Source organism: Leptosomus discolor, chromosome 12 (genome assembly GCF_034619465.1).
Source record: "Leptosomus discolor isolate bLepDis1 chromosome 12, bLepDis1.hap2, whole genome shotgun sequence".
NCBI lineage: Eukaryota > Metazoa > Chordata > Aves > Leptosomiformes > Leptosomidae > Leptosomus > Leptosomus discolor.
This window is the reverse complement of record NC_141402.1, coordinates 20105790-20246396: the sequence shown is the minus strand read 5'-3', so window position 1 is coordinate 20246396 and position 140607 is coordinate 20105790. Positions and strand designations below refer to the sequence as shown.

General features: G+C 41.2%; 1 protein-coding gene across 2 annotated transcripts; it reads right to left on the bottom strand.

Annotated features, from left to right (window-relative positions):
• Positions 1 to 61859: 61859 nt before the first annotated feature.
• On the bottom strand, positions 61860 to 121427 carry HIPK3 (homeodomain interacting protein kinase 3). Of its 2 annotated transcripts, none has more exons than XM_086472108.1 (15): positions 120334 to 121427; positions 82552 to 82675; positions 78525 to 78644; positions 76595 to 76681; positions 75537 to 75721; positions 74590 to 74749; positions 74111 to 74234; positions 71148 to 71269; positions 70861 to 70985; positions 70592 to 70753; positions 69339 to 69635; positions 68488 to 68628; positions 64385 to 64620; positions 63984 to 64159; positions 61860 to 62339 (listed from the first exon to the last, which is right to left on the bottom strand). In XM_086472108.1, the coding sequence occupies exons 1-15, from the start codon at positions 121425 to 121427 to the stop codon at positions 61863 to 61865; spliced, it is 3630 nt and encodes a 1209-aa protein (XP_086328234.1). In that variant the 3' UTR covers positions 61860 to 61862. The 2 variants fall into 2 exon arrangements, with proteins under 2 accessions (XP_086328234.1, XP_086328235.1); XM_086472109.1 differs by having other exon boundaries at positions 63984 to 64108.
• Positions 121428 to 140607: the final 19180 nt, after the last annotated feature.

Genomic DNA, 140607 nt, shown 5'->3' with positions numbered 1-140607 from the left:
ACCAAATTCTGAATGAGCATGAGAAGGGTTTTGGGGCCAAACTCTATCTGCTTAGAATCTTTGTGAGTTAGGCAGCAAAGTACAGGAAATGTGGACTCAGCTTAGTTTTTCCACTAGTAGTTACAAGTCAGCAATAGAACAGCTTTCTTATTATACGTAATAAAAATTTATTTTCTTAACTACAAGTTACTCCCTTAATAAAGCTTTTGGAGTTTAACCTTCCTTGCAAAATCAAATACAAGCAGAGACTGAAGAGAATCCCTGCTAAAAGCCACACAGATTATTCTACAAAGCAAAAAAAAAAAAAAAAAAAGTTATTGTTTCCAGAACTTTTTCAAAGAAATGATGTGCTTTCAAAAGGTTGAACTGTGCACCAAATTACATAAGACGATATATTTTGACATGCTGGTTGAGTAATTGTGAATGTTCCCTTGAGCCAAAAAGCTTTCTGCTCACCAAGGCAAGCACATCTTCAAGAGAATCTTTTTTGCACATCACATTTGGGGACGCAAGCTGTGAGTGAAGACCCTCTGGACTACGCTCTGCCACTCACTTAATCCACTGCACCTTCTGCCAGCTTGCGGAACCTCCACTCCCCCGCCGGAGGGGAGACACTAACATCGGGGCTCAGCAGCAGTCTGAGCTAGGACACCAACACACTGACATGCAGGTGCATATTGCCCTGGCGCTGCAGGCGCGGGAGCCTCCAGCAGAGAGCCGGTAACAAGCAGGTTGGCGGCGCGAGCACCTTCAGCCACTGCTGCTGTTAACTGAGCGCAAGAGCGTTACTCATTTTACAGACGAGCAAGCCTAGGAGCACAGAGAGCTTGGATTACTGCACGTTACAGACCAAAGCAGTTTCAGAGAAGAAAATGAAATCCAAGAATTGCTGATTATCGCAGCATCAGCTTTACCTCATACATATATGTACTAGAGGCATCAGCTATGAAAGGGTACATTACGTGGCTGTAGCTAAGCAGTGTGCAACCCAAATGCCTGACACCGTGTCCAGACAATCCTAAAACTTCTTAATTTCAATCCATCTCAGAGTTTTGAAATTACAGTCACCAGATGCGACACACATGCAAGCACCAAGGCCAGGGTGGATGAGCTCTCTGTGCTTCCCAGTGACTATCTGAGGCCAAGACACGAAGGTCAGACAGGGGGCTGTGCCCTGGGCACCCCTCCTGCCCAGGAGGACATGGAGGCAGACCCTCTGTGGGGTCTATCCCAGCAAGGTAACCAGGAGAGAAGTTAATCCTTTCTAAGGAGAGATATGGTCTCAGAGGTGCCCCATATACAGGATCAATACAAGGACAGAGGTTTCCACAATGTCTTTTACTACTCTAAAGTTCTTTCCACTGCCTGTGGCCTCTGACTGTAATGAAGGATAAAGAGGTGAAGACCAGGAAAAAAAAATGTAGGTCAGGCACAAAAGCATTCTGATTTCTTGGTCTGCACAGTGTTCGGTACTGCCCCACGGATGATGCTTTCAAAGTGTGAAAGTCACTGCTCTTAAATAAAATAAAAAATATATTATTGATTTTTAGATTAGAAAAATTTCTGATCACACTGAAGAGTGTCTGAAAAGACCACCCAACATTTGAAGCAGAGTAAATAACAAACCTTTTTTAAAAAAATGCAACAAAACGATAATCAAGTCCAAATTCTATTCTCTCTTCAAGACTTGCACCAAATAACCAGTGTTCATCCACCCCAGTATAAATGCAATTTCTGAATCCAAAAAAGCAAAGTCTATCACTCAACCCCAGAACACATGAAGGTTAAATCAGTGAATGTATAAGATCCACTACCATGAGTGAGCTAATAGGCAAATACTGAGTTGAAACACGGCACATCCTTCTTTCAAGGGGACTCGTCGTTATGTCAACGAATGAGAGTACAAACATAAGCTCTTGCTGAGAAAGATGGTAAAATGGATGGTTTTTCCTTAGATTGGAAAAATTCTTTTCCTGAGCAGACTTGACAGCACTGAAGGTAAGGGACACCATGGAGAGCTGCATTTTAAGGCTTTCAGGTTTTCTCCTCTCCCTCCACTTAAAAAGAGGACAGGAACTAGATGATACACATCATCTTAATTTGTTCTTTCTTACGTACTGACTTTTCAGAAATTATCAATTTAAAGGTAATCTCTCTTAAAAAAAAAATCTGTTTGGGTTTTTTTTTTTTTGTCATTCAATATCGCCCTTTGACTCCTACCTTTTACAACTGGAGTAAGGGCCCTCTCTCAATTGGAGAAAACCACTTTCCTATGAAGGAAAATTTCAGCTTCCAGGGAGAGCTTCCTGAGGTCAAGTCAGGACAGCAGAGCAGCAACTAAATTCTTCTAAAGAGCAAATCAACCTGCAACTTTGCTATGACCTGCAGTAGATATTCAACATGAAGTGCGATATATATTACAATTAAAAATTACATCTTAATGAACTATGCATATCAACTAGGAAATTAATTCTTAAGCACCTTGTCTGCTCTACAGTAGATGAGGACTTGGCTCAGGATAGAAACTATCATGCAAATGTTTAAAAATTATTTCCATTTTCTATGACTTTCACTGTGTTTTGCACAGCTCATTAGCCTTTACTTTCAGGATCTCTTCTTTGCTGCATAAAAGTAGCAATATTTCAAGTTTATAGCAATATGTCGCTTCATTTCACTTTCTTGCCTCTCGGAAATCACTGCAAATACCTGTCTGACACACCACCATTACTGCCAGTCACAAAAAAAAAAAAAAAAAAAAATCAGGCACCCCTGTTGACAGAGTACAAGAGCAGAAAGGGGCAGTCCCTGGTGGTAAAAAGGTTAAATAACCGCCCAGTCAAATGTAACTCTCCAGTCATGAATTAAAATCCGGAAGAAATGTTATACGAAAGCAAATACATGACATCTGCTTCTGCACCTGAAAAATAAACAGTAACATTGGCAGACTGGGGTTCCCAAGAATGCTGGAGAAATACCCAGCTCCAGGCTCCCCTATGAGCAATGCACGCTCATACCACCAGCTGGATGCAGGTGCCTGCATCAGCTCCTCACCTATTTCCCTGCAAAAGCGATGGACCTCTCTGCACCGCTCGGGAAGCCCCGTCCCTCATACAGGGAGCTCAGTCCTATATCAGCTGTACCCCTGCACTTCTCTGACACGTTCAGATGCAAGTCAGACATTCTACAGTGGCTCAGTACTTAATTTACAGGCATCAGTATATGAGTACAGGCACCAAACATAGCAAACCCAAAGCCCATGAAGACCCAAACACAGGGATAAAGCAGATGGATGTACTTACAAGACTGTAGCTCTGCTCTTGCATTGGATGCCTAAACACAGAAATTGTCAGTACTAATCAGTGATTTGGTATTAAAAAGTTGATGCTTTTCCCTAAGATAAAGGTATTGGCATTTTCTGTCAAGTAATTAGACAACATCTTCCCTGTGAAATGACAGGAGTCCTAGAAAATATCATACCAAAAAAAAGCAGAGTCACTGCTACAGGCACCATCATTTTTTATTAATAGCTGAAGTCACTTTTAATTGTAAAAACAGTTAATAGTTAACAGTTACCAAAGTGAGCAGCTGGTTTCTCAAAAATAAGATGTGCTGCCTGGAACAAAGGGCATTATTAGAAAGAAAATATGCTGCTGTTGCTATCTCCAAACAGTGCCTGAACAGCACTGCACAAGTTGGTGAACCTCTTAAATTAAATCTCCAAAGTCCTATAGAAAGGTTTGGGGCTCATGATAGAAAATAATTAAAATATTCCCTCTGAAAAGTTTAAAACAAGGCAAATAAGATGTATTTTCTCCTCCATAGCAGTATGGTTTGCTTGGTTGTTTTCTGCTGTGCTTTAGTTCAGAGGACTCATGTGCTCTGTCACGTTCCACCTTACAGAATAGTAAAAATGGCTCTGGTAAGAAGGCAACTGAAAAGGCTTCCCCCTTGGATATCCAACTGAAATCTATCTTTCTAACTTCTAATTTAACTCAGAACTAAACCCTGAAAAAGCCTGGCTCTGTGACCCACTTTGGGTACCATCACGACACTTCTTGCCACTTGATTGCTGTTCTTTTTGCTAAAGTTTTGTAAGATTTTGTTCTCTAAAAATTTCTGGAAGCTATTTCCAAAAACAGCCTCTAACCAAACCAGACCCTAATTTCTTTTCAACCACTCAGTTAATCTTTAGAGACATGTGTGGTCACTTTTAACAAAAAAGAGAAAGATGATGCCCTACTCAGACAGGCTTTTCCTTTGTACATACACGATGCAAACATTGTGCATTTATGTAAGTATAACTGAATATCTGGATTTTAAAGCTCTCAGGCTAACCAGGATTTTAGGAGCATTACTACTAGACTATCAAACACATGTACTGTGTAGCATTTAAGAAGGTTTTCCATTAACTTGCTCTATGCTGGTATTGCTATTGAAATGAGATAATTCAAATGAGATAGGGATAGCTGGGTGAAACTACTGAATATAGAGTATTTTTTTTAAATGAAAGAAAGAGCTACAAAGAGAAAACGCATGAAGGAAGGAGGTGACAAAACTGCCAGGTCATGCAGTCACTCATTACTCTTTCTCATGTACTGTGTAGCATTTAAGAAGGTTTTCCATTAACTTGCTCTATGCTGGTATTGCTATTGAAATGAGATAATTCAAATGAGATAGGGATAGCTGGGTGAAACTACTGAATATAGAGTATTTTTTTTAAATGAAAGAAAGAGCTACAAAGAGAAAACGCATGAAGGAAGGAGGTGACAAAACTGCCAGGTCATGCAGTCACTCATTACTCTTTCTCAATTGTTGCTCGGGTGTCAATACACCAGCGTTAAGACCCAAGTGCCTGATGCTACCAAAAAGAAATTCCTGGCCACCCAAGGCTTTGCTCCAGGTAAGATCAGAAGCGTAAGGTGGAAGTTTCTTCCCATAACCTTCCTGACAGGAGACTTATTGCACAGATCAGGGCAGCGCTTAAGAAAATTCCTGAAGTCAGATTTATGCCACTTCCAGGTACTTTTTCAGCACACGGCCTTCCTCGCTGTCAAGATTTACTGGCTTGGATGCCAGGTAAATGGGAACTGTGTGCACAAACATAGCCACAGAGGTGACACGTCACACTGAGAACTAATTTTCATTCAAAGGCTGCTGCTCTTCTTTCACACTGTTACAGCAAACTGGTGACTTCATGGATGAACCACTATTAAGTAGAAGTAAAAATTGAGTACAGTAAAGAGTTAAAGTGTGGATGCTGAACATACAAAAAAAAAAAAAAAAAAAAAAATCAGAAGAGGCTTATGACACTTCCACAAGCAGAAAAAAGGCTGTAAATTATTTTTGCAAATATCCATTTGGCTCAGATACTTTCACCTTGCGATTTTTAAAATGAATGGTGCTGCTTTGCCACCTTCTCCTCCATGATCCGTCCATCCCTGCAAGTCCCAAAAGGAACAGCAGCACAAGCTGTGGGACCTAACCTGCTCCCCAACAGCTCTCACACTACATCTACTGCAGCTCTGTCTGCTTTTCTGCCCCTTTGTAATGCTCTAAGAGTCCCATGTAGGAGCTTGGGTCACCTGCAGTGCAAAGGCGAGCCAGCACAGAGAGTTAATACAGAATTAGAGCTTCATTGGCCAAAAGTTAGAAAGGAGAGGTTTTTTTTGCACAATGCCAAACAGGCTACCTTGAAAGAGCAAAGGAAAGCGGCTGGGAGGGGAAAGAAAAAAACAATATTAAAGAATCAAGGCAAATTCTGGCTTCATGATCATTTATACCAGTTCAGACCTGAGTGGCAGCAATGGATCCCCAAGGAACACCCAAAATGCTCCTTTGCACCTGTGTAACAAGAGCACGACAAGGAGAACAACACTGTCAAGGCAGTTGCTCAACCTGCTGGAGACTCCTCTGGCCTCACGAGGAGAGGGACACACAAGAGACCCCCCTACATTAGTGTCTGGGCCAAAAGGCAGGTGCTATTTTGAGCTACCTTAAACTGAAGGCAAATGCTTTATTTGGAGGAAAGGGCAGAAATGAGATTGTAAATTCTGGTCACAGTCTAAAGGTTTGTCTTGTTGACTTTCACATTAATTTTTTTCATGGTTTTACTAAAACTGATTTGAATCTTAAATAAAGACTAATAATTCATTTCATTCTTCACTGACTACTGCTTTCTCATTAACAGGTGATACTTAAAATAGTACAAGGAATGTATCCAGAATTCCAATTAAAAAACGAAATCATAACAATTTTCTGCATGAATCAAAGATTTGTTATCTCAGAAATTGTAATTTCAACGTGATAAATAGTCATCAGTCACATTCCCTTTCTGGAAACCACCAGGCACCATGTTTTTCATCCAAAAGCTCCTTTTATTGCAGCAATTACTTAAAACTCTGCCTAGACATATTAAAATGTTGACAATAACAAAAATAAATTTTGACAACAAAACGCAGTATATTACATGACTTAACAGCATCAGTCACAGAATCTCAGCTTGCAGCTATCACAATAAGGCTGCGTTGCTATGAAATAAGATGGTTTGTTGGCAGTACAAAATTTCACTTGCAGCTAAAAAAATTAATATTGCATTTATCACATTTATCCCCATGATAAAGAAACAATGCTATAGCATGGCAGTGGGTTAAAAAGGGAGCCTATACTACAGGGTGAGCCAGGATGCATTTAAGCTCTGTCTGCCTGTATGTGACTAGCTGTGTTCTATCATGAAAACACAATTTTCTTATTGTAAGTAAGGTTTTGCACAGCAGAAGAGGGGAAAAAAAAAAAAAAAAAAAAAAGAGTTGATCCAAGCTGTCATTTTAATTCATTTATGAGAACTATTTCAATTGAAATATGGCCTGCTTTCTTCTTACTCAATTTTTTTTAATTAATTACATAAATACATTCCAACCTGTTGTAAGCACAGTAAATCTAACCCTCACTGCTCTGAGCCTAATGTTACCATTTGCATTTTTGTAAAGTAAGCACAAAGCTCATTTAAACTCAGGTCACTTAATACCACCTCATCGCAGGAGGGGACTGAAAGTGCGGGCACTAAATCTTGACTCCTGTTTTAAAGCCCATCTTTTCTACACCAGCTGTATAAATCAGCCTTAATGCAAATAAGAAAACACACTCATCCTGATCCAACAGCATTTTGAACTCGCTCTGCACAGCTGCAAAAGCAGGAGGGCAGCGATGAATCGGGCCCCTGTGACTGTACACGCTTCAGCAATTCACTGCATCTCAAACCCAGTGAGCGAGTGGCAGGATGCGCTCTTGAGAATTTGTGGTATTTTTTTAAAACACCATAAAAATACCTCAGAAATCAACCATTTTATTATTTTATTATTTTTACCCGGGTTTTTGTTTGCTTTGTGGTTTTATTTCATTTTATCTTTTAATTTTTGGTCACCAGTTTTCCCAGGGATTCAAAGGTAATGAGAAATGGAAAGTCTAAATGAGAAATCTGAGAAATCACTCAGCAGTACCTTCAGTCAAGCCAGGTGTAAAAACAATAGAAAGCAGTACACGGATACCACTGCAGGCAAGTTATACATTCTGAATTCTGATAAGAAATACGTTAATTTTTATTTATTTATTTATTGTTAAGTTCCTGGCTGTAACATTTTTCCTGTAAGCTACTGTCTTAAAATCACCTTCATTCTCCAGGTATCACCATCATATGGAAAGAAATATGTTAAGAATCAGTAACAAAGGGTACTCCATATATGCAAGTAATCTAGGCACGGAAAAATACCCAATTTAAATAGGATACTCAGTAGATCAAAATACAGTATGTGGAAAAGGTATTGAGCAGGTTACAGACATCAAGTTAAAATGGGAGGCTACACCTCTGCTCAGGCCAACTCAGGAAATCTAATTTACCAGGAACAACATAATGGATGCAGTATAATTACTGTAACTGTTAACATCAAAGTCTTTGAAATCTCTTGGCACTATCATATGAAAAAAAAAAATTCAGAAACTTTATTTAATTGTAGATGCACATTAGTCACGCTGTCACACTGCGCCTGGTATCACACAATGTGCCTAGAGGTACGCATTTCAGTTATTCGAGAAATACCACAGCAAGCTAAGTGAAAACAACATTTGGGAGGCAAATATCATTCAGTGGGTCCCCTCAGAGTGGCGAAGGACTCTAAGATTAAAAATAAATTAGCATGCTCAGTCTTCCATAGGAGTTCAGGCATTACATGCTGTGCCGATTCAACCTCTGAGCCGACCTGCAGCTAAACCATGTCTGCTGGGGGAAATTAGAGGAACAGTCACCAGTGACTTGACTACACCTGTCCTCAGACTCCAGCAAAATCAGTCCTTGCTGGCCTATGGCTTCCTTACAAAAATGTGATCTCTTTAAACAAAGACAAATAAGTGCTGGGGTAAGGTTTGTACCAATGCTGAGAATAACATTGCTTCCTACTTACAAGATACAATGCCAAAAAAAAAAAAAAAGGCACGCCATTTAGACAAATATCCTGAATATAATATCATTCCTTGAGAAGAACAGGCAGAGGAGGAATCTGTGTTCAGCTATCAGTGACCTCTGGTAAATGACCCGCTGCTTAGCTACCAGCTAGCTCACAATTCAACAAGCAGGCTTGCCTGTAGACGAGCCATTTCTTTAAAAAAATTTTAAAAACCCAGCCCTGCATTTTCAGGTAGATAATCGATAATGTTTCTTTGTAGAGTTTATTATATATTTAATTATATACATATATATAATTGCTTAGGTAAACTGAAATACAACAACACTTCAACATCCAGGTGAGTCGTAAAGAATCATCAAGAAAGTCTCTATCCAAAATATTGAGTATCTACTTTAACTGAGCAGTAATTTATTTTACTAAGAAACAACTCAGTTACCCAAACTTCACTTTCCTGTGGCATGCTGATTTCCCCTCCACCTTCTCTGCTGTTTCTAGAAGGGTTTCAGACCCAGCCTTGCATGCCAGACATCCTAGGCAAACTGCTGTTGACCACAAACCTCACAGAGGCACCAGCCTGCAGCAGCGGTTTGGACCCTGTGGGCAGCCCACTCTTACCAAACCCATGTTTGCTGCAAATCGTTTCCCTACTGGGGCAAATCCCATCTCCACACTCATCCACAATTACTGGCTTGTGAACACCTTCCCTTAGAAAGGACATGATGAGTGAGCAGAGACATGTAGATCCGTGGTCATGTAGCAATTTCCATGAAGATATTTATCCTCTCTGTGGGAAGAAGGTGGTTATACAAAAGCATTAGTGAATTCTGTGCTCAATCAGCCTTTCTCCATATTTTCAATGCACGTACTGATCTTGAAAGATAAGCTGTTTCCACACAGATAGCTAACTGCAGAATTTGCTTCCCAAAAGTAAGACCCCCAAACACAGGCCTTTCAGCTATTTAGCCTAAAGTATATTTGTTGCCGAACAGAGACAAATTAATTTCTAAGAAAATAAAAATATAAACAGAGAAACCCAGAATTAAGAATATTGCATTCCTGTGAGATTTCTTCTCACCATCTCTCTACAATGAGGCCACTAAACAGTAATTTAAAGTTTTATGCATGTACATAACATTAAAGATTCATACGGGAGCTTGGTCTCCAGCTTCTAAAATACATAAATACAAAGTATTCTCAGAGATTTATCATAGTTCTAGGGGCTTTGAAAGTGGGTTTTGGGGTTTTTTCCCCTCCCACCAGCCTCACAAGGCCCAGATGAAGAGCTGGAAAACCCAGTTACTATCAAGGCAGCTGAAGCCCTTCTGGTACTTCAGAGGCACAGAGCAGCCAAGCTCCCACGGAAAATGCCACCACGCTGCCATTAAAGGCCAGGCGGGAAATATCGAAACACAGAATCTATGGAAGAGGGCTGAGATGATGACAACTGGAAGGCAACGAGGAGCAAAGCGATGGCACGGGAAAGGGAGCACCCAGCGGTGTGAGCAGCGGATGGAGCACATCAGGCAACCACGCCCATCATCCAAAGAAAAGGCAAAATGCCCGGGGGGCTTCTGGCGGCATAAAGCAAGGCATAAAACTAGAAAGCTTTGCTGATTATTTTAGACTCACTCAAGTCACTCTTGATGTCTCAAAACCTGGCTCATGGATTTTGAAAGCGCAGGAACAGCAGTTATGCACATATACCTCATATATTCTTCAAAAGAGAGCCTCAGTTTGCCAGCTACCCATCAGCTGAAGCACCTGAAAATAATTTTATAAACATCTAATAACTACTTAGCATTTACAAGCTGCCAGCCACACAGCAGTCACCATTTTCATGCAGAGTATGGGCATTTACCCTCTGTGATCTGCCCTTTCAAAAACAGTATTAAATTAAAAATAAATTTGAAAATCAAAATTTATATATTGTGCTAGTCATTTCAAGGATTAATTAATTTTTACCGTAAAGAATCTACTTTGAACAGATGAGTATTTTTGAGAAAGGTGAAATTTAGCCATTTACAGAAATAAATACACTTGATTTCTAAGCTTACACTGATCTAAATGGTGCTAGAATTAAAATAAGAGCAGAAGAAAACCAGGGTCTGATTCCAAACCAGCTGAAGACAACGGAGAAAAATTTTATTTTATTTTAAATATTTCCATTAAAAAGGCATTCATTTAATCTATTGAAGCATTTTGATATAAAAGCCTCACAAAGAAATATTTCCAAAGACAAAGTATTTCAAATTTTCATTTTTTAATAAAACACTAATTTTTTAGACGTGCTTAGAGACTACATAATAAAAACATTTAGTTAAATATTTTGTTGCACATCAATCTGAAACATGTGTGAGAGGGCTGATTAACTTCCTCAACATCTCTGTTTTGAGTCAGTCTGAAGAAAAAGACTTTTTTCTGGTTTGGCCAGAGTAAAACCAAAAGGCCTTCTAGGGCACTTTGATTAGCTTGTTTGCTCTTGTATAAATGTTGTATATTTCTCACTAAGTCAAGACAATTAAAATAATCAATCTCTGAATGCAGAACCTCCATTTGCTGTAAACAGTATTTATTGGCAAGGTCGAACATGGGACTGTTGTTGCTGTAGGCTCTCACCTGTAGCCTGAGGAACATGGAAGAGAAGTACCAGCCAGGCAGCAAAAGGCCATACGCACCAGTCACACCTTGAGCCAGTCTTTCAAAATGTCCTAGCTTAAAAACACTCAGCATTTGTAACCACAGCCTTGTTCTGCCCTTGGCTCAGACCCCAGCACCTTCCCTGTGTTCCAGGGACCTGCACAGCAACATCTCCTGGAAGACTTCTCACTTCTGTCCCCAGCTGAGAGGGCGCACGGCTGCCCTGAAAGACTGGCCCTTAAAGGACTCTGTCCTACCACACCTTACAGAGTAGTTCTGCTTTTCCAGAACGTTTGGCTCCCATAGCAAGGGAAGATAAGGGCTTGCAATTGGCATCTCAAGTCAGCCCACAGACCCAACAGAGCTAGAAGAAACCAGACCACGTCTAAGCAAGTAAATGTAAACTGCAGTGCCAGACGCTAAACATGGTAATGAATTTGAAACAGTGGCAAGAAAGAGTACTACATATTGTTAATGGGGCAAGATACGCAGTTAATGGACCATCAGGTTAACACCCTACTAAATGTGAAGGTTTCGAGCGTAATCTTTGCAAACACACCGAAATGCACCAGTCCCAGTTAAATGAAGGCATAAAGCTGCCACCACTGCTGGGGCCGTAATTAACCACAGTCACACAGAAGACGGGACGTACATAACACAACTGCCATGGGGCACAGTGCAGTAGGCACATGCTTTGGGGCCACCCACTTCAAATCCCCAAGCCTGCCAGCAGCGTTGGGTGCCTGCGGCCAAGCACGCTCCAGCAGCCGCTGCTGACCCCCAGCCTCCGGGTGAACCCAAGCGCTCTCCTACCCCTCCACCCGCGAAGGTACTCACTACGCTTGGCTGTGCCTGTTAACTGCAACACAAACAAGCCCGACCTTTGTTCCCCTCCCAGGGACAGCTTCAAGCAAACAATATGCAAATCGCCTAATTGTTATAAATGGAGTTTTAGGCAGCTTGTTGACACCTAAATAGACTCACAGAAGGGCAATTACCTATTTCTATACAGAATCTCTCTGACTTGGATGCTCATTTCAGATACAATTTACTAAAAAAACCCCACAAACTATCAAAACAGATGCTTTTGTACTCTAGAAATAAAAGCAGACCATTCTTAGAAAAGGGTTAGGCTGAGAGAAAACAAATATTTTCTTCTCACAGTAATGGAACAAAGTCACTGTATTTCCAATGAGACCAAGAACAACCTTTCTTGCACAGAAGGGCAAGATTTTACAAAGTGTTCACCCAGGACTAATGTCACAGTACTTATTCCCAGTGGCTGCTCATTAAAATATCACAGCATATAAAAGACAGAGCATAAAATACACATTTTCCTAAATTCTTCAAATGCCAGCAGATGAAGAAATGTCTCTCAGGATCTCACTCAAGAGAGACTTACAACTAGAAAACAAACAGGACAGGCTTTCTTTGCAAATTGGTGAGCCCAAACAAGCTTGCACCACCCAGGCTCTTTAGTTTGGATTTGGTGACTGCCCGAGTCCTGAGCTGGATGAAGCAGTCATGGACAAGCCTGGTGCCTGTGCAGCAGGCAAAGGGGGACAATTTCCCTGCTTGTCTATTCCAGCACATTTTTTTTTTTTCTAATTTAACAAGATAATTATTTTACCCAGAACCACAAGAAAAAAAACAGTATCTTCTTTACATGACAAGGAGAGAGTCCTGCACGTGTGCCCAGTCCTCTTGAAACGTTCCTGTGAAAGACCCAGAACAGAGCAGACATACACGCCTTTTTATGTAGCACCGCATCCCTCTGGCAATCGGCTCCGTAAATTCTGACCAGGGTTTAACAGAGTTTATGCTGGTTTTCTGCCATGTGCTCTCATCCATCTGCTCTCCAGTGCAGATTTTGATTAACTTTAAAACCAATACTGTGCCACGAATGAAGTCACGGTCAGATAATTTGCATGGCTCTGGAGAGAAATGGTTTGGTATTTTTTACCCCTGTCCCTAGCTAAGCAACCCAGCCTTCTCTCAGCATCTGCTTCACACTGCAATGACCGTTTTTCTCCTGCTAGTTCATACTGCAAAACAAATTTCTCCTCTAGGACAGATACTTTTCCAGCCTGAAACGCTACATATGTTCTCAAAGCGCCAGCAGAAGCCCTCTAGCGAGGTGTCAGATTGGCCAAAATCTATGGGTCCAACACCCCTCCAGCAGGCATAAATCAGCCTGAAATGAAAAAAAGGAAGAAAATCAGGTCACACCAATAAAAGCAATATTTAACTTTATTTCAGATCTGGTCTACACAACCTGCTGTCTTCAATCTAGCAGAAAATTCAGCCTTTACTAAAAACAGGTCATTTCTTTCAGGGGGTAGGAGTGGAGAGTGTGGCACCATGTAAATACACAGAGAGGGGTTTCTTTTCAGACCATCACTGTGACAGTCCCAGAGACCAGGCAGCCATAGGCAGTGCTGCTGTAACCTTGAAAGGAGCATTGGCAGACTACAGCACCTGCTTCTCCTGATTAATAGCCCTGCCCTCAACTACTCGGTGGCAAACATTTACAACAAGGCAGCTAATTATGGGAGTTGTGAAAGAGGAGGCAAATCATCCTCAGGGGGCAACTGACCTTCTTGCCTTGATGAAGCTTACTAGTAAGTTTAGAAGGTTACTATTAAAAAGATTTTCTATGTGAGGGATTTTCTTTATAATCCACAGTCCCAGGACACACAGAAAACACACTTTTCCAATTAGCTAATAACCAACATTTTATTTTTCAAACTGCGTAAGTAGGCACAGGACGATAAAAATATGCATTAAACGATTCATTTATGCTCACATACCTGCTTCTACAGGACATCCCACAGCAGAATCCTACAGAATGAGCACACCAAAATGACATGAAAGGGAACTTTAAGAGTCAGAAGCCCAATTTTGCTCTAATTCAAGACAAGGAAAATTTACAGCTCAAACCTCTAGGCACTTAGAAGGTCAAGTACATTTATATTTATCACCTCCCATCCCCTGTTTCCTCACTGAAAGCTAGCTGTTGCTTTTATCAGTTGAAAAGCAAAGTGATACAATACATTCTTACCATATTTTCTTCTAAATGAAAGTACATTTTTCATAACTTACTTCAAAAGAATATACAATGCACACATTTCTTGCATGTATCATTACTATGAATCCACAAATAATTGCAGATTGATAGGTCCTAAGAAAAAGTATCTCAAATTCCTCGAAAAAAAGGAAGAAGAGCAAAGCATATGGCAAATGAAAAACTCAAAAAATGTTTAAAATTTTGATCGTTCTTTTCAATTTACCAGGCATAATGCATGCCAATTCATTAGGCAGAAGTAGGCTTGTTTTCCCATTGTCATCAATACATCTGCATGATTCCTGAACAATTTAAAAGTAATTGAAAAAATTACCTGCCACTCGTATTGGCAAAACAATATAAGAAAGTAGCAAATACTTTAGAAACCGCTTTTCTAGAGAGAAGTAGTTTCATTTTAGACACACTGATTGACTGTTGTGCACATGCAGAGGCCTAAGCGCATTCCTCTGTGAAGCACCAATACATGCTGACAGTGGTTTACATTCTTGTTTTTCTTAAAATCTCCAGAAACTTCAGGACAAACAGATCCACGCAACTCTGACGTGAAGTGGTTATACAAACCTGAACTGTCAGCATCACAAGACCATCCCCTCAGCCTTTTGCTTCTTCTATCAGTTCATCAGTGCAACTCCGCAGTGGGGCACTTTTAAAAATTTTTTTACAACTCCAGGTAGAGTTTTCACTATTCTACTAATTCAAAGAAATAATGGGAAATCGATTCTCTTCTATGCTTAGACCAAAGACCAAGAGGTGCTCAAGTGTCACTAGTTCAAAGCATAGTAGTGTCACCCACATTTCAGGCAGACAACCTGAAACCCTCAGTCATGGCATTAAACGCACCTTTGTGCAGAGGTGGTACATTTAATGCTTGATTGACTAAATATCCCAAAACATGTTTTACTCTTAAATATTATTTCTTTACCTTTTTAATTAGCAGTCATATCAATATATAAAAACTTTAAAAATAACATCTCGGATGGAACGGTGATTTGACTTGCAGGACAATGATGTGTTCCTTTTTATTCCCTGACTGCAAGTCACACAGAACACGTCTCCCCTTCATCTAGAGAAGAGAGCATTGAAAGTCGTAAAATCTCTATGATGATAAAATCCGGGAGCTTGCCCCAACTCTTCTCCCTTCAAAACTGCCACAAGAGATGTATGGATCTCACCAGCTGTTTGCACACACTCCAGCCCTCTCCTCCCACCTGACCCTCAGGAGGCTGCAGGAACCAGAGCTTCATATCTCAGAGGCTGCATCTCACGTTTCACGGTCGGAGAGAGAAGAGGAAGATCACAAAGGGTTTTCTAAGGAGGACAAAGAAACTGGAGATCTGTGGAGCCAATAAGTGGTCACTGCCCTTCTCCACCAAACACAGAGACCAGGCAGGTCCCACTCCCAAGACCAGCACCTCTTCACAGCAGCTTTGCTGAATGCAAAAAAGATGACCTGTGCTACCGAGGTGCACACGAGGTTCATATTTATTTATCGTAGAATGAGAAAAGATACAGCATAAGGAGTAAATGCTAAAGATATGTACCATGCCAGAAATGGAACTCATATCCAATGCCAATCTCCTGCCAAACCTTTTAAATGCTCCCTCTTCCCTCACGTATCTGGGCCACTCCCATTAATTCTTTTCCGACAGCTACTTCTACAGGGCACAGCCCCAAATGTGAAAAATGCTGTGCTTTATCAGCCATGCTATGCTGTCACCTTAGGGACACTGCAAGGTCACAGCAAACACATTTGCCATGCTGTAGCCACAGTTTAACACCGCTCAACATGAGGCTTCAGGGCAGAGTGATTTTAAGATTATATTATTTTAAAACCAAAACAGATTTCACTTGCTCACTCTGTCCGACCCACACCCCCACCTGCACCGAGAGGAGTGGGCCCAGGCACACTGCCCCACGGCCGGGCACCAAGGAGCACAGCCGAGCCACGCTGTCGGGACCGGGCTGCCTCACAGCAATGCTGGGGAAAAGCCCCATCAATCCCCCAGCCTCTTCCCAGTACTGGGTTTGGGTGTCCTTTTTGGAGCTGACACTAGGCTAAGATTTCTGTCTTTCTGGGGGCTTCAGCCTTGTTCTTCATGTTCCTGCAACCACCTCTTGATAAAGACCTCAGTGATTCCCTGTTTGCAGTTTGTCCTTCGTGTTAGTCTGGGTGCAGGCTCCTCCTGATTGGAGTGTCCTGAGATGGGTTTCAGTCTGACACTCTTTCTGCCATCCCTTCCATTCCTTCTGCATTCAGACATCCCCACTCGCTCCCTGTGCGCACAAACCTCACCATTCCCACCAAACCTCGCTGCAAAGGAGTACCGTGAAAAAGTGTTCTGCGTTTACAGTTTTAACAGTGCCATTCATTACACAATACTCTATGATGCATTTTGCTTCAGGCCACTTAATACCTTTTCCAGCATAAATCCTAAAAAAAACAAGGAAATGCCAAGCAAGTGGAAGCTTTCTAGTAGGTGTTTCACCTCTAGCAGTGATTCCTACACTGTTATAAAGAACTTTTCAGCCCTCGTGTGACATGAAAACACACATTATGCCATACACCATCTTACTAATAGCATGACATACTTTAATAATTACCTCATCAGCAAGATTAGCACAAATGAGGACTGATAGCCTAACTCAAGTGAACAACTTGCTGGAGAAGGATGAAGTGATAACAGTCTTAGAAATGGATTGCCAATCAGGTCACAAAAAAAAAAACAACGGACTTTACAGAGTTTCCTCAATTATCACTTACTTAATGGCCTGCCAGACTTACAGGCCATACAAAGACAGGCTTACTGTGAAAAGATGCTGCCTTAGAGAATGGCCTGAGAGTATTCCTGGTCATTATAACCAGCCGTCTCAAAGAGGTTGCCATCCTGTGTCACAGCAACACAGCAACAGAAAGCTTAGCAAAAGCATTCTCCTCATTGATAGAAAAAGGATCTTTAATCTTGTCTGGCAGCTTCAAAACAATTACAAATTAAGAAAACTGACAATTTGATTAAAGTAAAGTTAATGTCAATATAATGTAAAAGTGGTAGTACATCTGATTAGATTCTCTCAAAGGTACATCTGATGTTACCTGCCAATGATTTTAGTATTTAGGAAGCCTGAAGGAGAGCAAACCAGCCATTTAGCAGCAAAACCCTCCCAGCTTTAGTGCACAGAAGATCATAAAGCAATAGATTTAGTTCATGTGCTTCAAAAACATTTTTCTCAAATAAATATGATGAAAATATACTGTGATTTAACACAGATCAAAAAATTGGATAGTGACATTTAAGGTAGGTGAAAAATTGAATGAAACTTCAATATCCTAATAGAAATGGTTCCATGATTAGTATTTAAGTGTTCTTTTATTTTTTACATGCCCTGTGATGATATTTCACAAAGAAAATCAAGAAGTGGTGAACTCAATAATTATGTTGTATGCCAAATGAAGCAGAGCTTAATCTAATAAAGTCTTCATCTATATGCAATGCAAAGCTGATTTCACAAACTGAAATTTTCAAATGTAAACTACCATTACAAAATCCTGTTATTTCATGATGCATTAAGTGCCCTATTTTACAAAATCACCTGCCTCAGGGAAGCTGAGACAGAGCTGGTATTGTAACTTCTCAAGGGTCTCACAAGTCAGAGGACACGTGCAACACCAGTCAGAAGCCTTCACTCAAAGTCCTGCATTTGAGAACACCATGTTCTCCCTTTCTATTATTTTTACTGACATAACATAAAGATTTTGCACAACAGTGCTGAATATCCCATTTAATCAAAAACTAAAACCTGATGCTATAAATGTTACTCAGATTGGAAAGTCAAGTATTCCAAAATTAGAAAATGTTCCTCCCCAACAGCCTTTGATTGCACACAGACATGCCACCCTTTCCTCCAAATCCTTGCCTTATTCAGCAGAGGGACTGGATAGCAATCAGGAATTAAGATGTCTGTTCACTTTTTTTTTTTTAATCATCCTCTTCATACCATATCTTTCCCATATTTGCTGTGTGCATCAGATTTTAGTTAGGAGTTCTTGTTTCATGTTTATCACTGAGTATGCTGTCCCTATCAGAACTCAATTGTCTCATCTATTCCCCAAATAAATAAAAAAGATGAGTTTTCACATCAGAGGTCTGAGGCACAGGAAAATTAACGCCAAGCTTTGTCAACCCCTCCCTGCTTTTGGATATAAATTTGAAATCCCAAGAACCTGATTCTTCAGAGTATATTGCATACTCAGAGTCCAAACCAGATAGAAATTACTTCATTTTCTGTACTGTCTTTTGAAGGAAGCAAGTATCTGATAGACAAAAAACATAAATAGAAAGATAACTGACATCTGTAAGTACATGGTATCAGGAGTTCAAGGATTCAAACTCTGTACTAGTCATACATTTTTCACATCCTTACAAAGCAATCTACCTCTTTCTCTTTCTTCTCTGGTAACATTCCCAAAGATATTTTAATTCATACTTTAACTATACTCTGAGCACTGGTATTCATGCATTTAGCTTTCAAAGCTGCTGCTTTTCTTTCAGATTTGGAAGATAAAGAAAGGCTTGCGCATCTAAAACATGCAATTTTGCCAACTCTGCAAGTTGTTGCTAACGGAACATCTCATCTCCTCCTACAAGCATTGTCCTCTTTACATCCCTAAACCATCCCAGCTACTGCAGTGCCATTAACAAGGTGAGCTGAAAAAGAACAAGGCTCACTACAAAGGAATAAATTAATCTCGATTTCACTTCTCTACTGAAGATCTTCTCTGCGAGATGACTTTTTCTCATCCATCCCCTTTGGAGGTTTTCTGTGTGTGGTATGCACCAAAGCGTAAGCAGAACATGTACAAACACTAAACCTTAATAAGCCAAAGAGACGGGGAGCGGTATCTGAACGAACTCACAATTTATCCAGATCTGAATAGATAGCAAAGCCAAAGACACTTCACACTGAGTCTGTGAATTACAAAACATCAAAGTCATATTGCAAATAACCCTAGGATTTGCATTCTTTAAAAAAAGTCTTAAAATTGTCAATATGGAGAGCAATATGCTCTGCAGCCATTTCCAGTGGAGTTAGTGCTAGACAGAAAGGTGTAATCATTTCTGCTGAATTAGGAAAAAATGAGCTATTGATTACAAGGGGTTAAAAATAGCTGAATCAAAATCATTAGAATTTGTATTTTCCTTTGTTCCTGTTGAATACAACAAACATCTCCTTTAGCAGAAATATTCATGGTTAAAAGAGTATTTCTCTGCAGAAGAAATTCAGATAAATGGCATATTTTTAACAAATGCTTTTAATTTACAGAATGGGTTTTGATGTGCCTCCAATTATCTGTATTTCTGGCTTGCCCCTAGTTACAGAGAGATCAGTAACTAGAGGAGGCTGACTTGGTATATATGCTTCATTTTTTTTTTTATACCATTCAGCACTAAATCAGGAGGCATGATTGTTATCCATCTCTTCAAAAGACTGTATAAATGAAAGCAATACATTCATTTAAATAATATTAAAAAGTGTTTATCAAGTAGTTTGCTTATAATGCAAGCCAATAGCATATTTGGTACCGTTAAATTAAATGTAGAGTTACCTCTGATTCACACACTGAAACCAAGAGAGTCAGGAGCAGGTTCAATGCTTCACTGAAATGTGTATAAATCACACTAAGTCAAACTGGTCAGTTTTTATCATCTATAAATCAATGTAAATCCACCGACGTAGCAGTCAAATCATGCCAGGGAAAGATCCATGCACTTCAATACTGTTTCATAATCACTTAAGGAAGTACATAGTCTTAACGGAAGCAAGCGCATAAAGTCCTCTTGCAGTTATTTAGAATTTTAATGATTTTGTTATTTGTGATCAGCTTGCTCAGAAAGTATTATTTTAAGAGAGAACTTGTGATTTCTCTGTGGAATGGATTTAAATGCTTAGAAAAAGAACAGCGATCCCCTTGGAGTAAACACTGACTGTAGTACTTGAGTCGCACCTGCGGCATGCCCAGTGTGGTTACCGTCCCTTTCGAGACTCCGAACAAAAAGAGCTTCCACAAAAAGCAGGCAGAGGCCATGCCCAGCCGAAGGAAGCCTTCGTGAGCCACAGCAGGGGGATGCGGGTAGGACGGGCAGGCCAGAAGGAGATCAGTAGTAGGGAGGTGGTGTGTGCCAGCAGGAGAAGCGTGAGAAAAGAATCAACGCGATGGGCTCATAAAAGTGAAAATTATGCATCCACACATTTTATGCAGATTGTTTCCAAGTACAAGCTGAAGTAATGCTTCGTATATGCAATGTGACATTAGAGCCCTAAACCCAATCTTACTGGGTGGACAACAATGAAATATGAAGAAAGATTTAGGCTGAAATTGGCAAGCAGAAGAAGGACTATAGTGCCCTCTGACATCGGATGATAGATTTATTAAGTGAATGGATCAAATGAATGAAACTTAAAAAAGCAGCCAACAGCGCATGTGAGAAAGAGTAGGATTTTTTTTTAAGCCTACCTAAAAGGGAAGTAGACATTTTCACAAAATGTATAGACATAATACAAAAAAAAAAGAACCGCTATTAAAATACTCATTATAGAAATATAAGCTAAATCAGAATGTGAAGAGACTCAGCATTTCCTCTAAAAATAAGGCTGTAAGATGAAGGTGTTCAGGGCAGTAGCTTGGGTTGCATTTTGACAGAGCAAACAGATACTCACCTGAATGTTACCAGCTAAAAGGCAATGCGCTGCAGTTCTATTCCACTTAGAAAGGTGTTTTTTAAATGGGTGTCTGACGCAGGTAAGTGAGTTTCTAAGTCACAGAATGCTTCAGTACTGCAACAGCCTCTGCAATGTATAACCTTGCCACGTTGTTATATCAGCTCCTACAAACCCAAGACTCACAAATCAAAATTCCGGTATGTTTTCTACAAACTACAAACAGTCGTTAATTAAGCATGTGGTAGTTAAATCAGAGATCAAAGATACTTTCATTTCTTATATCCTGTATATTCAGCACTCAAGGGAATTGTGTGAGGGATTTCTGCAACTCTGAAATGGATTCAGGACTCCAGGGCTCAGCTTTTGACAATAATTGATTGTGTGAGCCTCTGGAAGGTATTTAAACTCTCCATGCTTTTGTGCCCCACTTGCAGCACGTGTAAAAAGTGATCATTTGAGAGACAGTTGTCTCATCTGAATTAATTTAACGTTTACAGCAGTTCAGTGAATTTCTTGAATAAAGAGATGACCAGCAGAATAGGAAATACTGTCACTGTTTCCCTTCTTAAGAAAACCGCAAGGGGCGTTGGCATACACCCTTTCCAACAAGGGTTGTGATAGTACAACACACCAAATGAGAAAGCGGTAAAAAAGAAAATCCTAAACCTGTAAAATAATTAGCTTTCAATGTTACTGTAGAAATGTGTACAAATTCACAGGTACAAAACTCAGATCATGGTTTAGATGTTCTAGAGGGTTTCAATTTACCAGAGCAGCCCAGATGATCAGTTAGTATAGCAAACACTTCGATGCAGTTCCCTGGAAAGCAGCTCACAGTGATAAATAAGGCACAAAATAAATATATCTCATAGGAAACTCACTCACAACACACTCAGTTTTAGAGCTGCTATTATAAACCCAATGCAAACAGCAGAAGCTCCCATCAGCCAAAAAGAATATGCCTGAAGCACCTGGAGTCTGCAGGAGGCTATAGGAGGTCTGTTGTGATGAGATTAACAACCCAGGTCTTTTCTCTCAGATTTGTTGCTCTGAATATTTGTGTCATCAAAAAATGTAAACTGGGTCTTTGAAGCAGTCTTCCTAAAGTGAACCTCACTGGTTTTTAACCAAAGGGTATAGAAACTGCAACACACACACTTTTAAAAATTAGTGTGTATTTGGACCCTTGATGCTGTGACTGAGCCAACAGTATTCACTGCTCTAGAGAAAGTAATAATTTAGTATTGGAAGGCATGGAAAGGCTCATTCTACAGCATGCAGGATCTAAGCAAAACTGTGATGAATTATTTTATAGCCTTAAATAATGAAATATTGAGTAACTAAAGAAATTAACATTTTTTAGATTTCATTTTCAAAGCAACTTCGAAATGGTTATTCTTTAGGTTTGCTGTAATGGAATTGTTCCTGAATAAGAATTGTCAGTAGCATCAGCTACTGACAAGAGGTGGAGTCAAGATCCCTGTCAAGAAGATGCAGAACTTTGTTTCACTCCAATCCCATGGCTAAGAAAATATTTTTATTGAGTAAGCTGTTCTGGGCAAAGAGCTCTGAATTTTCTCCCCTTCCAGTGCAAGCAAGCCTTACAGATGGCAATGAAAAATACTGAATTATGGGTCTGGACCCCATCAACCATAAGCTCAGTTGTGCAGCAGGATTCACCTGTTTGGGTAGAGAAGGAACGTCAGTTTGTCTGTACTTCCAACCATTCAGTCACAATGCTCATCAGATACCGTTTCAAAGCGGTAAGAAGGGAAGTGAAGCCAGTGATTCCTTTCAAGTCTCTTGTAACTTAAAGCTTGTACCAAAGTAGTCCATGGATTAATGAAGTTTTATAATGCCACTGAACTTTTTTTGGCTGCTGTTCTGCTCACAAGGTCCCCCTATTGGTAAATATGGTCTGGAAATTATTGATTGTATGTATATCACAAAACAATACTATGTATGGTAATAAAGTTGTATTCATCTATTCTGTGGAGGAAAAAAAAATCTACAGCAATAAAAGACATTAAAGACAAAAAGTTGTGCTAACATAGACTTACTACTTCCCATGAGCACCAAGGGTAACTGGTGAGTGGGAGGCTGCCTAATAGGCAACAGCAAGTGAGTTGGTAGATGTTTCACTAGAGCTACATCAGCATCTCTACAATGAAAAGATTAGATACTGGTTACATTTTGTCAGTATTTCCCAAAGGCCTTATAGCTCTTTTCCTGTCCCCAGGCTAGTACGTAATCATCATCCAGTCAGAAAATCTGCATTATGTGGTGCACTGGCATGTATCCACAGTGGGATGGAGAAACCTGTGTTAGCCATACCACAGAAAATGCATCTGTAAGATAAAAGTAAGTTGTGAACAGACTCATGAGTTAAGAGCAATAAATAAAGTGATTGTTCTGGTACCAAACACTGATTCATTCTTCTAAACCTCTCTACATTATCAAAATTACTACTACAGGCAACAAATGCAGAAGCAGCATTAGATAATACCCTCTCAGGCACTATAATAATATACCTTTCTCATCATAAGTTGGCAGCAGAAGGAGCTCTGAGGTTTTTTTTTGTTTAGAGCAATGAATTTGTCAGGCTATCCAGACAGAAATGTATCCGCAACTCCATGTTTTTCTTTACAACCCAGCTTTCTTACACCAGTTCCTTCCGCTCCCTTTCGATTGCATTCAAATAATGTTACGTTTTCACACACGCAGACACACCACCTCTGTTCTCATGTTGTGAAGTGTTTGCAGGACTGATTTCATGGGCTGTGCCTACCACAATCAGATGTGCTTTCCAGATAACTTCTGCATTAGCCTCCAGAAGATGCACTGCTTTTCTCAGTTCATAAGGTATGAGAACAGCTGTTCTAGGAGATGGATCTTCACATGACAAGCGATTTTTTGTAATTCCAAAAACAAAAGCAGTAGACAGGACACGGTAATAGTTTTTTCTACCTAGACAAAGCTTAGGACTCAGCAAGCACTTTGAATGGACGCACTCAGTGTTTCCACTGACCCGAATACCCTTAGCATGATCACACTGGGAACAAATACAAATATGTTTAAAATAAAATACAGAATGAGGCCAAGAAATTTAACAGCTAAGCTATTCCATCGTACAACAAGTATCTAAAGAGAAGCAAAAAGCCTATGCTAAGATTATAGCAGACTACTCTTATAGTCTGGTTTAATGGGATTACTGAACACAGTTCATCTTAATCGTGAAGGTCCAAGTTGTATATATTTTTCCTGTCCCATTTCCAGCCCTGGATTTTATACGTTTCGCATAAAGCATTTGCAACACAGAATTTCTTAGGAGTTTCTTGCTGTTCTACAACTACACTATAATGTATGTGCCATTTTTCACTTAAATGCATCAGATTTTCTTGCAATTTATTTTATTTACAACAAAATCTGAAAACATTTGACATATTCAAGCATAAATATACCTATACTGACTGGAAAGGATTCTCTGTAGATCTTATGAGTGATGTCAAATGATCAAATTAGGATTTCCTGACAGTAACAGATACTGAATCGGACTATAGGGTCTATAGGACATTTCACAGAAACAAAGTGAGAATCAATTACTGCTTCTTGCACACCATGGAGAAGGAAGTTTGAGGTTCTGTGCTGATTCACTTCTGGAAGGCAGTAACTTAAATATGACTGCGGTTAAAAAAGACTTCCCACCACTGTGGAAGGACAGATAAGTACAGCCAAAGATTTCTCAAGCTCTAAGTAAGCTATAAGATATATGCCCCTCCTCTCCAACCTCACACTAAACAGCCAGCAAATATTGTGGAAAAGTAAATTACCTGGCAAAAACGTAATTTTGGGTTGAGTGAAACAGTTAACAAGTTCAATCAGTCATTTCAGAGAACATTTTGTTAAGCGTATTGAAAGTTCCAACGTTTCTCGCCACAACCACGTTAGTTGAATTTTCCTGCTGCTAGCAGTTCATCTAAGAACACACTGTTTTGGAACAAGTAAATAACAAGTGACAGGTATGACTCAGCCAGCTCTAACTAAAACTGAAGCATTACATTAGCTATTGACAGATTGAGGGGGAAAATGGGAGAAAGTAGAGTTACTGTAATGGTCTCAACTTAAGAGTCCTAGGGATAGTTACACGGTCAGCAGATTGACTGATTAGTCAGGTCTAATTCACAGTAGGCCCATGAGCAGCAAAGGAATAGGTGTGCAAGAAAGAAAGACAAGGCTATGTCAAGATTTTTTCACTGTGCCTGACCGCCGTATAATCAGTCCTGGCCAGTAACAACACCATCACCTGTCACACAAATACCTGTATTTTATTCCTAATGTGAAATTGGAACCTTTCAGATGCACACAGTGAAAAACCCTGACAAATCTTAAGTATTAAAGGAGTCCACAGTATTATGTAGTCATTTCAAAATAAGCCTAGCTCAAGAAATTCTTGGTGCAGCTTGAAAAGGACATCCTGATTAGGCTCCAGGATTGCACACGCTGGTCAGCATCATCTCATGTTTCCTCTGTTGTCTACTGGAGTTCTTCTGATACTTCATGCAATTTTGTTCCCGTAGACCAACTGATCCAATATTTCAGTTGATTTAAGAATTACAACTGACATTTTATCTTGTCAAAGAGCACTTGCCTCTTGAAGAAAGTCAAAACTGGAAAGAAGGTACCAGAGGGAGATTACTTCAGTGCCCCTGAAGCAGGGAGGCCTGCAGGCTGCAAAACCCTTGATATCACTTGACATCCTAAGGACAATCACAAAAGAGAAAGAGATATGGAAGCCAGGAAAAATGCCAACAAAAATGGAGACCCTCCATCAGGTCAAGTGTGCTGTATCAATAAAGAACAGATTTTGACCAAGAAGGCCACCGCTCTGCAGCAGAGGAGAGCTAAGCTACCAGAGCAGGCATAAGAGTTTGTGACACTGACAAACCACATAAGGTATCACTCACTACTGCCACTGGAAATAATGGCTTCAGAAAACTGCAGTACACCAAAAAATTCAAAACCAAACACACACCTTACCTCCTGAGAAGATCACTCACAACAGCAATACAATTCCATTAGCAAAACAAACCCAAAACTTTGGACACCTTGCAGAGGGGAGTCTGGAAGCAGCTGTGGGCTGAATCCTGTGAGCAGCATCACAAAACGCCCAAGCTGCGCAGAGCCAATTTACTGCAAAGCATTTTGCTGCAAGGCAGCAAGAACATCTACCTTCCTCCTCTCCCTTCTCAGTTTTGCTGATAATAGTTTTTATGTGCTACTGGATCACTATGTAATGACCCATGTTGAAATCATTAGGAGACAGTTCAGGTTTTTCTACACTGACGACTGACACAATAAACTGTGTCTTATTTAACTGCTCCATTGTCAGAGCTTACAAAGGCAGCTCTGAAAAGTTACATTTATTTTTCACTACATTTATTTCTAATGGCCTTGGCCAGATCACAAGGGAATACTTCCAGTGTGAATTAGAAACTTAATTATTCTCTGGCATAATTCTGACATGCATATGGATGGTGAAAATGGAGCTATAAGGCCAAATTTTACCTCCGTGTACCTGCATAGGACGCAAGGTGACTCAATTTAAACCACTAGGAGTGGCTGAATTTGAATGCATCTACTCATTATTTATGGAGTTGTTCTATAAAACGTTACCTTTCTTTGGGCTAATCATATCTAACAGCGGAGTCCATAATAATATAATCATATATGTCCAGTCTCAGATCTCCATTTCAGTCTAGCAGTCCTAATAACATACCTTTGACCTGCTCCACGTTCAAAGTACCAATTAAGGAACCTTGGGTTTCAAGCTTAGATCCTGTACTCTTCCCTTTGTCCCCATCCATGAGGAAGGGGGTTGGTGGCAGGCTGGGAGTCAAGCACTAATGACGACAAACAGCGCTATCCCTTCCAAAACAAAAGAGAAGAGCCACCAGCTTCCAGGGCTGCATTAGGCAGTGCATTGCCAGCAGGTCTAGGAAGGTGATCCTTCCCCTCTCTGGTACCTGCTGGGGAAGTGAAGAAGATAGAGCCAGACTCTTCTCAGTGGTGCCCAGTAACAGGATAAGATGCTACGGGCACAGACTGAAACACTGGAAATTCCATTTAAACATAAGAAAAAACTTTTTTACTGTCAGGGTGGTCAAACACTCCGTTTGCCCAGAGAGGCTTTGCAGCCTCCATCAGTAAAGCTAGCTGTCCAACCTGGTGCACTAATACTTCAAGTATTAGTTTGCCAGACCCCTGAACCCTGCACAGAGCCCACCTGAACCAGGCTTGCAGTACCTGGTTAAACACACCATGAAGTCCCCCTGCCCGTAGCTGTCCTCCATCTGTACCATCAACATGACTTGCCTCATTGCAGGGAAGGGGCACGGGCAGCTCAGCCTCAAAAGTGTAATCTCAGACTGTGAAACTGGAGAGGACCCTGACGTATACAGTTTTAGACAGCAGATCACGCTGGTGAACATGAACGTTTTCTTGCTGCTTCACGTTCCACGTAGTTCCCAGGAACAGGCAGTGAAGGAAGGACAGGTTTGGGTGACACAATGGCTGCTGGGTTAGCTAGGGGACCAGCTTCATTGCTGTGGATTGTTTGCAGCTTCCTCATTTAGGGATTCCAAACACACCAAACTGAGATTAAGCACCAGGCAAGGAAATCGTAATTTCTCTTCTCTGATGTAGGACTTGAATACTGCCTTCTGGGAATGAAGCAAACCATAAACAGACATGTTAAATATAATTTTGCTAATAATTTCACAAAGTGCTAAGGAGGGATTCTTGTCTTTGCAGCAACTCTGTGATTTTAAGTTTCATATACTGTGTCATTATATTTTGCAGGTGACCTCCAATTCCGCAAAGGCTTTTAGATGCACTGTTATAAATTTAAGTCTGAAATGAGCTGACCTGCTTAATTAGGATGTCTATAGAGTTTAATGAAACAATTTAGTGCTTTAGTTTTTTTCATGCAAAAGGACGCCGATTTCTCACATCTACAGACATCTAAACTCAAATTGCAACTTATAATGCTGTTTTAAAAAAATCATCGGTGTAATTTAGCCATATCTACAAAGCCTGTTTCCCACAGTTCCATTCATTTAGTGGAAACCTTGCTTTTCTATTTTCCTGATATATCCTGCAAATTATTCTGTCTCCCCACGCTTTGGGAGTAAGGAAATGTATTTGGCAACCTTGGGTCATCACAAAATAGTGGTCCTGGTTTCACTGCACAGCAGCACCTGCAGTGGCTGGTGCATTGACAAGAGAAGGCGTAACTTTCACTTGTGTAGCGCAGGGGCTAGCTCCTGGCAGGGAAAGAAAAAACAAGTAGGTGGTCCATATGTTTCTGAACAATCTTTAATTCAGTTCTTTCTTGCTGGTAGATGCAACCTCCTCTAAAGGACGCCATCTTGGACAAAAGCTTCTGTTATTCATGTGCTAACTATTTTTTTCCACCTCTATCTCCTGCTATCTGCTGTTTTCATAAGCCTTTTTGAAGGTGCTTCTTCACTACTGCTTCCTTCCAAGCAAGGCAGCGGCAGCCACAGCGTTGTGGCTGAGAACAGGTCCCAGTACCCCACAGGGTGTCCATGGTTGAGACCATCGCTGATTGCATGATAAAGTTTCTCCTTCCTGAAGGGGCTTAGTAAATGTAATGGGTCTGCATGGCGAGGTTTTGGTAGCAGGGGGGTTACAGGGGTGGCTTCTGTACAAAGCTGCTAGAACTTTCCCCTGTGTCAGATATAGCCAACGCCAGCCAGCTTTAAGACGGACTCGCCGCTGGCCAAGGCCGAGCCCATCAGCGACAGCGTTTTTCGCCTCTGAGATAACGTATGTAAGAGAGTGAAAAAGTTGTTGTGCAGCAGGAATTGCTGCGAGTGAGAGGAGTGAGAATACGGGAGAGAAACATCCCGCAGACACCCAGGTCAGTGCAGAAGGAGGGGCAGGAGATGCTCCAGGCGCCGGAGCAGCGATTCCCCTGCGGCCTGTGGTGAAGACCACGGTGACGCAGGCTGTGCCCCTGCAGCCCGTGGGCGGGGGAGCAGATGACTGCCTGCACCCCGGGGAGGGCCCCCACACCGGAGGAGGTGGATGCCTGAAGGAGGCTGTGACCCCGTGGGAAGCCTGCACCGGAGCAGGCTCCTGGCAGGACCTGTGGCCCATGGAGAGAGCAGCCCCCGCTGGAGCAGGTTTGCTGCTGGTGACCCCGTGAGGGGGCTCACGCTGGAGCAGTCGGTTCCTGAAGGACGGCACCCATGGAGGAGACCCACGCTGGAGCAGTTCATGAAGGACTGAACCCGTGGGAAGACTCACATTGGAGAAGTCATGGAGGACTTTCTCCCGTGAGGGGGACCCCACACTGGAGCAGGGGAAACGTGTGAGGAGACCTCCCCTGGAGGAGGAAGAAGCAGCAGAAAACAACAGTGTGATGAGCCGACCCCAACCCCCATTCCCTGTTTTCCCCCTGTGCCGCTGGGGGGAGGAGGGAGGAAAATCAGGATCAAAGTTACACCCGGGAAATGAGGGAGGGGTGGGGGGAAGGTGTTTTAAGATTTGGATTTATTTCTCATTACTCCTCTCTGAGTTAATTGGTAATAAATCACATTTCCTTTCAGTTGAGTCTGTTTTGCCCGTGACGGTAACTGCTGAGTGATCTCCCCGTCCTTATCTCAACCCCACAAGCCTGTTGGTTTTTTTTTCCTCTCCTCTCTCCTGTCCAGTTAAGGAGGGGGAGTGATAGAGCGGCTTTGGTGGGCACCTGGCATTTTGGCCAGGGTCAGCCCACCACAGTAAATCGTTGCCTCAGACTCTGTGTAATGTCGCAGCACAGAGTTATAGTGCGGGTTTGTTATCCTTGGCAATGGGAATGAAACAGGAAAGAGTACAGCTTGTTTTCATTTCAGTGCCTTTTAGAAAAAGAAGTGTTAAAAGGTCATTATTAGCATGGTGAAGGGCTCCTCTGAAGTCACACACAGGTACAGCATTAACTGTGCCACTGTACATATAGGAATTAGGACACAGGGGACACTCGTCTCTACCTGTTGGTCAATAACTGGATGACTGATGCTGGGCCAGTTCACATCTATGGGACCTACGAGCAGCGGGTCACCTCCCAACATGGATCTTGCGCATTGGAGCACAATACACTGGGACCCTGCTCTGCTCAGTGGAGTGCCCTGCAGGAGTAGGCTGGTAAGGGGAACAGGCAGCCCTTGGTTCAGCACAGATAAAACCTGGAATTCTATGTCAATGCAGTGACTCCACAGATTATCTTTAGTCACTATTTAAGTACTAATATTCTTTAGAGCCCGAGAGAGAAAGGATTGCTGTTCAGGAGAGTAAGGTTGTGGATCTGTCATGATAGACAGAGTTGTTATGAAGACATTTGAGTCTGAGAGTAATCACAGGTCTCTGCAGATCCCATAGAACAGACCCTGGCATTTTATTCCCTTACTATGGTTCCAGTTGTGTACCTGTGTGGTAACTGGAAGAGGAACACCTTAGAGAAAGTCATACAGAACGGATGAGGCTGGCAGGCACCTCTGGAGGCCATGGAGTCCAGCACTGCCCATTAAAGCAGGGTCAGCCAGACTAGGTTGCTCAGGGCCACGTCCAGTCAGGTTTTAAACATCTCCAAGGATGGGGACTCCATAGCTTCCATGCGTAAAGCTGGAGTGTTTGATGACCTTTACAGTGAAAAAGGTTTTTCTGCCAAAGGGAATGACACTTTGGCACAACAAATAAGCTGATGTTATAAACTATTCTTTTATGGTAAGATACTATCAAATTCAACAGAGAATGATCTGTTTTCTATAGAACTCTTAAATGGCCGTATCAGAATCCACCGAGTGCTCTCTGCCAAGCTGTGGAGGTTTTTAAAAGAAGGTTAATTTCTGTAAAACCCACTGATTCCACCCTTCTAAAATTCTACATGCCTATTCTCCTGGGGTTCATTATCCCAGAAATCCAGGTCAAGAGCAGTGTTCATCTACCGCTTACTCCAAACCTCAAAACTAACTGGAATAGGTACCACATAATGTCTGCAAATTGCATGCCTCTCCACAGGATATTCCGCAGCTGAACAGATGCCCTGATCAGCATTAGCGCTACCGCTGCAAGCACTGCAGGTGATATTCAGATTTTTGTTTCTATAACTAACAAAAACAACCTAATCAGAGAATAGCAAACTGCCACCGTAGAACTGTTCACTATGAACTAGGCATTTTCAAAATAGACAAAGCTAAAAACTCACTTAATTTTTGCTGTATATTAATAGACTTTCAAAAATGGCTGATGTAAGCTCTTGATGTACCAGGAAGTTTGATAGGTCAAGCGCAGCCAAAATCACAGCTGCATTTGTGGTGCTAACTCTAGTCACTCATGCCACAAAAACACAGGAGGAGCATTTTCCAAGCAGGAAAGGACAGCATTTCTGTTCCTCTGTTTATTGCACCAGTGGCTGAGTCATCACAACCTCAACAAATATTCTGTAATTAGAGTTGTTCATTTTAACAATACTAAAGAGCTCCAGAGAAATAGCTGTAAATATTTATTACCATTTCAAGACTGAAATATGTCCACCACACTGTATCCTGCCAGGTAACCTCCTTGGCAGCTCATTTAGAGGGGAATGAAAGTTTCCCTCTAAAAGAAGAGCTAACACTGTGAAGCCCTTTTTATAAATCATCATGAACCACAACCAATTGAAGAGTTAAAATGAAGGAAAGGCCAGAAATATCCCACTGCTGGTGTACTAGACTGGGACTCAGGACAAGTGACTTCAACCCCCAGATCTCTTCTACAGCTTTGATCTTGACACAGTCAATGTGACAGGCGGTGCTGTATCAGAGGCATCACTGGCGTGGACTCCTGTAGCTGAGGTTGCTGAATTCTTTCCATAACACCCTATTTTCACTTCCTTGTATGTTTGCTAAACTGGAATATTCAAAGAGGAGGTTTTATACATAGATGATTATTAAATCAAACTTGGAGACATAGGGAAGTGGATTTTCAATAAAACAGATTACAGGTTCTTTGGAAAACAAAATTAGGGAGGAAATCTGCTATTTTGTCCTCTGAAAAATTACTGCGGCTCTTTCTTTGAGAAATATAAGCATACAGATGCTTTTGAGCTGGGGTGTGAAATACAGAAATGGAGCTATCTTACAGCACGAAATGTGTCATTTTACTGTCCCTATGACTATCCAGCCAAATCTCATTACAAGCCTCTGAAAAATGACAGTTCACTCATTCTAAAGACCTGTTAGAATTTGGCAGCATTGTCAAAACTCCCTCTTCTCAACACATATTCAAAATCGGGCCTTAGATTTCTCAAGCTAGACACTGAGAAAAAGAAAAGCCTCAAATTTGATTTAAATTATTTGCATTAGCATCACGAACAAGCTCTCTTGTGTTCACTCTTTACATTCAAAAGCACAAAGCCTGTCTTGGCTGCCTTGTCCTAAGGGACCTTTCCCTTTCCACAGTTCATTGTCCACAGCAGAAAGCATCTTCCAAATCCCACAACTGAGGCAGTGGTCTCACAGATAACAACCCTCATGCATTCCTAGTGCTTGATCCATTCTTTACTGAAAGAGATAAAAGCTTTCAAGGGCTTAAAAAATAAATAAGAGACTACTAAATTAAAGACTGTTCAGTAAGCATTCAAAAGGCAACATTAGCCTGTCTATTTCCAGACTTCTGCACCCTCTTTGCAACGTCATTGCTATGTCAGTGCCATTACTCCAGTTAGACACCAATAAAACAACAGCAAGAACAGCTTCCCCCTGCCACCAAACAGTTTTCAAGTCTGAACATCATACATTAAGGTAACAGCATTTGTTCTTTCCAAAGACGTGACTATAAAGCGGCAGGTGAATCACACAAGGGTAAAAATGGATAGTACCGTTGTAATGCATTAATACATCACTTTACATTTTACAACCCTACCGGTCAGGCCACTATAAATTTCATAGGACATACACATAATAAGCAATCTACTAAATAAATAAATTATTTTAAACTAACTGTAAAACAATCCTTACTTCCACACATAACACATCAAATAAAATACTAATTTCACATTAAATAAAATAGTAATTTCTAGAAATGAAGACCTTTAAAGATAGATCTAGTTAAACTATTTTACTCCACAATTTGAAATGCCATCTAGTAGTACTATGCAAGCAAGGGGGAAAAAAAAATAATAATCCAAGCAACTATTAAAGGCTCCTTATCTTGGCTATAACTAGTGCAGTTTAGTGTAAGCTGTAAATTGTACTGGTTACATTTGCAACTTAAAATCCAGTCACCCCACCACTTAATTACCAAGAGAAATAGTTTACTATTCAATTTCTATAATAGAATTCTGCTAAACGTGTAAAGACGACAATAGTTAGTAAATCATGATGTGTCATTGTAGTGCTGGACCATGATGTGTCATTGTAGTGCTGGGACCAAACTGGAGTGCTGTCAACAGCAATTCAATAAAAACAGTAACATGGAGGCTTCTATCTTGATCAGCAATATTTAGCAGTTTTCAGAAAATTAACAGCAAATGAATTCTGCTTGTGCTGCAGAAACTCTCCACACTGGGCACACTTCAACTGGTGAGAAGTTGCAGGCAAGGTGCTTCACATGCTTCACCCCACTGACTCTCTCCACCCACTGAGCCCATCCACATCTGCCATGAGAAACAAGCTGCTCTAGAGGTTCAAAGAAGCCCGTGCAAAAACAGGTATCGGATGCCAAGTCAAAAAATCATCAAGTGTCAAGTTCAGATTTCCTAATGCAATAAACCACTTAAAATAGTAACACTATCAATGTACACCCTGAGGCATCAGTGTAAACAACTCATACCATAAGTGACACTAATGGCACAGTGAGTACACTGAAGGTGAGAAAAATCAACACTGCTATGAAATCAGTAAGAGATTTCATAGCTGTATTTAGAAATGAACTCATTAGAGATGCAAAAAATGTAATGACTAGTGCTACACTACGCAGGATTTTCCATTTTGATATGAATATGAGTTTATTATGCTGCATTTATAGTCCAAGCATCTCCCATAGAAATTTGATATAATTGTTTTCCTGTTAATTTCATTAAATTACTTTCAGTGCTATAACTAATAAAATGCTGACTCCATTTCACTGCTGACAGACACCGCTCAATGTATCTCATTCACTACCAAGATTTAAACTACAGTTTAAAAGCTCTGAAAGCCCTAAGCCAGCAGAAATGAATATGTTTCCTGAGGATCAGTAACCGCCTACCTTCATGTCGTGTTTTACAATATCTATTCAGAATTCAGGAGTCTCCCAAAAATCAGGAATGTTTGAAAAATAGTTTACAGAATAAATTCAAAGAGGTTTAATTAAAAAAATATTAGCTTAGCAGAACAGAAAGCATTTTTAGAGAACCTTCCTGTACTATCTCTCCTTTATGTTTGCACAATGATAATTGGAAAACAACCCAAAGCCATCCAGTTCAGTGCCCATGATCTTAATCACGTAATGCAACTTCAACATTTATGGAAAAGATTAATTAAAAAATGTCCCATGCAGTTCTCCAAAATAAATTGGTTATAGTTTCAGCTAGGAAACGTTTCCACATTTTCTCACTTGCAAATGCTGTCATCACCAAAGCATCACTGGGGAAAGGGAACAAAAAAAATCAGTTTTGTGGTGCCAGAAGTAAGATGTCCACATTTTATTCTGAACACCTGATTTAGGAAATACGTTAGCTGGATGGCACAAAATATCCATAGAATCATTTGGGAATTTGAGCACAAGAGAAGAGGAAAACTAGTCCAGCCTAAACTCAAAGCAGTGAAGAAGAGTTTGCACCATCAGCAGCAGACTGAACAGGACACAGAAGCATTATGAGCCGTTGGGGAAGGACTACCTTTTAGTTTGGTATTTGTACAGCAATTGGCGGTAAGAAGCCCAGGTTTAGAGAGATCTCTAATAAATAAATACAAATAAACTAATATAGTCAGTAATTATTCTCTATCCACTACCATGATCACTTCCATGAATGACAATTCACGATTTGAAAAGTCTCCCTTCAGTCACCTTTTTCAGGCTGAAGAATTTCAATACCTTTCTTCCTCATGAAGCAAAGGCCATCACCCAAGGATGATAACAGTGATGGAGACATACAGAGAGTTGAGCAGACAGGATAAACAGAAGTTCATCTATCTCCTCTAACAAACATGTCGCCGTTCCCATGTTCCGGTCACATTAATTCCATTACTGAGCACCAAGGCAAGACGTATTAGGAGGCACAGGGGACTACCAGGTAAATGTACACATCCCTCCTGTGGCAATGCACTGGCTAAAGCACACATGCAAGTGTGCATGACACCTGCGGTACGAAATACCGCAGCATCTGCGGTACACTGCTGCGCATTGCATACACAGGAGCATCAACACCAGCTCTGGCTGCGTGCGTGTGTGCACACGCGATGCACGCAGGGAGCTGCAGCTGGAAGGCTTTTGCAATTCTTTCAAGTTTTGCAAAATAATTTTTGTGAAAGGGCAAGCTGGCATGATTATTTCCAGGTATTCTGCCCAATTCTTGCTGGGCAGATGCCTAATGCAGTTGTGCGCAGAGGAAATAAAGGATAGGTTGGAAGTAAGGCAACGAAGTCTGGAAAAGCAAAGGAGGAGTATGAGGTTAAATATCCTGATAAAACAAAGAAATCCTACAGACAGTTTAATTTAATACCCCAAATCAATGTCTTGCAGAGATGTAACCCTTTCAGCATCCACTGGCCAACCTGGGAGAACAGCCTTGCTTCCCCTCGCAGGGTGAAAGGCAAACATACATCCACACATCGCGAGCCAGGAGGAAACTGCTCCATGCACAGCTGCTGCATAGTCATCCGCAGTTACAGTGGCAACCTCGGTATAACCAGACTGTGTGAAGCAGTGTGGGTGGCTCTGAAGTCAAATGCAAATCATGAGTGAAGACAAATTTGAGGAAATAAAGACAGAAAGAGCTAGTTTCCATCTCTTTCATATATTCTGAAATTGCAGTGATTGTTAATCCGTTAATATATGTCACAGATCTGGGCACCTTTTATCAGATCAAATATTCACAAAACCAACCACTTTAAAGCTATCACCTTGAGATGACACGGATACTGGCCTCACAGAAACACAGGAAAAAAAAAAAAAAAGGAGGGACACAGAGAAATATATTTGCATACAAGCAATACATTTACATACAAACAAACGCATGCATTTACTTAAGACGCCAGTCTATCAAAGCTGCCAAAACATCCATTGCCATATGAAAGAGTAAGAAATACATATGGGCACATGCATGGGGCAAAGATTCTTCTCACCTATAAAAAGGCATTTGTGCACCATCTCCAGAGCTGTAGGTCTGAGACAAAGCAGCAAGCAGCAGTCTTTGCTCACAGGCAGTACTGAATAACCCACATATTGTATCAACTCTGCCTAACAACTGCAAAATCAATGTTTTGTGCCAACTATTTTTAATTCTTCAGTATTAGCAACATGAAGGGCTGGTGCTTTTAGTATTTAACGCTAAAGGCAGATACAAATACTTTAAGCTGAACAAAAGCTACTAAAAGAATAACCTGCAATACATAACCTTGCAAACAAGATCGGAGGAGCCAGTGCCTGCATGGATGACAAAACAAACAGGAAACTAATACAGCACTTGGAACAATTCATCACAAGTGCCTCAGGGGCAGATTTACAAATGATGCATGTAAGTGCCTGGTAAGACTTGCAGGAGCTGCCAGCTATGAGAGCTGCCTAACACCTACTCACTTGAGAAGCCACCAGCCCCTTGAAAAAGCAGTGCAATTTCTGTGCCTAAATTACTCCAGTGATCTTGCTGGCTCCCGCCTGCAACCATAGGCACCTAAACACCTTTGTACCTCTCACCAGTCAGCGCTCTGGTACCTACTGTCTCACCGAAAATTGCTGCGCGCTGCTGCCTGAAGTACCTATGGTCCTTTTAAAGCTGAGCCTTAGAGATCCTCAGGTACTTCAGAGCATTTTTTTCCTTTGGCAAAAGGCCAAAAAGGACAAATCAAAGAAGAGATAGGATATCGTAAAACCACAGCTTATGGCCCACGAGAGCCTTGATGTAAATCTTAGTTGTAAAGCTGTACCCACTAATGAATAGTATTACTCCAATATCTGAAGCATCTATCATCAGGACACAGGGAGTAGCACCATGGGTTACCACATCCGTTTGCCACATCACAAGAATTACACAGGTATTTCAGTAAATTCAAAAAAGGAATGATTTCTTACTGGCACCCTCCCTTTTCTCTCTTGTAGCCATGGGAGCACCTTCACAAGCCCTGACCCAGCTACCAGGTAATGATAAGAAGGTCTTCATTTCATTCCAGGAGATAGCACCTGGGATGAGCAAAGGAAAAAGGCTTCTAAGAGCCTGACCAGCTATTTACTTTAAAGTATTTTATGCAATCTCCAACTGGAACATATTGCTATTTTTGCACCAAAGTTTATGCTAATTTCATCTTGTTTTACCATAAAAATTTTAAATCACACTTTGTTATAATGTAAATCACTGCTCTGAAAACCACACACTGGAGTGCGTCCTCTTTTTTTTCCTCTCTCCAAAGAAAAGGCTGAGCACCAGTGATCTGCATCACCTCTTTATGGGATTAACCCATAAACTTGATACGGGTTAGGAACTTCTGAATAATCCCTCCGAGGAAAAAAAAAAACCCAAACAAAACAAACTTATTTTCAGAAAGCTACTGAGTGTTTGACATTTGGTATCTTGACTGCAAGGTATCTGGGAATACAGAACATAATTTTCTGTCTTCTTTAAAAATCTGCACTGAGGTTTTTATATGTTTGGGGGTTTTGTCAATAGCATTGTGGAAAACTGCTGAAAAGTTTCAATTACTGCCACAGGGATAAATACAGGACCTAGAGCTGCAAATGAGTACTCAGCAGGATAATACACATGGAATACAACAGGGCTATTGCATGTATATATGTGTCTGCGTAAACAAGACCATGTGCTGACAGGATTTTTGTTTCAAGTAAGAAAAGCCTGGAGAAATAGGTCAGACCTTTTAAGAGCTAATTTGTATTTCTTGGTACCTTCTGTTGGCTGAATGAATCAACAACTGCATTTATAATGTCTTTCCAGTTGCACTTACAGAGGTTGGTTCCATGGAAGGGGGGACAGATGTTTGTCTATTGATTTCTGTCCCTAAGCCCAGAAGCAGCTCACGGCTCCCTACCCAGCGCCAAGGCAAAACTCAGGTTTGCTTGCCAGGGTCAGGGCCAGGACCCTCCTGCCCACAATGAAGCAGGAGCTGCTGAGGAAGGCAGGCATTACCAGCACAGTAATCCCAGCTCCCCCCACACCACACACCCTCAGAAGCCCCATTCCCTCTTCTCACCGGGCCCTCCCATGCTGCCGGATCCCACTGCCCACGCCTCCAAGCCCCACAGCGTACCCCAGAAAACCCAACTCTTCACCTGTGTTTGGGCAGCAGCTCCCCACCTGCCTCCCAAGACAGCTGGCTCCACCACACACCTACGCTGCTTGGGAGCATCGCGAAACGGCAGGTAAGAGCAGAGGGTTTGTCATCAGCTCCCTTCCTTCTTTGCAGGCACAGATTTCTACAAAAGCAGGAAGAACTGGAGACAGCAGACCTCTGACAAACCTGGTGGAAACTGGCCAAAGGATTAAAAAGTTACTGAGGAGGGTTGGAGGTTGTCAGTCTTTGAAATGGACTGAGAAAAGAAAGTAAAGTAAAGGCCATTGCTTTAGTTTTGTTTCCCTAGGTAAGCAAGGAAAAATATTACAAAATGTTGGGTAGTGTTTCTTGCACATTACTTTTCAAATTGTAACGAAAATCGATGCATTTACAAAATACAACAGAAGTCAGTATTTTTGTTAAATATTTCTGCCAGCACCATCGCTTAGTGAACTGACTAAGGGGAGATAACCGTGTATCAGAGGGCTCTAGGCAGGCTCTGCAACACATCCCCGGTTGTTTGAGTACACCAAAATTCAGGGTCAGCGCTCCCACCCTTTCTCAATGGGTTTTGTGCCAACAACTAAGCAGCAGAATCCAAATGTAACTCAAGACTAAAATGCTACATTTGTTTTGATCACATTAAAGTCAGAAGGAGCTATTAAAAGAAGTTGTAGCAGATGACTGGGTCCCAAAGAACCACAGGCAATAAATTCACGTGGCAGTTTTGTTTCATAACTTAAGTTCTACTTCTTTCTTTGTCTATTCTAATTACTCCCTGATACGGAATTAATGTAGAAATCAAATTAAATGCTCAGGAAAATGTACGGATCAGCTGGCCTGAAAAAAACAACTATTAAAAACAATTAGGTAAATAAGTCAATTTAGAAATGCACAACATGTTTCTGCCTGAGTGAATGTACAAACACAAAGCTGAAATGGAGACTCATGATGCCAAGAAGGGAGCAGCTTCTCTGGGTCTTACAGAGGTGTTTGATATCACCGTGCTGGTGGCCAGGTCTTGGTGGCCCACTGCCTTCAGAGAGCATCGCCGCTCGCAGGTGGTGCTGAGGAGAAATACATTCAGATCTGTATTGCGCCTTTTCTGCAAAACCTCAGTGCTATTACACTGGGAAGGCTAACAGCGTAAATTTATAGTGAGGATACAGCACAGGGACTACACCGATCGTTAACTTTGGTCAACTTAGTTTAGACAAAGTGGAGATGAAAAACTGATGTTTTACAGAGATTAACTCAGCAAAAGCAAACATGGGTAGAGAAATAAGTCACAGTAAAATGGATAGGTGACTTCTCTCTCCTCTGGATTTGCAGTGAGAGAACTATCCCATGATAACCGCTTCACCATAAACACAAAGAAAATAAATTATTTTCAATACAGCAAGATCTGATGCTCTCACAATTCATGAAATTTTGGAAGCAAAATCTGTAATAACATGGATTTTAAGACTCTGAGTTCATTGAATGTAAATAGTGCTGTCAATGCAGTGACGACAAATGCTAGTTAAAGGAAATTAATTCTTTAAAGCTGATGGTACAAGTCCACATCTTTTTATCTCTTAGAGTCTCTGTAATCAGGAGCCATGCAACAAAGCCCAAGCAGACAACAGAAGCAGTGTAACTGATACCCTTCAGACACTTGCCCAACTCCAGTAAAGACCACGAACTGTTTGACATGGGCTGATACAGTACCTGAGGACCAGTGAGCAGGCATTCAATACAGAAAGTACTTACTATATGGAAGCCCCACAAAACTAAATGCATAGCACACGCGGCACAATTTCCAACATGGAAACATCACAGAAGAGGGATCAGACAAACCAACAAACCACTGTGCCACAGGACACTGCCCGTTTCTGGGTCGCAGACCAGCTCTGGCCACGGCCTGTCCAACCTCTGGCGCAGCAGCACCAAGCCCAGGCACAGGGGGGACACGCTTAGCACGGGCTGGAGGACAGCATCTGCTGGTGCTTCACTTGGGACTTGCAGGTGCTTCATCGGGGACTTGCTCATTCGCCTCAGCGGTTTGCTCCGGCGGCAGAAAGGCTCCCTTACACTATGTGTCAGTACCACACAAAGACAGTTAAAGAATGGAAGTGAGAACTGCAGGTTTAAACATAAGGTCCAGTATTTTTTAAAAAAGGAGATACTACCCTGCAAATTCTGTTTATATTAAATTTTTATTCCAAAATATTGGAAGAATATTTACTATTTCTTCAAGAAGCTGAAGAACCCCCCTGGTTTCCCAGCTGAGAGAACACAAACCCTCTACAAATCCTGGGGGAGCCACAGGAGGCACTTGTTTAAATGACTTCACTATCTCTTCTTGAATATTACTATGTTTTCTCTAACTAAGATAGAAGTATTTTTAGGCTCACTGATTAAGCCAAGAACAACTTTTACCACACAATGGGATACATACACATTGGCAAGGACTTAAAAATAATCCCTATTATACCGCATTGACAAAAACATGTGCCAGAAACCTCATCCAAATGCCACTCCATCAACACTGTCAGTAAGCATTTTAAGAACGAAAAATAAACCCAGTGCGTAAAACTCCATTTCATCCAAGTTTTCCAAATCATATCGCCACCTCAGCTATAAGACCCCAGTTGTATAAAACGGAAAACAAAGTACATTCTTTGCTCTGAAGTGATATTGCGTTTCCCTTGTAGACATGGAAATTATCAAAGGTGCAGTGGTAATATTTGTAAAAAGTAGTTTCCTTAAGGAGACTGGGGCATCAGCTAGAATAGCAATCCTTCAGTTGTTTACAAGAATAAATGCCAATATTATCATCAACAGGTGCGCCAATATAACAAAAGGGTTGACGTTACTCTGATGGGAATAAGACTTACTTCATACAGGAACAGAGTAATAAAAAAGCCTCAACAGCAGAGTAGTCCTCAAGAGCAGGGAGAAGCCAGAGGAAGAACAGGAAAAATCCCAGCAGGAACCCCACAGGAGCTCCCCCTCCTCAGCTAACCTTCCCCCTTTATAACGACCATGACATTACGGTGTGGGCTGCCCCTGTAGCTCACTCAGGGCAGCTGCCCGGGCTGACTCCAAACTGCTGACGGCCTGCCCAGCATGGCTGGGCTGGGATTCCATCCCAGCCAAACCAGGACAAGGAGAAACAGCCTGTACTTCTGACCCAACTCGCAGATCAGGGGCTCAGACCACTGAGGTCCCTGATTCCTCCTATTGCTTCCCACGCGAGCAGGACCAGACCAGATCTGAAAGCTAAGATACCCACGGCTAAACCTAATTAGTCACAGAAATACCCAAACAGGTTAAACAATCCAACACCAATATAGTGAATTCAGGCTGGCTACAATGATGTTAAGAATTTTTCTGCGCGTGCCCAGGCAGATAGCATTGATTTCGGCAATAATTACCAAGAAAGACAATTTTAGAATCAAATTAGCAGTTAAATAATTGTAGAAATTATACAGAGAGATTTCCTTGATTGGACACTTGTAATAATAGCTACAGAAATCTATCCTACATATATCCTTCATAATACGCTACATTATCGTAGCCTACAGTTAATATTGCTGAAAACAAACTGCATTCTGAGAATATGTTCCTGTAAGTTTATAGCTTTGGGGTGATTTTAATTATCTGCATTACACTAAAAATATTGGATATATTAAAATATCTGATAAACTTTGAATATTCCATACTTTATTATCTCAGTCCTGTTGCCATTATCTACTACTTTTAATTTATCACTGATTTTTCGAATGAGCTGTTGGCTTTTCAACAAAATATACAACGCCCAGCCAGTTCCTCTAACAGGGATCAGCATTCTGCAGCGTGTTGCAGGACTGCAGTCTAATTTCAGATAAGTATTATATGTGCTTCCCTTCGAGCATTCGAAGAGTTTCATTAATTGCAGTGGCTGGCTTGGCGCCTTTTCGAGGACAAAAAGGAGATTAAGATTAAAACGCCATTCCAGTCTCCTACCTAGGACACTGAGACCCACGCTGCAAAAAGAAGGAAGCCAGAGTCATCATGAAAGGAAAATAAACCAAGCGAAATCCCATTCACATGAAAACCAGCAGTAGAGTTTCTGCGGGCTCCACCCAGGCCAGGATTTTCAGCAGTGTATTTCCAGCTCCCAAATAAATTACAGCAAGAAGCACAAAAGGTCAAACCTTATCTAATACAACCCTAGTACCCCAAATCTTTAGATGCATGCAAGGAATGAAGTCTTAACAGTGTTCACCTAGCATCCCATTACCTCTGCCTTAAATGCCTGCAAAGCAAAGAATATTAGACACTTTGCAGCTGGAAAGACTCTTCAACTCGGTGTGCTTGTCCTCTGCTCTGTACATGAACCCGAATCCCCTCCTCTCTTAAACTCATGTGCATCTCTCAGCAGGTAGCTTGATAAATCGACCTCAGGTTTTCAGGTTTCAGCTGCACCAGCGCTGCTGGGAAGGCAGCACAGCCCCGAGCACCAGTTGTCTACAGAGACACGAGGGACACACGGGCACACATCGACTTCCAGGTGTCTCCATGGTTCTCCATGAAACAGAAGTAAGGCATGAAGCCCTCAGGAGATGTGTCCCCTATACTCAAGCAGTGTTTGGTTTTCCAGGAGCTTATTTTCCATGCATCTTCTTATTGTCCATACTCTTTTAGTGCTAATTATTCAAATTTTGGATATTCTGTTTGTCCATACAGGAACGTAGGAAATGCCGTCTTGAACCAAACAGGATCCATCCAGTCTCTGTCAGCTGGTGCAGGTAGGCACTACCAAAAACTGCACCAGCCCTATATTTTGGAGGTTCTTAAAGTCCCCATTTTTGTGGCAGCAAGCCCTACAGCTAGAGGGAGTGTGAAGCAGCATTGACTGGTTTTGAATTAGACTCCTTTTTTTTCCTCAATTGCTGATTGTCCCCTTATTCCTAGTGCTAGGAGACAGAGCAAACAACGAACAATACTTATCTTTGTTCTATAATATTGTGACATTTAAACAGGGTAAATGGGAACTGTCAAGCAGAGATTTTGATATTGATGATGATGATGGACTGTATTAGCAGAGAAAGGATTTGATTAATGACGAACCAAAAGAGGATGGAATAATTGATGCCCAGGAATGAATTTGTATGGACAATGAATCACTTTAATTTTATATTTCTATCAGACTACAAATTTGATCTAATATTCTTAGGTTCCAATGAAGCATTTGACTTTATATATCACATTTTGATTAATAAAATATAAAACTAATATGGTGCATATGCAATAGATTTTAAATTATTAAATTGAGCAGCAATGCTTCTAACAGACTCCCATGGCGACTGATTCTCAGCCTTGCAGTCAACATTTTTATCAGTAACCTGAAGGAAGTCGAAAGTATCTCTGATAAAAGTTCTCAGATGATGACTGGGAAGGTGATGAACAATGAAGCAGGAAGGCAGATGCAGTCAAGTATCAGATCACGCATCTGGAAACAGACTATAGGCCAATTTCACAGGATAAGAGTGTCAATGGAGGGGAACAATGATGAAGGGTTATGTCTACTGAGCAGACTGCAGCTTCCACAAGTAGGAGAAGCATTGTAGCTTCAGGGGTTGTTAATCTTGTTTCTCTCGATTACACCAAAGTCTGCAGAGTAGACTTACTCTAAAAAAAAATTAATCTTGGAAGCAGAGGTGAATAATCAGATCAATGGGAACTCCTACAGGAGTAACCTTGATTCAATTCTTACATATGGAGAGATCAGCACTACAACAAAAAACTGTATTATATCTGACACTGATGCTGATGCCTATTCCTGATGAATCAGGAATACTAGACCAGCTCTGGAGGCTGCAGTTCCAGGGGGACATCAGACTAGAAAGACTTCAAAGAGGACTTACAAAAGTGACGAAAGACGTAGAAAATATGCCTTTGACTGAATCATCTGAGAACTCAAAGCGAAAGGCATGACTCGATCACAATGTACAAGCAGCTATGCACGGAAAAGAGATTTTGGAGCTCTTCAGTCTGGTAGACAGGACGGCTAGACAACACAGTGGGACGAATTCAGTTCTGAAATTACACACCTTTCCAAATATGATAGTAACACCCTTCACTGATAATTGTGGTGAACTGCCCAGCCTTTGAAAAATTTTAATTAGGATCACAGTCTTTTAAAGGTTACCCAGAGCCACCACGCTTGTATCAGTCGCTAAAACAAAGAGAAACCTTATTGCCCACCTTATGCAGAAGGTAAATTCGATTCCTTCATGACCTAAATGCCTGGAAATCTTTTATCAATACAATTCTTTTCATGTTCTGTACTCCTTCTCATGGCCAATCGCTACCCTTCTCCTTGCACTATTCTTTTTGATGTGAGGTGACCAGATGAAATGCTGCATGTGCTCAGGAACAACCTAAGCTAGTCAACAGGGGTTTTGTATGTGGCTTCTCAGTAAAACACAGAGGTGTCTCAGAGCTCTTGGTAGGTGATGACCTGATAAAATTCCTTTCAAAAATAACTCAATAGTTTCATATTAATCATGTGACAGGACTCCATAAGCTTTTTATAGGTGTTTCAGTAGCCAAAGAAAATAAAAGGTAGGCATAGAAAATAATGCTTTGTTTAATAGCAGTAGAGCCACAAACAGCACCCCGTAAGATGTCTAATCAAGACTCCCTCTTACTTGACTAACAAAAGACCACTTGCAGACAATGTAGAGCCCAAGCTCTAATTCTCCTGTAAGTCAAACTCTTGTTTCTAAATAGCAACTAATTTTGGATACCAAACCTTGCACAGGGAAATTTATTGATAAATTCAGCAGGTTGAAGCTTTGGAAACATCTCTGTTACTAACCACGCCAAGCAAAAGCTGGGCAATTTCAAATATGTTTATGGACTGCCAGTCAACAATGGACAGTTTTTTTCAAGTCTACTTTTATGTGAATATCTAATTCAGCAGCTACACTCAGTACAAAAAAAAAATAGGGTGTGAGACTTTCAGAGCTGGTGAGCATCAAGAAATTCAGACAAACTAATACTGAACTGCTACAACAATCGAGCCCATATTGGTCTTAAAGTCATTTGGCCAAGATGTTTTAACACCAGATCAGAGAGGTATTTTTAAAACTATAGTAACATGAAAGGCCAGACTAGAATATGCTAAAATAAAACCAAAAATACCAGTTTTAAGGATTTCTTAAAACTACCCCTAAAAATTTAAGCTTAAAGACCTCTCGTAGAAGACATTCTACAATGACAGAAAACTGTAAAAATGCACTCCCCTTCTTAACTAGCCATGACCCCTATAAAAATCCAGTTTTTCATCACTGATACACTCATCTGCTAAAGCTGCTCATCACATTAAAAGAAAACTACACAAAGAAAGGCAAGTCTGTAATGGTTTTTTCTAAATCAGCTTTTCAGAACTTCAGTGACCAACAACATCACGTAATCTAAGTAATTTTTATTATTTTCAAAACAAAGAACAACTACTTGGTAACAAACCGTTCCCAGGGATAAACTTCCATTTTTCAACTCTTTTCTTACCATTTTTACATGGGTTGCAAATACATTTTGCTGGCTTCAGTTATTTCATTGTTTAAGAAATACCATGGAAAACTAACACATCTTTGTTTCCCATTCCTCTGGAATCTGTTTTTTGACATTTTAATTTCCATGCATTTAAATGTTTAGCCTTTCTTTTGACTCACTAACACTTCAAAAAATCTGTCTCTTAGCATTGTGAGTTATACATATTTATATAACAATCTTCTTGTGTTGTCCTAGCTAGTAACTATGTAAGGTTTAATTTACACAATCCATACCTCTCAAACACAGGGAACAATTTATTTAAAGACTTTTTACTCATTTTCAGCTAAAGACACTACAGTGAGATCATCATATCACTAAACAGTAGTGTGATGCAGGATAGTTCTGCTGCTTATCACCTGGTATACAGATGGATTTCAATTTATATTGGCTTGTTTCAGGAATTTTTTATCACCAGCCATCTGCATGAGCACTCAGGAAAACACATGACCAGTAGGTATATCATGTACAAAGACTTTCCTAGAGAGCAACCGAAATCACTACATTCAACATAGAACCTTTTTAGTCATAGTAAGTAAAACGCATACACATGAAGGCAATTCAGGAGAAATTTCAAAAGAAGAGCTACTGCTGCTTCCCCAGCTGATGGCAATACCTGAAAATTGGAGAATACGCCCAGGACACTTATGTTCTGTGTTCACAGTCTTGCATACTTTTTCCTTTAATTTCTCCCATGTACTCTTCCTACTCAAAGTCAGTAGGAACCACCCAGGGCATTTCCCTTAAAAGGTCAACACTGGTATATTGCTAACGGCTGTTAAAATGATAGACAAGGTATCACAGATCGTTTCAAATTTACAGTAATGTGTGTTGGAGAAAACGGGGAAACAGGCACTGTCTTCTATGTCTGGATTTTTATTTTTTCCACATGTGAATGTTCTTTCATATTTCCTTCCTTCCTTCTGCTCCAGAATTCAGGAAGGAATTTTCCCTGATTTAACCTCAAGATCAAATAGAAATACACTATGTGTTACATTTTACTATACACCCTGTATATATATCATACCTGCAAAAGTAATTGTTATTTAAATATTAAGAACATAATAATTTCACCCAAAAGGGGCCCATAGTACTTATACCTTCAGACTTTCCATTTTCTGCCATAACTTGTCTTTTCAAAAGGGAGTAGTCAGACCGATTCATTTATAGCTGCTGTTGAGAGGCCCTTAAAAGTATCACCTGTGTTTAAGACGCACTTCAGACACCTATCAGCATCCTCTCTCCATTTCAGACCTCAAGAACATTACTGGCCTTTCTTCTTGTGACAACAACTCCGAGATGTAGATGTTCCCTTTATATCCTCCTGCATGTATGTAGGACTGTCACTAAAATGTCGGTTCAAAGCCTGGACTTTGCTCTTATTTGCTTCTTTTTCAGTTCCAGATCTTTTCTCATAGACCTTTTCAAATCTAAAACTACGAAAAGTTATGCTTAAGGAGGGAGAAGGGAAGACGCTGGTGGTTTTTTCAAAACATTACGTTATTACTCTGTTGATAAACTCTGAGGGTTAATCTATGGAATCTAAAAATCTTTGCTGTGGATCCCTGGTTTTTGTGTATTTGTGTTTTAGCTGGGACAGGAAGAGAATAAGGGAGGTATTACTAAGCAAAGTATGGGTGCAAGGGTTTAGGCTTCACTTGAATTTGAAAGTTCCCAGCAGTTGCCCATGTTCTGTTCAACTCCTCCTGGAGCTGCCAACCTAGCCTTAAGCTGTGAATGAAGGACACTGCGAGAGTGATCACGGGTGAGACTATTAACTGCAAAAACAAGGATAAGTCTTTCCTACCTTATACGTACGGGATCCAGCAGCGGCTACAGAAGTCTCAAACGCTGTGGTGACAAAGGCCACAAAATGAAGCTGTTTGTCTGAATAAAGGATAATTTAGCCTAGAACAAGCCCAGAGACAGCAGGACCCCGCAGCCTCAGAGGAGGCTGCAGAGAAAGGAGGTATCACCCAGGCTACAGTGGTGGAAGTCTCTCATCTCTGCTCCTTTATACAGCTGTGCTCTCACCTCCCTGAAGGCAGTCTCTCAACAAGTAGCCCTCTCTCTCGGGCAGGTATAGCACTATCTGCCATGCTCTGTCCCAATCAATTTTACCTGTTTTTTTCTTCTCTTCTTTTTCTTTCAGTAGGAAAACTCCTGCACACCTTCAGCTGAAATACACAAGCGTTATTTCCTCGAATGTTTCAAAACTAAGTTCTAGAAGACGTGTTTGCTTTTTCTTCGTGAACCTGGCCCTTAATGTTCAAGAGGCAATCCCAGGCACAAAGACCAACTGTGCCAAGAATACTACCACTACATCAGCAGCAAACTGCTCTCTGTGAGGTGTACAGAAATTGTTTTCCCTTTATCCTGTACAGGATACAGGAAACTAAATACCCTCACTGAGAATGTTTTTCTGTGGGGTGTTTTAGCTGAGAAATGCCCTATGTCCAAAGCCCACCACTGCTATTCCACCTTGCTAGTAGGCAGGCACTGTCTTACCCATGGCCCTCAGGATTAGCAGTAAAATGCAGGTTAGTTTAGTAAGTGCAGTAGTGCCTTCCTTGGACTCTGCAGAAGGGAGCCAAAACAGTAAATAACCACTGAAATGCTCACTTTTTTAATGAAATGTTGACATGGTTGGACAACGAAGCCTAAATTCATATGCAAATATCATCAGTATTTACTTCAGCAGAAACAACCATTCCCACACGATGAAGAAAATACCGTAAACAGAAAATTACTCACAGCCCCCTTCCTCTTGTTCATGAACCTAACCTCAGGCAAGTGGAAAAGATTTCAGAAAATAGTGCAGTGAAGATTAGGAGGATGCAACATACCCAATACACTACTGGATGACTGAACATGACTGAAAATAAGATTTAAGAGTTCTTCTCTAACCATAGGTCTTAAACAGCCAGTCGGCATGTCTTACTGGCAAAACACGGGACACCCTTCAACCTCCTCTGAGGTTGTTTATCTTAATCTACAGAGAACAGTTTCATCAAAGTTGTTTCAGTATATACGAATTTAAAGTATCCTGTATCTATATGAATACTAAAACCAGATTATTTATTATCAGCTAATGTGGGGAATAACTCAGATCCAGGAATGCGGTGGAAGAAGGCAACACGTAACTGGTGGATTGATACCAAGTGTGCCCATCAAATCCTCAAATCCTCTCAAAGAAGCATCTTTTTGCATGCTCCTGGTGGCCTAATCTTTCAGCCCATGCTGTAGATTCCTGTTTGCTTTGAATAAAATGAGTCAGAATTTGAACTTTTCACTATTCTTTCACAGGGTATTTGAGACACCTGCACATATTTTGTCCTGTTGAGATAATCAGACAGAACATTAAAAAAGCAACATGACCAACCTGAAAGGATTGATTTCCTAAAATGCTGGATTGGTAATTCTGGAGAGCAACCACAGGAGGTGGAGAGTGCCTTTGTCTGTGTCCTCACCAGCTTCGTCAACGTGAAGCTGGATCTAGAGAAGGACTCGCACCCTGATACACTTGTGGCCCTCGCCTCTGTGGCAGCAACTTTGGCGATGGGAACACTGACCCGCACGTGTCCAGATGTGCCAATTCTAGTGCTTTTTGTGGAGTTTCAGGAGCTGAGAGGCTGACGTTGAGTCAGTGCTCAGAGAGCTGCCATCTATCGAGAGCCACAGTCCGTCGGAGGTGGGACTGGCAATTTAGCAGCTGGCACAGAGCACTCTTCAAGTTGTTCAATCAAAGCTCCAGCTGTGAAAAGCAGCCACCACGCTGGAGGTGTCGGCATTGTTTTGGAAATCATTGTTAATTAAGGTGAGATCTCACTGTGCTACTGTTCACCAAATGCAGGAAGAAAGGAACCTTTCCCTGACAAGTTTATCATTCAAATCGGCTACAAAAACAAGTATAAAGGGAGATGGAAAATGTAAAAGTTATATTTCAATGTTTCTTAAAACTTTATGTCCCCAGGCCCCCCATTGCAGCCCCTCCGATCAGCTGATGAAGCTCATGGGCAACACAGCTGCGAGCAACATGTCGTCTTCTCCACTTTACTCAAACAATCATGTCATTACCAGCTGAGAGGTGGTCCACCGAGACCTACTCAGCTTTCCATAGCTGCCTCTCAAAGTTACACCAATCTCAGAAACTGCCTCTCTCTTCTTCCCCCAAGGAAAACAGTTGTCCACAGTTCATGCCTCTGCTTCACAAGGGAGTTTTACCTGGCTGGAGCATGGTAGGAGTCAACCCAAAACGACAGGTTCCCTCATTCATTTTCTGGCTCATTACTTTTTCCTTTCTTGACAGACATATTCAGTTTGACTGAATTTTTGCACTCATTATTCTATAATCCATCAGAAACCACAGTTAGGTACTTCTGATTATGGTGGACAATGTAATTTTATTTTCAACCTGAATTCAAGTGGTAGTCCTAAGGATGACACACTGTGGAAATTAATGATTAACTCTGCACGGCACTGAGCAGTTTTGTATGTATCCAGCTAAAGAAGCACAAAATACTTCTAAAATTAAAAATAAAGCTTCTCGTCTGCTGTTTGAAACCTGACCGTTCCGTACTTGATGATGAAAGCGTCCCAAAGCACTGACCAGCACTGAGGTCTGGTTCTGAGACCCTAACACAGAGAGAACCAATCTCTCTGTTCCCAATGTCTGGTAGCCCAACACCTCATCCTGGCATGATCTCTTTTCAGGAAGGTCTTTCCCCTTTGTGGGGAATTTTTATTGAGGTCAAAGGAAATATTTTTACCATAGCTTTCTCAGGGATCAGGAAACTTTTGATTTGTCTCCTGAAGCACTAGCCCCTCTTTACCCACCATGCCCGGAGCTCCCTGCTTCGTCTTCACACAGCAATGCCGCGTGTTGCACATAAATCCAACAGAAGAACCAAGCATTTATCTGTCAGCATGTACTGACATAGTTTTTCCATAGATGCAAACATTCCCCAGCGGAGAAAGCTGTAGTAAAAATAGTGCATAACAAATGCTCTTCTCAGTGTTTAATTCACCACATAACGCCACTTGGATTTCATGGCAGTAGACCTGCTCTAAGAACGGTACACATTACAGTAATAATCACAGAAATCGGTAAAAGCACATTTGCTTAACAGAAATCCAGAACTACACACAGACTGCTCTATGTAAAGATATAGAAGTCAACCTTCTAGACAACGTTCTTGGTTGAAAATCCAGCTCTGTTATGTGTTTTGCCCCTGACTTCAACGGGAGACAGCATTTCATGTGCTTTATCTCACTGGAAGACAGCTTTTTAGGTTGATCAACATCCAATTGAGGCACCTCAGCAATCATAACTATGGATAAACACCGCATAGGACTAATAATGTTTTACTTGCAATTTCAGCTGTAATGTTAAAAGCTATTAACTACAATGGATTACGTTAAGTACCTTAATGTAACTACCTGATTGTCTAAAATTCCCAGGTAATGCCTACCGGTGACAGTGTTTTCCACTGTGTGTGCTATGCCTACTATTATTATGTACTTTGGCTTGGCACTATTGTAGCTTCTCACCTCTTTTTTTCAAGCTGTAGGCTATGAGATACCTACAAATATGGGTTTTTAACTCTATTGGATTTCCTCACTTAAAACTGAGATAACGGCTGTGTCACAAAGACATACAAATCACAAAGGAAGAAACAGAATGTTAACTTTACATTCTACTCTTGAATCTAGTGATCAAGTGTAAAGAGGTGTCTTGCTGCATTGTCAGAAATACCTCAGCTTTTAAAATTCAGATCTGAGAAGCTGGCTACCTCCAAGTAAAGGTACATCTCGTAATTTAGATGTGGCGCGAACAGTTCATGTGAAATCCAGACTGAATTGACAAGCACAGGCAAAAAAAAAGAAGAGCCATTCTTCTGATCATGGGTCAATTTATCCTATAGAGATAAATCAAACCGCAATATTTACATGTTCAGAACAAGTAATGAAGTATGAGGCACCATTCCACCAACCTACAACCTGCAAATGACAAACCTTATTATATTATGGCTATAAAACTGGCATCAATTGTATATTATTACGGTACATTCATGTTAACAGCTTCAAAATGTGGATCCACATCCCTACTCTTTTCTTAAATCCATGGGATTAATCTAGCCATACATCAATTTTAGCCTCTTTCAATTATTTTAGCGTAGCCTTAGAATTTATATTTGGCATCTCTATCTGGCACACACAATAAGCACTAGCAACAGTAATCATTTCTGCATTGAGGTCACTGAGTATACCGACTGCTGTAAGAAGCCGGGAGAGTGCAGAATACTGCCTGACTCAAGAAGTCAAGGGAAATGAGAAAAATATAACCCAGAAATTGACGGAGCTCTCAGCTGCGTTCGAGATGTAGTGCTCAGCTCTCGGCAGAGCTTGCCCTCTCCTAACCCTTCCTTACCTTCCCCTCCTCCCCGCCACACACATGCAGAATCACTAGAAATGATCCTCTGGTTTAACAAAAGCCTCTGCCCGTCCCTCTTGCTCTGCAGGGAACAAGACCTAATCCAACTAGCCTGTCCCACAGGAGAAGCTGTTGTCAGTGCGTTAGCCAGGAGGACCAGGGAGACGATTGCAGCGCAGGCTGCTACAGGAAAAGGCAGAAAACCCGAGCATCCCCTTCAGAGACGAGCCTCCGTTCAACGAGCGGGTGGAAAAGGAGGCAGAAGACAATGAGGAAGAGCCTGGCTTTTCCCCGCTCCCAGCGCTACCCGGCGCAGGGCCGACCCCGCGCTCCCCGCAGGGCTCCGGCCGCCCCTCTGCCGCTGCAGCAGGTGAGGCTGCGCTGCGGCCGGCGGCGACGACCGCGCGGGGAAGCCCGAGCCCCCCCGCAGAGCCGCCCTTTCCACGGCAACGGCGCTTTCTCCGCGGGCAGGGCGGCGACAGCGGCGCCCGGTGACAGCGGCGCTCCCCGCCGCCGGGCAGCCCCGGCCGCCCGCCCCTGCGCCCCCGCGCCCCCGCGCCCGCGCCGCGCTCCTTACCTGGCTCGGCCCGGGCGCTCGGCAGGAGGGCGACGATCACCCCCAGCAGCACGACGGCCCCGGCCAGGCCCGCTCCGCCGCCCGCCGGCGGGGCGCAGCGCGGGGGCGCGGTGCCGGGCGCTCCGCCGGGCTCCGCGGGGCGCGCCCCGCTCCGCCCGCCACCCGCCGCCCGCCGCCACATCCCCGCGCCTCGCACGGCCCCGCGGCGGCTCAGCGGGCAGCGCTGCCCATCGCCCCGCCGCGCCGGGCTCTAGAGCAGCGGCTGTGCCGGGAGGCGGCGGCGGCGGCGGCGGAGGAGGAGCGGGGGGCACCGCATGTTGCCGGCGGCTCTGCCCGGGCGCCCGCCGCGGCCGGGGGACGCGGTACCGGTGCCCCTCAGCGGCGGCGGCGGCGGCGCGGCCCCTCCGGCTCCGGCGCGGAGAGCGCCGCGGAAGGCAGCTTCATCGACAAAGGGCTCACGTCGCCGCCAGTCCCGGCCCCGCTCCCCGCCCTCCGAGCGCGGGGAGGCGGGGAGCGGAGGCGGCGCTGCCGGGGCCGCGGGGACCCCCTCCGCCGCCCCGCGGGGCGCCCGGCCCCCCGCACCCGCCCGCTCCGCCCCGGCGGCGCCGCGGCTGAGCCGGGGCCGTCCCCGAGCGCTCCCCGGGGAAGCGGGGCGAGGCCCGGCGGGCGGGCGGGCGGGCGGGCGGGCGCTGTCCAGCGCGGGCCGCCCCGCCGGGCCAGCGGCCGCCGCCGCCGCGGAGACGGGCGGTGGGGGAAGCCTCCGCCCTCCGGGGCGCCTTGGGGCGGCCTCAGCCCTTGGCCCTGATCCCCTCGCTAATCTGTTGGAGCAGTTGCACCCAGCACCACCTTTTAGGTGTAAACGAAGCTGCGCCCGCTCGCAGGGGTCCTGTGACCTTGGCAAGACTGAAAGTCCTTCTCCGTTCACCTTGGGAGGCATCTGTCGCCAGCGGAGGTACCTGTGGGTCTGCAGGCCAGGACGTCTCCAAAGACAGCCCTCATAATCCGAGGTGCCAGCGAGCACCTCTTTGTGCGCCGCGGCCCAAGCCCTGCGTGGCGCAGAGCACCGCTGGCAGCACTTCTGCGAGTGCAGAAACAGCTCTGGGAATAAAGAAGCCAGAGCACACCACAGGGGCTGACCAAATTGGCAGCTATGTCCTCAGCCAGCCAGTGTGTAAACGCAGGAAAGGTCTTCTCCTGCCACCCGTCTCCTGCACTCACTCAGCTTGGTCACTACCTCTCTGCCCGTGACCACACTCAGACCTCCTGGCTGAGAGCTTCGAAGGACACAGGTTTGCCTCCGTGGTTCTTAAAGGTACACCAGGAGACCAACGGGCACATCAAATCTATCATGGACATCAGAGGAGGTGAGCCCCAGCATGAGGCAGAAGCCGCCTCAGTCACAGTCAGACCAAACATGACAGCAATTCATTTAGTGTTTGTCATAATTAGCATTTTCAGCAGAGGTAATGTGAATTCTTTATTCTAATATCATCTCTTTCCTGGCACTGCTTCCTTGAGTTCTTTTAGCTCCCAGATCACATCTGCAGGTGTCAGATGGTGATGGTGGGAGAAGGACCAAAGCGAAGGTGGGCTTGGGCCAGAATGTGCTCCAGGACCCCGAGAGCTGATTCTGAAAGCGTGTGGCGTCACTTACATGCAGGAAAGCTGCCCCAGCCTCCCAGCAGTTCCAGCAGAAAGGAAGAAGTCTTTCTTACAAATTCTTAAAAGTCAGGCTTGAGGTAGCGCGAGCCTCAGCATGGGGTAGCCACAGCTTGACATCCTGCTACCCAGCTACTCACAGCATCCCCAAAGTCATGATGACCCATTTATCTGACTAGTCTAGCACACTTGGAATATCACCAATACCATTACTTGGCCACTAATACATCCCATTTGTGCCGTTTTATTCAGTTTTTCCTCAAATCACTAATTCATTCCGTGCAAAATTAGCTTCCACATGATGACTGCTAATGATTATCCACAGAGAAAAGATGGCAGTTGTATGATTATTATAGTAAAACGGATAGCTTACTCATCACTCTGGTTTATTTATGGCCAACGTATTTAGTGCAGGGCCCTCTGGTGGTACCTTTTGTTACTTTTAGGGAGTCCCGTGTAAAACCCATTTCATCATTTTCATATTTTTCTAGGTTCTGTCATACACAATCTTTGTAACAGACCCATCAATAAGTTAATTTTGACAGCGGTATTTTGTGATCTATCTCTTAACAATTACAATCTTAATTGTCCATTATACAGTACATTTGGGGTGGTATGTATTATGCATAAAATACAAATATTTTTTTCCTAGCAGATTAGTTGTTATTTCAAAGGATTTTCAAAATACATATTGTCCAGAATGATGACTCGATTAAGATCTCTTATAGCTAGTGAAAAATCACTGGAGTTTTACCCTGTAACTGTAGTTAACAACTTCCTAAACTTACCTTTCCCAATCCTACTTGTTTTCATTGTCCAGAAAGGTAATTTCGGCCTCTGGGGGGTGGGTATCTGTGCATCCATACTTGGCGCCGAGATTTGCTTTCCTACGTTCGTGTCCTCCTGGAGTGTGCACGTGCTCTATATACTTGACTGTCAGGTACTTTTTTTTGCAAGCAGCACATCTGTGCTGCCCATGTATTCCCTTCCGTGGTGACACATGTGGAACAGGGAGGTGAAGTGCACATACTTCTACCTGGTGTCCTCTCTGCTGAGGAATCCTTAATGCTAGCAAGCAGTCCACATTCTAGAAGAGATGCCTCATTATGGATAAAGAATCAAGATGCTCCATGTCAGTGAAGACCCACTCTACTTGGCTGAGGAGACGTATTGAGTAGTTCTCCAAAGGACCAGTATACGTCTCGCTGGGAAGCATACTGCTCTACCGTGCTATATGTGACCACAAGCTATACACACCGACACTGAAATTCATGTTTGCATGGATTCTCCTGCCTTTGCCCCAGAGCAACAGGTTGACATCATCTGTATGACCTTGGTTGAAACGATGAGTAAAACCTAGATCCAAAATTGCCGTGCTTGCGGTCGACCTACCACAATTATTTTGAGTCTTGCTTGTTACGAAGGAACCCACAGATGGGAATCTCACCCATAGATGAGAAGAGACTAGTGACTGCACAGTGACGTCTCTGTGAAGCAGGTGGCGGGCCATGGTCTCTATCTCTGCAACAGAACGGTTGGCGGTTTTCATTTTGATGATAAATGGGCCAAGTTTATGAACATCTCACTCCACAAATACAAGCACAGAACAGAGTCCAGTCTCCAGGCACCTCTGCCAACAGGGTGTAGATGCTCCTAACCTGCTACTTCAGGATTTAAGAAGAAGAATCCATTCAAATGTGTATTTCAGCCTCAGCATGATGCCTCATCATTCTAACAAAGACTACTCAGTGCTGTTCCCCAAGACAGGGGCAGCTAGCATTATCTCAATCTGCTTGGAGCACGTACCCACCTCTCCCATGAGGTAAAATGCACCTTCTTACAGGTGAAAGGTAGGAAGATATAATTAACATCAATTGCCATCAAACCTTATCCATGATTTAAGCAGGACATCAGACTGACCCTTTTAGTTACTGTGTCGTTCAGTGGAGGAAGAGCGGCAGCAAGGGCTGCAGCATTTCTCTGGCGTTCCCCAGAGCTCTGCACCACACAAGACATGCATGCCGAGCATTACAGGCCTACAGGAAAGTTACAGCTCTCTGAGTGGGGAGCAGTAGTACTTCACAACCCTATGACTCACGCCGCCTCCATTCATTAGAGGAGCTGAAGTCACAGTACGCGTGAGTTGCAGTAATTAACGTGAATCTACCACGATTGCCAGGACTGTACTGCTTTGTGAGTGATACCAAACAGTAGCTTCTCTGTTGCCTCCCAGAGATGGGTCAACTGGCCATCTCTCCAGCTGAAAACCCAAGCTAGTTCACTGAGAAAACACAGCATCATCCTGAACTTGTTTGTCCCGCTACAGATCTGTAGCACATGACAGCTCCATTGACTCTGAAAGCTTTTCCTTGAATGAATCTGCTATCGTAACTGCGGTACAAATTTGTCCTTTGCATTTAGTGACAAGGAGTCAAATTTTTACTCATCAAAATTTAAATCAGTGTTAGTCATGCTGAAGGCAGCCGAGATAAAGATTACTTACTCATAATTGTCTGTCCTAGTCCTGTCCTTCCACAGAACGGGAAAGGGCAGACAGTCGGACATTACTACTAATAGAAAGCAAGAACGGAAAGGACTTCACAGACAGCGTATTCCCTCGGAAGGGCTCAGGCTGCCTTTCCTTGTTTGACACATGTTGCCAAAAGTGAGAGTGTAAAACACACCAGGGCAGCTGCCCTATTTGCTATGGGAAACGTGGGATCTAGATACCAATGTCAACATTCATTTAGAAGTCCACAACACGCCAATCTAACTGTAAAGAATGAGAAGGAAGCAGCTTTCCCAGCAACAGGGGTGTCTGTAACATTGGGACAGATGTGTTCTCATGTAGCCTAAGGTACAGAGCTGCAGGAAAACCTTTGCAGACAGTATGACCAACTTGCATTGAAGAGCGAGCAGCTGTGAAAGATCAGTAACAGCAGCACCCCGCATTTAGCAAAGTAAAGCTTTCTGTCAGTTCTGAAATACTTTGGTATCAAAAATATATTGCACTGCCATCTCAGTCTTCTACATTTCACCTACAATGGCACCTTAAATGTGATTGTAAGCACAGAAGCCACGCTACTTCATAAATACGTGTACCCAATAACCTGCTTCACAGCTGCTTCCAAACCACTCACTTCCGAGAGCACTGTAACCCCACGGCAGAACGAGCACACTTGGCTGACAACAGCACCAGCAAATGGCTTTCCACGGACGTCGGGTCCATACCAGGCCAGCCATCTGGAGCCACTGACCGCATGGGGCCACCTGCGGCAGCGGGAGCACCTTCCTGCTGGCCAAGCAGCAGTTGCCACGGGCTTGGTACAGACCTCAGGAGCAGCAATGTATCCGCTGGTATCTGGGCCAGACAACCTTTTTCTAAGGTTGTGAAAGTGGGACATCCAGAACAAAGAGCCTTCAAGGTTTGGCTGTGCTAAAGGCAGAATCTCAAGATCCTCCTAAGCAAACCTTGAAAGTTAATAAAAAAATTCAGAAAGACGAGAAGCTTAGTCAAATGATAGTATCAGAAGTTTAGAGCCCACCCCATGAATCTTCATTGCCTTTACCTTAATCCAGTCCTGGTGTAACACAGCAAATAATGAAAGCCACCAAAAGTCATCTGCTGCAATATATATTTTAATTCAAAGTGAATCTCGACAGTAATACACCATAAATTCTTATTTTGACACTCACCAAAATAGTCACCTGGAAAACCCGCTTTTTGTGACAAAGTACAGAAGGCTTGGTCACATTTAAATCACTGAGAACTAGAAAGAAATACTATCGCAAACTGTAAGAGACATTACATCCATAAAAAATTTTCCCAGTCCTCATATTGTAATATTGCACAGTGCAATTGCTACATGGCGAACTAGTGTAGCATAGAAATCCAAAGCAAAAAAAAAAAAAAACAAAAAAAAGCCACAAGTCTACAAATTGTTAAACAGTAACAGTTCAAACTTATTAATCAAGTCTCTATCACTGGGTATTTCTAGAACAAGTCTTCCTACAGCTTGCAGTGTGATTTAACTTTTACTTAACACAAACCAAGTTAATTAGCAGTAAAAACAGAAGATTTAAAAATTAACCCCAAAAAAAAGTTAATACAGTAGCATATTTGACCAATAAAACACCCTGAAGTAAAGTTAAAAACTGAACACAAGAAATTCATATGAAATCTTGCAAATTAAAGTAATATGCAGATATGCAATTCCATAGTCATGCAGTGTTTTATTTAAAAAAGGCATTAAAACGGTAACGTGTATAGATGCTTCTCAGAGGATGACTTTTTTCACAGAAATGGCCCTCGCCCTGGAAGCTTTTTTTTCTGCAGATGGGCCCTGGACACTTGCAGTGACAAGAGTCCGTTCTCTCCGAGTGAATTGCAGGATGGGGGAAAAGTCACCCGGTATAGTGAATTTAAGCTGTGGCAGGATCCCAAATATTTCGTTCTTTGAAATGCGGACATTTCTAAAATCACAATACACAGAAAGAGCAGCAGATCTAATTTGGGGCGCGTTTACAGCAACTTTTTCCTGCATATGATAGGATACTGTTGTGATATACGGATAATTGTGTCGATTTAACAAGCACGTTAGCTTAAAACCTTAAGCACAGTAAAAAGAAAGTACAGTAAATACATTAGACCAATGAAGATCCCCATGGCCCCAGAAAAAAATGCAGTATTTTTTTGTCATCACAATACAAAATTCATTTACTCCATTTGCACTGGTGATTCTTGGTGTGTCCATTGCCTGCAATGGAGTAAGCACCAAAAAACCATCGCTTCCCAACACCGGGGAGTGAACAGAAAACTGTCTGCTGGACCATGTAGCACAAGTTTGAAGTGGTAAGGTGGACATCCAATTTACGCTTTTGCTTGACTCCCTATATTTAGGCTTTATATACGTGTTGGTAAGATTTCAAATTCATCAGGATACTCCTAGTCTCTAATGTATACTTTATATACACACACTTGTACAAAATGCATAGAGTTGATCACTAAAAACACTGAAACTTTTGGGAAAAGTTAGGTTTCTTAATTTTCAGTGTGATTAAAAACGTACTGCTGGTATTTTTATTATTTTTTATGATCTAATACTGTTGTATTTTAGTTATTACTTAAAAAATAAATCAAATGTAGGCACACTTATTTCATTCACACATTCATTAAATAAAACACTGCTTTTGTTAGTGGAGTAAAGAAAAAGATTACCAGTTATTAGCTTATTGACAAGAGTTAAACTCAAATGATTTGCACACTTATTCCAGTCAACATTGCAAGGATTGTATTCCAGATTTTGTTTTAAAAAAAAGTTAAGTCAAGCCTGCAAGATGCAGCTTCTTAAGAGTCTACACAATGCCAATATGAAAACATGAAAAAATTAAGTTACATCAATACATCCACTTATATGCAGTGATGAGCTCAAAGTTAATGGAGATAAAATACTGATGCAAATAACACACCCCAAAAAAACATATGCACTCATCTTCCATCATTTACAGTATAGTAGTTACAACACTTCAAACATGAAAACAAAATTTAAAAAAAAAACCAACAAAAAAAAAAAACCAAACAAACAAACCCAAAACCCAGCTTCTATTTCATGTAATTAGACTTGTACAGAAATTAGAAGGCTAAGAAAGAACTAGTTAATCACCTAATTTCACAGCTATCTGAAGTGGCAATCATTATATAGCAGCTTATCTATGATACATTCAAGATAAATGATACAATTTATTACTTGCCCATAAGCTAAAACACAGCCTCAGCTTAATACCTTCTGTAAATCCCATCTCTACACTACAGCATACTTGAGGTCTATGAAAAAGTAGCTACCTTTATAGGAAATGGATGATTAAGTCTTTGGTGCTGCAAAAGCAACTTCATTTGAACAAAACAAAAAAACGGAAAGACACACTTCCTAAGGAAAAAAAATATTGAAAAAGCATGTAATTTACGTCCCTGACGGAATGTATTAAATAAGCAAACACCCGCAACAGGCTAAAACAAATACTATCATGTAAAAAGACTAAAATCTCTCCCATGCATAAATGAAAGATTGCACACAAAGAACTCACATCTTTTCAAGCTTCAATAGTAAATATTCTGCTACTAGTTATTAAATACTGCATGGTTTGCTCAAGCTAAGATGAAACCACATCATGGATCAATGAGCACTTAAGGGCTTTTTCTTTCATTAGCTAGTCAGTCATGCCTACCGCACCTCTAAACATTTTATTATATCCAATTAGACAAACACTTTTAAAATAAACTACTTAGGTTGTATTGCAGTTCCATTTACCAGTATGAAATACTGTGTTGTGTGTCACTACTCAATAGCTACTGAATCAACTTTTCTTAAGCACTACTAAAGTCTTGTCTTGAAGCTAGATCATTCTGGGGAGGAAAAAAAAGACAGCAAAATTCAGCTACAGCAAAACATGCTGCCTTCTGATAAGGAAAACACACCCAGTACTAAAATCATACCACACAAAACCCAAAATGAGCATTACGTTATCAAAAAATCAGCAGATCTGAATTTTTAAGTGCTGCAGTCCTCAACATTTATATGTAAGTAATAACATTAACAACCTCAAATATTTAAGGCACTATGTGTGGGAACAGTTTACAATGCAGCTGAGATTATCAGGACAACAACATTTAAGAGCAATGTTTAGGCTGGTTTTTTTTCGCCCATGCAAAAGACACATGCAATGTGAAGAACAGCTCAACTTTTAGATAAGTGACTCAACATTTAAACACCAAGATACGCAATACAAACAAGTTACTTCTACACTGTACTGCTGACACATGTGCATCTGTTGCTCTAGTTCTGTACACTGAATGGCTTCCCAAATGTAGACGTGTCTTGCACTAGTTAGAAGGCAATTTTATAAAAAATAGCAGGAGCAAAACCAGATTTCTGCTCCCGTAAGTCACCTGTCTAAAGTTACTATATAAGAAGATAACATGACCAAAGACAAGTTATACCAAATGTGCAAAACACATTAAAAGTGAGTTTTTTTAAAGCTCAGAGTTGTTTAAATTGCACCCAAGTCTACATGATTCAAAAAAATAATTTTCCTGTTGTGCCATGGCTAGTATTTAATAAATACCATGTTTCTTCTTAAATCAAACTTCTGTATCATTGAGCTTCCTCAATATACTGTATTTGAGTTCTCACATAAACGGATACTGGCTGAGTTTTGTCGGACTCAGTGGAAATCCCGTGTAAGCAGGTGATGCTGTAATGTACGAATGCGGTGGGAAAACTGGTTTGTATTGAGTCTGATGAATGGTTGGGGAAGGTAAGAGACGGGGATTTATGCCAACTGGAACCTGGTGCACTATACCACTGGGATGAGAGATACTGTACGTTGGATGCTGTAACAAGGGTCTTGAGGTACACGGCGAGGCAAGGAGGTGGGCCACGGGTGCGGCGGTACTGAGGGGTGCCGACGACGGGTAGGGAAGAATAGCGGGCTGTCCTCCGAGGGGGGCGCCTCCCGAGAGATGCGCGTGCACGGCGGTGTGACTGGGACTTCCCTGCGGAAGGGAGAAAGCGTGACCGGCCACGCTGGCCGGGAGGTACACCTGCTGCCTCCGAGGAGCATAGTTTCCGTTCCATTCCTGCGGCCCGGACCCAAAGTGCTGAACCTGTCCACACACAGAAACGGGCACGTCTCAATATAGCTAAGTATAAAGAGAGTCTGAAAAATGGAATAATGCACTAAAACTAGTCAACTTAAATCAAGAGAAATATAGAGACAGGAATAATTGAATGCTTAAACAAAAAATATATTAGCTATTTAGATAGTAGCACAGACAGGAAATCTGACAGTAAGAGATGGTAAACAGAACACAAGTTATTTTAATGCTCTTGCAAAAAAAAAAAAAAAAAAAGAAAAAAAAAAGGATAAAATGCCATGCTGGGCTGTTTTAACAGAAATACCATGTATCACATGAGCAAGGTGCTTATTCCACTCTACTCAGCACTGGCTTGGCATCAATTGGAAGTGCTGCATTCAGTTTGGGCACCATAATGAGGCACAAAGAGGACAAATAGGAGAGAAATTTTAGAGGAGAGCAGAAAAAATAATAAACGGATTGAAAATATCTGAGACAACTAGGCAAACAGAAGTCTAGGGCTATGATCACAGAAGATGTGGCAATCATTAGCAGTTATAAAGAGAAAGACTAAAAATCAATTACTCCCATCAAATGACACAGACTTCAAACTACATAGGGCATCTACCAAAGAAGGAAGGATCAGCATAAATTTTTGTAATGAAAATAATGTTCTACACTTTCTGCCAAAAGGCTGAGGAGCTGCAGCCGTTGAGGAGATTAAAAATTAATACTATGCTGATCATATTAAGGTTTGCTTAGAATTAATTAAACCAATCCTTCTGCATAATCATGTAAAAATGGAGATTGTGTCACCCACCCAAATGTTTCTTTCAACCTAAACTATTCAAGTCATTATTGGTAAATCCTCTTATCTACATATAGCGTGCTTGCATTTAGTATTTAACTTACAATTTAATATCCACCGTTACTCTGCAAGACTTACACAAGCAGGTACTGCTCCTGTATTAAATGTACCTCCAGATACCTAACCAAAGGCTCAATGCAGCTACAGCTCAAAATTAATTAATTAAAAGGGGCTTAAACTTCAAATCATGTGTCAACTTCAGTGCTCAGCCACAGTGGACACACTGACTACGCTGTTGGGTAACAATAAAAGTAGCTTTTAGATTAACTTTGGGTATCTTCCAACATTGAATTGAACTACAATCACAACCTCTCCCCCTGCAGCTTCACTGCCTGGCAGCAAACGTGAGAAACAGTTGGCTTTGCTAAGCTCCATCTCATCTCTGGATACTCAAACTACAAGCATTTTCATGCACACTACTAGCAGAACAGGACTGAAAAATAGCTGCAGTTTTTTACTGCACACTATGAGCATTTTAGCATTTGGATGTAGGAAAAAAAAATAGGCTACCGTAGTCTTCATTTTGTCTCGTGCTTTGATTTCGTGTAGGCATTGATAATTTTCCCAGTGTGTCTCTTCTAGCATTTTTAAAAAAGTCAGCTGCTTTAAGGAAACGACCAAAAGTGAACGATACTTATGACTTGCTCAGTAAGTTGAAATCCATTTTTCAAGATCTGAACACTTCTGTAATCAAGCTGTTGAAAACCTGCAGTTGCCGCTGACAGCAACTGAAACTGTGAGCACTAAGCGTGTTTGGAACCTCAAGACAGAAAAAGTGCTTCTTAGATGTGAGTAAGTACACATACCTGACTGAAGTTTATATGTTGCTGATGGAATGCTGATGTCAGCTTTTGCTGACGGTTTCCTACAGAAGACTGGTTTATTCTTCCCAGGACAGACCGACCCTTTTTCAGTGGCTGGCACGTAGCACCTTCCAAGATGTAAATGAACAGTGTCACGTTTTTGTTGTCACTATTCTCTTCTAACAAAAGTTAGACAAAGTCTGCTTTGCTTCAGCACACAAGCACAAATAATAAAATAATACACTAATTAAAGTAAAAAACCAACACAATTTAAAAGTGTTTGTCACAGATTAGCAGATATATGAGCAGGTCAAAATTTTCATATGTATGGCTATTGAATAAATATTCAAATTTCTATTCTCATCTACCGGTGTAGAAAGAAAAAACCACCTGAACTAACTTACCTGTATTCACCATCTGTTCATCAAGATGTAACCTGTTTTCAAGTCTCATTGGTGGTACCACTACCGTGCAAACTGCTGATTTGGTTTCAGGGTTAACCGATGCTCTTGCTTCCTTATTTTTATTGGTATTAGCTACAAAGCTATTTTCCACAAATGGGCTGTCATGTCCTGAAGAGTCTGAAGTTGGGGAACCATCCACCGTGTCACATCCACTTTCCTGTTCGTCATCTGATATACTATCAAAAAATAAAAGTATTGCACTGACACAAATACATTTTAAAAATATAGATGCATTTTATTAAAATACTGTATAAAGTTTACGGAAGTGACACTACTCAAGGCTGGATAAAAATGTTACATTTTAATTATACAAGCACAGACATTCAGATGGTATTTCAATATTCAAACTCGTTCTACCCATAAATCGCAAGGTTCAGAGAACGGAGCTAAATTCCACATAAAGACTTAGATGTGTAACCCAACTTGCACTCACTTTTTAATTTTTTTTTTCAAATAATCTTGTTTTATAATCCACCCGAAATTTCTATTTTTAGGACAAATAAAGGGTTGAAGAAGAGTATTTTCTTTATTCCTGAAACAGCAAGGTCTCCCGATGGCTATTAAGCTAACAAAGGAGAACATACTAATCTACTTCCCTTCTAGAAATCAGCCACACCCCAGAGCCTGCAGAAAGCATCCCTGGGGCCTCCAAGGGTCGCAGAATCATAGAATGGTTTGGGTTGGAAGGGACCGCAAAGATCACCTAGCTCCAGCCCCAGGATGGGATAGAGAGCACCGAGGAAGCAATCTGCACAGTGGCAAGCCGCTCCCTCTCATCTGCACATCAACCACCAGCAGCTACACTAGACCTTATCTGCTGAAAAATTAGGTCTCTCTGAAGCTCCTCCAGAGAGCACGGTCTGTGTGTGACTGACAGATTCTTTTAAATAGATTTAGACTGAGACAAACGCAACCCTCTAGTTACACGGTGGCAATTTTGGCACTGGTGGTCTGTGAAATCCATGCTGGTTAAGTGGCACGAACTCATTCATTCAACCACTGCTTTCACCAAAGCAGCTGGAAGGGGAAGGAGGTGGAGAAACCAACTCATAATAATAATCTTTGCTAACATTTGTTGAAGGTCTGTGCTTGCATCACAAGAAGAAAGAGCTAAGATGGTAAATGACAGCTGCCAGAAGTGAGACAACAGTCTAATCAGTGGAACCAGAACCAAATACCTTTTAGGCAGCAAGTAGTAAACAACCTGGGAAAGAAAACTATTTTACAATGAGGTATATTGCCAGAAAAGATATTAATCTCATTTATATGTTATTTATTACACAAGCAATCACATACCTCTCACTAACAAAAACAAAAAAGAAATTTAACTAGTCCTCAACTGGGATGTGATAGGTATGGATTAGGTATGGATTATAAAGATAGCAAGAGAAATCCTTCACTTAATGGAGCTAAAATGAACGGTATGGGGTGATGAGTAAGTAAGTGTAGATGCTAATAAAGGTCCTGGTTAGAGCGGATAGGCATGAGAATTAAGAATCTCTATAAACTAGGAAAACATGAAAACCCCAGTTTATATTAAAAATTGATGGAATACATGCTTAACTTAAAACATGCAAGTAAGAGCAGTGAATTCACTAACTCCTAAACAGATGGTCAAGTTAATTGGTGATTTTATAGTTAATATAACAGGTCCTTATAGCATGGTGATTAAATTAAGACAATACGAATAACATCATTTATAAAGTCTCATCTTTTGTGACAAGTACTTTGATATTATGAGGGCCAGCACAAACCCCTGAAGTCTTAGTCAACAGAGCCAGGTAATTCTGCATAGTGTTTTAAGTAACAAATATTGATACTGTGACAACTACTGAGCAATTGATTGTATTTCTATATTCTTAACTTCCTATTCAAGTTACTAATTATATGAGCTACTATAAGCAAACACTAATGAAACCAAAATCTGACGCACTCCTCTGCTATTGACATAGAGTTGAATTAGAAGGGACCTGAACTACAGATCAGCTCCTTGCAGTTCACTAAACTCAAGCAGGTCTTTATGAAAAAAACTTGTCTGAAGTTTCCAATGTTTTGACGTTAAAGAATATCATAAGCAGGACCGACAACGATAACTATCAACCACTAAGACTACCCGGCGCCTCCCAGTATTGTTACCTAAATCTTTGCTAAAATTTAACCATTTGAATGGAAATTCTTCAAATGCTTCTTGTAATTCTCTTGTTTTACAGTCAGAAGTGACAAATGCTTGAAAGTAAGACCAGGGAAATATATCTGGTTTAGTCCATCTATGTAACTCTGGCAACTTTTAGATTTAGTATTTCCAAAGTCCCAGAAATGGCAGAAATTTGTCTGGCATTATCTTCTACATCAAGTCACCCTAAAAAAATGAAAGTCTATCCACGTGCTCCATCACTACACTTTTGTTGTTGGATCTATAGCAGCTGTGTCTGCAGAATGAGTTGGATCAGTGTAGTAACCCAGCAGAAAACTATTCCACCCAAAAACCCCTGTGACTGGATTAAGTGTAACACAAAGCTGCACCTTGAGTAAAATTTAAACTTTTCCCTAGTCCTAGCACTCACCAGACTGTACAAATCACCTCTGTAGCATACACCTTCCCAGCCCTTAACAGTACAAAGAATAACAAACCACTACACCTTCCAGTGTATTCAGTGTCCGATACTGCAGAGATTGTTCACCAAACATTTCAGGCCTTACAGAATACCAAGTGGATGTCAAAGGTGTTCATGCACAAGCTTTGTTTTCTTTCGTTTACCCCTTTTTTTTTTTTTTTTTGAGGAGAGAGGATTGTGTTTTTATAAACAGAACCATTTATATATATAAATTATCCATTAAAAGTATCATTAAGTCAGACTGCCCAAAATTTAAAACATATAAAATTGCCTGTACAGACCACAGTCCCACTTCCTTGTCAACACATGCTGTGACAGAATCTTTAATCACTTTAAATAAAGGGTTTTTTTCTCATTAAGACTCCAATCTTACTGATTTTGCATAACAAAACCGCTCCGGGTTTGAATCACTCTTTTCTATACAGAAAGCTATTCTACAGAAAATAGGAAGTGAACTGTACAACAGAAATAAAACAACTGGTCATGCTTATGGCAGCCACAGGTTGCTTGAAAAAAATGGATTGTATCCATAGGTCATGGAATTTCTATGGGATACTGGGTAAATCATATTAAGCCAAACTTTTCACCAATACCAGCAACTACATATCCCAAATATTTCTTAGTCCACAAACTCCTGTCTAGGAATCTGACTTGTAAAAGCACTCCAAGTAGCTGCAACTAAAATTTCAACACACTAGTGCCAGAAGGGCAGGGACTGAAGAGGAAAAGCCATCTGCAGGTGCCCCAGCCAGAACATCCCAAGTCAGTGGTAATTTCTGACTGTGTCATAGGTCTGTGTTGCGCAAGTTTCACACAGATAGATGCTTTAGTGTCAAGCTCTCAGGTGCTGTAGAAAAAAACCCACCATTAAGTAGTTCAGATTTACATTAAATGTTTTTGTAAGAGTGAATTTTGAATAATGTGCGAAAATGAAGGCTTAAGCTAGACATCAAGCAGTGAAGATAAAAATATTTAAGAGCTGCTCATATGAACAGCTTACATTTGGTAGAAAAAAAAAGGCACCAATGTCATTAAAGATTACAAGATACACAACAGGAGAATAAAAGGGTGCAAAATTAAAGATGTTCTGGCAACTTCAAATCCGTCACATCCTACTTTGGCTTACTTAATTTTGCAAGCTTAGAAGATTTTTGTTCTAAAGAAAGTTGCATGCAACACTCTTGTATCTTCTGTGTAAACACCATTCATTCAGCATTTTGAAAACTTCCAATGTAGCAAGACTGATCTGTTAGGAACGACAAAAGAACAGTCTACGCTGTGCAACTGTAGGCCAATAAATTAATTTTTAAACACATCATTTAGCCTCACCAGATGGCAACATAACAAAACTTTTGCATTTTTTAGTATAAACTGACTCCGCTGTATACTAGGATCTTTCTTTTTATTGAAAGGAGCACAACTTTTTACCTGTTGGATCTCTTGCAAGGAGATGGACTAGACTGTCCCGAGGAGCTAGTACTCAGAGTGCTATCAGGACTGCTGAGAGAACATACGCGGTCAATGTTCAGGGTGTTCTGGCAGGCTTCACAGCCGAGGCTACCTTTACACCTAACATACAAAAAGAAAGTGAGCAGACGTACCATCTCTTATTCGTTCTTTCTGTACGCCACCAACTGAGGTGTAATTAAGGAATAAAAAGGGGTCAAATGTTAGAAAAGGTCCCTTAAATGTAAATTAATATCCAATTCCTTGTTTCTTTTACATCCAAAACATTTTAAACCTTTTCAGTGTTCTTTCGGAAATTCTAAACTAAACATGCCTTTTTTGAAACCTACTAAATAAATACATTTTTACTGAATCAATACAACAAAAGATTTTACTGCAACAGCTCAGAGCCTCAGTACCTGCTTTTATACAGAAATGCACACCTTTTCATGCCGTAGAGAAGCATTTTTTACCCATATGTATGTAATATTATCTACTGGATGCTACCACTAGATTGGTAACATTAATTATACAGAGACAGACAACTGACCTTCAACAAATAAACAGAGTATGACAGTATTAAAAAAAAAAATAATACGCTGGACCTGAAAGTATTCTGGTTGGAAAATGCCTAACGTACACTGCTTAATGAGGTAGACTTTTGAAAGTATTTTTCACATGCAAATAATATACCACTAGAGAGTTAACTTCTTAGTGAAGCTCGATTAGAAGTGCAGTTTGTCTTTTTTCACTCAGATTCATTAAACACAGGAGCTACGCTAAGACAGCTATATTTAAGTAACACCTTAATAAAAGTAAACATCCATTCTTACTCTCTCATTGAATGTGTTTGTCCTATGTCATCTTCATCTGTGTCACTGCTGATGGTGATCACACTGACTGCTGGGCTGGGGGAACCGGCAATGAAGATAGCCTGGCGCTGTTTGGTTGAAAGAGACGCATCAGGGTCCAGCCTGACCGATGCTTCACAACAGTTACTTTCCTGTCCTTCTGAGTTATGATTGTCCTGTGCTTCTATACAACTTATTCTCTTTACAGCCTTCAGGTTAAGTATCTTTGGAGATATAAAGGCTGAGTTTTGGATATTGGTATTTTGTAATAGATTGCTCCTGTGAAGAAAACACACCGTTTGACATTTAGTGAATCTCTACCAACAGACCTGAAAACTGTACTATTTTCAAGAAAAACAAAGCAAGCAATGTAGGCTAAAACACCAATTCTCTAAACTAATACAAAGAAAAACATAAACCAGTAAACGCAGTCATAAATATTTGGCATAGATGATTTCAGACATTAATAAAAAACCATCCAAACGATGTAATATCGAAGACTGAAATTTACAACAACATTGAATTCAATACATTGAAAATCCCATTTTCATATAAAGGAAAAAAGAAACAAAAATACCATTTGGGCAAAAAACTAGCGAACAAAACCCGTCCATATTTCCTGCAAAGATTCTCCCTGAAAACAGAAGCTGGCAGCCTCCAGGTGAAATCCTCGCTTAATGCAAGACTGCTGACGTTGCCCTTTGTAACCCATGCTTTCCTCCTTATTGAGCACCCCACACCTCTGCAAATGCTATGTACGGCATTGGGGCATATTTTCTTCAGCAAGCAGCTAAAGCATTTTTGGCTGCCAGTGAAAGAAAGACTATTCTTAAGGCAATTGTGAGGCGTACAGCAACCCTGTTATAGAGTAGCTCTTTATTTTCAGTCGTCTAACCCTGATACATCCTCATGCACATAAGCTTAGGAATATCTCATTAGAGCTACCTCAATATATTCTTATACCTTCCCAAAGGCTATAAAGACAACTTTGCTATCATGACAGGCACATACTAATCAAAAGAATTAAAACCTCTTACTATTCGAAGTATTTTTCCATCCAGTCTGTATTACCAAAGCAACATTGAAAACTTAGGGCAGAAAGCACAATTTCTCCCAAAACACCATTTAAATACAATTGTCACTAAGAAACATGTCACTTTTACAAGCTATTCCTCTGCCCACTGAACAGCAACTACAGACACACTATCTTTGAATGTCAGAAATATTCTACCAACCTGTTCTGACACAGTTTGTTCCTCTTGGTAGCTGCAGGCTGAGGCCAGACAACATGTGCAATGCCCACACTAATTGGCTGAGGGGCAGACAAGGTTATCTGATGTGTTAAAAGCGGCTGCGGTATCATTGAATTGTAATGGGTGCCCTGGGTAATCATCTTCCTGAGGAAAAGGAAAGGAAGTTTTAAATTGCAAGTCATTTGCATCAGCGTCCACAGCTCTTGTTAATCAGAGCCATTAAGGTATTGCACAAAAACATGTGGACTTACCCCCAGTCTCCAAGCCTCTGTGGGCCAGCCACAGGATCAGAGGCCAGAGATGTAGCAGGAGCTGCCACTGGTGCTACTTGCTGCCACGCAGGAACCAGTATTTGCTGGGTCTGACTCGACCACGTCTGTTTGTGAAGCAAAGATTTCATGACACAGGGAATGACTGAATTTACATTAGCTGCTTGTTGTTCAGCACAAAACAGAAGAGGGACCGCAACAGAACTCTACAGGGCAAAAATATTCACTAGCTAATAATAAAACAAGTAAGATTTTTAAAGTAAGCCAACCTGAGAAAGGATTCCTGCTCGAATCTGTAGTGGTTGAATTGTGTGGGCTTGGGTCACCAACGGAACTGCATTATCCACTCTCAGAGAGAAACTGGTGGGTTTACTATGATTTGTAGGAATTCCTATCAGGAAGAAAAATACATACCCAAGCTTTAAGCAAAACACCAGTCTTGCATATATTTTCTGAGCAAAATGCAAACATAACTTTATACGGTTTTACTATTTTTTCTTTATGTGCTTATGAACTAATTCCATAATCAAGGCTTTCAAGCCAAATAAATCAACATCTAAAAGATTTTCGTGCCATTACTTATCTGCACAAATATTTGATGCTGTAATTTCCAGAAAGAACTGCCAACAGCTACTATTTGGAAACAGACTACTAGAAAGCGGAATGACTTTGGCAGAAATTCCTGCAAAGCTAAGCATTTACTCTTTATCACGAGTTACATTAAAAATATTTCAAAGGAAGCAGACAAAAGCAAGCAGAACCGAATTTCAAAGCTTCTCACAACTGACTCCTGAACGTCTCATGCTTTGTATTTCCAGCTAACTGAAACCCACTCCTTTTAGCATACAATGCTGCAATGTTTACTACTCATAATAATAACGTTAAACTACAATCTTCTTTCAGCAGATCTTGCAACAGAACCGCTATGCTAGAAGAAAATACTGGTTAGGGAAATATACTAACTTCATCTTCTAACTGCACATCATGTCTTGTGCTTTAGTCAGAGACTAAGCAATGGTGTTCAGAGGCAACTACTAAAGAACTACTAAACTAAAGATCAGAAGTAGTTTGTTTTTTTTTTAAATCTTTACAATAAAGGATGAAAGAAAACCTTCATCTGATGTAATTCTCTCATGTCATAACACAGTACTAAGTTATAACCATGCAGTCCAAAGCTTTTAATCTTGAAACACTGTGGACTAATTTTTTCCACACAGCGACCTAGAACAGCAACATCTTAAACTCTGCCAGAAGTAGCGAGCTTTAGCACTTCAGATATTTGACAGAGCAGCCAAGCAGCGAAACCTTGAAGCAGTGCCAGATACCATTAATATCCCTTTCCCTCCATGCCAGCAACTCAACTTGTCACCTATGTGATGAAAACAATATATTCCCTTCACTCAAACTGTACCAGAATTTAAATTTGGAAATTTATCATCATACTAAGAATACAGCACACAGATCACAGATAAAGCATTTGCCTATACTGTTTCCTTTTCTATAATCCCTTTATTCATCTAGGTATGAGGAAAACGGGAGGGTTTTTAAATTGTGGAATATGTCATTGTCTAAAGCATATATACAATTTCAATAAGAAATTACTTAGACATACCTAAGTGCTCAGAAAACAATCTGTATGAAGCTATCCATTTAGCTCACACAGCCTCTGACACTGCACAGTGAACACTCAGAACTTTCATGAGTTTCAGGAACCCAAGACAGATGGCAGCAGCCACAAATAACATTACTGACAAAGTCTGCTGCATCTGTCTTTAGATAAAGAGATAAAGAATAAAGACTTCCTGGGCTCTAAGTTTAGGTTAAAAGTGGTTTGGGTTTTTTCCAGAGTGATTCTAGAACTTCGAAATGCAGAGGGAGAACTAAGGAGGAGTTTTAAAGCCATTCTTAAAAACTCCACTTCCTATAAATTCCACCATTTCAAGATCTGATTTCAACATGAAGCTGAACATCACCAAGACAAATAAATTGCATCTTTGGAGATTAAGACTATAATCAAGCTAACTTAATAAGCAAACAATATAAACTACTTTTCCCTCTCCATAAATATGACTAGGATAAGAAAGGCTGTTCCCCATCAGCTCCTCTCTGATCAGCCCATTACAAACAGAAAAAACAAGTTTTGCTTGATATATTCTGAGATTTAAATGAGGTTTTAAAGACTTCTACAAAAAATAAGACCTACATCTGCATGATGTAAATGCAATTTGTTTAGGAAAACAGAGGTCAACTGCACCACGTGTCCTTCCAGAAACACATATGCTTCCTTGGTTGTTTTCTATGCTGCAGAAATACTTCTGTGCTAGCATTTCCACCTCGCACTCTTCCAAACGTTTCTGAGAATTGAACCCTCAGTCAATTACTTCTTCCAATAAACACAAAGTTGTATGCTTAAATCAGTTTTATCCTTTGTAATACAGGAGAGTTCAGCCAAGCTGCCCTCTCCTCCTCACAGCACAATGCAATAAAAATTCTCAAAGAATTATTTCTGTGTTTTTCAGCCAGCAGAAAGCTGTGGCATTTCTATGCAGCTGTCCCTCAGTCCATCACAAACACAGCACAGTAAATGTGACACTATTTACATAGGGCAGCTATATCCTTAAAAGAAGGCCCAAGTTTCCAGATGCTTTCTTAAACACTCACTTGGAACTCCAATTTAAAAAAACACAAACTTTATTATCCAGACATATTTATCACAGGAACTGTTATGTTTTCCTATCCTTACCCCTAGGATACTCTAGACATTGGGCGGGGGGGGGGACCCCAAACAAAACCCCAAACCTCAACCAAACCAACAAATAAAAAAATCCCAACACACACAACCACCAAAAAATTCACCACAACACTGATATTCCCTTCATCTTTCTTGTCTACTCTCAAATTTTATTTCAGAATACCCTCCTTTCTTGCTTCAGCTTTCACATTGTGTCCCTCTATTTTATCCAAGACATATACATATGTATACATACACATGTATACGTGTGTATGTGGCATACAAAGACAGGCTCTGGATTGCTTAAATCATTGTCTGCAGATACTGATTTGCTGCATCTTTCAGAAAGGTGCAATGTACCTGTATCTGACCTTCTTATGACATAATGGAGTTCTTTTGAATACATAGCTTAAGTGGATATAACAGAAAACTCGAATACTGCTAACAGAGAGACAGTAACACTCATATTTTAGGAACTGTAACGATTACAGTTAAACATACCTTGAATAGCTGGAGGGCATATAATCAATGCCTGTTGGAAAACATCACTGCAACCAAACTGAGCCGTCCCTGCCTGCAGTGGTATCCCTTGATGCAAAACTGAATGGGCAGATGCAGTCAATGCCTGTGGGAAAAGATTCAATACAGGCAACACTATAACTGTGCATCTAAATCTCTCTCACAATGTCCCACCAGCTTACATAACGAACAACAACTCAAAACTAAAATGTAAATACATGTCACCGGCAGCGAGCCCGTTTGGGCACTGGAGGGCACTACAATACAGCACTGCTCTGCTACGGCAACCCCCGTCTGGAACTGAATTCTAAACGGTTTGTTTAAGAAAACACTAGGAAAACATGGGAGTAAAAGACAGAAGATTTCGTCACTTAACAGACATACTTTTTTCAATTATGAAATTAATTACAGAAACTACATTAACTGAATTTATAATTTTTAAAATAAAAAAATTATTTTACCTGACTTCTTACTGGACCGATTTTGGTAAAGCTCGCAGTCAGATTAGCTGCATTGCCTGAGGCAACTGGTCTCATAAGCGACGTTTTATTGCGATTACTTAAGTCATACAAATTTGATCTGCATTTGCAAATATCCATGATACGAAAACAGGACTTCACTCTATCAAAACCAGAAAACAAGTTGCTTTAATGAGAATTTCATGTTGTTAAATGTATAAAACAATTCCCCAGAACAAGAACAAAAATATCGTTCAAAGCCCACATTTCCCAGTTTCATAGAATGGTATCATACACAGAAGCAGAAAAAAAAGAAATGCTTCTATTACTATGTTCATGTCAAGCCTTTGTAATGCATATTTTAAAATAAAGAAAAATACTATTTCCTGCTCCTTGCCTATAACATAATTTTTTAACAACTGGGTACAAGCAGGAAGGATAGTAAATTAAACGGACGGAAAACTCGCTCTTTCAGTGAGATGTTTGCACTTTAGGAAATCCACAGTGAAATACACAATTGCAGAACTGCAAGAAAACTTCCAATATATTCCATATGAACCAATGCATTAAAGAAGGTATCAGAGACATTCATCTTGAGAGGAAATGCCTACCCTAGTTTTCAATGACTGACAGGAACTAAGGCTCTTCATACTTCCAAAAATCAATCCCAAGTTTCTGCAGTGTTGGAATTTCAACAACCAGGCATAAAAATGGTAACTTAGAAATCTATTGCTCTAAATGTTACTTTTCAGAAAAAACAACCATAGTTATTCGAACAGTTTCCTTGACCAAGCAGGTGTATCTAATATTGCAAGCACTTGAAAGAATTCTCTAAGACATTACAAAAATGATGAAAGATTTTTCTCTCTGATAGCAGAAGAAACAACACTATTATAGACATGAAACACTACGACGGAGATTTAAAAAAATAATTTTTGTGTGTTACATACTGGTTGCTATGAGGAAAATCAAGGAGGTGCTTCATGGTAACAAAAGAATGGTTCAGGGTCTCAGCTGGAGTGATTCTTAAATCAGCGTCAATAAGCAACATTTTCTTCAACAGACTGACAAATTCCCTCCTATCTGCCTTCTCTGCCAACAGGTCACTTCCTTCCAAATCCATCACCATGTTCACCTGGCATTGAATAAAACAGTCAGATAGAAGGCATGCATATTAGTTTACCTTGTTCTGTTATCGTGCTCTGCTATAGAATACTATTATTCAACGATTTTATCATGTGGGGCATGATGAATTGCCTAGCTTATCCCAGTACGGCTGGCTTGGAATCGGTGACTTTTTTCTGCACACACACTACTCCCCTCGCACCCTCTCCAGCTAAAAACGCCTGAAGGTTTTATTCCAGCCTGGGACTTGGAATTTAAGAAGTAAGATTTAGGATAAAGATCTTTATATGATCTAACAATCTACAGAGTTAATCTTCAAAACCCAATTTTGAACATGTGTTAATGTCGATCTTGCAAAAAGATTTGGTTTCAGGATACAGCAGAGAATGAAAAATTTCTTTTTGTTATTGACTAGAGAGTTACAAAGCTAAAGTGAGGAAACAGTTCCTTTTATAAAAAAAAAAAAAAAAAAGGAGGGGAAAAATAATTATACTGAGAATTACATTGTTAAGATAGCAGAATTATACCAGAAATCATATAGTTAGGCTAGCAGGATCCATATGTGTTTTTTTTTACCTAGAATGGCAGATAAATTAGAAGAGAAAGTATATATTATACATAAAACTAAAGGGTTCCCAACCACAAGGACAAGTACCATTGCTTGACACAAGCAATGACAAAGGAAGATCTTTATAAAAAGCCCAAAGAGCTGACATAGCTAGACATTTTCCTCAAAGTCATATATACAGAGAAGAAAGGACATGACTCCTATAAAATAAATAATATTCTAAAAGGTGTTTATTTCAAAACCAGTGAAATGTTTTTAGACTGCCATTCATTCCCATACATTCCTTTTGCAAAGGAAGAATGCTTTAATACTCACGTGCACTATATCATCCAAACTGTTGAAAATATACTTTCTGGCCTCTTTAGACTTCATACCTGTCTCTGCCTCGTGCTCTTCCAATGTCTCAAAAAAGAAAAGGAAGGCTGAGTTCAGAAGTTGACAATAAAGGTCACTTGAAACTACAAAGCAACTTTACGTATTTACTGACCTAAAAAACCCTGTTTATAAAAAAAAATAATGAATATTTTAATTGTATATTTATACGCTGCTTTGCTGACTACTTTCATTTTCTAAATCAAAATAGAAAACCCACTAAATCTTATATCTGACTGATCACAGGACTGGATTACAATAGTTGGTTTGTAAATCACACAGGAAGTGCTGAAAGCTTAGCAAAAAGTTGTTTAATGAAACTCTCTCATCTGCTTATAGGTTTTCTATTACTTATGTTTTACCCATTTTCTCAAACTCAGACCTTTAACTCCAAACAGAAGTAATATCATATAACTGCAAAACAAAACAAAACAAACAAAAAAAAAACCCAGGCAGATTTCATTCAATTTCTCTCTCCTTTTTCTTTTGTTATTGTTATACTTTTATTCCTCCACATATAAAACAATTGGTGTAATTATTTTAAATATTGAACTATGAAACAAACAATTAAATCCTAGAGAATGACTGTGGTCATCCATCAGTGATTTCTGAGCTGCAATACCACTTTCTGTCACCATTTTCCTCCCTCACCAAGAGGCAAGGCAGGACGGCAGGGAAAAAAAAGTTTTTAACGCAGAGATTACAGGAAAGTTTCCAAAACTACTTTGTCAAAAACTGCAAGGAACGACCAATGGTTCATCCCAAAACTCCTTTTTTCCCCTAAAACAGCATTTAGTCTGATGCAGGAGACTTAACCTCTGCAAGGCAACCGCTTCTGAAAATAGGCAGGGCATTTACACCAAGAACTCATGATACAGAGAAGCCAGACGTAAACTGTCACCTAACGATCAACCACCTGAAAAACCAGAACACGGGAACAATCAGGCCGGTGTAGGTGCAGCCAGAGGAGCCTTACAGAACCCGCCCCGCAGCGCTGCGGCCGGGCAGCACCGGCCCGGCCCAACGCGCGCCGGCGATTTACCACGTTACTGCGGCGCGTTACGCAACTTGTGCTTTGAGCTCGTCACCTGTTTGTTACTGCAGGAGTTTTATGTCAGCTGTAACTGCCTCCTGACTCCCCCAGTCCTCCGTCATTCAGTGAAACTGCACCATGAAGCAACACAACTCAAAAAAAAGCAAATACATATATCTATAGCTGCACAGGAAGTTAAAAGCTCTGCCTGTGGGCAGCGTGCAATACTGTGGCTTACAAAGAAGCAAAGTGTGCGGACCATAAAAGTACACTTTTTTTTTTAATTTTGTCTGCTGTCATTGTATTGCAGCTTTCAGCCAACGAAGACTGTTTTAGCAGGAGATCTGAAGGAAATAAGCTGTACGTGGTCATGTTGTTTCTTAATCTCCTTTTTCTCCTAGGAACTTCTGATCTTGAAGACAGTTTTTAACAAATTTTGACAGAGCAGTTTGGGGCTTGGAGACAAATTCTTTAAAGTCAAGTGAAAAGTAGTAACTGAGAAAGAGAAAAAAAAAACCCCAACAAAAAACCCCCAACAACAAACCCCGACTCATTTAGCACCTCTGGAGATAGAAGGCTCACTTTGAATTCTCCACCTGGCAGCTGTGCACCAGGGCTGCCTCTGGGCCAGTCACTGGGAGGAAACATGGGTGTGAGCTTCGAGTGCTGGTTTGGGGGAACGGGATAAATGGAGGAGGGGGGGGGACGGGACACGGACATGATTGATAAAAACCACAGGAGATGCCAAAGGGAGCTAACGGTATGGTAGTGAATCTTGGCCTCTCTGGTTTCTCTGCTCACAAAACAATACGCTGTTTTCTACTACATTATACTGTTTACCTTTAATCTCCAACTAGAATATGGTGCATCTGTTTCTCTACAGAAAAATCTTGCAGTTTTCGTTCCCATGCTTAACAACTGCTCTCCTGGCAAACCTTGAGTCTGTGAAATGTACCGAATCTGAGGAAGAAAAAAAAACAACACGGGAAATAATTTACCTCTGTTTTTCAAAATCCGGTCCGCACAGTTAAAAACTTGTCATTTCATTTAAAAAATGGCAAAATTAATCACCCTCAGATCATCATAGTTCAACAACTACATCTTACATAGGGGAGAAATGTAACACTGAGCACCTGAGTAACTGCGCTCTACGTCTCTCAGAGAAAGCCATACATAAATAAACCTCTGAAGTAACCTATATAAGCAAGCTTTTAAAGTTTGGTCACAGAAATGAGGAGCTGGGGAGAGTGGCTGTCATTACGTCCTCAACCCATTCAAATACTAAATGTAATATTTTCATTCTAAACAGGAAAGTTAGTAGGAGCGTTTTGCTTGCGTACAGAAGTTCAATGATTTTTTTTTTTTGCATATTCTCATTATAGAACTCAATAAAAATCCTTCCCATTTGCTGTCTCCAGTATATCAGTCTTACACGTCTGATACACCTGCATTTCAAGGAAATGTTCCACTTGGAAGGGGAGTGCGTGCACAACCTCGAGGCATCCAGCAAAAGACACTGTTCTCATCTGAGAAAACCTGCTACTGGATGTGATGGGAATGGACTAGCTTTATGCCTGAAATGGTCAGGTGCTCTTTTCCACTGAAATGAGCAACATGCATTTATTTTAGAAGAGTATTTGCTATACATTTTGCATTACCTTTCTTATAGTTCATGATCAAAGTATTACCTATAATAGTTAAGATTCAAGACATTGACAGAAATCTGTTGAAAAACACTTTTAACTACACAGTTTTAACTACTGTGCATGCATCGTTAACTCACTGTACAAAAGTGAGTAGTTATCCCAGAAGTAATACGTCTTTAAAAATTAAAAAAACACCTTCAAGAAAGACAAGTCGGAATAATAACTGGCAATATTTGAAAACAGAGCTTGTTGCAGGTCAGGATGGAGGGAGCACAGATTCCAGCAGCCAGGGCTGAAGGGTGTTGGGCAGGTCCCATGGCATACACCTCCACAGAGGGGCTGCTGGTGTCAGACAGCCCCTGGAAAAGGTGGAACAGCCAGGGAATAAGAGAGTATGGAAGAAGGGATAAAAATCAAAAGGAGAGAGCTGTGAAATACACCAAACCAGAAACTGGAACATTAGAAGATTAATTCAACAGAAGACAGAGGACTTAAGACCTAGGAGCACCTGAGAAGAGATGGGCAGTAGAGAGGAAAGGTACACGTGAGGCTTCTGCTGAAATACAAGTGACAGACCAAAGTGGGGAAGAACTAAAGACAATGCTGCCAACTTTTGGTATTTGATACCATATTTCCTACATATGGCAGGGAATAATTTTCTACATCAGGCAGTAAAGAGAATCCCACTCTGACCAGAACTCTTTCTAGATCATTTAGTCGTTTCCTAAGCACATTATAAAGTCTTAGAAATTTGGCAGGGGGCGGGGTGGGAGACTATGCATTTATTCAAAAATTTAGCAGTTAAGCACCTGTGCCTGTTTTTAATGAGTATTAAAGCTCAGAAGACACAGCTATTTTCCACTGAGAAGAACAGCTGTTACTGGATATAATCACAAATGAATATAAGAGCTTCCTTTCAAGGGCTAGCATGTTGGTTGCCACATGCCAGAGGGACAGGGGGAAATGCAGCACAAAGCCCTTGCCTGTTCGTTTACTTGGTGACACACACCACATAGCAGGAGGAAAGCGGTTTCCTTGGAAGCCATCTCCTGTGACTGCTGTACTCGTGTACACTGAGGAAAAACCCTGAATCAAATTTCTCTGAAGCAAGTTTTGCAGACCTGCTTGAGCATAACAACAAGGCTAAGGTAATTCCTGCTGGTGCGGGGCAGGTTACAGCTCCTCTTCCACCATGACTTCTTCAACGTGACATCAGACAAGTTGCTAGACGAGTTATTAACTGGTGCTTCCAGCAAACCTGAATGATACGTCTGCCCTTTGCATGAATGATAGTCCTTTGCATGAATGCATCCTGGAAGGTGGCTGTCACTGGTGACAACGCTGTTTACTTGCCCTGTCTGGCAGTATCTAGAGATTAAGCCATGTTGGCCCTGGGCCTACAACAGCAAGAAAGTGACAGGAACATGCTGTCTCAAACCGAGAAAAGATGAGCCCATGAGCACTCTGAAGGCAGGCACTCGGTGCACTGTACTAACCTGCCTTCATCTGCCTGGGTTTCTTACATGACAAAACGGCTGCGGTGCAGCAGGGGAGAGAAGGTCTCTTCTTTTCAAACCAGACACTTACTGCTCTCCGTACAAAAGTCAGAGGCTCACAGCTATGTAAGCCAGCTGGCACACGTTAACAGTCTGGGCTGCTGCCATCACACCCGATCACAAGTTAATTTGAGGAAAACATCGGGACACGGGCAGCGTTCTCCACCATTCAAATCCCTACTGCATCGTAGGCGACTGAAGATGTGGCCCAAAGCCACGTTCCACACCCAGACACAACATCTGCCTAGATGTGACATCATGATCAGAAGACCATGAACTGGGCTTACAGGTCCTTCCTCACCCACAGCAGCATCCCTTTTAACAGCTACCAAACAGCAGTATGGGGTCAGAAGTGAAAGTAATTCTAGAAATTATACACATTGGCACTTTTTCTGAAAGTCTAGATCTTCTCCTGCAGTTTCTTTCAAAATAAGAGAGAAATAAATTTGCCAAGTTCTTGGAAATTTTTGAGACAGTATTACAGATTTTTTCCAAAAACAAATGCATTCACTTTTTCCTTTAAGAACATAATGAATTATATGGTGGTTAGTTGTTTCCTCTCTTCTCCATTTTAACAGCAACACCCTGTAAAAGGGTCTTCTAAATGCATCAAGGCTTCAACCATTGTTCCACTCATAGCATACTCCCTACCCATGAAACACTGGATTTTGTGTAAAGGAAGGAAACTGAAATATGAAATGTTACCAAAATCAACACAGAAATCAATATATCCCCTGGCAGTGGTTTTAACAAAAGGATTTTTAGTTGGTCTGATCTGTAAGCACAGGGAGCCAAAAGGCCACTACAGGAAGATCGGGATTTGAATAACCTAAACAACATGCTGAAGGACCTGCCCCTAAACCGAATGTTGAATCAAAGATGTAGAAGTTAGTAACGAGCCAGTGCTGTTACTTCTGGGATTTTCAGGAGATTTCTTCACTTTCAAAGTTCCAAACCAGGCAGGGATAGTCCGAATGCTGATTACATTCCTTTCAAATTTCCACATTATGCTAGAAAATCAAAGACTTCTCTCTCTTAAGTGTTTTAAACAGAAAATGTTCTACAACTTTCATTAGAAACAACTTTTTTTTTTTAAAGCCAGCTCACTAATGCCAATGATGTCAGTAGTTGAAAACTCCAACAAAGCAAAGGCATAGCTCCATTCCATATATACAGTACTATTGTAACAGTTGATTCTCGTTCCTCACGAAGCACAGGCTCTCAAATCTTTGAGCTATGCTGGATTTCCTCAAAGCATCAGGAATTGTTCAGAAGGCAACTAATCCTGACATCTGAACATTCCAAAGTCAGCCCTGTTCATGGCAAGTGAGAGACCGATTACAATGCAATGATAGTGGCCACAAACTTTGGCTTCCATCAGAAAAAGCAGCTTCAATACTAACATTTATTTTGAGAGACAGGAAAGGAAAAAAAAAATAGACAAATTGAACTATAAGTCAGAAAAGCAACAGACTATAGAGTTTGGTCTAGAAACAGGTTTTATGTTTCTAGCACAATCGGTAAGACTAAATTAAAAGCACTGAACAGACTTAAGAAACACTACTTAATAAGGGATGTTATCAACATCCGAAATCCTGGATTTAATGATCTGAAATTCTTAAGGTGCAGAAACTGTGCATATACTTGTGAAATTTGTTCTACTACCTGGTCATATTCCAGTGCTCCTGGGTACAGTGGCCATCCAAGAAACAGCTCTGCAATCACACACCCTAACGACCACATGTCTATGGCTTCACAAAACGGCAATCCCAGTATGATCTCTGGTGCTCTGCAAATTAAACATGGTTACTGAATTTTTTTCCTTAGGGAAAAAAAGGTAATTCAACAATCCAACATGACAAAAAACCCCACTAAAATCTGTTATTTCAAAGACAGGGTAATTATTTCAATAAAATCGTAACATCAGAAATTGCATTTTTCTTTATCTAGATAATCTGTGGTAAGATTTTGGAGCTCTGACATGTTTTTTTTCCTACAAGTATCAGTTTGCTACGTACATTAAAATAAATGATATGCCTGAAAAACAGAATGTCACTGACAACAGTTTTGCCTTTCCTCCAGTATGTCCCGAATGATTCGCCCACTCAATGTTCAGAACGTAACTACAGTCTAAACACAATATGGTCATTTATCTCAAAAACAAACACACAAAAAGTTTTATCTGAAAATACACTTGCACACTTTCCACAACACACAACACACTTCAAGCTATTTAAAATATCAACTTAATTACATAACGGCAAATCCCTTAATGCACTCAAATCAGTTCAACGTGATCAATTTTTAAATCACTTAAATGAAACCATTACACTTCCTAAAGAGACCAGGGCTTAGTTTTCACCTAAAACAAATGTGAATTATTTAACCAACAGCATTGGAATTTATTTCTGTACTCAAGAACCAGAAAAATTGGTATTGACACAGCTGCTAAAGCGGCTTTTAATATTTCTGTTCACGTGAAACAAAACTCAAGTATTTCACAGATATCCATTTTAATTGCATTTGTTCTTTTTAAACCTTCCCTCACAGTTCTTTTAAGCTATTAACAAAAGGAAAAAGCATTAAAATATATCTGCATGCTAATATAGAAAGAGGCCTGAAGACGTAAAGTATCATTGAATGCATCACACTATAAAGTGATTTACCTTTAAAGCAGACAATCTGTTGTTAGTTTAACATGCCACAGAACAGTAGGAAGGTGGTTAAAACTAACAGGGTAATTCCCATTGCAGCTGGGCAGAACAGTAGCATTCAACTAACCAGGTAACACGCTGCTGGGGAAAAAAATCATGATTTCTCACCTGTGTAGAAGCTTTAAAATCTTACACTTCAGCACATGCTGGTGTATCACACTGACATTCCACGTACAAACCAGAACGTCTGACCACACTCATTTCCTACATATCTCATTTATCTTCTCCTCTGATGCTTTACCTTTATCAAAATATTCTTTAATTCACAAAAATGTACTGGATTGGGAAGAAATTCCTATTTTCATGCTACACTGGAACAGAGAAGCTATTCTGTAGTATGCAGTAGACCAAGAGCTGAAGCATCTCAACCCCTTTTCACAAGGACTAGTTGGCAGAAGCTATACTTAGACATACTCCAAGCTCCAAGGATGCACATTCAGTGCTACAGAAGGACTCCTGATGTTCTGCCCCATCCCTGACCAGTGAAACCACCCAGGTTTCTGCTACGGGAAAAATCTAAGACTTTCCACAGATAAGAAAGCCTACAGGACAGGATATTCTGTTAAATATTTATGTACTTTCCGTTCATGCTAGAGCTTCAGTTCTTCCCATCCTTGTCACAAACTGTTTCGGATGCGATTATATGAAGGATAAATCTTGTCACACTGTCAGTGAAACCGGAGAGGCTCAAGTTTTCCACTGCCTTCAAAGATTTGGTTACAATAAACTTCTAGGGATCAAGCGTAACTTATTTTTGTAACGCGGGATCACGACACTGCAGTAAGTATTAGCTAGTTTCGTTACCCGAGAAATAAATCTAATATCTCTAGATTCTACAGGACTAGAAATAGCCATAAGAAACGTCTGCTTTCAGCTGCTGGCTGGGTGCCAGCCTGCGAACGGTTGTTACAGATCTCTGTTAAAATACGCTTCCTTTTGTTCTATTATGTTACAGCCCTGAATAGTTAATGAATATACACACAGCCTATGGATATAGGGGCTTTAACAAATGCTTCTGCTAAAATAAGCTCTTTAAAACCTCTTACATTTACTCAACGGTTAATATGTGCGCCGTATAAAAATAGCCACAGCCAGTCAGTCTGTTGCTCATGTCTTTTGAGGGATAGGATTGCAAATAAAAGAAGGATAAGGGTACATACGATGACCAAAAAAAAGAACATTTACTGTATTTCACAATACAGCAATCCATTAGTTTTTCATTACCACCAAGCAGTTCTGTGATTCCAATAAAAGTGCTAACAAGTCTAAGGAAAAGGGACGTATTTCAGGAGAGGCAAGACCGGTGCTCCTCACTTCCCAACACCTGACCTACCATCCAGAAAGGAAGAGGAAATACACGTGCTCCCAAAAAGGGTTACTTGCACCTCACTAAGTACAGCAAACAAAAACCATTTTCAGGCTTGAAGTGAGGAAAATTAAGAGCTGCTGCTCCACAGAAATAAACTTGCTGTTTGTCAGGCTCAACATCTCCTACCATGTCTCATGCTGGTCCTTAAAATGGCACAACCTTCCCACAGCAGACAAAGTTATAACAGAACTTATACTGGGTTTGATTACATTTAGACTGGTTTTAAGCAGCTCAGATAGTTTTGATAAAGAAAACAGTTTGTTAATGGTATGCTCAAAAGCACCTTCCCCCCCCTCCTTCTTTTAAACTTCCAGTTAAAAATCTATTTGGACAAATTGGAGAGGAAAGGATTAAAAAGGAGGGAGTCATTCTTGAAGCTAAAGATTCAAGTCTTTATTTTTTTAAGAAGCCCCACAGCTCTCTTTTCATGTAAGAAATATTTTGACACACAGTTTAAAAGGAAGGCATTCCAACTACAACCATAGACATTAAATTAAGTGGTAGGATCTGCAGATATCCCAACACAGTCACTTTAACATCAGATTACTCAAAAAAAAATTGTAACTCGGTACTTCTCTCAAAACACCATCACCCACATACTCACTACTGCTTGGTATCTACTGCAGATGACAAGATGCTCAGTACACCAGAAGCTACTGTAGTCCCCAACTTAGTAAATAGCATCTGCTTTCGCATACCAAGACATCAACAAGGAGAACATCAGGATTTTCTAAACTTCTTAAGGATACCAAATCTTACTTAAATGTACTTAAAAGAAATTGAAAGAAAGCGCCATCTATTTCCTTCTTATCAACGTTAATTAAACACTGATTTCTTATCAATGTTAATTAAACATTATAAAAAACATTAACAGAAAACTTCATTTAGAATTTGAAATGCAGTATCACTACACTGGAAAGATTCACTTTATTAAGAACAATTCCTAGATTAACACATCTGAAATCCTCCTTTCTCGCTTGACACAGCACAGCTCAATTCAACTCTCCTGAAGCAGACTTTTCAATTGGAAAGATCTAAAAAGATGAAAGACACAAATGAATATTTGCTTCAGCTGCTTGTTTGGATAGTCACATTTCTACTTACTACATCACAGACCATGAATATACATATTATTCTGTAGGGTTTTGTAAGCTTAGGAGGAAAGAAACCACACAATTTGTTCTGTTAACTTGCTTAAAGACCAGAACATTTAATAAAATAATTTTGCTGCAGCATGTTAGTCGGCTTAGAGTGAAGCAACAAAATAAGCACACTTGAAGAAAAATGAAATAATTCCTTAAGGGAGGGTTAAAAAACCAAACAAGCAAAACCAACACAAAAATCAAAGCCTTAGCACAGTAACAGAAAAATTCTTCCAACCTTTACACTGGGGGACCAAAGAATAAAGAGCAAGAATTAGCCATATTAATAAAATAAGTCATGACAAAAACTGTAATAAGTCTAAGCCATTTCAAGTGATCACTACCTAGAAGTCTTCAGTCAGAAATCCAATTAAGAACAAAAGTTAAATGAAAGAGATAAAACCCAACAGCTAACGTACCTAATAACTGAAGAACAGCATAAAACAATAAAAACAGCAGCATCCCAGAACTGCTAACTTTATGAAAAATTCTGTTGAATGCATGAATAATTTCTCAAATATATTCTTACTGAAGGTCCTATAACAATTATATGTACCCCCTCACATATCAAGTAAGTGAGACTAAAGATAGCAATTTTTATTTCTATTTTTCTTCTGGCAGTATGAAATGGTCAATGTATCTACTGTCTACCACATACCATTGTTTTATTTATTGACTGCCAGGTTTCCACTCTCCAGATGAGAGAAGAGTATATAAATAGCCTTCCTCCCCTCATGTCTCTCACTCCTTTCGACACATCCATGTGATTTTTCTCCAAGACAAAAACCTTTAGCCACCACCTATATCAACTTCCATGCCAGAACCTGGAGGTAATGTGCCATGAGAGCTACCTCCCCTCCCCAAGTGCTATTGCCTACCCCAAAGATGCTGGACATTGGGCATACTGGTATATCCTTGGCAGTGTTATCCCTTCATTACAGGTTTTGCAATAAAATTCCTTCCAATCAGGCATGTAAGCCTTATCAAGCCATTTTGACTTTGCAATTTAAAACACACTGAATAAGAATTTTAATACTGTCTCTCCGTAATTTTTGGCTTCTGTATATTCATATAATTGAAGGTAAATGCACACAACATTTCCAACACAAGCATGCAACACAAAATTATACTCCTCTCATATAAGCCAAACATTACTACCCCTAGTTACCACTGTTCACTGAGACCATGCCTAATACCTCATCTGCTCAGGATACGGGACACTGTCATCATTACAACACTTAGGCAAAGAAGTCATCAAAAGGGTAGGATGTTTATCATTTTATTAATGACTTGCTCACAGCCATCCTATGGATCAGAAGGACTCATGCAAACAAATCCAATTTGCAAGATTTATAGTAAAAACTGAGTAACACTCCCCCCCCTTACTAGCATAACACAAGCACATACTTTATGAAAGAAATAACTAGATATGGGCTGTGAGATGTGTAGTTCTTCTAAAGAAAGGAGGTCTGAGCGAAAGATCAGATGCAGTGAAGAAGTTAATGAGATGGCAATGGGCATTCCATGAGTATTCTCATGTACAATTCATTTTCTTCAACTACCAGTCTACATCATGAATGTGAAGGAGTGCAAACCTTTCCAAGAGATCTGCAAGAACATGGGAAAGAGTCGAGTCTAGAAGGATCCAAATCAAGGTGGCAATACTCAGAAAAAAACCTACAGGCAAGTACACTCCAGTAATCTGAAGGATATAATTGGAATGAACCACATGATGACAAAACCTGGGGATGATGAAGGATATAAAGAACAGTTGATTTTCTACTGCATTTGTGACAGACTTCAGAAGGATTTTCAAACATGCGATTAGATCAACACAATGACAGGTAGTAGAGCATACATGGCGTGTAGGAAACCATCATGAAAATTAATGCACATTATTAATTAATTAAGTACCCATAAGAATTAATAGGTTATAAATTAACCAACTTTCCAACACAAAAATCTAGACAACTTTACAGATTACTCAAGAAAAATATCTTACAATTGGGAGCAAAAATAATCAGGATATCAGTATTTATTTTTAAAGGACAAAGACATATCGAAAATTACTGTCATATATAAAACTAGTGATATTCCCTCACCTTGAACAGTGTGTGTTCACTTTTGAATTCTGTGTTCAGTTTTGGTCACCCCCATCTGAAAAAGGATACAGCAAATAGAAAAGACGCAGAGAAGGACAATATAAATTAAAAGACTTGAAGAGACTTAGATACAAGAAGAAACCCTGGTTAGAACTATAAAACTTCACGAAAGAATGAATGTTCAGTAACATTACTCAAATTATATATAAAATAATGAAAGAGAAGCAGCCAGATGTTTCTAATGCCCTGCCTCACTACAGAAGATCAAGGAATACCCAGCCCCTTTTGAGATTAAAGACTGATAAAAGTTTGAAAGGGTTTTGGTGGTTGGTTTTTTTTAAAGCCAGAATACAATTAGCTTTTGAATCACGGGCCACTGTTGAGGTAAAAGAATTCTAAGAGTATGTAAGAATGGATCAACCAAAAAAATATCCGTAACAGCTCTAGATTAAACAGTAAGGTTCATATCAATGTACAATAAAAACAGCCATCAGCTGTATAGAGCTGGAAGAAACTCGCATCAGAAGACACTGAAGTGCAACCTTCTGCTACGGTAAATCTTCTCCAGTGACAAAATACCAGAATACATAGACCACGGATCTGATAACATATGTATCCCTCATTTCCTACATACTAAAATCACTATTGTTGCACAAAGGTAAGAGCTCAATTGCTTGATCCAAACTAAAAAGTCTCTACACTCTTTTTCATGGCCAGAATAATTTTTATTCATAATGCCATGTCATTAGAATAAGAATTATGTTAATAAAATTTATAGAAGTCTTTAAAAAAATCATGTTACAGGTAGGATGGTCACTTGTGTGTTTCCTTTGGTTGGTTGGTTTTTTAAGAACAGTTTCATAGTTTACTTGTCTCTCTAAGCCCACTGCAATGTTAGAATACAGATTGGTAGCGTCACGTCATGTGTTAACGTACATTTGGCCTTTGAAATGCAAGTATGGTACACTACACTAGACAATGAGCTTTCCTCCCTATCCTTTGAAAGAATTGTTGCTGTAAATCTATATTGCAAAACTGCATTATAGATTTACATCCACAATCCTGGATTTTCTTGTACAGTTTTCTATTGTTCTTTTCACTCTGCTATGATTAGGCATTAGGAAGTACATAACTAGCAAATTCTGATTATTATTTGTTTGGTTGGTTTTTTTATTTTAAACTCTTAAGAAGGTAAGAGGATTTAAACTGAAAGCAAAAATGTAAGTGCTCAGAAACAGGCTCTGGAAACTTTAGTTAAGCTGCAGAGGGGCATCTGTGTCTGAGGTGGCAGGAAAGAATCAAAAATACTGCTTTGCAATTTAGGGCTATGTCACCATATATCACAAAACACAGGGAGAACAAGTATGTTCAAGAAGGCAGGAGAAGTCATCCCCTCATTCATAATTCCATTCCTCCTTTGAAGGAGTTTGGCGCACTACCAGACCCTCACGTGGCAAGTGATAGTGAAGACAGGAGGAAATAAGTCACCGTATCTCCTGTAAAATTCTAAGGCCATGGTAGTGCTGTGGTGGTGTCCACAGCACTGTGCAAAAGGAATTCTCATTTCCTGGTAGAAAAAACTTCATTTTAGCATAACAAAAATTTCACAGAACTATCCAATGTCCAATGGCTAGAAAAGACCTACTGAACATCACAACAGCCTTCCACTGCTACATATAACGTGTAAGACTGATACACAGCTGCCAGTTTAACTTTGAATCCTGACCTGACCTTGAGAAGGAGACAGGATTCGAAAGCCTTACATGGAGAGTGGCCCAAATACTTACAAAAAGAAACAATCACTGCAAAATGAGTTAATTTGAACACAGGGCGCACAACTGAAGGGGGAGAAAAGACAACAGGAAATCAAACCAGACAAATAGCAAATAAATCCTGGGTAATTTCATCCACTAAAACAAAATTACAAGCAAACTATCCTAGTGCTCTTTCCTGACGCTGAAAAAGAATTTTGTTTTGAAAGAACCATCACAAATCTTAACCTAATACACCTTCTCTTATCACTTAAGAAAAGTACTAAAGATAATAAATATTAAGTTATTCCTTCTTGGGTTTTTTTTTCAGCTGAGAATAATAACATAACAAGTGATTTTCCACTTATTCGCTATCTCTAGTGAAATGAAATGTTGATTTTATTAAAACCTGAAGATGCTTATGCTTCTGCCTTTTCACAATTTTGCTTTTCCTCAGAAAGACTGCAGCTTACCAAGTGATTTATTTATGTATTCGATATGCTAAGCAGTTTTTGAATTACATTAAAATTAAGCAAAGTAGATACTGATGTAGCAATATAATGAAGAAAATGGTGTACAGAGAAACTCTTCAGATGCTTTATTGGTAAATAAAGTCTGCAGTTTAATACATTTTATTTACTATTTGGATAGCAAAGTGTCAATATTCAAAGCATCAAATGAGGTTACTTACCGGTAACTGAACTTTGACAATATCCTTTGTGCACTTGTGCTTGTACGCTTTACTCTTAACTGTGAAACCACCTTGCAGTGCTTTATCCTTGAAAGAGTCGAAGGTCGCAGGAGATGGTTGCACAGACGTTGCCTCTGCCCTCACCTGCAGCGCGCAGCACGCTCTGCCCGAACGCCATGCTCTGCTCGTACCACCAATGCCAAGGTGCTGAGTAAGGCGCACAGTGGGGACGGCGCACCCAAGTCACCCATGACAAGTAACTGCCTTCTTCTCAAACAGGTGAGTTTTCTCATCTCCCGCCTTCCCACGGAGTACACAGTTGTGCATGAAGCCTCTCAAATCCTGCCCCAGAGTACAGGGGATTTTAGGCTGTTACAGGTGTGCACGTACACTGTGCATGCACACAGATGTCCAAATCCTTGGTTTGCACATCTCTTACTAGAAAGACCTAGACACCCTTTCTTCTGAAGTTTTTGCAAGCAATCATACTAATTTCCCAAGCTGCAATAATGGCCTATGCATCTAATTTAATCAGTCTCTGTCATATAGCGTGTTCTTCCTGACATGCCTCCCTCTATGCTACAACCACTTTCAGGGGTTTTTTTCCCCTCTCTCCTTTTTTTTTAATTTTATTGGAGCAGGATGGGACTAGGGATGGGAAGGGAAAAGAAACCATACCCAGAAAATGAAAACATCCAAAATTTTGTGCCAAAACAAAAACCCAAGCTGAGCTGGTGAATTGTCCAGAATATTTTTGAAGAAAGCCTAGCTTGAAATTATCTTGCTGGGAATAGAGATAGAAGTTAGTGCAAGCAGAGGTAACCATGGAAGACCACACAGCGGGGCAGGTAGCAACCACAAACTGACCTCCACCAAAGAGAGGATCAAACACTAGCAACAACTTCCAGCTCTGAACAACCAAAGAAAAACAAGAACCGCACAGCGCAGGAGATTTCAAGGCCTCACAAATCAGAGATGCCAGATCTTAATTCCCCCCACTCTTTGCTTTGTTATTGTTGATTTTGTGAGAATATCAACTTCTAACTCTGTAAGAGTCTGCATGGACTTGCAGTGCCCAAACACACCAACTGAAGAACAGGTAGGGAGTTTCTACACAAGAGTAGTAAGTCCAGCAGTATTTGCTTGTAGCATTCTCATCGGGAATAGCAAGACCTTGTAAGTCAGTTTTGTGTGAAGGCTTCTCGTGCTTTCCCCCTTGACAACAACACTCCTACATCTGGACAGAGGGTACAAAGTCACGGTGAGCCCCAAAAAGCAGGCAGCCTGTTCCCGCCATAAAAACCTTACCAAGGAACGCCCACCAGACACAAGGCAATGGAAAGAGGTATCAGTTTCTGATATGATTGATTAGCATCAGGGTCTCATTTATTTATATTTAAATGGATTCTCACTTTGGCACAGTTAAGGTAAAATACCAAAGAATGCAAGAATATGGCTGTTATGTCAAGAATCATGTGACTCATAGTATGCTCCTTTATACTAACTATTAAAAAACCAAAACCAACCCCCCAAAAAAACCCAAACAAAAAAAAACCAACACAACCCACATTCAACATCCCAAAACCAAAGGAAAATCTGCCCTGAGGGCACAAAGGAAAATTCCCCTCATTCTGCAGCCACACTTGCAGAAGAGTTTGCCCTCCCAACACTGGGCCACACCACACCTGCCTGCTGCAGGTCTGCAGGTCAGCCCCAAGAGCTTGATAAACCATGAAACTCGTTGAAATAATTTTCTAGCACACATCTGTTGCACCACAGTTGTCCAGGCAGGCATACTGCAGTGGAAATGAACACGCCATACAGATACCTGAGAAGGTAAGAAAATCTTCTAACACCCTCATCCGTCGTGAAAAGGGTTTTTCTTGTAACTGCTGATGTGTGCCCATCTGAATGATGCACAGTGATATTCTGATGAAATTTTGCAACTCAGACTGATACACTTTGACTTAAAATTACATTGTTTGAATCACAGAAAGCTCACCAAAAATCAACACAAATATTCCTGAACAGGCAGAGAGATGTCATGTTGTTCATCTCTCTCAGACATCCAGCTCAATCTGTATTCATATAAAGTAGTCTGTTTATCTTATTTACCTTCTAATAATGTTCTACATTGTATTGGAATAAGGCTTTCACAGTCTATTATCCTCACTTGTAGACTGAAGGTTGTTGCCCATGACACAATCCTGCCCTCAAAGAAAAAACATGTCAGAAGGAAAAAAAAAAAAAAAGGGAAAATAAAGAATTTTTAACTTTTTTCTAAAGTCAGTAATTTTGTTATAGAAAATTTATGTAGTGATACTGGATTATGAAAACATTGTCAAATCAAGAATCAAACCCTGACAACATGACATCAGGATAAACAGAGACAGTAGGCTTGTTAAAGTCATTTCATTTTAAAAAGCGAAACAAGCAAAAGACTCATAGGAGAAATTAACATTTAAAAGTAATCATATTGGATTAACAGCAACATTTGATCACTTAAAATTCCAATATTCAAAGCATATACCATTAAAAAAAAGTAGTGTCTAGCAAAAAGTCAAGTACTGATGCCACAGCTCCACACAGGAGATTCATGTTCTGTTCACTACATAAATGCAACACCAGAATCCACTTTGGATATTCCCCTATATAAAGTATTATCTAGTCACTTAATAGCTATGTCAGCTGCTAAATGGAAAAAAAAAATAATAGAAACATTACAAGAAAGTTATGACAGAAAACCTACAGAGCAGCAACTGGGGCAGGTGGGCTAGTATACATGAAACTAAATCTGCCTTCTCAAGGTTACACTAGTAGACTTTTTGGTGAATAAAATTATTTTTAAACACTTCTGCATTTGAAGTCTACTCCTAGATTCATACCCAACAGATATATGTCTGGCACAATGCTTTATTTGGATCTGTTCCTTCCATACAACAATGCAGAAAAATACACCCAACACAGAGCATGCACCAACATTCAACAACTTTAATGTTGATTTGTACACTGCTGTAGTAATTCAATGATGCACTGGCAAGTGAACTGACTGGCTGACCGGGTGAGTTTTTCCCATACAAATTTCTATGATTAGACCCCTGGTGTAAACATGACACCACCAGAATAAGTCACATCCTCACCCACAGCTTAGTGTTCCCACTAACATAACCAAGGGGAAACACTAAAGGACCTGACCTTTGGAGCACTATGGAAAATCATCTGTCAATGTTCAGACAAAACTAAGAAATGACATTAGAAAAGTTAAAAGGCTATTTTTTTCCTCCCTGATGAATTAAACCTACGGACTGCTAGCGAGGAAAACTACACAAGTCTATTTTGGTAGGCTAGACTGTAAGACTTCAGCCTTCCAGTGTGTCGCATCACCTGCTCGCCACTGCACTGCAGTCTGCTAAAGAAGCCATATGCAACGGTCCCTTCATGTCTTTCACCCCAGCCTTGAACCCCACCAGTACCAGTCTGCTGGTATTTCTCTTTTTTGTTCTCCTTAGGTACTTTTTCCTCTCTGCTTTTTCCTGTGTCTTCCTTCCCTGGTATCCTATTTTAATTTATTTGTCCTTTCCCGTTGACAGGAGAGCCTGTCTGTTCTTAGAAGAGTTTTGGATCCTAAAATAAACTGCTTAACTATGTATCTATTACATCCAGATTGATGTCATATCAGACCCTGACAACATGCTGCAACAGGAACACGACTACAGCAAAGAACGCTGGCATTTCTGCAAGCTCTGCTTTGCAAAGAGTTTTAAAGCAACATAACATCCAACGTAACACACTCTACACAAACATAGGTTTCTTTTCCATTTATTCTTCTCACTACATAAATGTTGATGTTATTTTTAAAGCAGTTCTTGCCTGATACCTAATATTAAAAGCCAAACCCTCTACCACCACACTAAAGAGAAGGAAATCAGTGTATCCAGGTTGTACTGGGAATTCTTTTTAACCAAGCAGAATGTTATAGTTTTGCTGCCAGAGCAAATAAAAGTTAAAACACAGGTACTGCACTTTAAAGAAAAAAGATAATGATGGAATCTAGATAATAATTGGATAATACTGGGAACCTTTCACCTGAGTAAAGTCTTTGAGTCCAGTCCAGTACACTCATAATTGCTAGCAGTTCATCATTTACTGATAAAAACTTCGTTCTGTTCCCAATATAGACAGACACTCATGTTAGGAAAAGGCACACTTGTGGACAATGTTAACAGAAGCAGCAAGGATCAGCTGGGAACTTTCCCCTCATTCACAGAAGTGCTACTGCACAAATAGTGCCACAGCACACTGATTGCTCAGTGCCTTGAGCTGGTGGTGTAGAATCATTTTTGTCTCCAAGAGAAAAAGGAAAGGTAAGCTATCTTCACTGCCTGCTCTTCTCAATGTACAGAGAAAATACCACACAGAATTTCACAGGACTCTGAAAGACACTCTGTCGGCAAAGTGTGAGGAGCAATAAACATTCCTTGAAGTTTAAAAAAATAATAGCGGTAGTTATTTCAAGAACACAACCATCCTTTCATTGCAACTATTAAAAATGCTTTAATATAATACCAATAAAGATTATAAAGCACTCTCAAATATGTCCTAAACTGAAAATTGATATATACACTACATAAAATCCATAATCCATCTAAGTACCATACTATGTCAGTGAGATACACTAGTTTCAACTTTCAAATAACTTGCACCAAAACACAAAGCAAAACTGTGCCAACTAAAAATTCATTCGAAATGCCAACAACTAACAAAACCTGCAAAAATAAAACCATTGAGAGGTCTGACTGTTTTGCATGTGATATAACCTTTGTACAAACCCTGAACGCTGCCCTAAAGGCTAATGTATCACGAGAGTCTACAAAGGAGGAGTATGTACTGGGAACTCCTGCTCTTGGAAAAAATGAAAGCGAAATCTCCTCCAGAAAGGTATTTGTGATTGCCTTGGAGACGTGAAGAATTCAGACTTGTTTCCAAAAGGTATGAATTTTACAAGGGGAAAAAAAAAAAAATCCTCAAATCAAAGCGTTACCTCTTCTTAGTCCCAGGAACTATTTTTAGATTATGTTGTCATACCACAAATTGACAGGACAAACTCTCAAAGGCCAGCCCTGAGTTATGTCATCGCAGGCTACCCATGCTGTGCCTTCACTAACAGAGTTAGTATCTCCCTTTGAGTCAAGTTCATAAGTTTTGGGGGATTTTTATATTGTGTGTTTCACTTTTAGGAAGAAGTCAATCTAAAAATGTAAATGTAACCTGTGTATCTTACACTGGGAGGGGAAAAGAAAAAAATCTCTTCTTGAAAGAAAAAACACACCTCCCAAAAGTGAGGCACTGCTGCATTTCAGCACTGGCCCAAGTTTGGTACCTGCCACCCTACACACATGCACACACACTTCTATCAGTGCAGAAACCTTTGCGTTTTTCTTCTCTCTATTCATGAAGTTCCTGTAGTTCTTTTTGGCTACTGACATTGGCCAAAGATTACAGGTGAAATCAGACAGGATCGCTATCATCAGCTCAGCAGGATTTTTTAATAACATGAATTTCCCCAAAGTCAGTTTGTCTGAATGTTTTCCTTGTGAAATTTTGATTTTAAGACAGACAGCAGTAAAAACTCAACTTTTTATTGACCAGACACGAATAAGAAATTATATTATCTATTAACAGGGTAGAAAAAACTATCATAAGCAGAGCAATATACTTAAAGAAATCCTTGGCAGCAATCCCACTGCCAAGACAGACCTATAAATTCGTTTAGAATTACCCACGAACAACTGCTGTCAACCAGGCTTGAAAAGGTTCTATAAACAACATGCACATTAATGATGCTGCTGGGGCATGAGTGGCAAAATTATACATTATCAAACAACTGCCAAGATGCTGGAATACTTGAAGCCTTATACTGAAATAATCTCTTGAGAACAAATAGTTAGGAACAAGAACAGCATCAGATCTACATCAAAATCAAAATGTAAGAGACTTAGAGGCTAGTAACATACCCTTCTGGGGAAAAGAGTCCATTAGAGCATAATGATAAATAAGAATATTTTCATTACTCATTTGAGAACTAGACTAGATGACAGTGACAAACTTTTTTTTATTATTATTTTCCAGCTCTTACACTGCAAATGGCCTTAGGCAAATCAGCTTGTACTATGATTCAAGATCACAGATTTTTTAAAAACATAACTAAAAATAACCAACTGGGAAAGACATAAAACCCAGCAGGCATCCAAAAAATCCCAAACATTGCGTTTTTTGAAAGAAATCTTAATCTGAAGAGAAAAATCACTATAGCCTACAAAAAATACGTCAACAACTTACCAAGTCTTGGTATGGTACTGTGAGTACCTAAAGACAAAAAGCTGCTTTAGTGAAGTTCCAAGAGGTCTTTACCCACACAAGACACCTCAAGCAACTGTCTTCTGAAATAAAAGGCAAGATAGCCCTGTTCCAAAACAGAGATCGTTACATTCTGCTACCATTTTATGTTCTCCAAGGATGGTCCATGTAATATTATAGTGTTACTTCAAGGCTTATTAAGCATCACATAGCAATAAAGTGCATTATGGTTACTTCGTTTTCTCCCAAAGGTCGCTACAATTCCCTAGAATAAGTGCTCATATATATTTTTGCAAGCTATAACCATAACAGTGAGCATATTTATGGACCTGCTGCAGGTAAACCTGATGTAAATGGGTTTACATGATATACTAAACTATAGGTGTGAAGGTTTCTCAAAGATGCCAGACCTGATTCTGAATCTTTTTTATTACTTTAAACATGACAAAAACAGACTCACTATCAATTGCATATCCCCAACTTCAGTTTAAGTTCACATGCAGTCCATATGAACTGTGGCAGATGACACATTGTCACTCACTTGCTTCCATTACCTTTCCAATGCCCAAGCAGCATGGTGAGCCTTCAGGAACACTAACCAATCAACCTAACAAGCATCATCAAATTTTATCTGACAAGATCAGGGGGAAGGAGGTGTTCAACTTCGGTTGATTCATTTTATCAGGGGAAAAGGAAAAAAAAACCATAACCTACAGTCAGCCTCAAACATCTGAAACAAAAAGACTGTGCTCAACTTCATCTGGAAAGTTTAAGGACTCTATAGCAGCATCTTTTAATAAAGAACGGCATGACAATCTTAACAAGGCACGCTGTTACCAACTCAACCAACTTCAAGAGAGCTACCGAAAACAGGCTTTGTTCTACAGAATAAGCACATACCTCACTGTGTTGTGTATTTCTTATCCCCCATTGGTGCCAGTATACCCACTGAAATGAGAGACAAGTGAAATCATAGTTTCTTTGTTTCACTGTTCAGCGTAGGAAAAAAAAAAAAAAAAAAAGTATGTTAAAAATCTATGAATTGACAGATTGAAATTACAATAGGGGTTAACTGACGCAAGTCATCGCGCATTTAACCAGCTATCTTCTTCCTTCTAGTCCATTCCAACCTTGTTTAACTGTTGAACCACTGCCCGTATCCCCGGGAGGGGAAGAGGACGGGAGCTGAACTGTGTCCAGGGGAACTCTGCCGAACGCTGACCCCTAGGGACACCTCCCTATCCGACAGTGAAGTACAGAGCACTGGCTTCAAACTTCTCAAAATCATCAGTGTGTCTCAATGCAAGCTGCTATGATTTAAAGAGTGTGTAAGTGCACGCATAATTACAACTGTCATAACATTTGGTATTTTCTAAATAGTAAACAGGAACAGGCAAAAACTAGCTGACAACGTCACTGCTTACATGTATCAACACAGGTTTAGATAAAAATGTTCTGAAATAAATACCACCCAAAGCTACCGCATGTGCTACCACTTCAATAAGCTGTTATTGCTGTGTCATAACCATGTCAAAAAAAAGAAGTCACAAAAATATCGAGGCAATGTTTACAAGTTGCATGATTACTTTAAAGGTAATTATTTTAGGTAGAACACATGACTCGTATTTCCCTATGAAAGGCTCTCTACTTAACTGGATTAACACACTATTGATAGCTAAATTCCACTGCCGGAGGCTACTGTCAAGTCATCATTTCCAGAACAAACCTATAAGCTATTTTCTTTATCCTGTGTGCGACTATTACAACAAGCTCATCATGAATTTGCTCCCAAAGTGCTGTAAAAAAAAAAAAAACTGCTGCAAAGAACATTCAAGAGATGCATGACACAGGATTACCTGTTCTAATGAAATTAGACTGTACATCAGTCACAGGTTGGAAGGATAAATATATTTTGCAGCCAAGAAATTAACACCTAAGTTTTCAACTTTTTTTTTTTTTTATTTTAAAGGCAATTCCATTTTTATGCTGTGAAAATTTGACTATGGCCTAGATCTCAACTCCCAGACCTTTTCTAGGGAAAGGAAATCCAGCTCTGCATTCTCAGCAAACAGTTCTCATGAAAATGTTTATGTTTTTCCTATCAAAAGCAGCACTCACAGACATGTACACTCACTTTCTCCTCCCACTTCTTAACACAACATACAATATGTAGATTTATTAATACATGGAGAAGTTAGCTAGGAGTGAACAGAAGTAACCAACCTCAAAATAGCATTTCTTGCACAAACACGCATTCGGGATAATGCTACTAGAAAACACGCCCTGTCCTGCACCGCTCACCTTTGCAGAGCCCTCCCTCGCCCTTCCATTTCTGCAGGAGGGTTACGCAGAGGCAGAGGAAGGAAGAGGAAGTCCTGACCCCTCCATTTTCATGGAATCACCAAGAGCCATGTCAATACAAGCATAGCCCTCATTCTTCTATTATCTCATTCCCATTTGTGGCATCTAACTAAAATCAGAAAGAAGCAAACAAAGTGGAGCACAGTTTGTTCATACTGTGCTTCACACAAAACAGAACTGATTTTAGAGTTAGGTTTAGTAACAGGAACAACAACAACAAAAAACCGCAACTGGTTCCAAACTGGGGAATTTTTAAGTCTAACTTCCTTCCTCTTCTCCCAGCAACACTGTTTCCTGATGTTAGTAACACCGGGTGCAAGACAGAGCACAGGCCTTCCTAATGAATGGCCAAAGGGCCTTAACCAAAAAGGTTAAAGCACACAACGAACTCAATCCACAGGAAACATTTTTGTAAGGGACAGGACAAGCTGATGTGCTAGCTGCGGACAAAAGACTCAGAAAACAAGTTACAGTTCCCTCATTCTGTACTGGCAAAAAAGTACTACCCTACTGTACTTGAACAGAGCTGCTTGGAAAATTTCACGAAGCCATCTTTCTGACACAATTTACCCTATTTTCCTGGGTTCTTGCCTCGCTCAGCAACATCAGGAGGCAACGATCACATTTCAAAGTCATTGGTCACTCATGCAGTAAAATTAGCTGTTGCACCACAGAGCAGCTCCTTATCAGGGCCTCTTTATACAACAGACACAAAATCTATTTCATAAAACAGAACCGGACTGTGGAGCTCCATTGCTGGATTTGGACATGCCAGAAGTGTATGTCTTCAAAAAAAAAAAAAAAAAAAAAAAGAAAGAAAGAAAAACGGCAACAAAAAACTACCTCTAATGTGCTACTAGACACAAAAGGTTCAATCTAAGGAAGCTAACGAGCTCAGACGGCCAGCAGCTAGGAGAATATACTGGGAACTATCAATATAAATGTACTTTCTTTACTGCTTTGTCTTTGCTTAGGCTTTCGCTACTGGTCCCTATCAGAGACTTGATACTGACTGGCTCTTCGATCATTCAGAGCTGTTTTTATCTTCTTCAGAATGTTACTAGAGGCTCACAGGTGGATTCTGCAGCCCTTTACCTCATCCCACCTTTTACTGAGCGGGTTATGTTTGATACGTGAGAAATAACGGGATTAAGCAGAGGAAGAATCCCCCTTTACAAAAGAAAGGGTATTGTGCTGACATCTAGGTCTACTTGAAATACACAGGAATGTGTGTCTAATAGTTATTTTTGTTTTTGTAAAATCTATCAAAAACATCACCCCTAAGCATGCGTTTGTCAGTTATGCTAATCCCATGAGTCAGCTTTCAGAGCATGACAAAGTTTTCACTTTTTTTTTAGGCAAGTCACATGTGAGCACAATGAAGAAAAAAAAAGACTATGGCTAATGAAAACAACAGCATTGGAAATTTATTTTAACTATAAATGAAAAGTACAAAAATGAAAATATTTTCTTTAAAATCCAGTTTAAATTAAAAGCTAAGTTTCACAAAGAATAAAAAGAGACTACGTTTAACCACATCATAGATTAATCCCCAGGGAAATGGGTATTAATCCTTTTCAGCTACCAGTTCTTTCACAACACGTAACAGTCCCTCCAATGCAAGGGGGGGGGGGGGGGGGGGGGGGGTGGGGTGTTGAAAAAAGGCTGTAAAGAGAATAAGTGACATACAACAGATTTAGGGAAAAAAAAAATATATATATTTTGACTTGCAAAAGACAATATTCTTAATTGCACATAGTCCCTTTTCAATGACTCTCTTTGCATTCCTACCCCTTTTGCACACTAAAAATTCTACTGTGACACGTCACCTTGAGCCGGCAAGGAGCGTGGGAAGAGTCCAATTGCGTAAGATGTTATTAAGGCAGCAAAGCTGGCTACTTAACTGAAGATGCTTAAATACTCAAAATAATTACACAGATTAGCCAGCGACTCTCAGACCAGAGAGCTGCCTACCTGTAGTGTAATAAGAAGTTGTTCAAACACACGCTCCCCATGTGCATTCTGCATTAGGGACCCATGCCCCAAGGGCTGACGGTGGGAGACGCTGAACCTTGCATGTTTATCATATTTACCACGAGGCAGAACAGGACTTAGCACTTTTCCTGGTATACCCACACGCTTCCAAGTGATGGAAGGATTCCCTAATCATGGAACTAATTATGGTATATGAATAAAGTATATATGTGTGTCCCCCCAAACTGTTACTTTACAGGCATAAAGTATTTTTCCTTCAGAGCAGAACAGCAGGAACTCAAACTCCTAAGGATACCTAGCAGTACCGATATCCCTAAAGAGGCATCTGCTCGAGATGCTGCCGTTAAAGGACAGCTCCTAGCAGAAATATGTGAAGAATCCCATGAGGCAGTCCTTCAGATGTCAAGCACCATAGTGTATTTTAGAACAATCTGAGCTCATTTTAATTTTTCAGATACTTTCTCACAGGCTGAGACCTACTGAAGTTCGGCACAAAATACTATACACTAGTTAGAGCAAGAAAGACATTATAAAATATTTGTTTCTACAAGAGAGGGTAAACAAAACCCCAAACAAACCACACAACCAGAGAAAATTTAAATTGCTGCTCTGAGAAGACAGTACTGTAAGTACAGATAGACACAGCTACAGTTATCTTGATGTGATTCTGAGCATGCACCCTCTTCCCAACCCCCAGTACACTTTTGGGTGGGGATGTCTTTTGCTTTTGGAGGTTTGGGACTTTTTGTTTGTTTTGGTTTTTGGGTGAAGGCTTTTTGTTTGAATTTTTGTTTGTTGGGGGATGGGGGGTGTTGTGGGTGTTTTGCCCTGCTTTTTTTTAAATAAAGTTCCCTTCCCTGTCTGTGTGGTTTGCTGTTCTTCTTGCAGTGGCAGTACCAGGCATGAGAAGTAAGCATTGAGCAATGAGCTGGAGAGAGAACTAAGAACACAGGCTTTTAGTAAACACCAGGAAATTATTTCTATTTTAGAAGTCAGGAAGCTTTTCACACATTTCTCCACAGGACTTTGTGCCAGATTCTGCTGAAGAACAGAATCTGCCACACAAATGTTAACAAGCTTATCAACAACCACTGGACTTCATTATAGTTTGTGGTTGCTGGTTTTTTAGATTTGCAAGACAAGAATGAACAACCCTAGATCTTCTATAACAAGCAGTGGCAACAAGCATATTAGTTAGTTAGTCCAGAGCTACACACACGCTGACTAGCCAGATGGCTACTGCAAAACAGCAACGATAACAACCAACTCCTTCCTCTTCACCTCGCAGGAATCACTAGTTTGAATCTTCCCTCTGCTCTGCAGCTCCTGTTCATACTGCTGGTACTGGCACCTTCAGGGCCTTTATCTGCTGTCAGATTTGAAGTACTTGAAAGTTTCAGTGGTATTAGGACAAATGCACACTTATGCACGTGAAGAAATCAGCCAAAAAAAGCTCGGAAGTCAGCTCTGAAGTTTTTCCAAAAATCCCCACTAGATTAGACCCACCCAGCAACCACCTTATTTCTTATCGCAGGAGTTCCTTGCATTACCCATTTCAGAACTGCAACTGCAAGCAACCAAATGTCCCCTCCAACAAGCTGCTCAAAACATCTTCAAAACAGGTTGCTTTTGCTTGTCCTCACAGCTCACCATTGGAAAGTTACAGATGCAACATACGCAGAGAAACTTCAGAGATTTATCTGTGGCCGTGCTCTAAAGATTAATGAAAAAGTCAAAGAAAGCATTCAAAGAATCTTTCAGGTGAACTACACTGACACAGTCCAGTGCAGAAGAAAAACTAAGCTACATCACTGTAACTCAAGAACTGAAGAATGAATCGACTCAGATGACCGCCATCAAGCTGCCATTAAAAACTACAGAATACTTGTAATTTTTGATTTGCTAATACACACTAGCCTGTGCACTGCCTTTCATTTTTGCTTTCACCTCAAACGCCGTCAGTTACTTGAAAAAATGTTGTTTGTCTCACAAAAGAGAGAGCTCTTTCTTAAAGCACAGCCCCAGAAAACAAACTAAGAGAAGGGAAAAATGCTTGAAAATACCTTTATAAACGTCTGAAGCACAGCTGAAATCAAAACACAGCAGCAAGGGGAGATGAGTGGTTGCATCCTATTTTAAGCACATTTAAGACACACAAGCAACACAATCCACGAACAACGAAGACTGAGGGCATGCATACATGTAATACACGGCAGAGGGACCTATACATACAACACGACCACACCACCATATGTAGCAGCCTTTCACATTATTTAAGCAATTAGAAACTAACACGCTAGGTTTCTAAAAGGTACACATTTTGTTAGGTAGTCCCTGGCTCCCCAAACGGTGTGCATTAGCCCCACTGCTGCAGAATGGCACTGGAAGCAACCTGGGGTTCCAGCCCCACACCGGCCACCCACTCCAGGGCAGGCAGGTGGGATTCTGGTCCCTCCTCCTCCTGCTGGAGCACTGCACCAGCTCCCGCTCACTTCTGTGCCAAGCACGGGGACTCGGCTTTCAGGAGCCACCCTGAAGATGCCTGACGAGCCGTTCCCCGGCACACGTTTGAGCATGCCACCGGCGGACTGCATCGCCTCCGTCCCGCACCGCAGGAACGCTGCTCCTTCACAGCACACGCCCCTGTGGCAACTCAACACACCTTCCCTGAAGCGCCAGCCTGGCACCCACCGTCTGAAACAAGCCCTGTGCGCAAACTAGGAAATCGCAGGTCTCCTGGGTCGGGAGGGGGAACGGCACTAATTACAAAGTAATTACATTTTAGTAGAAGTTTAATTCTGTCAGTAAGGGAGAGGAAGGGCTGAGGTTACTGTTCTGCATTTGGTATTCCTAATTCATATAACGCTGTCTTCTGTGAAATGATTAAAGTTGATACACATTATTTATCTTGGGGGAATATGGCCTATATACACCGGTTAACTAAATGATTTAAAGGTATTACAGCAGCATTATTTCATACAAGCCTGCAAGAGTCAGCCAGTGATCTCCTATAAGCTCAGTCCTCTGTGCACACAGAATGAGAATGCTGAAGTGTCAAAAAATAGGTACAAACCAGGAAACTGCATACAGGCATGACTTCCACCCAAGTAAATCTGCACTAAATATCAGACTAAGTTTCAGGGATTCTTTTTTAATTTTACACCAGATACCTCTACATTAAGAGGGGCAGGGGGGGAGTAACTTGATATCACTTGTACACAGGCTAATAACAATGCTACAGATAGAAATATAATGAAAAACGTGTTTCTCCTATGTAAAAGCTTAATAATCATAGCCGACATATCCTCAGAACAACCAGAGATGAAGCTAATTAGGTGTAGGAAATCCTGAAGTTGTTCTTTCAGGAAGGCAACTGCATGGCTACAAACCGACTATCCCAAACGGCATGTGGCACCGCTCCATGAGCAACCACCCCTGTGGGACAGTAATTCAGAGGGCAGGGTGCAGTACTCGGGCACTAATGACACACGCTAATTCCCGATGATCCTTCTATGCAATATCCTACAGTGTTGCAGTTTTTTCCCTTGTTAAATATGTGCGTTTCCTAACTTCTTTGCTGGGTTTTTAACAGTTAACCAACCACCACCTATATTAAACACTATGTTAAATAGGACAATTACACAATGCAAGACAACACTAGGGATGCTGGTCATGTGGTGTAACTAGTCATGTAAGTGGTGCTCATCACGAAAAAACAGGTCTCTGTCAACTCAATGAGAGAAGAGACTCATACAGTTCATCTACTGAACAGAGGCAGATGAGGCATTCCACAAGCAGCTGGCAGAAGTCTCACAATCGCTAGCCCTTGTTCTTGTGGGGGACTTCAACTTACCAGATGTCTGCTGGAAACAGAACACAGCAAAGAGGAAACAGTCTAGGAGGTTCCTGGAGTGTGTGGAAGATAACTTCCTCACACAACTGGTAAGGGAGCCTATCAGGAGAGGTGCCTCACTGGACCTACAGTTTACAGAGAAGGACTGGTGGGAGATGTGGTGGTCGCAGGCCATCCTGGGCTTAGCAACCACGAAATGATAAAGTTCTTGAGTCTTGGTGAAGTAAGGAGGGGGTTCAGCAAAACCACCACCATAGACTCCTGGAGGGCAGACTTCGGCCTGTTCAGGACAGTGGTCGAGAGAACCCCTTGGGAGACAGTCCTGAAGGGCAAAGGTGTCCAGGAAGGCTGGACATTCTTCAAGAAGGAAGTCTTAAAGGTGCAGGAGCAGGCTGTCCCCATGTGCCATAAGACAAACTGGTGGGGAAGACAACCGGCCCGGCTGAACAGGGAGCTTTTGCTAGAACTCAGGAAAAAAAGGAGAGTTTACCACTTTTGGAAGGAGCAGGGAACTCAAGAAGAGTACAGGGATCTCGTCAGGTCGTGCAGAGAGGAAATCAGAAAGGCAAAAGCCCAGCTAGAACTCAATCTGGCCACTGCCATAACAGACCACAAAAACTGTTTTTACAAATACGTTAACAATAACAAGGGAGGCAAGGAGAATCTCTATCCTTTATTGGATGCCGGGGGCGGGGGGAGCACTGCCACAAAGGATGAGGAAAAGGCTGAGGTACTTAATGCCTTCTTTGCCCCAGTCTTTAATAGTCAGACAAGCAATCCGCAAGGTAATCAGCCCCCTGAGCTGGAAGACAGGGACCGAGAGCAGAATAAACCCCCTGTAATTCATGAGGAAGCAGTTAAAGACCTGCTTGGCCACCTGCACATCCACAAGTCTATGGGGCCAGATGGGATCTACCCAAGAGTCCTGAGGAGCTGGCAGAGGAGCTGGCCAATCCACTCTCCATCATTTATCAGAAGTCCGGCTTAACAGGGGAGGTCCCAGATAACTGGAGGCTTGCCAGTGTGACACCCATCTACAAGAAGGACTGGAAGGAGGATCTGGGGAACTACAGGCCTGTCAGCCTGACCTTGGTACTGGGGAAGATTATGGAGCAATTCACTTTGAGGGCGCTCACATGGCAGGTGCAGGACAACCAGGGACTCAGGCCCAGCCAGCATGGGTTCACAAAAGGCAGGTCCTGTTTAACCAACCTGATCTCCTTCTATGGCCAGGTGACCTGCCTAGTTGATGTTGGGAAGGCTGTGGATGTTATCTACCTGGACTTCAGTAAAGCCTTTGACACCGTCTCCCACAGCATTCTCCTAGGAAAGCTGGTGGCTCATGGCCCAGACAGGTGCACTCTACAGTGGGTAGAAAACTGACTGGACAACTGAGCACAAAGAGTTGTGGTAAACAGAGTTCAATCCAGCTGGTGTCCAGTCACAAGCGGTGTTCCCTAGGGCTCAGTTTTGGGGCCAATCTTGTTTAATATCTTTATCAACGACCTAGATGAGGGGATTGATTGCACCCTCAGTAAGTTTGCAGATGACACCAAATTGGGTGGGAGTGTTGATCTGCTGGAGGGTAGGAAGGCTCTGCAGAGGGATCTGGACAGGCTGGATTGCTGGGCTGGGGCCAATTGTATGAAGTTTAACAAGGCCAAGTGCCAGATCCTGTACTTTGGTCAAAACAACTCCATGCAGTGCTACAGGCTTGGGGATGAGTGGCCGGAAAGCTGCCTGGAGAAAAGGACCTGGGGGTGCTCATTGACAGCCGTCTGAACACGAGCCAGCAGTGTGCCCAGGTGGCCAAGAAGGCCAACAGCATCCTGGTGTGTGTCAGAAATACTGTGGCCAGCAGGAATAGGGAGGTGATCATGCCTCTATACTCAGCACTGGTGAGGCCACACCTCAAATACTGTGTGCAGTTTTGGGCCCCTCACTGCCAAGAAGGACATCGAGGTGCTGCAGCAGGTCCAGAGAAGGGCAATGAAGCTGGTGAAGGGTCTGGGGAACAGGTCCCATGAGGAGCAGGAGAAAAAGAGGCTGAGGGAATACCTTACCACTCTCTACAACTACCTAAAAGGAGGTTGTAGTGAGGTGAGGGTCAGTCTCTTCTCTCAAGTAACTAGCAATAGGATGAGAGGATATGGCCTCAAGTTGCACCAGGGGAGGTTTAGATCGGATATTAGGAAAAAATTCTTTTTCTTTAGGGAAGAGTGGTGAAGCATTGGAACAGGCTGCCCAGGAAACGGTAGAGTCACCATCCTGGACGTGTTCAAAAAACATGGAGATGTGGCACTTTGGGACATGGTTTAGTGGGCATGGTGGTATTGAGTTGACGGTTGGACCTGATGATCTTAGAGGTCTTTTCCAACCTTAATGATTCTATACTGGTAAGACAAAGAGACCAGTAAAGAAACAGCAAGAAATAAACTTCAGTATCAGTTATGCACTTGCCTTTTGTTAGTGCCTCTCTACAGAAATTACTCAACATAATCAGATGGACACCAACTGTAACTACAGAGCATTCCCAGCTACTTTACATGTACAGGAAAGCTTTTCATTTAAGAATACTTTCTTAGTGGAATTTGTTGAAATAATTCAAGGCTAGATGAAAATCAAAGCACAGTCAGAAGCCGTACTGTGTAATCCGCAAATTATACCCTCCTGTTCTACTTTCTAAGGCTCTTGCTACCAAAAATGCTGAGGCTCTCTGCTCCACTTCTACCTATTCTTCCAGAAAGGTGAAGTGTCCAAAACCGGTTGCACCTCCACACAACACTGTGCCCAGTGTAATTGTCTCATGATGGGACTAGCAAGTACATCAGTATACAGACACCACCCTGCAATCCCTTGTGCTACTGCCAGAAACAGCAGAGCAGCTGGAGGTCTCTCTAGCCCTACTGTCACCCACTGGTAGCAGCCAACATGGAATTCATTCATCAGGTAGTCCTCTAGAGAAGCCAAAAACTCATGGTATAGCCTCCGGATTTACCACAATACAGAGTCCAAATCCCATGAACCACAGACACTTTACTGAACTCAGAAACTTGGCCACACAGAATATGCAGAAGGTGTTTTAAATGCACCTCAGAAACCATTCTTATGGGGGTGGGGGGGTGGCATACAGGTGTGTGGAAATGCTGATGAAAACGGCAAAGTGTTAAAAACACTCAACAAAATACATATAGACAAATAGCATACTTTATATAAAGAAATACACACTAGATTTTAAGCTAAAATAGTACTCGACGGCAAGAAGTGAAAGATTAATTAGCAAGAGTGAGAAAATTAATGGCTCAAAAATTTAAACATTACTGGGGTTCAAAATAAGACAGCACAACATCCAGTGCTATTATTCAAACAATACTTTTGACATCAGACCTTTTTGGCAAGTACCATTAAGTGCTCCTACCAATTTGTGACCTACAGCATACCCTAACAACTCAAACCAATTTTAAGAATTACGAAGTTCTTCAGTTGATGAAACTCCAGTACTATGCAGTCTGAAAAGCTTCATATAGTGTTACATTTATATAAAAGCCTTGTACCTAAGTGATGTAATGTATGCAGGTTTTGAAAGAAGTTATGAAATGCACATATCCCAAAGTTATCAGAGAAGTAAGTTTTATTGAAAGAAATTAAAATTAAAAAAACTGTTGCAGCACAATTCCATGAATCAATTTTGAACAATTAAAAGACATTTTAAAGTCACGTTAGTTTTGAGCCTGCAACATCAAAAAAAAAGTTCAGTTGTGTGCTATATGTACTTCTATACACACATACATACTGAATACTGACACTGCTGCTAAAGGAATGGCTCTTTTTCCAAGATTACCTATATACACGACACTTGAAACAATAAAGCATACTCTCAGAAAAGATTTCATCATGAAGTATCTTAGTATTGAATGACTGACTATAAGGGTGAGAACCTACCATCTCAAAAATACCCTATAATGCATTCAAAATACTGGTAAAAATTCAACTACAGTGCAATTCTGAAGTAAAGGAACCATATAAAAAGATATTTTGTGAGAGACTGCTGTGCTGTTCTGGGACAACAGAAACATCCTTGGCATTTACAAAGGGGGAAATGACAACATTTAGTATAGTCCTTGCAGCCCAGAACAAAATTCCACAAACGCTTGATTTTTTACCACCAAGAAAGCTTCGTGTGCAAGCAGACCTCACTGGCTCCGTTTCTGTTGTGCACAAACAGCACAACTGGCAAACTGCTCTGTTTCACTGCTTTAGGTAGTTTTAAATATGGCAGGCCCAGCACAGCATACACCATGAAGGTAAGAGTGTGAAATCCTGAATCCCATGCAGCATTCAACACGAGTTTATGAGTAAAGGAGAACAGGTTTGACTTGCCTTCTCTGAAGAAGCACTATGACTGTGACACCCTCAAGGAGTAAGGGCTTCATAGCCAGGCTCCTACACAGCTGCAACCCAGCTGATGTAGCACATTTGACAGAATATGTACTAATCTACTATTGATATAAAATTCCAGATACCACGCATTTTCAAATAAGCTATTTTTCATAATTTATCCTTGAAGTACATATTTTGCACAAAGAAAAACATTCTGGTCCTAATTCTGAATTTATCTTTATGGCTAGTAAACAAAGATTAGACTTTCAGAAGCACAAGGAAATTAAGTGAACCCCAATGTATTCTGAATTTGCTATCGTTTAAGCGGGCCTTCACTAAGAAGCATGGATGCATTTTTTTTTCCATTACTTAGCAGGCTAACGGTCAGATTTTGGTGTTAAGACACAGGAGCTGAAGTCCTCTTGCAGTCATACCATGCCATACAACAAGCTGGACAGCACCGCATGGATGGAAGACAATGCTTCCCACCGTCCACCTTCTATGGAGGCTTAGTACTACTACCTTGTGCTCCTGCCCACTTCCAAGATAAGACCAAGCACATGGGACACAAGGTCATAGCATTGTCCCCTCTCCCACATACTTTGCACCTACGCCTGCAGGGAGACTCAAAAGTTTTATTAAATGCTTCACAGGGATAAAAATGATTTTACTTTTCTCCTCACCAGAACAATCTTGTCTGCATAAAGACCCACCTACTCACACACAAGTACTACTGGTTTTTCTTACATTACGCCTCCCCTTTAATCAACTGTTGCTGTCCAATTATCAACAAACCAAGGTTTTTAAGCACAATCACACTTCACATGTTCTTAAAGTAACATCACAGTTTCAAAATTCAACTGCTTGAAAATCTTATCTGTGAAATGCTTTTGGCTCACTTCCCCCAGCCTCCTAATCCCATTTCATTTGTTAGAACGTATTCTACCAACAGTCCAAACACAAATCCCTCCAAAATATTAGCTAGAACTGTAGGATCAAGGACCTTCACACATACGGTATAAAATTTGACAATATGGACATTTCAGGCAATTTATTTTCCTATGAATTTTAGTTTTACTTAACTACATCCCAAAAACTTATTTTTATGTCACCTCTACTACTTTCCAATTAATGCCAGAATTCACAAAAGGGTTTTTTCTCGTCACAGGGTAGTTTGGGGGTTTTTTTGTTTGTTCTTTAATCACAATAGCATTTTATTGCCAGGTTTGGTCTGAACCAGCACAAGCTGTAAATGTTCTAAACATGCCCACATTATCTATTTGCACTTGTTCAACCTGCTTGATTTTCAGATCACTAAGGCAGTTTTGCCTTCTGCAGCTAATGGGATGAGCCCCAAGCTGTGGTACATCCTCTCCCTTTCACAGGCTGTGTCAGCAAAGTAGCAGCTTGGACAATCTTGGTGTACTCAACCGTGAAGAAGACTTCTTCCCCCCACGAGTCTGCTTCATGCTCGTCACTTGTGTTGGATGCCGTGAGCTGATGCAGAAGGTAGCCTTCACCCACAGCACAGCTCTCCTTCGAAGACAAGGATGCCAGATGGAAGAGATAGGGGCTGATGTATAGGCTCTGCTTTCAATCACGTTGATTTAGATCTACTACTACCAGCTCTTACAACAGAAATACACAGCCATATTTTCAAAACAGGCACAGTGGGAGCAGTTAGACACAGTATTTACAGATACAGCGTTGTAGCTACCACTGATATTTTCTGCAATTAAGATATCCGAAATAGGCACACTCACATACACACAGATGTATGATGAACAAAACTTTGTGACAGAAATATCAGTGCAGTGAAAAAAAGGATCACATTTCAGTAGATCTATTTTAATGTGTGAAAAATAAAAGCTGCTTCCCAAAACTTTAGCCACAACAGTCTATCAGCCAATCCCAAAAAACTGAAATACAGCAAGAACCAAGAGGTCTTTCGCCTTGAAGATTATGAAAGAATTCCCCTTCTGTTCAAACCAAGGCAGTCTAAAGACCAAGAGAACTGTCATCTGAACTCTGATTTAAGTAGTTGCTCCTACCATCACTATTAATTTGAAATCTGGGCTAATGTTCCTAGAATCACCAGCGGGTACATGGTAACTTCAAACGCTTCGTGTCTTATCCCAGCTTACATTACTCAGAAAATCTCTAGCTTGGAAAAATGACCAACTCAAAGGCTGGCTGCCACTTCATCTACTCCCATTCCCATGATACTCTCCTGAATCTTCAGAGAAGACTAAAAAAAAAAAAAATAAAAAAATTGCAAGTTTACAGTAATCCTGCCTCCCCCCCCGCCCCAGCATGGGGAAAAAACCCAAACCCCACCACTATCAAAAAATCTAATCTTATTTTCTGATTCTATGAACAGAGAATAATAAGGTATTAGAGACCACGTTACGTTGACTAGAAAATAAGATAATTGAAACTACATTTGTTATCAACTAGCTATATAAACACAAAGTTACGATGAGCTGAGATTGCCACTCCTGGAGGATACTTATAATGGTTTTGGTTCAGTCCCAGTAATCATGAAATAGAAGTTTAAAAGAGGAAGTCAATTAAGCAATTAACGAACGCTATGCAAAAAGCGCAAACAAAATCTTGCCAAATCAATAAAGCAATTTGTTCGCAGGCACAAGGCACAAAAGCTTATCTTGCCATTAAGTTTGTTTGCTCAGATAAGAAAATAAACCAGCAATCACGGCCCTGCAACTTCGAAGGGGTGAAAAAAAAATGAAGTGTCTCAATTCACTTTAAAAGCAATTCCTTACATTATCACAACTCTTTTCTTACATATACTACTGACAGTAACCATGCTCACAAGTACAGCAGCTGACTTTGAACATGCTGACCTTGAGCAAGCGAATGACCTTAGCAGCATGTACTTCTGGCTTATTTCATTGCAACAGCGACACAGCCTCACCATCTATAGTAGTCTAGAGTCTCTGGCCACCACCCCTGACTATTTTAAGATATCCCAATACACTTCAGTGATGCACAGTTCAAAGTGATAGAATAACATCTGCTAGCATGTTGAAGTGCAAGTTGTTTACAGAGGCATTTTTAGCTTGTTCTCATACTGCACTTCCCCAACTGACAGAAAACTCAATTTATTAACAGAGCTTTGCTTCCTATTTAAACACCTAAACCACAAAATTAAAAAAAAAAAAAGAGCAACAGTATTAGGCACTGCAAAGGGAGAAAAACCAAGACATCCCACTCTAGACAAAGTGAATTTAGAAACTTCAAGTATGTGACAGCAATGGCTGGACTTGAAGTTGCTTCCCAAGATGTCAATTTTGCACGACTTCTCTCCTTGGTCATTGCTATAAAGAAAATCTGAATTAAGACATGTGTTTATTTCTATACAAGTTTTCAACTGATATTTTAAACATATGTAAGTTGCATAATGATCTCATCTCAGGAGAAGATAACTGGCAAGTTACTTGGATACAACAGACATGTTACTCGCTTAGCCATAATCCTGCCAACAACCCTAACCTACAAAAAGGGAACGTTGAATTTAACAAAAACACTCTAGGCAGGTACTATCAGCCTGCGTTCTCTGGAGTCCCTGGAGTGACAAGGACTACATCTAATCAAGTTACAAAGGCCAGTGAGAAAACAAGCCTCTCCAGGAATTTATAGTCACAGATTTTTTTTTCTCATTTTGAAGGAATGTGTTTAAGAAAGAGGGAGAACAAAAGATCAAATAAATTTCAGAAGTTTGAGGGGGGGGGCGGGGGAAACAGCATAAGCGCTTAGTGATTTATTCTGAAACTAAGTATGAAGGCAAAAAAGTCATAATTAAAAAGCTGTCCTAGTGCAACAGCCTCAGAGCACGTACATAGCCCTGGCTACATCCCAGCCCATGGGCAGTAACGAAGCCACAGAACTCAACTACTTTATTCTTTTTCCAAACCCCTTCAAAGCAGAAGAGATCACGCTGCATCATATCACTTTTCCAAGCTGCAGCAGAACTGACTGGGCAAGTGAAAGCAGTGTCAGGACCACAGGACACAATGATTATCACTTTTCCTCCATCCTCTCTTATCCTTCATGGAAGAGGAGGGCAAGAGGAGGAGAGGGGGGAAAAGCCTGCTCTCGTCCAACAGGAACAGATCCAACAGCAATTTTTCCATCTCTCTGAGCTCCGCCGCAACACTAGTGACATTTGGCATTTTGTCTGGAACAACTCTGTTGATTAGCAACTATCCGTAGTTGGAAGGCTAGAGAGAGGATATCACTGTCCGATTCAGGAATGAGTTGACTTCACTGAGTGCACCTACTCATCATTTGCTTTTCCTTACAGGCACATCGCTGAAAAACGAGGATCATATTTTACTGCTGTCACCAGTGGAGCAGAAAAAACATTTCCAAGCTATGAGTGTCCCTTAATAAGCAGACAGCTTCCATTCTGCCAGCATCATTCAAGTTGTCCATCAGCCTACCGCAGGTTCAGCTGGTTCCCTGTTTTATAAGGAGATCAATTATTTTGCTTCCAATTCATTTCATTTTGCCCAAACTAAACAGCAGTTTGCATATGGACCCCTGGATGCCAAGAGGAGACTCCTTCCATCGGGAAACTGAGTACTTGTTCTCAAAACATATTTTCAGTAAAATTTCCAGCTGTACTCTAACAGCAGTATGATCTGACAGTACGATGAGGTAGATGTCCTCTTGGGAAACAGGAGGCAAAAGACAGGAAACGTAACCATCAGGGCAGCTACACAGGCAACTGGAGCAGCGACTGCTCAACTCCCTTCAGCAGCTGCACGTAAGGAGCACTCCTATACCTGCAACGGTGTCCTGGTTTGGCTGGGATAGAATTCCAGCCCAGCCATGCTAGGCAGGCTCAAGTCAGCCAGGGCAGCTGCCCTGAGTGAGCTACCGGGGCAGCCCACACCGTAATATCGTGGTCGTTGTAAAGGGGGAAGGTTGGCTGAGGAGGGGGAGCTCCTGTGGGGTTCCTGCTGGTTTCAGGCTGGTGTCCCTCCTGGTTTCTCCTTGCTCCTGGGGAGTGCTCTGCTTTTGACTGTGACCACTGCATATTTATTTGGCTGAGTATAACTTTGTATACTTCTGTTGGTATTAGTGCTATTTCATTACATCTGTGCTCATTCAACCCACGGGTCTCCTCCTTTTCTCAATTCCCCCTTCCTGGCTGGTGAGGGGTTTTGGGGTGATAGCGCAACTTTTGGAAGTTTAGCCCTGGATACAGGCTAAATGTAGACAAATGGCTACTATTAAGTCCATGATACTACACGGGTTTTATGAATGGTAAGCTTTATAAGGTTTACTGGAGTCTCATTTTCAAAATCCTGTCTTTTAGGAAGATAACCCCAAATTTAATCAACATCAAGATGATTCCCCTTGAAAAGCAGTTAAGCAATAACTCCTCCCAACCAACAGCAAACCCTAGAAATCACGAAACTCTGCACACACAAACACTGCTATAGCTCTCCCTTAGTGATCTACACTCGACATGCAATGCCAACACAGCGATGCGTTTTAAGAGTTCAGTTGTTGTTACAGCCAAGCAACGAGCAGGAGAAAAGTATCAGAGAAGGAAGAGGTTTCATCATTACCAAACCCTGCCACATAGGCGTTACCATTAAATGGAACTGTGCATCCTTATGTACTATTTTACCTGCTCTGAACAACTACTGAATGGTACAGATGACTGAGATGTGCAGAAGGCATCACGAACTGTTACGTGGGTATTAGCTAACGAGTAAGACAGAACTCCTTAAGCACTGGTGTTGCGCACAGCTACTTCAAAAAGGTGAAATTATACACAGGTTTCAACTGAAGTTTCTCAGGAAAAACACTCCTGGGGGGAGTACCAGAAGGAAGAAGAGGTCTGCTGCAAAACCAGGTCTAAAGAGTTATTTCTGAATGCAAAACTCTGACAAGACTGTTGCTTCTCACAGCAACGGAAAGGAAAGTAACTTGGCTCACTGAAGCAGATGGGCAGGACTACCTTGACCATTTCACATCACTCAACTCCTCTTGGAGGTTACTGCTTCTTGGAGTCTGCAATTTTGAAGCCCCTCTTCGCTAAAGACATATAACCTCAAGAGAGAGGCAAAGAAAAGGAAAATTACTTGCAAAGGGAAACACCATGCCCTGGGAAAACTTTTCTGCCTTGTCAGAGAAGCATAAGACAGACTTAAAAATAAAAGAAATGTGTTGATACCCCTCCTCCGCAGCCTGCACTGGGTGGTAATAGGAAAAGAAGCTTTTGCTTTTGGATGCGACACTCCCTTTTTCGTGATTTGAGGCACAGCTGACCAAAAGGACAGCAACATGCTCATCATACCATTCCATATATGACAAAAGCTCAACCCCCTACGCTGTACGTAAGGGTTTTTTCCTTTTCAAAATGTACACACTTCCTAGTTATTTACCTACTCAGATCACTCATAAAAGGTCAACAGTCTTAACGTGTGAGGCCAGCAGGAAAGAAAAGGCTTCAAATACCAGATCTCTCTAGCCCACAGCTATTAAAATCCAGACCAGCATAAAACCAGCGTGTAAGCACAGACACTGTCTTTTAGGGGAAGAGTATTCAGAATAACATTTCAACTTTAAAACAAACAAAAAATAATAATCTGTGACTTAAGACGGTGTATTTATTCGCATCCATACTCTAATTTCTGGCAATATGTAACAGCCATGAGTTTCCAAAAGGTAATGAAATGTCAAAAAGTATTTTTATACTTGTTTTAACAAATTTCTTACTTTGTCTTTGCTTGACAAAGCTGAAACAGGAAAACATCAAATCGTTATCAATCCATCCAGTTCATCTCCATTGTTCTGTTTGTCTACACTCTTTTAAAATTCAATTAGTCTCACTTTTTTGTGATCTCTCCTCCTACAAAAGTACTGTAATGTCTCCACTAGTCAGCATTGTGTCACCTCTTCTGCTATCGACTAAGGTCAGTCAACCCATTATCCATTCACCTGGCTGTATTACATTTCCTGCCTTAAGTCCTAATCCTCTTATTACTTGTTTTCCCAATTCATTACTCACTTCCTCTTACTGATGTAAAATACTGACACTACCATTCAAAATAAACATCGTAACATTAGATTTTGCGGCCTTCTCCATTCTCACAATAATTAGCTCATGACAGTCCCATGAACAAGGAAAAAAAGCAGTGACAAGGGCGGGGGGAAGAAAACTTCTCTGGGTTTCTCTCGAGCGTTCAGTGCACACCTCTACAGACACTGGTGGGCATGTGCTTTCCACACAGAAAGTGCAAAACCTAGTCCTGAAAATGTCCACAGTGTAAGTTAACAGTGCTGCCAGAAACGACAGCTCCTCCCTCTCTCCTCACACTGGCACAGGCACTCTGACAGATGCGGGGTGAGCAAAACGAGGGACAGGGACGGGGTTAGTGTCACCCCCAGAGCAGGACAGCATCAGCACTGCAGGGCTGAGAAGCAGCACCCCGATACTGCGGGGCTGCAGCCCTGCCTCCTCGCAACCCACGCTGTCATTTAAGGACATTTTATTCCATCCTTTTCTAAGACCTCAGATTCTGAAACAGTCATTTTAAAACAAAACGTTCCCTCTTTTTCTTCAAATTCTTGGGCCTGGCGGAGTGCTTTTGCACATCAGAAAAGGCCAGGTTCACACAACATTTACCTAGGAAATACCCAAATAAATGTGAAAGTAGTGTGCAGCGCCTGTCACTCAGTAAAGCAAAGTCTCCTGCAGTGTCATCTCTGACCATGCAAGGATCTCACTGGTAAGAGTTACAGGTAAAGCTGTGACACACACAGCTTTGCACCTACAGCTTAGCACAGAAACAATTTTCAAAGACTGTACACAAGAATACAGATCAGAGCATGCTAATAAAAGAGGTGCTGTAGGGAACAAGTACTTTTTTAAAAATATTCCAATTTGAACTCTAACTGGATTAATTTAGCTTGAAGCTTTAAATAAAAGTCTATTTAAGTGAATGTTTTCTTGCTAAATAACCTAAACACATAGCACCACTGAGCTTAAGGGAGAAGGAGAGAGATTTCAATGTCCCAACTGCTGCTTGATTTTTTTCAAAGGTTTGTTTCAACATGTCACAGTCAAACAAGTCAAGCCTGCACAAATCTCTCCCACCCACGCCACCAAAAACATTTAAGTACAGTTATATTTTATGAAGTAGCTCCTTATTTGATTGACAAGAAGCACAATCTCTTGCAAAATAAATTCCATCTCAATACAACATATTCCCTGAAGGCCCTTCTCATTCCTCTTTAAGGCTTTCCACTTCAAATTTCCCTGGCATCAAATTGTTATCATTTACACTAGTCGGGTGCTTCCAAAGCAATAAAAAGAAAGTTTGAGAAACTGCCTATCAAGCTGCACAAAGGTATTTTGAATCACTCAACTGGCAGAAAGCCATGCATTCACAATGAAATCTAGCATGCTAAAAACCTTTTCGGAAGTAAACTTTCTGATTAAAATAATTTTGTAGTATAATTTATATAATTTTATATAAAGAAAAAATAGTGTAATTATAATAATATAATATAAACACCAGCGATAGATCATAACCTTTTGTCTTTTAGTACGTCCTTTTTACTTTCCAAAAAATACTGACTTAAATGCTACTTTATAGAAGGATTATAAAGCTATACAAGATAAAAGAATATGATCTTCTACTTAACGGCCTGAATATTTACAAAGCACTTAAATGCAACTTAGTAACTAGGAAGGTTCAGGTGCATGTTACATGAGTTTATATGAATTTCATTCATCTCTGAGCCAAAACAAGCATATATACCCAGGAGTTTTGTTCTTGGGGGGGGGAAAAAAAAAAAAAAAAAAAAGAGTCTTTTTGGACATACATCACATACATCCACAACAAACCCCACTTACACTTCAGTGCATGGAATGTAATACAAGTATCCAAAATACACACAAAGTTCCAAGGAGTTGTACATTGATCCTGCTACCATACAGACCTGCTCAACCTAGTAAGCATGTCAAAATTCTATATAAAGTGTAGGTGCAAAGGAACGTCAACCCAACTAGAACAAAACTAGCGGTAAAATTTGTGTGTAGGTAACTTGGTAAGTACAACAATGCTATGTCTAATGAGCCATCTGAAACAGAAAAAAATTATTTGAAACTAGTTATTCAAGAACAAAAGTACCACAATAGGACCACCCAGCCTGGCTGTCTACAGCCTCTCCCTTTGTCAGTTCTTGGGGAGACACGAGGGAGAAATGGCAATAGCTCACAGTAATCTGTAATTGCTTCAATAAATAAAAAGCCAGAATACATAAGGAAGTATTCTCAGACCATGCATCTTGAGTATCTGCTGAATTACGAATTCGTACAGAACAGCTGATGTTAAGGCATTTGCACTTGTCTAGAACATTGCAAAATTCATGCCGACTTTTCAAGACTTACACATTTTTGTCCTGAGGGGCCCGAAAATACACGATCTTGAGTGACGTACAGCTATTACACCAAAATGAACTCTCAAGTTACTTAATTTCTGATATCCTCTTCTGCACATTTTTTTATAACGTGGGCATGCATCAATCTATATGGTTTCTCAGTTTAGTTTTCTGTTGATGAACTTCATGCAGATTTTAAATCCTTAGCTGCAGTTTGTAATTAAGTAATGGGGAAATGCAGGTGATGAATTAGAGTATTTTAGATGAGCACTGTACATGAAATGTTCTTGCTTACAAGCTTCAGTCAAAGAACACTTGGATTCTTCTGGCATGATCTCCAGTCACCAATTTCATCAAGCCTAGAACTGCACTGCACAAGTTTTCACTTCCAACAGGAATAGCTGTAAAATATTTAAAAATTTCTTCAAATTGCTCATTGTCCTAGTTTACTAGCTTTTTGCTGAATTTGCAGAGACATGCAATGCCCAGGACATACTATTGCCAGTGATGCAAAGCAGAACTGAAAAAGATCTTTGATCAAGACAAGTTCAGCTTATGAAGAAAATAAAGGACTTCAGATGCTAAATACTAATAGCTTTTACGTGTCACACAGATTTGATCCGAAGAAAGGATTAAACCAACAAAATCAGAAATATACCTCCACTGTGAGGCCAATGCAGAATGCAGCCACGCATCAAAAATCACTTTAAATGCCCACCTGGTATCACCTTAAACGTTTAAGTATTCTATCATTCACTAACTCCAGAAGTTCGCTGAAGTCCACAGCTGCTGAAGGCACTCAGTCAGAACTGAGTTTATAAGAACTAAGCAAAATATTTACAAGTGCTGGAGAAAAACAGAGGTATTTACATAATCTTTGGCAACAGGATATAAAAATATGGCACTTCTAGTACACTGTCCAGCTGCTTACAGAAAAAAAAACCCATCACGTTAGGAAGGCAGGAAAGGCACCCTAATCAAGCAAGTGAAAGCGAATTTTTTTTCTATTTTCCTTTTAAAAAGTCTCATCAGAGGCCTCAAAATAACAGCAAGTGATGACTTCAGAGTGCAACACAAAACATACTTCCAGAAAACAACAACACTATATAAACATCCAAAGCAAGTATTCACATTTATAACGGTAACCAACCACTGAATCGGTATGGCCTTCATTCTTAGATGGTCCTTATGTTTTCCAAATTATTCTTATCAGTTATCTGGAAGAGTAATTATTTAAGCCATTAACTTTAACTTGTAATGGAACAAGGTTTTAGCATTTATTAAAAACAAAGTAAAAGACACCTACCTGTAATACCGAGACTGTAAATAGGTTGAACAAATAGTCTTAGATACATGGCTGGCAGACCCAAAATCTATTACTTTAACCCGGTAAGGCTGCCGAACAGGATCCACCAACATAATGTTCTCTGGTTTGAGGTCAGCATGGATTAAACCCAGACTTTTTAGTTTTTTCAGTGCAGTGGCCACCTGTTGCAGAATAGGCCGAATTACTTTCAGTTGCAGAGGGCTGAATTTGTTTTGTTTCAGGAAGTCATATAAATTCTGTTCCAACATCTCAAAAACCAAACAAGTATGGTTACGATGCTGAAAGCATTCGTAGGCTCTCACAAAGTTAAATTCATCAGCATTTTCAGTACTCAGTCTCGCTAATATGCCCACTTCTATTTGTCCTTGGCGTGCGTACGAAGGATGATTCTTCAAGATTTTGATTGCCACAATCTCATTTGTCCCCCTTTTCCAGCACTTCACTACTTGTCCAAAGGTCCCTCGCCCAAGGAAATCAAGAACCTCATAAGTGTTTTTCACAGAGCACAATACCTCATGCTGTACTAACTGGTAATCTCCATCTCCACTTGTACCACTCTGTTTTGAAGCTGCAGCCGTTGTCACAACCGTCACCGGGTTTCCTACATTGGTTTGCAACATTGCTGGCAGGATGGACAGTTCATCAACAATCTGCATCGTGCTGTTTTGATTATCCAGCTCTTCGCTCTTACGCTTCAATCCACATCGCTGGGGTCCTTCCAGAATATCTGATCGGCTTCCTTGAGTCCCAGCCCGAGGTGCCTCTAACTGAGCTTGCTGCGCCCGCGCTGCTAACACTTTTGTAGCACCTGCAATATTTTTTAAAGCAACAGCATTTGACTGCAACAAAAAGTTCTGTCCTCGAGGTCTGTCAAATGGGTTTTTAGTCTGAAAGTAAGTAGTAACCCTGTGGGGAGAAATTCCAAAGTTTTTACCATTCACATAGATTTGCGGGTAGGTTCTTTCGTGGTACACACAACTGCTTGGTTCTAGTTTGAGTTTCTTCACACTACAAAAGGCACTTGACTGGGTTTGATAAACATATGGTGGATAGACCAAGACTTGTGAGGCCATACCTACAGAGGGAAAGAAAAAGAAAAAGCAAGTGAGAATCCTGCATTCACATTTCCAAGCTTTGCAGCAGCTTCCTCTTCTAAAAAAAAAAAAATCAGGACACAAATTCATTTGCCAAACAAGCTAGCCTAAAGTTATTTCATATTTAGTTTCTTATGCCCAACAGGAAGGTCCTCGTGCCTTACCAGTGCACACACTTCAGCACACAAGGACCGCAGCAGCAACAGGTTACAGGAGAAAGTGCTTTTGCTGGTTTTCAAGGTCAGGCTTGATGGGGCTCTGAGCAACCTGCCCTAGTTAGAGACGTCCCTGCTCATTGTAGGGGGTTGGACTAGATGGCCTTTAGAGGTCCCTTCCAACCCAAACCATTCCATGATTCTATGATTCTGTGGTTGCACAGGGCAGGACCAAGACAGTCTGCTGCAGGCCACTACCCGTAATTTTTCAAGTGGGGGAACCACTTTTGTGCTATTAAAAACTCAGCTTTCATTTTAAAACCCCCATCATTTCTACATACTGAATGCTACAGTACTTTTGCAACATAAGTTAAATACCAATTGAAATACTTATCAAGGATTATGTAAAATAACTTAAAAGCTCTTCACTGTGAGCCAATAGTACCTGTTACACAAGGTATCTGACTACTCATCATAAGGACCATCAGGCTTCTGAGAACAAACGGACAAACGACACAACTGTCAAAGCTCAAAGAATTTCACTGTGATGAACGTGAAAGCAATTGAGCCATGTGATGGGCCCAAAATACCCTAGGGGAGTGTGTATGTTCACATAAACAATTGCAACTTTCTGGGTAAATTAAGATGTACAGTAACCTAATCCATTCACAAAAGGCAGGTGCTTTCTAAGTTATATACTGTCCTATTGCAGAAGTCTGCATACCAGTGACCCAATCGTAGGCGGCAGAGGCACCAACTTTTTCCCCCTCCCTTCAATTCAGATTTGGAAACTAAATATTAGCCTCATACTTTCAGATATCCCAATTTTATGAGTTGTGCCATAGAAGACCTGCACTCTAAAGTAACCTGTTAAATTATCTAAGTATAATGTTCTACAGACCTACAAAATATGTCCCTGATCAAGATAGTTTCTGAAAACTGGGCTGATAATTGTAGGTAGAGAACTTATAAGGACAGACTTCTCACAGAAATTTATTTTCAAGTGAATGTGAAGGGAAGAAAAACAATATTTTTTGTATTTTTTTTTTCTACATTCTGTATATTTTTTTATTTTTCTCTTGCAAACACAATTACATCCTTGCTAAGAGAGAAGTGAAAGTTAAAATAAAAGACTGTGGATAATTTTAACTTTTGAATTCCCAGTAAGGCCAAGATCAAAAATTCAATCTGATTGACTCCATCTTCCTTGAGGCCATCACATTTTCAAAGGGTACACCTGTACAGCCTCTCAGAAAGAACACTTGCACCTCGGAAATCAGTAACGAAGAACCGTTTTGCACAGAAGGTGGCAGTTTGCCAGCCTGGGAAGCAGCCCTGAGCACAGCAGCCCCATTCTGCACAGCCCGGTGATGGTGCAGGATTAGTCCCACTGCCTGCCCAAATTCACCCTGACTCAGGGCATTAGCTCTGCGGAAAGCAGAGCCACAGGACCGTCCAGGGCCACGCTCCACACCATACCTCCCCTTCCCAGGCACCAAGCAGAGCGTGCGAGGGAGGAGGGCCACAGCAGCAGTACCTGGCCTGCACATCGGACAAGGAACCTCAATTCCACTTTAAACTGCATAGACCTTGCCTCTCTCTGATGCTGTACCTTCCAGCTCTCATCTCTGGACTGACCCTACTATGTCCCTTTCCAGACTCATCAAATACCAGCCTTAAACTTTTATGTCACAGAACGCTAAATACTAAGAAAAAGGCACTGGATGGACCACAGTGTAAAACACTACAAGGTTTCGGGGAAGTTATGGCTTATACCAGTCTGATCAGCTCTCAGAGAGGGATTCAATACCCATAACACTTCAATTAAATCACTTTTTCATACTAAGCACATGAAGATTCTGGCAATAGGTATTTAAATTGCAGATGAGTCACATAACACTTGAGCCAGACATTGCAATGAGTCTGATCAAACGAAAACTAACCAAATGTACAGTATAATTATTCTGAAGCTGTGATTTGATTTATGGAAATCAGCATTTAAACATCTTAACAGCTATTAAAATAATCACACCATCACCTCAGTTTAGCATCCTATAATGGTTTTTGCCCCAGTAGAAGAAGAAAACTTCAAAGCCCTTTCCTTTCCAACACTGTTTGCCCAGAGCCAAATGACACAGAAAGCTGCAGACCGCCAGCAGCCAGGCTCTCTCACCACCAAATATTCAGGACTGCCACTGGCCTCCTGCTCCATACCAAGGATTTAAGAGTAACTCTCAACCTCAAAAAACTCTCCAGGAAGTCTTGAATTCTCTCCTAAATAACGTACCCGGTTACAGAGTGCCTGGTGCACAGCATGAGCATATTAATGAGTATGGCACTTACCCTCTCTGCTGTCATAATTATATTTAAACGAATAATTCATCCTGATCATATTACTTAGAGCTCCAAATTCAGCCCTCACCGACCACCCTGGAGCACACATTGTAGCTTCCAGCGGCACTCACACAGCTCAAGACGAGCTGTTTGCGTCCCGGGCAAAAACAGGTGCAGTGCGAGCAGCCAAAGTTGTCCTGCCCGACGGGAAGGAGCCTGGACGCCTGGCCCACGGGAGAGAAGCCTGCCAAGCTCCAGCAATCCCAGCAGGTCCATTTGCCCTGGTTCTGCTATAATCAAACAGCAAACATCTTGCTTGGTTTAACTTCTGGAAAAAGTATTTGCCAGTGTAAGTGTGTCACCAAAGCTGATGGCACGAAATCAAGATGATTACTTTGAAAAAGCAGCAATAAACCTACACTGCAATTAAGGAGGTTTTCTGAAGACAGGACAACCGCCCAGTGCAGGGGAGCACAGTCCTCTAGCATGGCCAGAGGACTACTCAAATCTTCACCTGAGCCTGTTGGGACCACTGGTGTTCAAAAACTTGTAAGTTTTCTACAGCTCATGCTATTCAAAGCAGTCCAGAAGGACTGGAAGAACATATTCCCAGCTTCCTCTTTAATGTTAATTTCAGTTGGATGAGAGAAACTAGGCTATTATCTTTTGGGGGTTTTGTATTTCTTACAGGCTTAACTTCACAACCCTGAACTCCAACCACATTATCAGCTCTGTTCTCAGATAAGAACTGCTTATTGAGTTATTATGAGAACATTTTTAGCAACTCCAAGAAAAAAAAAAAATAAGGATGAAATAAAACAGATGACATACCCTGGAAGAACAACCTTTGATTGATCATGACAGACTAATTTTAATCCAGAAAAGTAAAAATGGTCTTAGAGTTCTTGTACGAACACCTTTCCCTAAACACTTCTCCCTTACCCCTATTATTTTGTTTGTCTTTTTTTAAACACGTACTTCCAGATGCAATCTCATTTGGAGAAGCTACAGTATCTCGATATAACCAATGAATAAAAACACTTTTATAGATCTTCCTGTGAAAATGGCACAATAAAAAACCTGCAGCATCCTACACCTGAGACTGCCTGAAGACCTCTGCCATACTCCTATGCAGTGCTCAGAGGCTGTTTCAGACAGAAGCACACTCTTTACTATACACTAACATATACGCAATAAAATACACCAGAACAGCGTATAACTATTCAGTACAAGCAGCTGCTGGACACCTTTCCTACAAGAAGCTGAGTTTCTTAAAAGAATTGATTTTCCCCCTCCCAGATGAAAACCCAGCCCCACGCAGAGACAGCAGAGCTGCACAACAAACCTCAAAGAGAAAGGGAAAATACCACGCCACCCTCTACTATAACAGCACTGCCACGTTGCGGGGGCTTTTTTGTGGGTTTGGGGTTTTTCTGTGGTTGAGGGATGGTTGTGGTTTGGTTTTTGGGGGGTGTTTTTATTTGTCTGTTGTTTATTTCAGTTTAGGGGTTTCGTTTGGGTTGGTTTTTATTTTTTTACTATTTTGGGGGATCCAGGTTACAACATAATCCTATAGATAGCTACACTGGAAAGAATGAAGAGGTACTGGGGGGGGGGGGGGGGGGCGTGTAGCAGGTCTTCTGGTAAAAGAAAATAATATAATGCACATACCTACTACAGAATGGATCTTTCTTTTCCCCACCTTGCCACAAATCACTTCACTGAGCTTATACATCTTCCTGCACATTTCTTACTGAGACTACTCCTGCTTCCTCACACAAACTGAAGCTTGTCAGACCACGTGTATGTTAACAAGCCCAGCAGCACAATAAGAAAGGGATGCGTAGAGCAGTCTGTACTAGAGAAAAGAAAAAACGCATTCTGTGTTCATTTCAGGGTGGGTACTTAAGTCTGAACATTCATGAGCAGCTGGCGCGCATCTTCCAGTTAAATTTCATTTAAAATAAAACCCAAGTGTGTGCGTACATGACAAGACCACTTCAGGATGCAAACCAAAGCACACAAAACCATCGGAAGACGGACGGAAAAGCGCAGTCCCCAGGTGATGTACCACAGGCAGACTCCAGCTACCAGAGTAGCTTCAGACCCGATTTTCAGTTTAAGCCTCAGAGAAGTCTGTCCATTCCCCCTACACACATTTTTAAAGCCCTCTTCTCCTTCCCCAAGTGCAAGGTGAACACCATAACTTCACTCCAGCCCAGCGACCGCTTCTGAGCGGTGGCACACACAAGCTGAAGTTCGCTCCAGAGTTCTCCAGCTTGCTTTGCTCTGATACCAAGGTTGCTGCATTCCACCTCACGTGCCAAGGGTTGCTAGTGAATACTGAAGGGGATGTGGAAAAGAAAGCTTGTCTCCAGACACCTACAAACTGTTATTACCTCTAGATAGGGTCCGTTCGAAGGAAATGAGTCTTCCTGGCTCTTAAGTTTGAAGCAGAGAGAACCGGGAAGTCTGCACCTGACTTATTAAACACTAAATTACACAAAATGCATTAATTTTTATCAGTGTTAAGACTGTGAATTCTGTGCTTCTGAAGAAAGTATGAACAAAGTAAGGAAGTAAACACATTTTAAATAAGTAAATGTATTGTTTATTCATTCCAATAAATAAATACATTTTCACAAAGTAATGACAATAAACAAGAGGCACTTCACAGTTTGCCCCCCTCCAAGTCAAGCTTCTCTCTACAGAAACTGAAGAGAACCATCCAGATGTTGCTCAGTGAAATGAAGAATCTCTGGTAACGTCTTGCTAATATTCACCTAACTGTAACAATGTCTTTACTAGACTCTTAAAATGACATCTCCAGCCTTCTCAAGCAGTCCCAGGCAAATTCATAAATACGACCAGTTTGGCAGACTGCAACAACCTTGAGAAGCACAGCCTGTCCCAGGCCCGAGCACCATTAATAATTAACTGTAAAGTGACATTTTCTCATGACAGAGTAAGGCAGGGGGGTACAGCAGAATAACTAGTTAGTAAGACCTCTGCAGGTGAGCTGGAGAGAAGTTGCCACACTACACCCTTAATTCTCCTGCAAAATAAACAGCCCCTTCTAACTGCCCCGAGCAGTGCAATCACTACGTTGCTGCCGTTGCAGCAAGATCCCCAGCAGGCACAGCCTAGCCGGTGGCAGCCATCTAATACTATAGTTACAATTTAACTCAAGAAAACTTGTTTTCCAACTTCTTTCAAGCCACCACGGGTGAGAACAGGTTCCAACACACTCGCACCCTTCCCGCAGCACAGCTGGGCATCAAGGCAGGCTTTCTAAAAGCTCTGTGACTTCCAGCAAGCGCACCATTGGAGCGGTAGCACTCATGAATTGTTTTATTTACATTATGTATCACCTAGAAAACACTGTAAGGATACTAACTGTCATTTTTCCCCAGGTAAAAAAAAAAACAACCTGTTCTTTTCATATTGGGTGCCACCCAACTTTGAGTAACTTAGCAAATACAAAGCTGAATTAGCTGCCCTCTCTTTCCCCCCCGAAGAAACCTCATCACTGGTAGTAGCAGCACCTCTGTGTTATTGTTTATTTTGGATATGCAGCTGAACAAGCTGTACTGATGTGAGCACTTTCATACCCGTGAACTGTTCACCCTGAGGAATTCCCTTACTCCAGCTGTACAATTCATAACAGAGCACTGGCAATTGAGGCTTCTTGCAATTTATAAAGGAAAAAGCACCTACAGAAAGTACAAAAAGTTAAGAGATACAAGCCCAAGGAATCCCACGCCCCACCACCTTGAAACCAGCTCTTCAAACAGATCTCCGACCCATGGAAGGGAGGAAGCAGAGCAAAGGAGAAAGCACTGAGGTGTTTCAAGTAACACATGCCGTACAAATTGTTTCCTTGCATAACTACAGGGGCAATTCTGGACACGAACTGCACAGGCACACACACACTCCACCACAGAGAACAGTGAGGTGTAGAGGCAGCTCTGATGTGAGCTCACCAAGAAAGTCAGCACCAAGTTCTAGGGGCCACAACCACAGACCCAGAAGTTTAATGACAAAAGTAATGATTATGAGCTTTGATTAAAATATGTAAGATATTTCAGAGCTCAGGAATTCTGTGCCATCATACACCAACAAAATTAAGTTCATCCCATGGCAGCCTTTGCCTGACAAAACATCAGTCCTGCACAGATCAGCGGTGAAGGTCAAGCCTGGAAGGCCAGAGGTTGGTTCCAAGCTTGGAACATGTCTTAGTGGGAAGCAAATGATAAAATGATCCCATTCTGAAGCTGTAAAACATAGTTACTACCCACCTAAGAAACACAAATTACTGCCCACCTTAGATTTGTGCAACATTCAGGATGTTTTAAGCGGACATTACCAAGGTTGCATCGATACCAGAAACTGAAAATATAAGTTTAAGTGTGATGCAAACTAGTCTCAATCGCACCATTGTCTCAATACTTGGAAACAGAACTGTTGCCATACACTGAACACAAACATATTTTACATAAAATGCCACAGAGCACTCCTATGACTCAAAGCAGTTATTTTTTTACCAGTAGCAGTACTGAAGAATACAATTGCTATATTCACATTTTCCACAAATATCAAAAGCTAAACCTTGTGATGCCAATATGACTGCAATCGTAGTTAAAGAGACAAATGGAATAACACTTCAAGCATTTATTTTTCTGCTGGGCAAGAAGCTTTCTGAAAAGAAAGCACAAGCAGCACAGTATCGGCCACCAGCCCCAAATGAGAACAGGCTCTCCAAATTAGAATGTGCCACCATCAACACAAACAGCACATTTCAACCAGGCAGGGCTTCACCAGCCTAATCTCTTCTTTTAAAAGACTAATTCTTTTTGAACCTGAACACAGCATGCACGCTGAGATAAAAGTCCCTAACACCGGTGTTCAGGAGAGCCCACACCTTCAGGTTCTGCACGACAGTACAGTGCTGAAGGATGAACTCAAACTACTGCTACTGTCTGTCGCTCGCCAATGCAGCGAGAGATCAAGGTGAGTAGAGAGGTAGGACAAAAAGCCACACTTCTTCCATTGCTGTATTTCCAAAAGATTTTGCCACCTTCCCTAAAGCAGAAAGAGAATTTGCTGGAGGAGTTTAGCTCAAACTGCCGGTTGGTAAACCCCTGTTCAAATGCCGCTGGTTTTTGTTGGGTTGTTTTTTTAAAAAAAAATTCTGAACAAATATGTATGCTATTTTCCCTTCTTATTTCCAATCATTTTATCTTGATTTCACTGCTTAATTTTGCATTCTTAGTCTCCTGGGCTTTTGTTAGAATTAGAAGTGGACCAACCCAATTAAGAAATTTATTTAGAAGTTTCATTTTAGAATAGCTCTAGACAACGTCAAACGCAGCTCCTGTAAGAATACAAACCTAGATGGCTATTTTCCTTGTTGCCACTTCACCTTCACAGAACGGCCGGCATGCCAGAACATCTGCATGCCCACGAAAGTGTCCTACTTACATAAAGTTGATTCTTCATCAAGTCCTCTAAATTACTCGAGGTGGAAGAGGTTCATTCAAAATTATCTTTCTCCCTCTTTTTATAAAAGATTTTCAGCTGGACAAAGCACGCATCAGTACAGCGACGCAAAATTACTGTTCTCCCCACAGGACTTGCACATTAAGTTTGCAACAGCACACACACACAAATAACCCTTCAAGCTCGAGTATGACATGTGACACAAAAGTTTGCAAATCAGGATCTATATAGTGTCAAGAGAGCACGGTTCAGAAGGCATATAAAATTATTTCCTACATATTGAGAATTATCCAGCAGTAAGATTTGAGTTAAAACTTTCCCCAAATACATGAAAACTCAGAACTACTCTTCCAACAAGAAGGACCAACAAGAGCTTAGTTATCAAGCCGTTACTGAGTCGTCAAGACAGCACGCCCAGATGATATTCAACTCCTTCTGCAACAAAAAAAATATTACAGTAAATATTACAGTAGCCTTTTTTGTTTTAAATCTAATTGAACTGTAAGCACAGTTCTCTTGATTTATCTTTTTCTGCTACAGTTTTCAGGTCAGTCACTTCAACTACACCGAGTAACAACTTTCAAACATATACTGACTGAGGGACATACCCACACAAACATATACATACACACACAGCCAGTAAGTGTATGTTTGAAAGGGGTTTTTTATATATACATGCACAGAATGAAAACTCTTCAAAGTCCTTTTTTTTTTTCCAGAATACAAATTCCTTACTTAAAACTGTGGTTTCACTATTTCACTTTTATGTAACAGGTGCTTTTCTTTCATTGTAAGCAACAACATCATGAAGACAGCACTGGTTGCTTACTGAAAACGACTGTATAAATTAGACATTGCATATGTAGAACAAGAAAGAAAGAATGGAGACAAAACAGGTGTTTACCACCTTCTTCAGATTTCTAAAGACGCGGAGGAAGCAGCGTTTCCTACGGGCAAAAATCAGTGCATTAGAAATGCATGTTCTCTCACAAAAGGCTCAGCTTTTTGCCTCCTAATAAATCAACAGCTGTAATAACCCACATTATATTTCCCAAAGCCATCAGTGCAAGAAATTTCTACGCAGAGAAACTTATTAAGTTCACAGAGAGGTATGCAAAAAGAAAGGCAAGATTACATGCGGCATGACTCCACCAGCTAGAGCATAATACTGATAAATGTGCATCAGTTTTTCCTCTGTTGTGTTCCCTTCCATATTTAATAATCTTTCCATTTATAGTATAAATAAACTTCTAACATTCACTCTTGTTTTAAATCTTTAAAACAAAGTTTAGACAGCTCTTCGACTGAGTTTTAAAGACACATTTAGTCTCAAAGAGCACTTGTTGCAAAGAGCTCCCAAAATATTTCTTGAGAAAAACCTCCCACAATGTCCTCTTGCAGGGCTCAGAGCTGACACAGTCAAAGGAAGTTCGTCCATAACATCATCTCATGAAAGCAACCCATTCCTACTAGGCTGAATATTGATTAATTTCTTGAATCACAAAATAAGTTTATATTAACAGATAAGGAAAGAGGAGACAAAGAACTTTTTTCTTCTCTTGAGAACAAACCCTGTTCCTTCCAAAAGGCTTCACAAGTAAGATCACAAATAAAATTCCCATATTAAACACATTCAAGTGCTGAAAAATAAAGATCTTGAGGACCTCCTCTACCCCTATAAATAGTTTAAATTTTCAAAAACAAGCTGTGGAAAAACTTCTCAGCTAGAACAGACTGACTGTAGACAAGCAAGCAACTCAAAAAAAAAAAGAAGAAAACACAGAATAATTAAACGGAAAACGGTAAGTAGCAGCAGATGACCGAAGTTTCTAGGAAAACACAGGAAGGAAGAGGTTTACAAGGTAATGATGCACATTAACAGCTTTTCAGTCAAAAAGGCAAAGACATCTTACAAGAAACAAACAAAAAAACCATCTGGAAATTGTGCAAGTTCCACCAATTGTTGTGTACCAATACAGACAAAACCTCCACCATATGGAAGAGGGGGGGGGAAATCAGTACATTTTACCTAAACTAGTGGAATAAGGTAAAGGTTAATGCACCATTTTTTGTAAACACAGACAAAGGACCAAAACAAAGTAGTAAACAACAGAGACCAGGGAAACACGAGAGGTATCTACCTATGATAAAGTAAGTTACTACAGTTTCAGATAAAATGGGCCATACAGATTATGAATACCTGATGCTAGTGGTTACTCTTACCTTACAGAAGGAGCTCAAACTGCCAGTTAAAAAAAGTTTATTTGCTTCCCTTATAATAAACTTTGTACCGATTATCAGTACTGAAGTTGGTTTTCTGTCTGTACTTTTGTATTTATATGACAGCCTTCAGACCTTGAGCCTATGCTAGCTCCTTTCTGTGGGCTCCTTTCTTGTTTCAGTCTGTATCAGCAGGATCAGGGAACCGTTTAAATGTCAGTTCAGATCCAGGGACCCTAGGGAGCAGGCCTGGAGGGATTTGATCACGCTAATAAAAGCAGAAAATATCTTCACAATGAAGGTGCTCCAGCCCCACGCACAACACAGCTGCACCAGTGATCGCAACCCTAGCTGAAGTTGTTCTCCTGGCAGTCCTCCTGCCCAGGGACCAGTTTTGCTAGCTCACTTTATCATGCTTCAAGACAAGGTGAGCACAAGGTGCGGAGATCCACCTCCATCTCACAGTTCACCTTCTAACCAAGAGTCAAATAAAAATAAAGTAAAAAACTTAAAATAACCAAAGCCAGTTTTCTCAGGTACTAGATGCCACTTGCCTCAAAGCAAAGCAACAGCCAAGCTTCAGCTTTGTGATAAAAATCTTGTCTCACCCAGCAATTTAAGTTCCTGCCAATCTCATGCCTTGGAAGTTAAGTGTCCTGGTCGCACAAAACCAGCGGCAGGACAACGCAGTGCAGCGACCCGAAGGGGCACAGCCTCTGGCACAGAGAAAGGCAAGAAACGCTCAGGTGGGTGGGTTACAGAGTGGTGTCCGACAGGCCTGGGAAGCGGCCATGAGCATCTCCGACCTGCAGCCACACCCTGCTCTTTCAACAAAGATGTTAATGGGCCTAGGCACAGGTATTGGGACCCGAGCTTCCCTGTCCCTAAATTCCCCACCTCTTATTCAGAAGGGTAGTTACTGTGGTGCTGTACATATTCAGCATGTAACATTTACACAAATACGAGAGGACTTTCATTTAACAACAGCTGACTTTCTACATGAAAAGCATTGATCATATTTCATTTGTAATATGCTTTAAAAAGGCGAAAATATGTTTCTAGAACTGTTAAAGTCCTGTGACTTCCCATTCTTGCTAAAATAATTTAAGATCACTGATTTTAAAAATAGGGGTTTTTTGATGGGAGTATCACTCATGACAATCCTCTGTACATAAGAATCCAATTACATTTTTAATATTGAAATAGTTGCTGTAGCTTTGATAATAATAAAAATACATAAAAGTATTTTTTATATCTATTTTGTCTTTGGAAGTTTCACAGGGTCTTATTTTATCGCTGTGTTTTGGAACATGAACTTAACATTCTTCTAGACTCCATCCTGTTATACCCAAATATTAAAGGGCACAATAGAACTGGAGAAAAGCCCATACTTCCAAAGAGGAATATTTTCTATTTTTTTCCTGAAAACACAAGGTGAAAAAAAGACTGTACAAAAAGTTTACACAATGCTGGGACTATTAAATACGTAAAGTTAATAATATAGGGAGAAATATTTTGAAATTAAACTGATTACAAGTCCCTGAATAAGAAAAAAAAAATCAGAACTGAACTGCTTGAACGTACTTTCTTAAAAAGCACTCCAGTTATTTAGCTCTTCTTCTATTTTCAAGCAAAATTGCTAAGAAGATAGAGATTAACCCCATTTTGTCAGAAAGACACCCACTCTCAAAATTTAAGTGGAATATTAAGACACTATATAAAAAAAGTGACATAATGTGAAAAAATACTACAAAACTGTATGAAGATTATCCCCAAACTGCATCTAAAAACAAGATACAAACCAATTCTTGCCATCTTTACCGATATTTGCTATATTGAAATAAAACAACTGAAGAATTAAGGGGGGGGGAGGACAGGACCTACCCTGTAGGAAATACTACACCATTAAATAAAGTCACAGACTAAAACCTACTTTCACAACTACATGTTGTTCCTCTGCTCATCTGTCACTCAAAAGTTAGTGCCTCTGAAGAGAAACAGAACTTCTCTTTCTCTAGAAATCTGTAAAAGTGTCCAAATTGAAATGGTCTACAGAGGGGGGTGGGGGAAGCCAAGAACAGGTAACAGGATTTTCCAGGCTTTATGCTTCATTATAGGTTATTTCAGGTCAAATAGAGGGTGTTCACTGCCTGTACAAGTCAGAAAAAGGTAACCCATTGCTAACCTCTTTCACAGCACTAGCTATTGAAAGTTGCTTTAAATACAGTTAACATCATTTAAGCTGCACTGCACACTCATCAGCCACCTCTAACACGCTCAGTGCTCATCCCTGCTAACTCCTTTATATTTGGTTTCATGCACAATCCAACTAAAGTTCTGAAATACAGTTTCAAACACCAAGAGATCCATCTCATACTTCACCCAAAGAATGAGCTTTTCTTCCAAGACCTGGATTGAAAACAATACATTATTTTCTACTCCATCTCAGATTTTCAGTCAAGAGATCTGAAGAAAAATATTTCACTGACTCAGGAACTGAGGCATTAACTTAGTAAAAGCTCCCCAGGACCAAGCTCAACTCTTACTTCCCTTATTTTCAAAGGCAATAAATGCAATCGTTAGATCAGCTGAAAATAAGTATTTGACCAGCTGTGAGTTTACATAACCCATCTACAGGAGCTTCACTGCTTCAGTGAAGAAATGCTAAGGATGTTTTCTTGATGAAATTAATCTTATGCCAAGACTTCTGAAATTCTCCTATAACTGCACCGTAACATCACCAGAGAATTGAAGAAACTCAGAAAACACAAAAAGGTACAAAGAAGCTTTTTTGAGGTATGAAAGGCGGATACTATTTCACAAAATTCAACAGTGAATGTGTAACTGAAGCACTGCTATCGCCACAAGGACACTCTACTTCCACTACTACTTCTTCCCTTGGATCGAGTATCACCAGTTGATTATCAGGCCCAGTCTACCCAATTCATACTTCTGTTGGTCGACAGAGCAGTTTGCCTCAGCTGTAATGCTTCTACATATGGAATGAAACAATTGCATATTCAGTGAAGCTAAGGCTCGTCTTAAAAAAAAAAAAAGATTTAAAAAAGCATAGATATTCTCTGCTTTTTTCCACAAAGTTCTGTGCAGAAAGTGATACTGCCTACAGTAACTATTCTGTATGTGCACAGCAGTCGTATGCCACAACACCTCACAGACCTCACACTGCAATAGCAAAATTTAGCTCAACTAAAAGAAGTTTTTTCTTCTGTATTTAACATTCCTCTGAAATACACGTTTGGCCTCAAATGACAGTGCTGTGCCCTTTACCAATGCTTTTCTTCCCCCACACACACATAAGAAAGCAAAAATTCCTGTTTCAAAATGCACCGTTTTGTCAAAAGGATCTTTGTTGCAGTAATCAGCATACTGACAGAATGGAAAATACAAGAAAGCACATATATACTGTTAAAAAGAAAACTACTCTAAAAACAGGAAGAGTGCAGTCTCCTAAAATAGTACACAGAGGTACATCCCTAAACTCACAAGCTCACAGAAGCACAGCCTGACATTCCCACACGTTTAGGTTGGAATTTTCACGAGAATTAAGCATAGTTACTTCTGTTCTACCCAGGAGCTGGTAAACACACTCTGCCTCTAAAAGCGCCGCTCGGCCTCCCATCCCCTTTAACGGACGCAATCGATCCCACAGAGGCTTTTTGAAAAATCACCTCCAAAACAGCATTTGCTTTAAAGCTGTTGCTATAAATTGAAGCACACAACAAGAAAAGGAGCACACACAAATTCTAACAGTTCTATCAGTCGTGTCAACTTCTGTAAGATGAGTTGAAAGCTCACTCCTCTTCCCCACACCCTCTCTTCGTCTCTAGCATCTCGTTATGCAGCAGCCAGTCTCATTTCCCTATTTCTGTAGGTAATTACTTGAAAGATAGGAGGGAAGAGACATGTAAACACAAAAAACCTGGAACAAAGGAAAATCACAGGCTCCGGCAGAGACCCCAGGTCAGGGACAGCTTCCCGAGCAATTTTTTTAATGAAAAATTATTCCATCTGATGGAATCTCTCTGATTACAAAGCGTCCTCAAACCCGGAGAGCAACCTGAATTAGAGCATCTAGCCAACCGTATCTATGAAAAAATAACTTACAAGCACAACCAACGCCACACCCTGAGCAAGCAGCAGAACTCGCACTACAACAGAAGTCCTCGGTAATAAGCGCGTTAAGTGAAAACTCTATCTAATTCCTGTTTACTTGATTATATACATCATCTCACCGTGCGCTACCATAAATGGTTTGCAGCAGCACAGATAAAGAAGTGCCCGCTGTTATATCAGTATCAGTTTTCTCCTGGTAAGCCCATGTTAACACTTTGCTCTATTTATTTGCGATCTCGCCATGCTGCTTCGTAATACAGTCTTGACCTATTTTCCAGGTGCTTAATTAATCTCTTTGCTGGCTACCACGCTTATTAGACAGTTGCTGTGTGAATTTTAAACTTAGTTTCTAGAAACCTTTAAGAAATTAACTCTGTTATGGAACTATTATGTCAGACAGTAAGTCCTCGCAGTCAGACAAGCCTTTCTACTTTGTGTAAAATCAATCAAAGCATAAACTTTTTGCAAATGACGCAATGGGAGGTAATACTGGGGGGAGGGGGGGAAATAATCACAGAAATATGCATTGTTATCAACAACTGCAGCTTTACTTAATGTAATTGCCTCTCATGTTAATAACACACTTTCCCACAATTTAAAGATACTAAAGGAACTGAAATAAACAAGGTTAAACACAAGCAGGAAGATGCAAAAACATCACGGACCCCCATAATTTCTGGGAGTCTCAAACCAACTTACCAAGTTAACAAAAAAGGAAACCACCGCAGTTTCTGGCACTGACGTTTTACGTTAGACACAACAGTGAATAAGAGACGCGTAGCCTCCAAAGAAAGACATCTATATACATGCAAGCACATAGCAGTGACGATTGAGGGCTTAAGGTAAATATTATTTAAAAAAAAAAAAAAAAAAAAAGGAAAAAGTCTCTATTTCCTACAGCAAACACACGCAAACGCATCTGCCAGTTTTGTAACACGCACCACGATGGACCAGAACAAACCCAACACAATCCCTGCTGCAATTGTTACGTTAAAGCCACCAGCAATAACCCCCTCTGTTTATACAGAGCTAGTTCTTGGGAACTGCCCAAATTTTAAAGCGTCAACTTTCTTTCCAGTTGTTTTTATTTACACCGGCCTCTCGGCACCATCGGCTCCCCCCGCCCCAGCGCCAGCCTCCCCCACGGCGCAGAGGAGGGGAGCCCAAGGGTCTCTTCTCAAGGGTCGGCTCCCGCCGGGGCTACCGGAGGCCCCGAGGCGGCGGCAGCCGAGCGCAGGACCAGTAACGGGAGCAGCCGCCGCCGCGCCCGGGCACCACCCGCGGGACCCCCCGGCGCGGCGCGGGGGAGGCGGCCACCGCCGGGCGCACCATACAAGGAGGAGGCGGCCGCGTCGCGCCCGGGAGGGGAGCGGGGCACCGGCGGAGCCCGACCGGCCCCGCCGCCGGTAACGGGCGAGGCGGGCGGCCACGCCTGCCCCCGCCGGGCGGCGGCGGCGGCCTCGCCCGGCAGCCGTTGCCGCGCCGCCAGGCTCGGGGCGGCCGCTTCCCCGCGCCGGGGAAGGGGAAACTTCGGGGACGCGGCGGAGCAGGCGCCGTCGAGGGCGACGGAAAGGGGAAGCGGCGCTGCCCGCTCCCCACCACCGGGCTCCGGCAAGGGCAGCGGCGCAGCGTGCCACCCCGGCGGGCAGGAGCCGCCGCCGCGCCCTGGGGCAGGGGGGTAAGGGTCTGCCCCAGCCCCTCGCCCCGGAGCCCCCCCCCCCCGCGGGAAGGAGGCGAAAGCTGCCGGCAGAGGCAGCGCCCCTCTCCGCCTGCCGGGAATGGCCCCGCTTCTCTCCCGGCCGCTCACCTTCACGGATCGGGCCGCGCTGGCGTCCGAGCTGGAGCTGCCGCCGCCGCCGCCCTGGGCATGTCCGGGAGCGCCACGGGGAAGCGCCGCTCCGGCCGGGCTCAGCCCCTCACCCCCGCCGCTCTTGCCGCCGCCGCCTCGGCCGCTGCCATCTTGTCCTGGCGGCTGGGAGGGAAGAGCCCCAGCTCAGCCCGCTCAGCAGCCCGGGCCTCCGCCTCATCTTCCCGGGGAGGGACCCAGCCCGCCCCCGGCCGCCGCCTCCTCCGCCTCCGCCTCCTCCCGCCTCCGCCGCTGCCCTGCCCGCGGCGGCCTAGCGGCGCCCGCCGCCGCCCATCGCCCTGGCGCGGCGGGACGAGGCCCGGCCGAGCGCTGCGGAGGGGCCTGCGGGCTGCGCCGCACCGAGGGCCCGCTCCGACGCGCCCCGGCCCCGCACCCAGCCTGCGGGACCCTCCCGCCGCCCGCTCCGCAGCCCGGCGCAGCCCTGCGCCTCGGCGGCAGCGCCCCCGCCCGGCCCCGCCGGGAGCCGCCCGCCGCAGCCGGGAGCCGCCCCGCGCCGCCGCCCGCCGCTGCCTCCCCCGGCGCTGCGGGAGCTCCCCTCTCTCTGCCCCCAAGCGCATCAACAAAACTCCCCCGGCCCGGACGAAGCGGGGAGCCGGCGCTGCCGGTAACGCTTGGCGCTTATCCTGCCCTGCCGCACCGGCGAGGCAGGCAGGTGTGCGGCCATCGTCTCCCCGAGCAGCAGCTTAGCCGAGACCAGACCCTCTGCCTCTCCCCCGCCAGCTGACGGTCCCCCCGGGAAGCCGCGTGGGGACAACCTGAGGTGCTCCTACCGCCAACTCGCCTCTGCCCGCCCCGGTCTGTCGCTGCCGGGAGAAAGGCAACCTCGTGCTTTCGGAGAGCTCCCCGAGGAGCACCTCCAAAACTCCGAATAGTTCCCCGGTGACGGCAATCCTCCTCATCAAACAGCGAACGGCGAGCTCTTCTTCCCCATCTCATTAGCTGCCAACTCCCATGACATTCAGACACGTTAATGTGTGTGATGGGGAAAGGCGTCAGGGAAAAGACCTGCCTCTCAAGACCTGCAGCTTAGAAGATGACCATGGGAGAATGAACGTGTGAACTCCAAATTCATTTAAATGAGTGCTTTTGCCTTATAAGATGAAAAGACTCCCCTACCCAGCCCTGAAAAATAACTGTGAAGCACCAACCTTCTAGATCCAGTCTGCCATCTTTCCTGACAAGCAGTCCCTGCCACGTTAGCCAGGTACCACCAAACACACCACTTGCTAGAGAAGTAACAGGACAGAGCAAATGTAATGACTATTTTGTGCCCCGTGTTACAGTTCAGCATTTCACCTTGCTCAACTCTTGACAAAATAACAGGATACACCCTCAGTAACAACATGCCCCTAATATTATACATCACTTAAATATTAGTGCTTGGTTGTAGGACTGGTCAACTTCTGCAAGCAGCATTCTTGACCCTAAATAGTATTCAGCTGATGTGGGGTGAAAAGGAATTACTGTTTGCCTATAAAGTAGTTGGCCCCCAGATAAATCCTTGGCTACAGCTACAATTGGACATCACATGCTTCTCCACCTCTTGCCAAAAATAACCAATGATTTCTTTATTTACTTGCACAACTACATGTACTCTCCTATCTTTCTCTCACTACTTGTTGCAGTATTTTCAACGAGCGTCTGCTTGATTTTAACCTTTGTTCAGGTCCACCCTTGTAATAAAGATTGTCAGGACGCTAAGTCAGAATTTGAATTAATTAATTGAAGAAGACTGAGTTATTGTATGGAAATACTAAACCCTAACTTTGGATTTACTACTGTAACACCACCAATACTCAGCCTTTTAAGTAATGAGACATGTAATTTAGGGGTGGGGAAAAATAGGTGGGTGTCAATGTTAGTAAATTATAGCTCTCAAGAGCCACCCATCCCATCCTCTGCTTATTAATTTTATAAATATTAATCAAGCTTCTTTTCACACATCTCCTAAAAAATGCCCTACAGACTTATTCAGATATACATTTTGTTAACATATAATCTATTTCAAAAGACTTTAAATGTTGATAAACATTGTTGTAGACTACTTAACCATACAAACTCTAAAACAACTTCACAAAACAAAGCATTAAGTACACGCTGATTCAATCTGTAAGTATATTTCATCCGCAAACAGAAATTGGCATACATGTCACCCCAAATTACATGTTTGTGATCTACTGAAAAAAACCCATCCTCTTTCTGAGCTCTAACTAGTCTCAAAATATTTTTACAGCTGTTTTTTTAGAAACTATTTCTAGCAATTTTCTTATTTTTCACCATCCAACTTCCTACAGTTTGATAACCAAAATGAACCAAATATGGTTGTAAACTTGAATGATACTGATCCTCTAAAACCAGACAAAATTATTAATCCAATGCTCCACTGAAACATCTGCACAATTTTCACCAACTTTCAGAAACAGATTTTAATTTAGGTTTAGAAAAGAAGGGGGTGATTTGGGGATGATTAACCTCTCTCGTTATACTGGTTTCTCTCTCTGGAGTTTTGGTCACGTTTGCTAAATAACAGAGCCTCCCACCGCACCTCACCGCTGTCGGTTTTGTCCTCATGTTCCAGTTTTTGCTAATTAGATCAAGCTAGACTTCCACTCAGCCTGCAATGGGAGTACCATCAGCATGTAATCAAACTCTCAATCTCTCCAAAACTCCTTCAGTTGCTTTTGTGGAGCATAGCATCTCTCTGGAGATCCATTATTTGTCCTTACTTGGGAGCTGTTTCGGTTAAAGGCTTCCCTGTGTTCAGTGCAAATTTCATCACACTTCGGACTAAATGGCCTGAATGGCATGAAAGGTCTGGCCGGGGCCATTGCAAGCTGAAGTGCTGAACCTCCTCCGTCAGCCAGCTGCTCGTAAGGCTTACTTCGGCCACAGAAGATTTTAACTACCACAACACGTGGTAAATCTACGTAAGATGTACCAGCGAGTTTTA

Excerpts from the sequence above, each read along its gene's own strand:
- HIPK3 (XM_086472108.1), bottom strand. The coding sequence starts at position 121,427 with ATGGCCTCACAAGTCTTGGTCTATCCACCATATGTTTATCAAACCCAG. Across the intron at positions 78,645-82,551 it reads GAGCACTGGAATATGACCAG|ATTCGGTACATTTCACAGAC; the intron begins GTAGTAGAACAA and ends TTTCTTCCTCAG. Across the intron at positions 74,235-74,589 it reads TCGGTCCAGTAAGAAGTCAG|GCATTGACTGCATCTGCCCA; the intron begins GTAAAATAATTT and ends CTTTTCCCACAG.